Here is a 113,624-nt window from a genome sequence, read left to right as displayed (position 1 = left end):
GCATTTGTATCAATCAGTAATGATCGATTCAATGAACGAACTGGAATTTTTGGTTTTTCTCAAAGTATTAACTATTCGTCGAATCAAACAACTATTCAGCTGCATTCTTTCGAATCGGCACTACAGGTTTATAATAAAAATATGTTGCGTTGGGGTCAAAACTCATCGCGTCCCATGTATTTTGACCTGCCGAACACGAATCTAGAGTCAAAAGTAAGGGTCGACGAACTAATTTGACCGCTAGAGCTTAAAAACCATTTGAAAAATCATTTTTAAGAAAAAGAACAATTTTTTCTTGTAACAGCCATCTGATCTATATCTACACGTATATGTCATATCCAAGTGTCGCAATCGCCCAAAAGTCCAATACTCTAGTAAACTCGACAGCCCAATACCCCGATAATCCGAAAAGCTAGAAACCTTCATAATGTCAAGAGCCAAATGATAGCTGAGTGACTAACCCCAAAAGCCCAATACTCTCAATTTCCTACGGAGTTGAAACCACTATATCCTTGAGAGGCTAAAATCTTATCTGTCCAATGAGTCCAAAAGTCCTATATCCCAACATAGTTCGTCTTTCGTGCTTGTTCACTCGTGAGGTTTTCACGGGGCGAGGCATTCGGGGTTATTCTTACGGAGTTGGGCTTTTGAGGTGAAGTTTTCGGCTTTTGGAGTTCTTAGGTTGATCTTTTAGAGTGTTTTTTATATTGGGCTCTAGAATTATCGGATTTTGGGGTGATGAACTTTCAGAGTGATCTTGGTATTGGGCCTATCGGAGCATAGCTTGCCTTTTGAGGTTATGAAGGTTTTTAGTCGTTGGAATTATCAGGGTATTGGACTTTCGAGTTATTGGGGTGTTGGGCTTTGGAGTTAATTAGAGTGTTGGACTTTCGGATGATTGTGAAACTTCAATATGGTATATATGTGTAGAGATATGGATGGCTGTTCCATAAAAAAAAAAAATTCCCGACGTTCTTCTTTCTTAGTGACTTTTCAACTAATTTTTTGGCTTTAACGGCCAAGTTAATTCACCCATTCTTACTTTTGATTTCAAATTCTTGTTTAGCAGGTTGTAATACATATGAAATAATGGGTCTTGACACCAGCATAAAATATTTTTTTCCATTTTACGAGCTTGCGTAATTAATATTCTCAGGAAATTGATTATCGTTGTTTTCCAAATCAACTAATTTACACCTGAGACTCAACCACAAAAGTTTGATCGCTTTCCACTATTAGGCGTTTGAATAAACTACTATTTTCTAATTGTGAACTAATTGAAATCCTGTTCAATTATTAACTGTGTTCAACTATTCCGAAAATTTATTTCAAATAGAACGATAAATTTTCTATGTAACTATGTGTATTAGTGGTGCATAGGTATGTTCTATGTCGTATAACAAAAACGCTGCTTTGTTTGAATTCCAGTTACGAAAATAACTATAATCCCATGAGTTTACTAAAAACGGAATAATATTCTAACAAGACGACGAGCAAAAATTATGACAATACGTCGACATATAAGTTTCTTGAAATTATGTTCCTATGTACAAGAAAACGCACAAAATGAAGAGAAAGAGATTCTACTGTATAATTTTTAATCTATTACACAATAATGATAGAACTTTGATTGAAATATTTTGAACACATACACGCGTGTAGCAATAATGTATTATACTAATACTGTACGGTTGTGATAATGTACGATAGCATAATTTCGCTACATAAAAAATGAACGAAAACAAAGATACGAAATCATGAACAAATAATAATGACTCAAAATAATGACAAGAATCGATTAGAAAATTTAAAGAGAAACTTAAATAAAAAATATATAAGCCCATAGTAACAATATATATATATATATATATATATATACATATATATATATATATATATATATATATATATACATATATATATATATATATATATATACATATATATATATAGTAATATAAAAATAACATCCAGAATATATGATAACGTGTAAATTTAGCAACCATATACGTATCTGAACGGTATGTACAAGTACGTATATATATATATATATATATAGGTATATAGAAAAAGAAAGTATGAAATCGCGTAAAAGTGATTTATACCTATCATATTATGTGTAAATTTGTATGTCTCTCTCTCTTTTCACCTATTTTTTTACTACGATATATAGTGTATATATAATACTATATACCCTGCATATAAATGCATAAATATGAATAAATAATTAGTAGCATGAGCTGTGATTTAGATACATACTCAAAGAATAATAATTATACCTTTACACTATATTATATACGTATATTATATATAAATAATATACATGCGCGCGTGTATATTTATAGATATATATTATATATGTACCTACTTACTCATGCAAAAAATTGTTGACCGTCCCTCCCACTATACAATATTTATAGTGTTTATAATAACAATGAGAATGATGATAGCAACAATAATAACTCCAATAACAATGATAATAATATTACAAATAATAATGACTGTGTTATCCAGTTTAAACTTTGTTGAACGTTATATAAATATATAATATATATATATATATAGCAGAATTTTTTGGGTCGGGTCGGGTCAGGTGGGGAAAAAAATCTATTACTTCCGGGTGGGGTTCCCGAGAAATTAAAAAAAAATAGCATTTAATCCAATATTATAAACATTAGGTAAGTTAAGTCACCCACGTTTCGGGTTTCTAAAAAATTTCTGGTTTCTCAAAGCTTCAGGGATCGCCAAAAAACTCGATCCGACACAACGTTAATTCTTTTAATTCACCATTCAATATTATTAAATACTCCTAGGGTATCCGAATAACAATTTCTTTTTACCTTTGTTTTTACAACCCGATGATGATCGATTAGTTTAACTGGACGGAAATAGTTGGTTGTAGTAAGTACACAATTATGCTTTCAATATAACAACGTTAACACACCGATTGCGCCGAATCAGTTTTAGCATGAGCCTTCTTGCCAATATTCAGTAAATACGTCCAAATGTACATAATATTCATATGACATGTACTGTAATACATACTTACCGACATTAATTGTACTATTATTATTATTGTTGTTGTTGTTGTTATTGTTATTGTTATTACTACTAATACTATTACTATAAAGTGTTGGTAAGTAATATTTTCAGATTTTTCCTCTTCTCGCACAAATATCATACGTACTTGGATCCATCACGTAATAACGGATAGATGAATGTGTAAAACAAAACAAAAAATATAAATAAACAAAATAATAACTCAATTGCGAAACATAACTCGAATGAAAAAGCAAAAATTTTCGAGAAATTGGCAATAAGCTGTATAAGGAAAATTTCACAGCTGTAAAGAATATCGGAAAAAAATGGAAAAGGCAAATAAAATATCGAACCTCCTTTTCTTGGGTATTGAAAATATTGTTGAAAAATCGAGAAGAAATTGCAATATGATACTCGATTGATTTTGTAAGCCTCTGGTTTTTTTTTTTTTTTTTTTAAACACTTTTACAATATTTTGGTACGCGTTTTACTCGTCTTCTACTTTATAACAAATAAACAAACGAATAAACAAATAAATAAGCTATGGTCTGTGTACATATGCAATTGTAGATTATTTTATACTATAAATATCTTAAGTCTAATACATAATTATTATGTATTAATATAATGTAATATTTATAACAATAAAGAATATTCAGTGTATTGTTGAACGTAGTGCGAACATAGATTTCATACAACTAGTAGTTGGTAACTATTTACTTTTACCGTGTACACATCATAGGATAGCTATGATATTATAGTTATTTTATTAAGCAAACAAAAAAAAAAAAAACAACAACATATAAAACTGAAAAATCTAAAATATTTTTTGTCCAAGCCAATTGCGTTACGCACGTACCACAAAAATAACAACAACAACAACAACAAAAATAATAATAATAATAATAGTAATAGTAATAGTAATAGTAATAGTAATTGCATGACGTGTATATGTATGTAAGTAATATAAGATTTGAAGAAAAGTTTCCATCCCTTAAGTTACCATGGTAACTAGAGATTAATTGATTGATTAATAACTTTTGATATAATAGATATTTATATACATAGTGATAAATGATTGAATAAACAAATGTTTAAATATCTTGAACGATAATACTCAGTGGCCTGATGATATACGTTTAGTATATTCTAGCCGCACAGTTTGCAGCAGAGATTAATGATGATGAGATCAATAATTTTGTACAGTCGCATTGAAATTGGATGAGAAATTAAAGAAGTAAAAGAATAGAAAGCAAGAAAAAACGGAAAGAAAAAAAGAAAAAAAAAAAAACGAAGAAATGTGACAAAACGGTCTATAATTCCAATCTAAATCTGCACATGTATTATAAATACATATGGTATATACAAAGGCCTAACCAGTACAAAACAGATGATTGTTTTATATACATATAGTAATATATATGCTATATATAGCATAGAAAAATATAATATTTTACATATTTTATTATAAAATAATAAAATATGACGTGTTTTTTTTTTTTTTTTTTTATTATTATTATTATTATTATTTACTTTCATACGTTATTATGTTTGACACGAAGTCGTAAAATAATATATAATTATTATGCAATGTTATACAAAGATTGTGTGAGAAAGGAAAAAAGAAAAAAACAAAAACAAAACAAAAAAAACATTAATGGGTATATAAGATATGTATATATACATGTACGTAATTATACATCACACGTTATATATTTTCACACCGCTTCTTGTGATTATCATTACTATTAGTATTGTTATTATTATTATTATTTAATAAATTCCTCCTTTTACTTCGAAACCGTTTATAATAAAAACAATGAGCGATGGATTATTATCTGCCCCTTTTACCCCCTTTTTTATTGTCCCCATACTTAATGTTTCGAAAATATATGAAAAAAAAAATAAATAAATAAATAAAAATTTGCATCAACAGTTGAACGAGTAAATGGATCAACCGAAAAATATGAATAACTATAGCTAGCTGCATACTTTTCGTGATTATAATAACGATGATTGTAGAGAATTGAATAAAATATAAGAAAGAAATAGAAAATTATGATAAAATTAATTATTTTTTAAGCAAATCGCCGTTTCTAATATAAAATATAATAGATTATAGATTATAGATTAGACGCTTAGAGTTATTATTTTCTGACAATCTCCTACTAACATATACCTTGCATAATACATACATACATACATACATACACAATGTTTTTGTATCGATTCGTACTGATGATCAGATACTATAATGATAACTATGGTAATGATAGAAATAATAACCAATAAAAAGTTGGAGATCAGCATGAATTTGTACAACGAGTGTGAAGTTAAGAGAATATATAATAATAAATTATAAGCGTAAGCGATTTTTTTTTACATACAATTTGAAAAAATAAAGTAAGAATATTTGAAGAAATAAACAAATTCATTCGATTCAAGAATTTTTTTTCGTATCCCTATCCGTATATTTACAACTCCGTGCGGTTTGAAACAAATTTTTGTACCTCAAAATCGATTGGAATACGATTAAAAATGTATTTCTACATTTTCTAAAAGTGTATAAAAAATGTATCGATGGAATACGTAAATACATAATATATAAAAATTTATCTATAAATATTATATCAAACAGATTATAGTCTGTATTAACATAAACGTATAATATTTGCATAAATATTATACATATATATATATATATAGTGCGTTAAATAAATGTATGTAAAATTTTTGTAACTGGTATTTACTTCGGTTACAATTTTGAATGGTATAAATAATAATAGCGGTAATAGAAGTAGTAATAATGATGATGTTAAACAGATTTGTATGCTTTTTATAAAAAAAAAAAAAAAAAAAAAGGAAGAAAAAAAAACATTTATACATGTACAATATATTTATGTAATATATATATATATATACATATATATTATTATCGGAGCTGAAAAATAGTCTTTTTTGATCTTTTTATTATGAAAAAATAAAATGATCCTTCTCACCCTCCGCGATAAAAAATCCAATTCAACTTTACTTTTTTATCCATCTATTTGAATCATACAGTAACAGGTAGGTACTCGCCAATTTATTGCGACACTCGAATTACATAATGGTTTGATCCATGTATCGACGATCAGCTGTTAAAGATCCTTCAATTCTGACGTATGTATGTATGCAGTAAGTACAACGTACACACGTTATGCCAACTCAATTCTATACGAATTTTACGACAATGACTTCCATTCGGACTGGCGATGCAACCGACTTGAGAGATCGACAGTGATAAATAAGATAAATAATCGACGGTGTTTACTGTGAAAAATCTTACTAGTCGTCGTCATGGTGCTGAGCAGTCGTCAGAATCAGTATAAACAAAAGTGACATCAAGATGGCTGCCGACGATGACAAACGTTGACGGTTGACACAGGTCATGATAACCGTCGCCGTCGTGTCCGAGGATAATCGGAGAAATATTTTTTTTCCGTCACTCACTTCGTACTTTTTCTCACTTTGTAATATTTTAGTGAATTTCTATACGTATACGCGTGTGAAATATATTAATACGAAAGTGTGACAGTTCAAATGTAGCTTCAGTGTTTGGCGCACAGTTTATAAACAAACTTGGAATATCAGAATAAATATAAGAAAAATGTCGTACGCCGAACACGGACCGAGAATTTTTTTGGCTGGTAGCGGTAAACGGAAGGATTTTAGAGGCGATCAGACACTTACATACGGCGATTATGTCCTGCCGAGAAAGAGGTCTGAAGGACGTTTAAAGGCTTACGAATCGTGCACCGACATCAGGGCTTGGAGCCAAAATACACTCGACAATACACGATACATTCACGAGCTCGCCGAGCATGCAAAAACGGTGAGCAAAGGATTTCCGTGTCACGATTTCAACTGCAATTTATTTTTGTGTCTGACTTACCCTTTCACTTCTGACTCGATACAGCCGGGAAAAATCGTGCCGTTGAACGTTGTTATCGATAACGTTATCGGGCTTGGAGCACAGACCCAAAATGAACTGAGTGCCTGCAGAAGGGAATTGCAGAGGTATAAAAGCCTCACGTTGACGCCTGAACAGCAACACCAACTTCAATCAGCTGTAAGTAAATATCAACAATGATTTTCAACCGTAAGATTGTAGTGAAAAAATTTTATTCAACGATTTGAGGGTCTTGTTGGATGGATATTCCCAACCAAAAGTGAGTCTCGATGAGAATATTGAATACTTTGCGATGAGATAAGAATTTTTAAAAAGTCAACCATAACCGAGCCGCTGAGACAATTCGTTTTGAATAATAATAATAATGCTAGAAAGTTATCAGCAAATTGTTTAGATGAATGTTTGCTCAACAAATATCAGGTGAAATTTATCTCATTTCATGTGGAATGAATTCATTGATTTTTCTGAATACCTATGAATTTTTTTGGAATTATCCGCTATTTTAAATAATTCACTTTTCCAAAATTTTTTAACGATTTATGAAACTATTCGTTCCATGCCTCGAAAAATTTTTGAGTGTAATGTACAACCTTTTAAAAAAACCTATAAGTTCAGGACTTTAGATCCATTTTTCAAAGTTGAAAGAATTCTCGAAGCCGGCTTTTTTAAGAAGGCCCAAAATTTCAAAAAAATTCATAGGTTTTCAGAAAAATCAATGAATTAATTCAGTATAAAATTAAAAAAAATTTCGCTAAAGATTTATTAAACAAATTTTTGTTTAAGCAACTTATTAACAACGTTTTGGTATTATTATTATTAAATAGGAATCGTCTTAACAGCTCGGTTATGGTTGATTTTTTTTTAAATTTTATCTCATCGCGAAGTGTTCAATATTCGCACCGAGACTCACTTTTCGTTGGGAATATCCATCCAATAAGACCTTAAAGTGTCGTCGTCGAATGAATAGGTTAGGAAAAAGATTATCTCTTATCTACGATCTATATAAACGTTCAAAAATTCATCATGTTGACTTGTTTCGGTCGTGCACAAGTTTAAAAAGTTGAAAAAACTTCTTCTTTTGCGATGTCGACAACCAGTGCGCGGTACGAGACCTCCAAAGTCGTGAGTTTGAGAGGACCAAAGTATTGCCGCCATTATTTCCACGAGCCAATCCGATCACAAATGCTTTAAATCGTAACGTAGAATTTTTGAATACTGGTTTAGTTCCGGTTTGACAACTAAATAGAAAAAAAATCTACAAATCTAATGCCCAGTCCGTTTTCGACTTCGATAATTCCTTTTTGTTTTGAGATTAATTCAATTATCACCGTCAAGGTTCTCGCCTCCCCGAGATTAAGATCTCGGTCGAAACCGCCACAGGCTACGAATACGCAGAAGATTGAATTCGGCGGGACGACACGAGCCCATTCGGCTTCACCGATGAGGTCTTCGAAGCCGGACAGTGTCGATAAATCATTGCAGACGGGAACAGTGGCAAGCCCGGTTCTCCAGTCGAGGGCAGTCTCCGCCATCTGGTTGAGCACCGATGGAACTTCGGAAGAAACGCGGTCGGAACCAATCGACAATGCCGCTACAGCTGCGTCGGGCAAAGTACGACGATTTTTTGTCCCGAGATTTTTCATTTCTCATTTATTACCCGATTGATACATTTTTGCCATATGCAATCAGGATGAGCTCGCTTTTATTGGCTCAACTTCAGGAGATGAGTACACCGATGATTACGAAGAGGATGGAGAATCTACGGCTAGTCGGGCGAGGAATAGACCGGAAATAATTTCGAGTTTCGGAACTCCGGGCAGAAGCGATACGGAAACAGGATCTGGAACCGGTTCGGTTACCGATTACGAAACCGATGACGAAAACAACAAGTCTATAATCATCAAAAAGGACTCGGAGATCATCGCTTTGAAGAACGAAATCGGCGTATGTATTGGTGACATCCTTTGAAATGACTTTTTGACCTCAGAGGTTCACGATCTGTACAATTCTGATGCAATGAAAAAATACTCAGTCCCCATGGAAAAATGTGACACGTGAAAATATGATTTTACGGCATGGGCATTGAAAAGGCCACTTTTTGTGGCAGTTTTCGTTCCGTAAAGTGACGTTTTATACGGCAGCGAACAAAGTTGCGGAATAAAGTCTTTATTCCGCAGTTTTTATGCGCAGTTCGAAGTGCGCATCCCAAACTGCCGAATAAAGTAGCTTCGTCAAACAGATCGCGACATAACCTCACTCTTCGTTTTGCTTTTCAATGCCCATACCGTAAAAAATATTCTATGTGGCATGTCCGTAAACCGTTTTTTGGCTCGGATAATTTCAGTACTCGCTTCCGGCTCGCTTCCGGCTCGCCTCCAGCTCGTCCTGAAATCTTTATCCTTGCAAAAAAACAGGCGGTTTACGGGCATGCCACATAAATAGCTATTTCTGACGTTCAACGCCTAGGCTAAGGAAATGGAGATCGATGAACTTAGGGAAAGGAATAAGTTGCTTGAAGCTTCTTTGAAAGTGAAGGAAGATGGCATCCAGCTCCTGAAGGCAGACTTGAAGGTTGTTGTATATTGCACATGGATTTTACGGAATCTCAGTTTAATCAAACCCAGGAATCAGAATAATTAGTTGTAATTCTACTTTTGTCTTATCCTGCTATAGATGTCGGAACAGCAGTTTGCGGGAGTTGGAGACGACATAATGTACGAATCCGAGATGCTGAAGAAGAAGGTAAAAACCCTCTGCCTGTTTTTTTTTTCATGACACTGATCATGTTCCGCTGATTTTCGATAAAATTCAAACATCACACGTCACTTTATCGTCAACAAGATAGCTGTATGCGAGTGCGCAATATCGGAACTCAAAAGTGATTTGAAAGAAAAGGCATCGATGTGTCGGGCTCAGGCTCGCGAAATCGAAGAGCTGCGATTTCATCTGAAAGAAACTGAACTGTTGCGAGTGGAACGAAACTCGCTACTGGTAAGAACCGGGTTATCAAATTACCGGTGAATAAATACCATTTTTTATTCGGTGAAATTCGGTTTGCGATTTATAGTTTGAAAATCGTCAGATTTTGTCGTCGATCAAAAAAATCCCTTCCCTTAGCGATAGTTTAAGTGATCGATCTCGTGACGGATTTAAGAATATTTAAATTCGATCCTATTTTGAAGTAAAACATCGTGTTAAGTTGAACATTTTTGTCATATGATCATTAATATGTAAGTAAGTGCGTTCTGGTTAGCTAGGATCGACACATAAATTGAAACACATAACCTCAAATCTCGTCTCACAATGAAATAAATAGATTTAAAGTCTGTATGTACGATATTTATTTATTGAGCCCTATTATAGTTACCAAAGCACACTATCTGATAATAGGACAATCATTTTACAGTAAAGTTTCGAATCAAGCAAAAATTTAGAGAAAAAATAAGGCCAAATCTCGGGTATACTTTTACGACCCCTGCTCAAAACACGTTATTCCTTGATTTCATTAAATCGCAAGCTGAGTTAACAAATGCATGATTTAAATCTGACGACCTTTACCTCAGCGTAAAGTGAATGAAATGGGCGATCTGTTAACGGACGCAGAGAAATGCGGTCGAGCGTTGACGGAGATGAAATCGGCGCTGCGGGAGCGTGACGAACTGCGAAATCAAAACCGAGAGCAGAGCTGTTTGCTCGCGGACCAAGAGGAAGAGATTCAGCGATTGGTACTGCTGGTCAGGAGTCTGTCTGCGAAGCACGAGGGTCTGCAGGTAAGAAGGAGCAGAAGAGAAAAATCGTCTAAACACAATAACAGCCTCGAAATTTACGAGCAGGTAAAGATGAAGGGAACGATCGAGAACATGCGGCTAGAGATCGACGAGAAAAATTGCAAGATATGCGAATGCGAAGCGCAGCTTTCAGCCGTGGAGAAAGAGGTCGACTGTCTCAACGTCAAGCTGAAGAACAGTCTGAACAGCATGGACGAGTTCAAAGTCGCCTATCAGGATGCCTGCAACTGCGCAGACTTAGACCGAGACGTTTACTCGCAGGCTAAGAGTGCCCTTTGCAAACTAAACCAGACGATGACGGAACTCAAGGAGTATAAATTGGAGAGAGAGAACCTGCTGCGACAGATCGAGGAAATGAAGTACAACAAAAACCACACTAACAATAACCTCGCAAGATTCTGCTGTCAGAATTCTACCACAGCGGAAAGTGAGATGCGCAGAAAAGATGGCGTCGGCGATTTGGGGACCCTGGATTTGCGGAAACGGAAATGTGCGCTGCAGGAAGAGCTCGAGGAGGTAGAAGATGAGCTGCGAGATCGGCTGGGAAATCGCGGTCGGGAAGACGTTGGATTGGACGAGGACCTGGACGTCGTGGCGTCAGCGAAGCGGACGATAAATCGACTGAACAACGCGATGCTAGACCTCGACGCGTGGGAGTGCGAAAAGGCCAGTATGCAGGAGACGATAGAACGTTTGAAAATTCAGGTATCGACCTTGAGTGGAAAAGAGGAAAACGGAGACGGTGAGAACGTCGAGAGACGCATCGTCGACCAGGCCTCATACTCGCTGGCGAAGCTAAGCCAACTGTTCGCAGAGCTCAAGCAGTACCAAATCGAGCGTCAGATGATGCAGAAGAAAATCCGCAACCTCACCGAGGCTCTGAAGGACTCGCAATCGGCAGAGGGGTGCAAGGGTATAAAATGAGTAGCGTGATTTGTGAGAAATTTCTGTGATAAGAGTCGTTTTTATTGAAGTTTTTCGTTCATTTGCCGCAGGAATAAAGATGCTTAAAGAACGGCTGCGTGATCTGCGTATTGAAAACGAGAAGGAACGCTTGGCGCATGCTGAGAACATAAAAAGCTTGCAGGCGAGGCTGGAAGAGGCCGAAAACACGTCGAGCTGTTCGGGAGTTAAAGCTCTGAGACAAAAACTGCGAGAGTCACTGAAGGCTACTGGCACAGACGTAAAGGTGGATCAAGCACTAGCGATCCATGTGAAGAAGTCAATCGAGAGGCTCGAGAATTTATCGAAGGAGATCAAAGGTACCAAAAAACGAATCGAGAATCCTTATCGCAGAGTTTTATGAACTGTTTTTTCGGATATCTTTCTCAGAGGTCGACGAAGAGCGCGTCGAGATTGTTAAGGAGATTGCCAAGCAGCAGGAAGAGATTGAGGTCAGGAACGTGGAGATTGTAAGATTGAAGAAGCAGGTGGCCTGGGAGACTGCAAAGCGCCAAGGTGAAGGAGACCGAGCTGAAGAAGGCCTGCAGGAACTTGAGATGAAAATCAGAACCATACGGGAGCTCGAGGACCAGATTCAGTCCTACCAGTTTCAGTTACTTGGATCTAACAAGGAGCAAGCTTCACTGAAACAGCGAATAAAAGAAATGGAAAACGAGAAAATCGAACTCCTTACTCGTAACGATGAGATGGCGAAGAAAATCGAGTCAGCAAACACCGAAATGTCCTGTCTTATGAGTAAAGTCACTTCATCCGAAAGGATTCACGCAAATTTGAACGAACTTGAAGCTCAGTTCGAAGAAATGAAGCCGAGGTAGTGGAAAACGATTTTGTTCGTGATTACTATGATCTTCTGATCAGAAATATTGCTATTTTAAAAAAGGTGTCATATTTGGTGAGGATGTGATTTCTTTCTCTTCGAGGGCCATTTTTTAGAAAGAGTCACCATTATTGTAAACAATTACTATTTAAAATGGCAAAATAATCTTGTTATCCACGATCTATTTCACAGATTGGTGTCACTGCAAAACGAAAACGAGAAGCTGATTGGGGAAGTAGCGACATTGAATGGTATTTTATCTGAGAGGAATGACAAGATCATAGCATTGATTGACAAAAGCGCAAAGGACAGTGAGATGACAGCTTCGTGCGAGATGGAATTAACAACATGTCGGAAAGAGTTTGACCAAGTATTCCGAGCGAACAAAAGTTTAACCGCAAAGTTGGTCGAGGCGGAGAGCAAGATTAGCGATATGAGCAAACTGATCTCCGGATTCGAAGGAGATCGGGCAAAATTGGAGCAAGTGTCGAGCCTGCAACGTGAGATAACGAAGCTGACAAAGGATAAGCGCAAGCTCGAAGGTGAGCTGCGAGGCTCCAAAAATCAGCTCGGATCGCTGGAGGCCTCGAACAAGAAACTGGAGGAGGACCTGAACCGTGTCTTTGACGACAATGAGGGCCTCAAGCTCGAGATCGAGAAGCTCCACGACGAGAATGTCAGGCTGTCGTCTGAGCTCGTCGGCGAAGTTTCCGCCAGGGAAAAACTTGCCAGACTTCCCGATAAGCTCAACAACGACATCTCAGCCCTCAAACAGCGACTCCATTCCACCGAAGCTCGAGCCTCCAACATTCTTCAGGATCTTCATAACAGGATCGAACAACTTAAGATCAAACGCATCGAGGACGCTCTTCTCATTAAAGAACTTCAGCGGCAAAATAAATTCCAGAACGAAAAAGTGAGTGAATAAGTTTGTGGATTTGAAAGTCAAGGTGATATTACATTTCGAATTTTAGAGACTTGTTTGCACGATTTTTTTTAAAGTTGTAAAAAGCGTGATAGTACGTTGATTTTTGTATTCATAATTCCTAATCTAAATGATCCGTTCTAAAATTGAATGGTTACCAATGTCGATCTTCAGGCGTCAATCTGCGATGAGAAATTGGCGGTTTTGGAAAAGGCGAACAGTGAATTGAAGAACGAGTTGAATAAACGACTGGAAGAAATGAAGGAACTGAGTGTAAAGTTGAGGAGTATTGAAGCTTTGGAGAAGAACAGTCAGTTTATCGTGACCAAAAAGGATAACAAGGATGTCAACGACGAGTCGAATAACCAAACTGTTCCAGATAACGAGAAGACCGGTCACAAGCTCGATACAGTTGCGGAATTAACTTGCCGGCTTAATCACGCCGAGAATGAGAACAAACAAAGGCAAACTGAGATGCAGAAGCTTCAGTGCGACGTAAAGTCGAAAAACGCCGAGATCAATTCACTAAGAGAAAATATCAAGTCGCTTACCGAGGAAAGGGACGCTCTTAACGAAATTATCAAGGTAAGGATTGATCCTTCTTAAAGTGATTTGATGATGATCACATGACGTCAAAGACCATTTGAATCGTTCATTTATCTAGAACAAGGAGATCCAGAATGGCAAGACATTGCAGGCTGTGAAAATGACTTACGAGGGGACTCTGAAGGTGCTGTATGAAAACCACAACGAGAGTATCGCGAGGCTTCAATCACAGTACGAGGAGGCGATTAAGGACAGTGACTTCTTCGACCCCGAAAGCTGGTTGCGGGTGAGTAAAAGTGAAGGAACTATGAAGTGACTTGACAGCTTATTCTCTTCTGTGAACAGGAGAAGATACTCAAATCATTCTGAATAATTCCAATGTTAAAGTTTTCCTCATATTCATATTCCTCTTCTTCCATGGTACCCATAAGTCATTGAGTTTGAAAGAGATGACCGAGCTTCACGATCGAATCTGCATGACAATTTCTTGCTCGATGTCAAATGAGCAGTCTAAAACGGACAATTCAGGATCATCGGTAACCAGTTTGCAACGAAATCACCAACAAGATCTGAACGAGAAACATCAACTCAACAAGAGGATAGCTACTCTCGAGAATGAGATCGTTCAAATGGAGCAAGAGGCTCGTCAAAAAGGTGATAAATTTTTATGAAAATTGATTGATTGTTAGATTAAAGATACACTTATTGTCAATTAATGTTAGATTTGAGTATCCTTTGAATTCTTTTTGCTGTTTTCTTTTTCAACTTGTTTGAAGTGGCTAAAACCTGATCGACTATTTATCCCGAAGTTTACGAACTCGAGATAGTGATTGAACAGGAGAAGAAGAGGTCTGAAGAAATGTCGGAAATGGTGGCAAAAGAACAACTGAGAAATGCGGAATTGCAGAGACGGTTGACGTTGTCAGGGGGAATTTCTAGTAAGAATCAGTTATCGGATGGAAAGACTAGTAATATTAGTATTGAAAGAAGCAAATCGATGCAACTCGATGGAACTGTGGAGTCAGAAAAGGACATTTTGCGTCGTCAGTCCGCCTACAATCAGGATCGAGCTGATAATTACGGGTATGCGAGACACGGTTTATTTATACACCTTGCAAAACCCGAATAATCTTCTTTTTATTTTTTGTTTTTTTGTTTTTTGTTTTTTTGTTCCTCTTTTCCTGTTGCCAGAGTGTTATTGGAGCAGCAGAGGAAAATAGTAAAGAATCTCGAAATAGAACTGATGGACGGTTCGCCGAAGGAGAAAGTGGTACATTTTTTTCATTTTCGATTTCTATTTTTATCATCACTTCCTGGTTCAAAAATTTTCATATTTTAAAACGACGAAATATGTTGATGATAAGTTTAGAAGAACAGACTTGGATCTAATTTTAAAATGGCATTATTATAACTTTAATATTATGATTCTATTTCAGTTCGATTGGCGCAAAAAGAATTTCATTCATCAGTGCAGCACCTATAAAAAGTACGAAAATGAGTAATCGATATTTTTTTTGTCCGATCGAAGATAATACGAAAAACCAGCAAAAACAAAATAATAATGACGATAATAAATCTACAGAGCTAATAAAACTTGAAAGTCAAAATTTCTCATGATATTTTTTTGTTTCTTTCCTTTTTTTAATGCGAGTATTATACATAGAATATTGTTTATGTATGTACAGCATACGTGACGTGATTGTTTTGTATTACATTATACACGGAAAATCGTATTGAAACAGCGATCGTTTTTGATATTTTTGTCTCAGTGTCTAATCACTACTATGATATTCTGCTATTTTTTTTATTTATGTGTTTATTTATTTCTAATATGCATGTACACATTAATTAAATATAAAGACCGTTTATTTTGTAATTAAAGAGAAAATCATGAAATGAAAATAAAAACGAAAAAATTCAACAAAACTAACGAGAAGCAAAATTCTTTATCAAAATATCGATGAAACTGAGAAAAGAAAAGAAATTTTTTAAAGTGAGAAATTACTTTACATATTTCGATCTCTGTGCTTAGTACTACGAAATCATAAATATTTTTTGCCAAAGTTTAATTATATATTTTGACTTACCTTCCATGATTGAAACGTCACAGAGTATTGAATAACGTTCACGATTCACACGCTGCATAAAGACCGAGAATCGTACGTATAATATGAAAAAAAAAAAATTCAAAAAATCGACAGTTTCAGCAAATTTTAAACTTTGCCACATACGAATCTACATCTTATTTTTTTATTTCATTCCATTCAGCTGGACGCAATTTTATGTACTTCAAAGTATACACTGGTTTCGTCGAGATTTCAAGCTATCAATACACGCTGTATTAATTTTTAGAGCAAGTTTTCTAAATAATCAAACACGCAGTCGCGTTACGATTAAAATTTCGATTCACTGATCGTATATCAATTCAAAAATTTCCCTTATCCTTTTCTATCTCTTTCTCTCCGTTTGTTGAAAATGATTTATACATTAAAGCGGTAAATATTATACATCATAAGTTATAATAATAAAATAATAATAATAATAATAACAACAACAACAGCAACAACGATTCTTATTTGTTGACGTTCTTATTTTTTCTTGTATTCTCTCCCTCTCCCTCTCTCAGTGTTTATATCAGTGGTTTATTTATTTTTAATTGATCTAGTTACGCGCGACTCTGTTTTTGTTTTAATATACATGTGATACTTTTAATTAGCAGCCACGCACTTGAACTTCTGTATACGACTTTCGATTTCTGGTCTAAAGTGTCTGATCAGTCCTTGAACCGGCCACGCGGCACCGTCGCCAAGCGCGCAAATTGTATGAAGTTCAATTTGCTTGCTTATTTCCCACAGCATATCGATCTCGTGCTCCTCCGCGTTACCCTCGACAAATCTGTAAAATCAGAAGATCAACCCCTAAAATTATTATTCGGCTATGTGATAAAATCGAATGAAAGCAAAAGAGGAGAAAAAACGGGTTGCGATTCAAACGATCCTCTTATGACATCAAAGTTAAGAAACCAAAGACCCTGAAAGTGAACGAGGATGAAAACTTTCTAATCCGATCGTCTTGATCAACGTAAATAGAAACCAGCTCAAAATTAGAGGATAGCCGAAAAATGGAAGAAGGATCGAATGGCGATTTTTTTTTTTTTTGGAACGTTAACACGCACCTCCACATTATTTTGTACATCCAGTTGATACCCTCTCTGCAAGGAGTGCACTGTCCGCATGACTCGTGTTTGTAGAAGCTGATCAAACGTGCAATTGCCTTGATGACATCGGTCTGCTTATTCATGACGATGACGGCGGCGGTTCCGAAGGAGCTCTGGACGCGGACGAGGTCGTCGAAGTCCATCAGCACCTCGTCGCAGACTCTGAAAGGTCGAAGAGGATATCGAAGTAGCGACAAGGTCTCCGAAAGGACTTTAAAAAGGACGACAAAACTCGTTTGGTCTGAGTTTTCTTTACGTTTTTGGGATTATCGGTGTCGACGATCCACCAGGAATGACGCCCAGCAGATTGTCCCAGCCTCCGATCACGCCACCAGCGTGCTTCTCGATTAGCTCCTTCAACGGCACCGACATTTCCTCCTCAACTGTGCACGGATTGTTCACGTGACCGGATATGTTGTACAGCTTGGTACCGCTGTTACGAGGACGACCGAATGACGCGAACCAGGTGCCACCGCGTCTGCAGATTGTCTGAACGCGAGAAAGTTGAGGGTGAATGGGCCGGAAAAAAAGACAAAGCCATTTGAAAAAGTTTCCGCAGGGAATTTGTGCCGATGATGTTGGACACGGATGGAATAACATCTCTAAAATACAGATAGATGAACGGGTTTTTCTCTTTTCCCAACGTTTGATTCAAATCGGGTCGGTACAGCCTGTTCATTGTTAATTTGTCACTAAATTTTGTCAATTTTTTGTTTCAAGTCAAGTTTCACTGTTTTCATGAAAATCTTTTGGTAAATATTCTAAAACTTTCAACTATCAAGATTGTTCTACTGCATTCCAACCTTTTTGAATATTTCTTAAGTTTTTTGTCAAGTTTCTATTTTCACATATTGATAAAAGTACCAAATCCAAATAATGATCTGAAAAGCAAGTGAACCAATAGCAATACTTTTTGTTGAATAATAATTATATTGCTAATCCTTTACCATCAAAAGTGATCCAAATCACATCGAGTGATTTTATACTGAATAAAAATCAATTCACGAATTCCGTTTTGAAAAAAATTGGTTCTAAATTCAGCGAAAATAGTTGTTTCACCATATTTGTTTTACTTTGATCCAAAACATTCAAAAAATGAATCGCTCAGTCCTTTCAAATTTACCAGAAGTTCAATCAAAGACATGACACATATCATTCTCAAGATTTCTGATTACTGTACTTATCTGATATTCAGTAACAACTTTCTCTGTGTGTATTCAGAGTTCTAACTATCTTGTAGACTTTGAAAATTTTCAAAATGCTAATATTCCGTTTCATAGGTTCCTTGAAGTTAGGAAAACCTCAGAAAACACGCTAAAACAATCCTCCTCTCCTTTTCCACAATTTCCAAAATCCACCCGTATACTTACAGGTGAAACAGCGACAGTCTCGACGTTGGTGACTGTAGTAGGGCATCCGAAGAGTCCGACATCGGCAGGGAAAGGTGGTTTTAGCCTGGGCTTTCCTTGTTTTCCCTCGATGGACTCGATGAGAGCAGTTTCTTCGCCACAAATGTACGCTCCAGCTCCCCTCTGGACGAAAATATCGAAGTCGTACCCCGATCCACAAGAATTCTTGCCGATCAAGCCAGCTTGGTAGGCCTCAGCGATGGCGACCTGGAGGTTCGATGCTTCATTGTAGAATTCTCCACGAATATAAATGTAGGCAGCGCAGGCACCCATAGCTCTTCCTGCGATAAGACAACCCTCGACAAGCTTGTGAGGATCGTGCCTCAAGATTTCCCTGTCCTTGCAGGTCCCCGGCTCTCCCTCGTCGGCGTTGACAACCAAATATTTGGGCCTACCATCCGAAGGCTTGTTCATGAAGGACCATTTCATGCCGGACGGAAAACCTGCGCCGCCTCGACCACGAAGACCGGACACTTTGATTTCGTTTATTATCCAGTCTGCTCCCTTGTCCAGGATCTCTTTCGTCTTGTACCAGTCACCACGCTGCAGCGATCCCTTCAACCTCCAGTCGTGACGACCATAAAGATTGGTGAATATCCTGTCCTCGTCGGACAGATTTCCTCCGACTTTCTGCGTGCCGTTTAAAAATGTTCAATGTAGATGAGGTGAGATATGATTGGATGAGGATTTCAGGACCGCATTCAAATTTCTCAAAATGTTAATCTCAATGAAAAGTTAGCATCTATCGAGCTTTGAGTTTAATTGATATTCTCGAATTTTAGGGTATATTGAAATTCAATATTGTATTAGATGACCAAAAATTTGCCAATACATTTTGACTCGTCGATTCCAAAGTTTGAAATAAGATGGACCATCAAATGGAGTAAATGGTGGGGATTGAAATAGAGGATTAATGTCAGCAATCGAGAAGTCAAGACATTACCTTTCCCTCAGGTGGAGCATTGGAGTAAGTTTTGGGCTGCTGAGCGTTGAGGAATGTTCCAACGAGGCCTGATGTTTGATATAAAGTTGGATGACGCGACGCGTTGCGAGTGTGTATAAAAGCATTTGCATGAACACGAGTATACACACACGTTTGGTAGATGAAAAAGAGAAGGTAAAAATAAATGACGTAGAATCAATTAGGTACACAGAATTATATAACCTTGACCGAGGATAATCGATCCTACGTTGTTATGATTTTTCAACATAAGTTTTATTCCCGGTTTCGGAATTGCGAATATTCAACTTCTGGTCAATTCCGAAACACTATGGCGACGGTCTACCAATTTATTGCGACTGATATTTACTCCATGTTTCAATAATTACCTAACTGCCTCCTCGGTATTCGAGTACACCTAGCGAGCACACCCGCCATCTTTCCCTTTAAACCCAGCAGAGCACTCAAGTTCGGGTGCTTGTTAGTTTTTGGCACACGTTTCGACAGCAGCCAAGTTGGTACTGCGCAATGCGCGCGCACGATTTCATAATGTTGGTACATACAGCCCGTACAGCTAATCACGTTGCGACGATGCCGTTGCCAGAAATGAGCAGCACACCGACAAGTGGCGCTATCTAACGGCGATCGAGCTAAACGCGTCGACGCTTTCTTCCGACTTGAATTCTGACATCGAGATCCCAAGGGCGTCAACATCATTTAACGGCTGTCAACCGTCGCAGAGAGGAAAATAAAGATATTTACATCTCGCCGATCCATCGTCAAGATTAATGGATTACGTACACGGATTTGATTGTATTTTTGACGAGTAACTGCGCTGAAATAAGCTGTAGAATAAACCAAAGGAGTGAGAGTTTCGAGTATCGAACATGACGGTCCATAACCTATACATATTCTCGCGTAATTGCACCCTCTTGTATTACGCCGAATGGAATCGGCTGAATAAGTCCGGAATGACGAAGGAGGAGGAGGCTAAGCTGATGTACGGAATGCTGTTTTCGATAAAATCTTTCATAAACAAAATATCGCCGCTGGATCCTAAGGACGGTTTTCTCCACTACAAAACGAGCAAGTACACGCTGAACTATTTGGAAACACCGTCAGGGTTGAAATTCGTCTTGAATACAGACAACTCGGCGCAGAACGTTAGGGGTCTGCTTCAGCAGCTCTACAGCCAGATTTACGTCGAGTATGTGGTTAAGAATCCACTTTGTCAATTGAACGAACCGATACAAAGCGAACTCTTCAAGAACAAGCTTGACGAGTTGGTCAAGTCGTCGCCATACTTTTGAGGAATACCCTTTTCCGCATCCCGCTTCGTTTAACGGTCCAGCAATTCTTGCACTGGTGATACTTGTTTATACAAGTGTTTAACGTACGTTCGTCCAGTAGGTGGCGACGCCATTCGGATATTTTCGAAGCACTGCAGCGACGATGCATAGATTCCTGAAAAACTGATACCTTCCACTTTGTTTGAATCATCTACTTTTCTTTTTTAAATCGAGTTCTATATGTTCACTTACATTCGCTGGTATTATTGAATCACTATTATTAGTATTGATCTATTATTTTGAATTAGATCTCAATTTAATTTTGTTTCTTGTCTATAAACGTTGTAATTATAGTATAATATATACGGCGGTACAACTTTAGTATAATTATAATGTAAATACATTGTTATATATAATAATAAAACTATGTTATTCTAATTTTCCTTATTAGTATTGTTATTACTACATTTATTCGGAAAAATACTCGATCATTATCCATTATCATCTAGAATATATGAGATTATGATCAAACGAAATCATGCAATTGTAGACATTCCGAGGAAATTTAATAACAGACGTGAACACAAACGAGAATTGAATTCATGTTCATCTCAATGTTGGATTATGATTTCATGTAATCTACCATGATTGAGATGGTTCTACTTCTATCCTTCTATAGCGATTTTACAGTTCTCGTTAAATGAATCCTACTGTAATTTCGTAAAAATTATAAATGCAGACTGTAACAAAATGAATTTTTGCTCAACACGTGAAATCTTGATTTGTCAAAAAGAAAAAACTGCAGTTTTCGCGTTACCGACGGTTCGGATGTCTGAACGGTTGTGCAACGGCATCGCCTCAAGACCTGATTAGCATGTTTGATCGAATAACACGACCACGCATTCAAGTATGTATACGTCACGGATTTGTTTGGTTTGTGAGCTTCTTATATCGGCGTGGATCTATGAATAGGAATAGCCGGAGGAATAGTTAATATAGGAACAGGGGGCGGATGGACGTTTACCGGATAAAATTTGCGAAGAGAGTCCTGCAATAGTTTTTGGCCCATCGCCCAATATACACAATAATAACTGTTTTATCATTTACTCGCGTTACAAGTGCGAATCAGGACTGAATACACCATACGTATAAAACGTCAGAAGAAGAAGAAGAAGAAGAAGAATGAGAAGAAGAATTGGCAGATCCATGTGTTACATCATCTAGACCAGGATCGGGGCGCGTTTAATCCGTATAGTCTTTTGGGTAACTGTGTATTAAACATAGCTTTCCATACGTCGTTGCAAAAAACATTTGTTTATATTCCTTCCATTATACTCGCGCGTCACACTCGATTTACGTCACAACTTAGCCAGCTATATAGCTCGTTATACACCACCGATCGAATAAAAACGGAGTATTAGAGAAACTGAGGAAAACCTGAGTCTCGACAAATTTTGAGGATACTGGAGGAAGTAGAAGAACAAAATGTCGAATTCCAAACCAAGAAAATTCGAGTTTCACTTCATCTGGTCAAGTTGAAATTCAAATCAAGTGAAGTCGAAAATCAAATTAGGAACGGGATGAAAACGACGAGGGAGAAAAAATGAACAACAAAAATTGAAGATACAAATCATGAGATGGTTCTAAAACAAAATTAATAAGAATTTGTATTAAAAAAGTGAATTCTCTTTACTGACGCAAAAAAAGCAAAAGAAACAAACAATAATAGAAACGGAGACTGGATAAGAAATGGGTTCGACAATCGTTTGTGCGTGTTCAGCGTTGGAAGAGACGTTTAGAAAAAGTCGTGAATGTTGTACAAGCGGTTACAATGATCGTCGTTCCAATATAGTTGGTGAGTAGAAATTCGATTCGATTAGTTTTTTCGATGATATTAAACTTCAATTCATTACCATCCCGTTTGTAATTAACGCTTAATTATGCTCTCACTCATGGCCAGGTTTTTTGACACAGCTCAGCTAACTTTATGCATGCAGAGCGCGATTTTTGCAGAGACTATATGTATATTGAGGGTCTTATTAGAACGATCCCGCGAATTCCTCTCCCCTACAACCCTGATAGTTTAATTTCTTCTAGTCCTTGTCGCTGTTTCTAGTTTGTGAGGGTATTTTGTGCAAATTTTTTTTTTTCAAACGGATTGAAATAATACACCTTAATTTAGAAGGTCCTGAAAACTCGCATTTCGTCTTTCTTTTTTCTTGCTTTCTGCTTTCGCTCGTTGTAAAGCACAAGCGAATTACAATAGTAAAAATCACAGCTTAATCCACAGCACGAAGGCAGCTGGTTCTCATCTTCTTCACTAACCTACAACGTCTCGTCGGCAGTTTGTATCTCAGTGAGAACATCTGACCCACTCTTCGGAATTACCATCTCTCCGCTGTAGAGCAACAATCGCAGAGTCGTAAGATTTCCTTCTCTTGAGACTGTCTGCATCCAACGTCGCGAGGCAGAACAGAAATCTCTCGCGTCGAAATTAGTTGGACGGATTTTAAACGGATCTTTTTCTTTTTCATACTTTTTTCCCTGAATATTTAAATTTTGATCGATTTTTCGCGCATTTATGTTTTACGTTGTGTTTTATGAGTTTTTAATTTTTTAAATGTGTGATGATATTTTCATTTTCGGCTTTGGTGCTGCAACGAACATTGCGATGAATGTAAAAGTTTTGAAAAATCTATCTAATACAGAAAAATCAGTGCTGAATTGTAACAATAAGTGCAAATAATTATTATGCGAAATCTTGGAAAACCAAAGTAAAAAGAGCTCGATTTTAACGCGGAAGTTAATTATTATTATTATAACATATGAATAAAAACATCTAGATTTCTAGAGTATATATAACGTATTCAAAAACAAGTGCGCAATCAAGTTGCTTTGGCGTAAAAGATTAATATTGCAGTTGCGCAGCTGCTTGCAGATGAAAATTGATAGTGCTTATGTTTTCGTTGTTTTTCTTTCCTTTGGTAAGTTAAAATTCTTTTTGTTTCTTCAACTCCTTCTTCGCGGATGATTCGTTGAGCAATATTATGATTTCAGCACTCTGAGCTTAAGCTTAAAAAAAAATTCAGTGACGTAAAAGTTAACGTTGAAAGTAATCTTGGGTTGTTTAAAATTTCAATTCATGACTTGGCAAAAAAGTGAGAAAAGAGACGTAATTTTAGAGAAAGAAAGAAAAATGCCATTATTGAATACCATTGTTTCTGCTGATGGTCCTAAGCACATAATCCTAAACACACAATTGTGACATTATCCACGTAACAATGTTACACGTCCCAGGGGTATAACACCTTGCCTAGGAGTGTCCTATGATACCCACAGGCGTCGTAGCACCAGGTATAATAACACGAGAAGGCGAAGGCATTTTTACCTGCGACAACACCCGCGTGCATACCTGCACGAATCAACCGACCAACCGACCCACCGACCACGTGGCTTTTACTCTGTTACAAGGGAACAATAGGCGAACAGACATGCATGCGAAGCACAAATACGTATATGTGAAAACAGTTATATAGGGTGGCCACAAGTCGACAAATCTAAATCCTTATCAGATCCTTTAAGTTTAAAGTAAGCTAATTGCAAGATAGAATCTTTTGTATGGTCTGTATCTACTTCGAAAAAGAAACTCGTGGAAAAATTCTTTTTACGGTATGGGCATTGAAAAGTTCACTTTTTGTGGCAGTTTTCATTCCGTAAAGTGACGTTTTATACGGCAGCGAACAAAGTTGTGGAATAAAGTCTTTATTCCGCAGTTTTGATGCGCAGTTCGAAGTGCGCATCCTAAACTGCCGAATAAAGTAGCTTCGTCGAACAGATCGCGACATAACCTCACTCTTCGTTTTGCTTTTCAATGCCCATACCGTAAAAAATATTCTATGTGGCATGCCCGTAAACCGTTTTTTGCCTCGGATAATTTTAGTACTCGCTTCCGGCTCGCCTTCAGCTCGTCCTGAAAACTTTATCCTTGCCAAAAGAACAGTCGGTTTACGGGCATGTCACATAAATAGCTATTATCAATATTTTGTGAAGACGCGTATGGGAATCCGTCTTTTAAACGTCTGTTTCAAAAGTTTTGGAAGATACCCGGGTGTCGATAGATTTTAACGTTTCATTTCTTGAGCTTCCAAACAAACACAAGAAAAAATTTCGGATGTGTTTGACTGCATCTTTTTTCAGACTAGGAGAGAGAAACAAAAACAGATTGATTCAAGCTCTTATCAATTTCTTTCAAAGCTCGAAAACACCTTGAAGATGTATACATTTTTTTCTAAGACGTCTCTATCAAAATCTCTGATTTATTCGATGATAAATATCAGAGATTCAGGAAACCTTCGTAAGACGTATAATTGTAAGAACTATTGTTTCTCATTGCGTCTATCTAAAACAAAATGTCTATCAGTAAGAGATTTGTGTAGACATATCTCAAAGATATTAATATAGACAATACCGAAATATTTCAACTTCTATAAGTCTCTTAGGCGTCTTTCTTTCACTTCGTTCCTTAGAGCAAGACGAAGAGCCAGTAGAGTGTGCGTTTATACATCACACGTCTACGTCGTGTGTATCTAATGCAAGTGTGCGTCCTTAGAAAGTTATCTTCTTTTTCCCGCAAGAGAAAAGGAGAGGGAGAGAAGCCTCCGAGTAAGGGAAGCAAGTTGTATGTATGGGGCATTCCACGCCAACTCAACCGACGTCGGACCGTCACTGTTTTTTTTTTTTTTTTTTTTTTTTTTTTCAACAAATTTTATGCAATTGTCCAAACTCCAAAACAGTCCTCTGAATTTTTTTAGATTTTCTTGAGTAATTTTGTTTTGCTTATGATTTCGGAAAATTTAAAATTAATTTAGAAATATTAATAAATTCTCAAAAATAATGTGTCGGATATAAAACTTTTTAAGACTAGGTCCAGAGGGGGTCGGCATTCACTTCTAATGACCTTTAAGATTTCTGTATTTGCACTGTTAAACGTTTGGTCAGCGGTAACGTGCAAACCGTAACTCTCAGACTAAAATTTTCAAGGAGTTTTTGCCACATTATTGGATCATCGTGATGCGCATTAAGAAAAAAAAATAAAAAATATTGACATAATTTAAAGGGTTGTTATGCAATTTGAATACTTTGGATCGCAGTACACCTCAAACTATAACTCTAGGAGAAATGTTTCAATGAGCATTTTTGTTCCTCTTTCAATTCTCTAAATGCGCATTATTTTATTTATCAATCAATTTTTTTTTTTTTTTTTTCCGTTGCAAATTCTACGTCTAGAAACAATGATTTTCTTCATCATAAGAAAGTGGGATTGAGTCTGCAATAAATTTTTTTTCAATTCTTCTTTTTTCAAAAAATCCCAAATATCGAAAAATTTGAATTCGTTCGGAGTTGGCGCAATTGCATGATATTTTTTTGAACAAAATCAGAAATTGTCAGGATCCGACGTTGGTTGAGTTAGCGTGGAATGCCCTGTATATGTAAATGCATACACCCTAAATCATTATACCACAGCGCAAACCGAGAGTGAGTGTAAGTAGGTAGCGAGTTAGAACTGTACCTCACACACATACTACACACACACACACACACACATATATATATACTATATGTACACCTAGCATAGTTCTACGCGAAGACCGTTGCCTAGGCGTATACTATACGTACCTAACTCCGCTAGTCCCACAACTAGTATTCATGAATAGAGGAAAGCTTACGCCTCGTGTTGCAGTCAGCTGGCGGGCAGGCAGGCAGGCAGGCAGGCAGGCAGGCAATTCGAAACGTTTTTCCCTTGGTTTTTTCACTCTTCGGTGTGCAACGGCCAGTTACCTGTAATTTCGGTTACTATATACATAATCTGTTTGCAAAATTATTTATTTACAGTGTTGTCTTTTTCACTGGTACCGTTATGGGTGTGATGAACGCGAGGATAAACGTATTTTAGTGCGTAAATGTTACACGTGGGTAAAATACGTTTTTTCTTTTTTTTTCTTTCAATCTAACAAAGAAAGAATAAGAGAGAGACAAGAAGACGAAGAAAATAGGAAGAGGAAAAATGTCAAACCGATAAATATATATAATAAATTGCATCGTGTCATGACATATGAAATAATATTAATTAAAAATAGGCATAACTGCAAAAGCGTTCGATGTTGCAAAAATTTTCAAAAAACTAACGATCGGGTAGTCGACGTGTTTGCCAAAGAGCCCAGCGTTACCTATATTTGCAGGTGTGCCTATAATTATAGCAGCTTAGAAAGAAGTCTGTTCTCTTAACGACGCGAGAAAAAAAAACAACAAAAAAAAAAAAAAAAATTGGGAACCACGGAAAGTTAAGAAACAATTAAAAAAAAAAAACACCGCGATATTCTAATACAAACGTGCATGTACAATATACAAAAACACTATGGTACGTCTTTTTCGTCGCAAAGAACACCCAGACGACAGACACCTTCTGGCTAGTATGGATGGTGTCAATGGCGCCAAAACTCAACACCAAGTCGACAACGGTATGCTTTTTTGTGTATCAATTTTCAATCAGTCATCCTAGTTTTTTATTTATTTTTTTTTTTATTGAGATTCTAATTTTTTTTCTTTCTTTAAAAATAACACGCAATCTCAACTGAAATTTTCATTCACGATTTATTTATATATATATATATATATATATATATATATATATATATAAGCTGCAAAGGAAAAGAATAAAAATTAAAAAATGTCAGAACGTGGCAAAATATGTGAATAAAAATTAAAAGTAAACAATCTTTAAATTGCAACAGTGAAACCAAAAATAGGAAAGAAAAAAGCTTAAATTAAGGGATTGAAAAATATTATACCATAAATTTCGATTACTCCAAGTAAAAAAGTGTTAGTTAACGGGGTTAATCAAGAAAATTACTAGTGAAGTAAAAAATTTGTTAGAAAACTTTCTTATTTTCGATCGTCATACTGCTTTTTTGTTTCAAATATCAATTCGTTGCATTGACATGATGAGCCACGGTGGAGGGGGTTCGTTATTATGCTAAGCAAAAAAAATTTTGTTCTAATCAAAAAATTGCAGGTAATTTTGTAACAACTTCAGTAATTCATTAGAATTTGTCACAGGGAAGATGAATCGGATAGAATTAAGACTCGACAAAATGTGAAAGCTACCGGAAGAAGTCGCCACGAGTTTGAGGCGTCCATTCGACCACCTGTGGCTCACTGCTTGGAGGGTTGCTTATATTGATCCCTCGGTATACATATAGCGAAGGTTGTAGGGGCTAGAATACGCGTGCCACACCCGATGGGGTGTGCAGGGTTGGGTTTCGTTCATTCGCGTTCCTCAAAGCCTGAGTTCGCGCAGTTTTCGCGCAGTAGCGACACCGTGCAGGGGATCAGAGTAGCTCACACCCACCCTTCTAGACTAGGTACATTATACATACGTTAGTAGGTATAATGTAACACGTTTTAGTTAACGATAAGTTACGCTGCACGTTACTACGTAGCGTTACGCTTTACGCTTCCCGCGACCTCAAACCACCCTTAAAAAAAAAACAATCAAGACTCTGGCGTATTTTAGTACAATGGAGGGTTCTGTTCCAGCCGCTTTCAACCACGTTCGCGACAACATCGAGGAACTTGGAAAACTCCAGGTCGCAGCCGACGACACTGATCTACTTTTCCTGAAGGGTCTACTCGACAGTCCAGTTGTCAATTCGCTGATTAAGGTGGGTTGATTTTGATTTTTATTGTGCAAGAAGACGTGCAGTTTTCACATTCTGGGCTTTCGTTTGCCCAGAAATACACCAACTTTGTTAAAGTATTGTTTGGACTAATCACGTTCATAATAGTGAATTTCAAAACTTTTCAAAGGATTATATAGTTGTGTTATTTAGGATACAACAACCACATTGCGGTCTAATCAGAATTGAAATACTGGACTACAAACATTATTCAATCACAGCAGTCGTTGATCCACAAGATGAATCAAAACAGCTCGGTTGTTTTAAAAATTGTAAGAGATCATTTGATTCTACTTTTTTGAATGTCACAAGCATCTAACCAAGTCAATTAAAGGAAATATCGTAACATTCATTCAATTCAACTTTACTTTAATTGAATCATGATCATAACGACAGCATCGAGACTTGGAACACTTGCAAAATGATATAATCATAGAATCTATCCATAATCATTAACGATTAAAAATTTTCAATTGAAATTTTTACCTCCCAAGTTTGATTCTCTGTAAAGAGGCTACCGATTCTTTTAATTCACTTCTGTTTGAAAAAAAATTGTAATAATTGTAGGAAATTTATGACAGAATTTTTTACTTTGCGGACCTTCTTTAGTATTGATAAAATCCAGCATCGTTTCATCTTTTGATAGCTGCAAGCAAGAAAGTGTGTATAACTCGTAGTATGTAAATCCGCGTACAGCATGGCACCCACCACCATATCAGACACAGTAATATGTATAATGAAAAATTCCCCCTCTCCGTGATCTCCAGCTAAACCAAACCTAACATCATGTTTACCTTCTCGCCGAGCCCACATTCCGTCCAGGTAAGGCAGCGAGCCTCTTGGCCTGGCTTGACATGTGTGCGTGGGTAAAGGAGGAAAGAAATGACGAAAAGACGGGTTAACAGCCTCGGAGTTCCGCCGGTCTGCGCATTATGAAGTTTATAATCGACTCAAAATCTCGCGGGATTCAGAAATCGAACTTCAACTACTGTTGAAACATTTTTTATATGAAATCTCTTGTGAATTTCTCTCTTATTGAAAGTCTAAACTGTGACATTGAATACTCTCGGTCGAAAATTGAGAGATTCAGTAGAAATATGACTACTTGTGTGAATAAAGCTTATCAATAATCGTTTGATCATTGAATTCCACGTAAGTTTAATAACTTTCATGTGAAATTTGACTCCGATCATAATTATCATCTTAATATGACTGGAGTGATTTGCACTGAGCATATGACAGTAAAAAAAAAACTCAAGAGAATCCAGCTTCATAATTATCAGAAGTAAAATAAAAATTATATTTTATACACCGTTTTCAATCATAGCGGTAATTAAATTCAATTAATAATCAAATGTTCCCTTGCACACAAGTATTTACAGAAATTACTCTGCAGTTTCATTGTAAGCTGATAATTAAAGTTGACGGAATGTCGACCCTGAATCGTTTCCAAACGAAGTCGGTTTAAAAAGTTTTATAAGCAGAGATTGGGAAGTGTTGAGACATGATAAAGAGACAGAGAGTGGATTAGGAGGATCCTCCGAGGGGTCAAAGGTCTAGATCTTCGTTAGGTGGAATACAGGGTTAATTGGCAATTATGGTGTGAATCATAAGATTCTCCGCACTAACATGGCAATATCAACATAATTGGTCCATACCCCATGGTCAGTGGTGAATGGGCGTCGAGTCAATTGTCGCCGGGTCAGTAGGAGCAAGTAGTGCGCAAGCCTTCGGTCTTTTGTTTTTTGCCGAAGTGGTAGTGTAGCCACGACGTGCAATTCGACTCCTATCATGCACGAAACCCGATATGACATATAGGTACAGGGAAATAGATCACGATGATCGTTTTTTCCTAGAGTTCTGTGTGGTTGAATCAAATCTGTGCGAAAAGGGATGCTCGCAACTGTGTTCGTTCCTCGTACCGTGTGAAATTTATTAGGCTCGTAAACGAAGACAGTCAGGTGACAGTGAGTGTAATTAGTAGTACAGTAATATCACAAAAATTATTGCCTACAACATCGTGTATACATGCTGATCTACGCGGACTACGACGAGTTGAAAGTGAACAACGGTACAAGTGCCTCGTAATCGAGTTTCGCAATTATTCATTCTTCTTGCTTCAGTCTGTTCTCAAATGTGTTAGTCGGTCAGCCACTATGGGTAATATCTGCAATAAACATTGCAGTAAAACCGTTACACTTTAGACCCACAAGCCCTTTATTTTCTTCTATGTTGTACCGCTACTGGAACCGAGAAAGCTGTTCACGCGATATGCCATTCGCATTAGCTTATTCTCAGTGATTCCAATCGGCGTACAAAGTGTTTGAACAACTTTCATCACACAGTTGATTACACGGAGTGCCTTTTCACCAATCCGTAAGATGAAACGCAAATGGTAATTCTTTTTTCTATTCAAATTGTGTCTGTCTATAGTGTCGAAATTCATACCCACAAGATAATCGAGTGGTGTCGATTTCATTATTAGTCAATCGAAGCTAGTGGTTAAATAAATGGTTTGATTCTTCTCTACTCAACTTTGGACGAAATCAAGAAACATTCGTTCAGTTAGATCTAACGTCAACTTCAGTCACCACTCGAATGGCAGACTGTAGACGCGAAGTTTCGTGTATTTCACACGAAAGAGATGACGAAGATCATTGGAACCATTGAGCAGCTGCAAAGATGGTTCCTTCTCGTGATCCATGAATCCTTGACAATGGAGGATGGAATAAAAGTCTCGTCGATCAAATGAGAATCGCTGAAGTCGAGGTGAGTGTGTTGCACACAAATGTAACTCTGAGCGGGTTATCGGATCGCATACCTAGCCAGTAGCATGGCTGGTGGTTTCTGGTCTCCCCTCCACACCTGTTCGTACAGGAGTAGTGCAGAGGGGCCCGTTCCGTTCGGTTCCATTCCGTACCGTTCTCTGTCCTCTGCGGTAAGTTAGAAGGCGAGGAACTGCTGTGTTCGTTGCGTTGTGCCGTGTGTGCTGTGAACGGTCCCCAAGTGAAGTCAAGCCAAGCCAAGCCAAGCCAACAAAGTGATTCCAGAGGCGGGTAATAGCGGCACACCTCGGTCCTCCGAAGCACGTCAGTCCGCGACGAACTCATAAGCTTTAGTTTTTTCGTTATCTCCGTCGTTACGAATCTGGTACAAGTGATCTGCAGTTCCTTCATCTCCCGACTTCTGAGGTCGAGGGAGTTCAACTCCCGATCAAGGTATGTTACTCGTGTTCACCAAAGGACTACTACGTCAAGCCTCCTCATCTTCTGAGTAGACCTGTTGGAAGAACGGTTTGGATTTTGATCATCGGTGAGTCGCAGGCTAAACGGCGCCACAAACCATGCTCAAACATAAAGCGAGATGCCTTTCACTCGAGCCAAGTTAGTCAAAATAGGTGGAACTTTTTTCCTGAATAAGCATTAGGATGAGCCTATCACATTTTTTTTCTTGGCGAACGAATACACATTTTATTCTTCTTTTCGCTGTTTCAAAAATATGCGAAATGATTTTCGACCGGACTCTACGGCCACTACTTGACGTGTTTTTCCTCTTCGTCGGGACACAAATCATCGGCCTGGAAGTCTTGCGTTACCTCTTTCTGTTGACTGGGCGTTTCCCCCGTATGCTTATTTCCCATTGCGTCGAAAAGCGGTATGGTGAATATCGTACTTTTGGTACAGGCCATAACAGTGGCTTTTTTCCGTTCTGTTTTGTTGCTTTAATTCCGGGATCTTCAAAACCTAATCCTACGGAATTGGAATCCTTTTACTACCACACGCATACTAGTTTTACAATATTCACTGAAATTTTACGTACACTGAGGTTGAAAATTTAGTATCCATGGTTGACGATAGGCAGTGAGTGACACAGTGGCCTTCGCGTGGTTTCAAATGTCTTTTGGTATAAGCAATGCAGTCATCATTATACAACCGTGAGAGCATTTTTTTTTATTTTTGCTTCGGAGGCATTTCGTAATAAATAGTGTAGTAGCTTGTAAGCAGTTATTGTAGTATAGTAATACATATAGTAACTTGACTCGCGTCTATGCGTATGACTTATTGTTAGTAAACGTTGTGTCATCATTTGCATCGGTTACGCGAACTGCCGTTCATGCTGTCGAGCAATATAAAGTATAAAATGTTTTTTTCATGTAAAAGTAACGGTCAAACAACATGTTACTTGGTTTGTATAAACCAATGAGGTTTTTGATGGCGTCGTCAACAGTATGATTGAAGAACTGGTTAGAGTGTATTTCATCAGGCGTGGGCGAGGCAGTTGAATCGAATACTCTCTCGACGTGAACGAGTCAAATACTGAGTCGAGTCACGACTTGAATGTACACGGTGTTCCATTTTCAACTGGCACAATGAATCAGATGTATATCCGAATATTTGACTGGTTTTTGAAGAAATTGGTTCGAAAAGAGCTTCTGCGTGGTTCATCATTCCATTTTTGAGAGGTCTTTGTAGATGAATTTTTTCGAATATTCAAGTAGACGCTGCTTTAGATCCTACGTTCAGAATTTAGATCAAGACTGTTTGAGACATGAGGCTGTACGCATGTGTGTGTACGTGTAGAACATTTGATCGGTATTGTGTACATAATGGAGAATTATTCACGGCCCGTGATCAGCGCAACGTTTGAACGACTTCCTGCCGTTTTCCAGGCTATTAATGTTAAAATTTCAAAAGTTTCAAGTGTGCTGGATTTGATCGTTATCGAGATGGATCGGCTGCAGAAATAAAATCCAAGCGTTTCGGTGAAAACGGCAAGTTATATATATATATATCAAATAACTATTCTATTCAACGAATTCCACTATGCGTGGAAAATTAACTTGCGGTTTATTTGCACACAAATCGGTATATATGTATACATGCATCATATAAATACACATATATATATTTTCTATTTTTGGTACATTCAACGATTTTTTATCAACTTTATATATAATATGTATATATATTTGGAATTAAAAATACAGCTTATGAGATTTCAAAAAGAACCGTAAAAACTGTCCTTTTCAAAATCGAACAGTTGAATAAAAAAATCTGAAAAATTGAGGCTACTGTTTTAGAGATGTGACAATCGTAGAAACTTTTTTAAACAAAATCAGAAACGGTGAGGGTCAGACGTTGGTCGGGTTCGCATGGAATTCCCCATATGTACATGTACCAAGATAGATTCGCTTTACCGCAACAGGCTGCAGGCGGGATAGCTGTTCAATTTAATTATTGACACAACGTACAAGTTTGCAAAATCTCTACCGAGCCGTGTCTACGTAAATCATGAAAGTTTATATAAAAATCGACGCGAGTAGACAGAAAATACAAAGTAAGTACAGTTTCTGTCCGATGTATGTCGGTCACTTGTAAGAATTAATCACGGTGATCCCGTGGGCGAACTACTGTATATACACATACGTACCTATACACTAGCATCGACGTAAACCCTGGAACTTATCCATGTAAACATAAAATACGTTGCTCTGATTATCCGAAAACTATGAGATCGACGTTTCCTGTTTTTCATGTAGAAATACAGCCAATTATAGGGTTTAAAAAATATTTACAGGACAAAAAGTCACTATTTTTATACTGCCTTCTTCATTTATTAATTAACGAATTAACCATACTGATAGGTGTATTGAAACTCAAACAACAACAGGTATTGTCGGTATATTATCGCATTCATTATCATTATTATTATTATTAGTATTATTGTTATTATAGTCTGCAGTGCATCCTTCGCAAATTATACGCATAATAACGCGATTCAAGCATAACACGTACATACTTACATTGAACATTGTTATCATTGTGAAACAACAGTAGTATCCAAGTTTAAATAAGTTGCGGTATGATTTTATTATTATGCACTTTGGTTGAGAAATATGTGTATAAAGAATACAAATATCACCCTTTTTCATATAGTGAATCAATAACTCGAAGTTTTTAGAATCGCTGCTAAATCAAACGTAGCGAATCCGAAATTGGAAATAAAATTATTGTTTGTTTTGCAGTCTCTTTAATCTGAAATCATGTTGAATTAGAAAATTATTCAACTTTCCAAAAATGATGCCACATTCTACAGGTCGAATTCCTGCTCCACGAATGGTCCTAACCGAATTTGAAAATGACAAAAAAAAGATTCATAATAGATTCGTTGTAAGAATATATTATAATACAGCAAAAAACAAACGTCTAATATACTTTGAGAATTTATTTATCTTTGTAATCTGGTGCTCCAACAGGTCCAAGATCGTCTAGAAGACTCGCCGGCTGGTATTGCGAATCCAGTTTGCCAGGCGTGTGACATAGTTGACGATATTGTACACGGTTTCAAATCATCGAATGATCAAAACGCAAAGGAATTGACGAGGCTCTTGAAGAACCCACACCTCAAAGCACTGCTCGAAACCCACGACGCTGTCGCCGAACGTCGCGAAGCTACTTCGACGCCTGATCAATCATTTGTAACCAACAATATGCCAGCCGATGACAGAGCCGTTGCTGTTAGGGTTGTCGGGCTGCGAAGAAACCAGGACGAGCCATTGGTAAGTGTTGATAAGAAGTTGATGTATGAAAATCTAAGTTGTAAGCAATGGAAATCCACGAAATTACAATAAACTTTCATCAACTAGGCATTAGCGGAACTGTAGTGTGGATTTCTGTTTTCAAAGGTTTTGCAGTCTATCATTCTTCGATTTTCAATTTTAATTTTAGGGACTAACGGTGCAAGTCGACGACGTAGGAAACCTCGTGATAGCGAGAATCTTGGGTGGTGGTACAGCGGCGCGTCAGGGTCTCTTGAGGGTCGGTGAAATAGTTTTAGAGGTTAACGGTAAGGATGTTCACACACCGGACGAACTGCAACAAGCCATACACGAAGCCAAGGAGAACCTGACATTAAAATTGGGACCAGGACTCGCCAACGACGGTTCAAGGCCTCTAAAATCCACGGTATCTATTCCCTTTACACAAATGTTTCTAACAGTCAATTTAACCAGGTCGATAAATAGCTATTTATGTGGCATGCCCGTAAACCGCCTGTTTTTTTGGCAAGGATAAAGATTTCTGGACGAGCTGAAGCTAGCCGGAAGCGAGCCGGAAGCGATTACTGAAATTATCCGAGCCAAAAAACGGTTTACAGGCATGACACACACAATATTTTTTACGGTATGGGCATTGAAAAGCAAAACGAAGAGTGAGGTTTTGTCGCAATCTGTTCGACGAAGCTACTTTATTCGGCAGTTTGGGATGCGCACTTCGAACTGCGCATCAAAACTGCGGAATAAAGACTTTATTCCCCAACTTTGTTCGCTGCCGTATATAGCGTCACTTTACGGAACGAAAACTGCCACAAAAAGTGGACTTTTCAATGCCCATGCTGTAAAAACTAATTTTCGATAATATCGGTAAGTTATTTTTAACTATAATTGAATGTGACGATTTTTGAAACCATTTTTCAATCCGCAGTGTTACATGCGAGCTCTTTTCGACTACGATCCGTCCGAAGACACATTGCTCCCATGCCGAGAGATCGGTTTGCCGTTCCAGAAGGGAGACATCCTGCAGATAGTCGATCAAGCAGATCCAAACTGGTGGCAGGCTCGCCGAGTAGAGGGCGATGGTCTGGGTGCCCCTGGTCTGATTCCTTCACTGGAACTTGAGGAGCGTAGAAAGGCGTTCGTTCCACCAGAAGCGGACTTCGTGCACAAGATAAGCATCTGCGGCACGAGAATATCGAAGAAGAAGAAGCGCAAGATGTACCAATCGAAGTTAAATGGCCAGTTCGACAGCGCCGAACTTCTCCTTTACGAAGAAGTCGCCAGAATGCCCCCCTTCAGGCGCAAGACTCTAGCTCTCGTTGGGCCACGTGGCGTCGGACGGAGAACCCTCAAAAACAGGCTCATCAACAGCGACCCAGACAAGTTCGGCACAATTGTACCATGTGAGTCTACTACGTACTTTATTAATTCCCAAAATCGAGGTTTTGAACGGTATTGAGATGGTTTTCAAACAATGTAATGGCGATTCATTCTCTGGAGAAATTATACGACAACACAAAGGATGATACTGACGTTGTTTGATATCTTTTAAAGTTGAAAACCTTGGTGGAAAACTTCTTGTCGTTGCGACAAATTTATAAGAATTTCATTCGCATTACCAGAAAGAACATTCCTCTTGTCTTAACCTTTGGTTCGAAATAAACTTTGGAATCCTTCTTTTACGAACTTTGAAACTACGGGAAGCTTCGGTCAGCTGGAAAGGATTTAAAGTGTTCCAAAATGGTTTTCAGAACAAGTTGTAGTACAACATCAAAAATGAAACTGATCAAAGTTCAAATGGTTTGGCTAGATAAGTTTCCTTATAATTTTTCGACCCTGGGACTGTTTAAATGCAATATTCCTGCGTCGTTTACATGTTCACAAAGTAAAGAGTTTCGTCTAATCTTGGAATGACTTTTGCCAGATACATCTCGACCTCCGAGGGTGTTGGAGGAAGATGGAAGGAGCTACTGGTTCACGGACCGAGAATCAATGGAATCTGACATACTGGAGCACCGTTACTTGGAGCACGGTGAGCACGGTGGTCACTTGTACGGAACGAGGTTGGAATCGGTTCGTGAATTGATAAGGGCAGGGAAGATGTGCGTGCTCGACTGTAGTCCGGCAGCACTGAAGATACTTCACAACAGTACGGAGTTCATGCCATACGTTATATTCATCGCGGCACCTGGCATGGAGCAGCTAAAGTCGCTGTACGATCTCGGAAGGTCGACTGGCGCCAGTAGCAGAAATTTGACGGTAAAAATCAGTTCGTTGGCAATCGGTACACAAGCGATTGGGCCGATTTCTGAATTTTTTGACATTTCAGATAAAACCATATAGATTATGGCTGTTTTTGTATAAATATTAATTCCGCAATGAGCCTTTAGAGACGTGATTTTGAATGGAAGCAACTTGCAGGCATCCCTTTAGTTTATTTTTAGTTGTTTTGAATTATAGATTCTATCATTATCGAATGGGTTTTAGAAAACTTCGACAAATTACATCGTTCCTATGTGAAAGGAAACGAATTTGAAACATATGTCTTCAAGGCCTTTTCCGATACGTATTGAACGCTGATTATCAGTTTTTCCCTCGTACTTTTTAAGATCGTAAAACAGCATTTTGACGATTCGGCATGGTAGAATTTTGTAAATATATTTTATATCAAGTACCTATAGATGTCATTCTCGGAACAACTTTTTCTTTTCGTATAAACTTATTTTGAAGTTATGGTAAACTTTTCTGAGAAATATTCCCCCCAAAAAACTAACCCTCTAACGTAAAACCGAATATATTTGACTTGCATAACTATAAAAAAATTTAACTTATACCCTGTTAATCACCCTGCGCGTTGATATTTGATTTATATCAACTTTAGGGATCTCCAATAATGTCTTTTTATCTTTTCCTCAAATCTAACCACCGCAGATTTTCGATTAACGATGAAATATTTTTAGTAGACCGAATCCAGAGCAAAAATAATCTCCAGCTTATCTCTACAAAAATTTCTGCATATATTTATCTATTTCTATATACTTGAACTCATGTCCTCTACTTCCTATTCGTAGGTCTTGTGTCATACATGTATGTATTGGTCGTTGCCAAGCCCAGCGTATATTACTATTATAATTATTATTGTTAAAACTTTAATTTGAGAATGCCCGTAATGATTGACATCATTTTTTTTTTTTTTTTTTTTTTTGATTTTCATTTTTTTGGTACTTTCGTATGTCGATGTTGGCTTTGCTAGTTTGACCGACAAAGCTCCATCAGGTTTAGCTCAAGGCGAGCTCGCACCCTGGAATCACTCGCATCCCTATACGAGGTTTGTAAATACAATTAAAACATATTATCTTTGCTTTAATTTTTTATATATAGACCGTGTACATATAATATAAATACGCATGAAGTATTGTGTACTATTATTTGCATGAGAATAATTGTATCGTTAAAAAACAAACTCTGGGATGATGTAAAATAATTAATATTCACGGTTAATCTATTTACTTTTTTTTTTATTTATCTATTCACCCAGGAGGACGATCTGAGATCGACGCTCGAGGAATCGGCAGCTCTGCAGCGTGCGTACGAAAAGTACATAGACTTAGTAATAGTTAACGAAGATTTCGACCAGACGTTCAGACAAGTCGTTGCCGCGATGGAGGCGCTTGCAACTGAGCATCAGTGGGTACCGGTGAACTGGATTTACTAGTACATATGAGAAACATATATACAAACACCAGAAGAAGTATTGAGTATTACTATTACAACACGCATATACATACATATATATAATAGTAATATATCTATGTGTAAACTTAAAGCAAACAAGTTCAAAAATATAAGTGAATACAAAGTAAGAATAAACTTATTATAATTAGGTATATAGGTATAACTTTATAGGGATCTTTAGTTCACCATTCGTAACGTTACGTATATCGTATAAGTGTATGAGTTATAGATTATGCCGTCCAATATTTTTAAGACACCGTACTCAATTATTAGCTGTATTATATACCTACAATATTGATGTTAATTAATATGAAATATATGATTGTGTGCGGTACCCTTACCTATATAATGTCGTGTGAGAATACTTTTTCTGCATTACATACGTATGCATTATACGTATGTAATTCGATTTGATTTTTCTTTCCCTTAATTATATTTGCCATTGCTTTACGGCAACTATACAATACAATCATAATAATTGTTGATCGATTAATATATTATTTTCTGTACGTAATGTCTGATCTACACATACTTACTCTAATATATTTTTACGATATTTCCAAGTCACTGATTAGCTCCGAAAGTAATTGTATAAGATACATATATATATATACATAGACAATCAACGAATGTCATGAAAAATTTTCTTTCTCTTTTAATTTTCATTATAACCTGAATAAACCCGTAAATGTGCTTTTTGCAATGAAATCATACACTAGCGTGTGTATATAATATTTTTTCACAGACATTTTGTCATGTATATATACTAACATATATATATATATATATTATTGTTACAAAGGGTAAAATCACCCGCTTTACCCCCTTTTCTAATGATCTAGTAGTCGGCATGTGACGCAAGAAAACTAAGTCTTCTTATGTCATCAAATGAATAAGGTTGCTGCGTCAACCGCTATTATTGTAAAAACAGATCTGTTTCAGACTTTGAGCTGATAACACGTTCTTTACCCCAAATACATTTTACTCAAAGCATATTTCTCATTTAGCGCCTTTTAATTGCTCACCTAACTAAGCTTCTTACCCTCGTTTTATTCGTTACACCAAAAAGTGTAACACTGGTGTCAGAATCGGGATTTAAAGCTTTTCTTTCGTGAGTCAATTCAGTGCGCGAATTTGAAGATGAGTGTCAGTCGTTCGATCCGCTCACGCCGCCGGGAAAGTTGTGGAGATAGCCCCTCACTGAGAGGAGACCTACAAGTTCCCGAGCCAATTTTTGCGGCTCCAGAAGCTGCACCGACGGTGACCCCTGTTACAACACCTTCGACGCCCACCGTCACCGCTTTAGACCTTCTGAAGGTCCTTCAGGCTCAACAAGAAACAGCTGAACGTCATCAGCAGCATCTGATGGATCTTCTACAGGAACAACAAGAACAGCGTCGACTGGATCGCGAGGCCCAGACACGCTCAGAAACACAAATCATCGAGCTATTCCAGTCCACAGTGTCGGCTCTTCAAGCTAAAAATCAAGCTCAGGAGTCTGGAGAACCGGTCGCTACTCCCAGAGTTTCCCCGGTACCCACTCCCAGGATGGTTCCTATCCCGACACCCCGGACTTCTCCTCGCCAGATCTTTTCGGATCAGGCTCCCCAGGATTCAAGGTCTGTCCCTTTTATTAGAGAACTTGACTGTTCTCCGATTTCGAGACCTAGAATAATAACCGAGACCTACTTTCCCGAGCCACCATCAAATGCTCAACCTCATTTCCCACAATCAAATCAAATAGATAATCAGAGAGTATTCCGAGTCCCCTCTCAAACATGTGAAAAACCTATCTGTGCGTTAAAACCGCCTATTTTTGACGGAAAAATTCCGTGGGCAGAATATGAAAGACAATTTAATACAATTGCTAGACATAATCAATGGGACTCCGCCATGAAAGCTCATAGCCTTGCCTCTTGTCTTAGAACGCCAGCTTTGAACGTATTGACAGCTTTGTCAGAAGAAGAAATTTCTGACTTCGAAAAGCTCAGCTCCGCGTTGAAATTAAGATACGGTAATGATCATTTGACAAAATTATATACTGCTCAATTACAAACTAGGAGACAAGGACGAGACGAAGACCTTGCCTCTCTCGGACAAGACATAGAGCGACTGTCGCGAATAGCTTTGCCAGACCACGAACCGTCACGTAATATTTTAGCGACACAAGCTTTTTTAAACGCTATTAACGACCCGGAAGTTAAAATGGCCGTTGGAACGTCGGGTTTAACTTCCTTACGAGAGGCAATGGCCAAAGCTCTCGAGGTGGAGGCCATGCGAAAACAATATTTTGGAGCGAGCAAACTCCGCCAAGTACAGGTGGATAATAACACCTCTATAGAAAAGAGAGGTGGTCGTTCGGAAGAGACCGAGTCTCATAACCCGAAAAATAATAAAAATTACCATAATAATAGAAATTTTAAAGATAAGAATAGTCGCGGTTCTTCTCAGAACTACATTAGAAGACCTCAGTACGTCAATGACAGAGTAGACAATAGGTTTACTACCCTCACTTGCTTATTTTGCAACCAAAAAGGCCATGACGCCAATCACTGCTTCGCGTTAAAACGCAAAGCAGAGTCTCAGACGCAAAGCTCAGATTCAAACGCTTATAATTGGCGAAATAGAGAAGTGATCAGGGAAGATAATCCTCCACAGGCAGGTACCTCTTCCAACTTCTAACTCAGCAAAAAAACTCTCTAACAAATTAACCTCTTAGGATTAACCTCTTTACCTGACAAAATTATGGAAACATCGATTTTCCAGCGACGATTATTTTATTGAAGCTCGTCGCAGATTAGGAAATTTTCGAGACTTTGAGTCTCATCTACTCAGAAAAAAAATTCCGCTCTTCTCATTCAAGCGTTCAAACTCAGAGTAAATCTCGTTGTTTATTTGCGAGTTTCCCCAGAAACCTCTTTTGTTCGAATTAATTCTCGTGCACGCAAGGAAGAAACAGAGATTCCTCTGCAATTGCTTAGAACTATTCATGAAGTTCATGAAGATTGGTTGATTAGAGGCACATTTTCTTCTTCACCCGCCCCCGTTTTGGTTATTAATGCCGGAACTAAAGCTAACCGAATTTACTCAGATTTTTGCATAACTATCAAAACTCGAATTTAGCTATTACTTAGAAAAAAACTTAAAACTCAGAAGACAATTTTGTTTGTTTTTCTTGTCAGTTTTTGTTTCTTTCTAGAAGATTCTTCTTGAAATCGAGTTTTGTGTCGGACCAGCTCTGATTACTTTATAATCTGAATAGAGCCACGATTGTTATTTTTCATGGTCGATAAGCGATTATTTGATTTTCACATTTTTCTAACCCATGTGTCAGTTTTTGTCAGCACTTTTTCAGGTTGTTTTATGACGTAACCTGATTTTCCTTTACCTTCTCCTGGTATTTGAGGATGACTGAAGGCCCCGATTTTAAAGAAACACTCAACGATAATCCAGATAAGATCGTTTATTTTTTCTTTTAAAAATAATAAAATTTATACGATCCGTGCTTTTCTCAAATTCGCTTAGCGAATTCGGATTGGTCTGCCTTCACTCACGTTTGTCCTCCCAATCTAGGGTGTGCAGTTTCCGAAAGAATTCGGGACCGGCTCGCCTCCTTTTCCTCTCCTGTTCCCGTGGTCTTTCCCCGGATCATTTTGACCAAATTTGGATTTTCCTGATTTCCGGAATTTGGAAACTGGCCGCTCCTTCGGATTTTACACGAAGTTATACACTACACACTTTTTACACTGACCTTTGTGAAAACATGGCACATAAAATTTTGAAAATTAAGCTTAATGCTCGACTATCTGTTCAAGGCTTTCTGTGGTTTACCTTGAGACTGTGGGCAAATGCCAGATAGCAGAAAGGGAGTCTTTGAATTTTTAGAGCCACAGCTCCGACTCACCTTCGAGCGTCGTATACTAGATCAAGATCGTTATTGTTTTAATTTGTTCGAGTCGGGACGACTCTTTTCCTCAAGGGGGAGTAGTGTTACAAAGGGTAAAATCACCCGCTTTACCCCCTTTTCTAATGATCTAGTAGTCGGCATGTGACGCAAGAAAACTAAGTCTTCTTATGTCATCAAATGAATAAGGTTGCTGCGTCAACCGCTATTATTGTAAAAACAGATCTGTTTCAGACTTTGAGCTGATAACACGTTCTTTACCCCAAATACATTTTACTCAAAGCATATTTCTCATTTAGCGCCTTTTAATTGCTCACCTAACTAAGCTTCTTACCCTCGTTTTATTCGTTACACCAAAAAGTGTAACACTGGTGTCAGAATCGGGATTTAAAGCTTTTCTTTCGTGAGTCAATTCAGTGCGCGAATTTGAAGATGAGTGTCAGTCGTTCGATCCGCTCACGCCGCCGGGAAAGTTGTGGAGATAGCCCCTCACTGAGAGGAGACCTACAAGTTCCCGAGCCAATTTTTGCGGCTCCAGAAGCTGCACCGACGGTGACCCCTGTTACAACACCTTCGACGCCCACCGTCACCGCTTTAGACCTTCTGAAGGTCCTTCAGGCTCAACAAGAAACAGCTGAACGTCATCAGCAGCATCTGATGGATCTTCTACAGGAACAACAAGAACAGCGTCGACTGGATCGCGAGGCCCAGACACGCTCAGAAACACAAATCATCGAGCTATTCCAGTCCACAGTGTCGGCTCTTCAAGCTAAAAATCAAGCTCAGGAGTCTGGAGAACCGGTCGCTACTCCCAGAGTTTCCCCGGTACCCACTCCCAGGATGGTTCCTATCCCGACACCCCGGACTTCTCCTCGCCAGATCTTTTCGGATCAGGCTCCCCAGGATTCAAGGTCTGTCCCTTTTATTAGAGAACTTGACTGTTCTCCGATTTCGAGACCTAGAATAATAACCGAGACCTACTTTCCCGAGCCACCATCAAATGCTCAACCTCATTTCCCACAATCAAATCAAATAGATAATCAGAGAGTATTCCGAGTCCCCTCTCAAACATGTGAAAAACCTATCTGTGCGTTAAAACCGCCTATTTTTGACGGAAAAATTCCGTGGGCAGAATATGAAAGACAATTTAATACAATTGCTAGACATAATCAATGGGACTCCGCCATGAAAGCTCATAGCCTTGCCTCTTGTCTTAGAACGCCAGCTTTGAACGTATTGACAGCTTTGTCAGAAGAAGAAATTTCTGACTTCGAAAAGCTCAGCTCCGCGTTGAAATTAAGATACGGTAATGATCATTTGACAAAATTATATACTGCTCAATTACAAACTAGGAGACAAGGACGAGACGAAGACCTTGCCTCTCTCGGACAAGACATAGAGCGACTGTCGCGAATAGCTTTGCCAGACCACGAACCGTCACGTAATATTTTAGCGACACAAGCTTTTTTAAACGCTATTAACGACCCGGAAGTTAAAATGGCCGTTGGAACGTCGGGTTTAACTTCCTTACGAGAGGCAATGGCCAAAGCTCTCGAGGTGGAGGCCATGCGAAAACAATATTTTGGAGCGAGCAAACTCCGCCAAGTACAGGTGGATAATAACACCTCTATAGAAAAGAGAGGTGGTCGTTCGGAAGAGACCGAGTCTCATAACCCGAAAAATAATAAAAATTACCATAATAATAGAAATTTTAAAGATAAGAATAGTCGCGGTTCTTCTCAGAACTACATTAGAAGACCTCAGTACGTCAATGACAGAGTAGACAATAGGTTTACTACCCTCACTTGCTTATTTTGCAACCAAAAAGGCCATGACGCCAATCACTGCTTCGCGTTAAAACGCAAAGCAGAGTCTCAGACGCAAAGCTCAGATTCAAACGCTTATAATTGGCGAAATAGAGAAGTGATCAGGGAAGATAATCCTCCACAGGCAGGTACCTCTTCCAACTTCTAACTCAGCAAAAAAACTCTCTAACAAATTAACCTCTTAGGATTAACCTCTTTACCTGACAAAATTATGGAAACATCGATTTTCCAGCGACGATTATTTTATTGAAGCTCGTCGCAGATTAGGAAATTTTCGAGACTTTGAGTCTCATCTACTCAGAAAAAAAATTCCGCTCTTCTCATTCAAGCGTTCAAACTCAGAGTAAATCTCGTTGTTTATTTGCGAGTTTCCCCAGAAACCTCTTTTGTTCGAATTAATTCTCGTGCACGCAAGGAAGAAACAGAGATTCCTCTGCAATTGCTTAGAACTATTCATGAAGTTCATGAAGATTGGTTGATTAGAGGCACATTTTCTTCTTCACCCGCCCCCGTTTTGGTTATTAATGCCGGAACTAAAGCTAACCGAATTTACTCAGATTTTTGCATAACTATCAAAACTCGAATTTAGCTATTACTTAGAAAAAAACTTAAAACTCAGAAGACAATTTTGTTTGTTTTTCTTGTCAGTTTTTGTTTCTTTCTAGAAGATTCTTCTTGAAATCGAGTTTTGTGTCGGACCAGCTCTGATTACTTTATAATCTGAATAGAGCCACGATTGTTATTTTTCATGGTCGATAAGCGATTATTTGATTTTCACATTTTTCTAACCCATGTGTCAGTTTTTGTCAGCACTTTTTCAGGTTGTTTTATGACGTAACCTGATTTTCCTTTACCTTCTCCTGGTATTTGAGGATGACTGAAGGCCCCGATTTTAAAGAAACACTCAACGATAATCCAGATAAGATCGTTTATTTTTTCTTTTAAAAATAATAAAATTTATACGATCCGTGCTTTTCTCAAATTCGCTTAGCGAATTCGGATTGGTCTGCCTTCACTCACGTTTGTCCTCCCAATCTAGGGTGTGCAGTTTCCGAAAGAATTCGGGACCGGCTCGCCTCCTTTTCCTCTCCTGTTCCCGTGGTCTTTCCCCGGATCATTTTGACCAAATTTGGATTTTCCTGATTTCCGGAATTTGGAAACTGGCCGCTCCTTCGGATTTTACACGAAGTTATACACTACACACTTTTTACACTGACCTTTGTGAAAACATGGCACATAAAATTTTGAAAATTAAGCTTAATGCTCGACTATCTGTTCAAGGCTTTCTGTGGTTTACCTTGAGACTGTGGGCAAATGCCAGATAGCAGAAAGGGAGTCTTTGAATTTTTAGAGCCACAGCTCCGACTCACCTTCGAGCGTCGTATACTAGATCAAGATCGTTATTGTTTTAATTTGTTCGAGTCGGGACGACTCTTTTCCTCAAGGGGGAGTAGTGTTACAAAGGGTAAAATCACCCGCTTTACCCCCTTTTCTAATGATCTAGTAGTCGGCATGTGACGCAAGAAAACTAAGTCTTCTTATGTCATCAAATGAATAAGGTTGCTGCGTCAACCGCTATTATTGTAAAAACAGATCTGTTTCAGACTTTGAGCTGATAACACGTTCTTTACCCCAAATACATTTTACTCAAAGCATATTTCTCATTTAGCGCCTTTTAATTGCTCACCTAACTAAGCTTCTTACCCTCGTTTTATTCGTTACACCAAAAAGTGTAACATTATATTATATATATTATATATGTATATCGTCACCATTGCAAGTAATGATAATAGAGATTATACTGACTTCAAAAAAAATAATCATGAAAATAACAAATTTAATAAACATATGGTGTATTGATAATGGCAAATGTACACATCATATATCATCATTCGTTTTTCACCTGTGTAAATTAGCAACAGGAAAGAAAAAACACTTAAGAACTTAATAATAATAAAGATTTATTTGAAAATTTATCCGCGCTTTGTATTTTCATTTACAATCGTAGTATAAAACATGTCGATGGATTTTTTCAATTCGATCTTAGTCTCTGTATCTAATCACCAATCGTAAAATTATATACATCTCAAATAACAGTTTTATACACGGTATAACGTATGAATATTCACATATGCAAAATAACGATGCTTCACATTAATCAGTCCACCGACTATATAACAACTTTTCAGAAAAACATTTCTTTACCCAAAACAGAATTTTCGAAATTAGAGTTCAAAAAGGCCCGAACAAACTTCAAAATGCCGTACATACACTTTGAACACTTATGAACGGGAATGCCTAAATGAAGAACGATCCAGTGAAAATGTACGCGAGTTGTTGATTCACGTGGCAAACACGGCAATTATGTGAAATATACCGATAATATATCTATTATCGCACACCAGCTTCCGCGAAACCAACACACTCACTCACACACATTCATCGACGTCATAGCGCCACTGGCGAAACTTCGACGCATGCGTGCGCAATAGACGAACACAGATTCAAACACGGACCAATCGGAGAATGCCGTCTGCCAGTTGACGGCTGCGCGCGCAGCTGAGTCTCAGTATTTTCTAGCAGCACCGTCGCTCCTCGAATTCGAGACTCTATATTATTGTCCGCGCGAGGATTCGACTCTATGTATGCATGCGCTGTGTTGTGGATACAACTGAAAAGTGGGAAGGACCGCGGTCGTGGCACCGTAGTGCGTGTGGCGTGTGCTGGCCTATGCCGCAGACATCTGTAATATAACCTCACAAAATGAAGATATCCGAAAAGCTGCGTCAGTTTGACGCCTATCCAAAAACCATCGAGGATTTCAGCGTAAAAACATTCGGCGGAGCGATTGGTGTGTATTTTATTCGATTATAAAAACATTAACGAACCCTGTGATCGTTGATTCGACTCAACAAGTAAATAAATAAATACTTGTGTATAATATTTTTATGCACGCATGGTAGATTGAAAATTTATAGGAACACATGCTCTCGGTTTCTCACAATATTCTCTTCATTATCCTGCGTTTGGTATCGACAGTTTTCTTTCTCTTGACAAGACACAAGGTTACTGTCAAAATTTCTCTGTCGCGAGATAATCGTCTGCTAGATTAATGTTTCCTCTAATTTATCATAAACTTGATATTCTAGTTTATTTGTCTCTGCTACGTGACGATGACGGCGAATTTAATTTTTTTTTACTTTCAATGTGGTTCCAGTTACCATTATCAGCACAACGATAATTCTCGGCCTTTTTATGTCCGAATTGAGCGACTATTTCACGCCAAGTTTGAGCGAGGAACTGTTCGTCGATACTTCGAGGGGTTCGAGATTGAGGATAAATTTGGACTTAATAGTTCCCGCAATATCCTGCGACCGTAAGTAGAATAAAAGAAATTAGAAAGTAAAATAACAATAATCACCATTGGTTCTTGTTGAAAATGTTCAGGAAATCTCAGAGAATCTTTAAAAATCGTTTGAAATCACGCGAAATAATTCGCGATCGTTCGCACCATGTGATCAATTTTTTTTACATGGATTTTCCAATATTTCGCAGTACTTTCCCTGGACGCAATGGACACGACAGGAGAGCAACACCTCCAGATAGATCATAATGTATTCAAACGGCGGCTCGACCTTGACGGAAAACCCATTGAAGAGCCGCAAAAAACTGGTATGAAAAATTAGGAAATTAGTTGAAAAATACTTTCTCGAATATTGCTTGTTTCGCGAAATTCAGCGGAGAAACATCAATGATATTTAAATGATTGAGAATTTTGGCAACTTGAGCAAATTTCCTAATATACAACGTTCTGTTCAAAATAGACGTATACATAAATAATTTGAAAGGCTTTAAGCGAATTTTATTTCCCCTTGTTTCAGACATTGCAAACACGAAGTCGCCGGAAAAATCTACCGAAGCGGTCAGTATTCAGAATATCTCACCATTTTGGGTTTTCTTTTCAAAAATCATGGATCTTTTGAAAATTCTGATTTTCAAATAAATGGACAGTGAGCAGCAAAAATTAAAAAATCTATACTTCCTGATTCTAAAAGACCACCGATAATCAATTTAATTTTATACTCTTGACGATTTTATTTTTCAAATTTGAGACACGAAATTCAATATTCCTGACGAATTTTTTTTAATTTTCTATTCCACTCACTTTTCCTTTGGGACAGAATATATTTTTATTTCTATGTTCAGCCAGCGGAAAATAGCACCGTCGAGACTTGCGGAGATTGTTACGGAGCCGCAAGTGAAGCACTCGGAATAAAGTGAGTTTTAAAAATTGGATTGATTCGATTCCACCGTTTTGTGTATAACTCGGTATAACCAAGGTCATAATTTTGAACATCAGTTTTTTGCCCTTATATCCATATCTGTGTTGAATAATTCTTGAATCATGAATTTCAGGTGCTGTAACACTTGCGAAGAAGTGAGAGAAGCTTATAGAATGCGGAAATGGGCGTTTCCAGACCCATCGACAATAAGTCAATGCAAAAATGATAAATCCGTTGAGAAAATGAAGCACGCCTTTGTGGAAGGATGTCAAATATACGGATACATAGAGGTGAATCGCGTCGGCGGGAGTTTTCACATCGCACCAGGCGAAAGTTTTTCCGTCAATCATGTGCACGGTAAAAAAAAAATCGTTTACCTCCTTCGGGGTGTTCTTTTTCCCTTTTATTCACAAAACGCAGTATATAATCAGATATTTAACTCAATTTTTATGCGATTGATCGATTATTTCCGATACCTATAGGCAGAGATATTAAGAGAAGTAACGTGTTTTTTTTCTTCTCAGTAACATTGAAATTTTCAATGTGATTCAATTCATTACCGTTTTATTATTGTTGCCCAGTTCACGACGTTCAGCCTTACGCCTCAACGCAATTCAACATGACACACAAAATACGTCACCTAAGTTTCGGCCTCAACATACCAGGAAAAACGAATCCAATGGACGACACGACGATTGTGGCTACGGAAGGTACGTTGAATCGTTTTTACGTTGAAATTTTTTTTCGAGTATCTTAATACATAGATATTTTTTCTGTATGAAAAAAAAAAAAACGATCCATAATTTAACTATTCTCACAACTGGTAATATGTCACCGGAAATTTTCATATTCGTCATTCAGCTGCTGCTTTTTTTTCCATTCGCATTGCATTTGTTGATGCATTTATGACTCCATTGAGCAATAAAAATACGGGCAAAAAAACGCTCTACATAATGAAAACTTCTGGTAGTTTGGCGGTATAATTAGGTTTTTTTTATCCGTTCAAAAACAATTTCTCCCAGTCTACTTTCTGTTGTTTTCTTTTAATAAATTTACAAATCAGAGGAAAATTATATTATTAACTATACCTTTTTCTCTTTTCTAAATTAATTAAGTGATTAACAATTTTTTCAACATTCACTTTATGCTTGCCGTCATTGTTAGTCTTTTACTTTTGTTTTACTAGCATCTTATTCCAGTTCCAATAGCCATAAATGTACCAAACGTTCCACCACCTTGGATCATCACTTTACCAACGTTGTTAATCAGCTCTCTACCCCTCATTCCATACCTGTTCAAATCAAATTGAAATTATTTCATGGCAAATCATCAGCAATTCTGTTACTGTGTATCAACTTTCGGTTTCGTTGAATTTAAAATTAATTTTTTGTACATAACGATTTTTTTTAAACGTGTCATTAAACTTATTTGTAAGACAAACAAAACGCAAATTAGAAAACTAGCTTTCGTTTCAATACCTTCGGCAAATTAACGTTTTTATTTTTCTTATGGTACTCTATTTAATCAAAATTATGGCTCAAAGATTATGTAACAATTGATCGTTTATGTATAATATAGTACAAAAAATTAATTTCTTCTTTCACGGATACAAAAAGTGGAAGAAAAATACTTTGGACAATTAGTTCCTGACAAAGTTTTTCTCAATTTTTACGTATACCTAAGAGCTGAAAAACCACCGAAAAGTGCGCCAGATGCCATTCCAACGCAAAATCCAATCCCGAATCCCATTTTCATTCTATCCCAACACGAGGGACTCCCTTGTTGATACGCTCCTCCCGGTATGACAGGCATGTTGATTTATTTTATTTTTTCGTTTCGCTAAAACGATGGTGTAGAGAAAAAAAATGTAGTTAAATTAATCGACCGATTTCAGGATCTAAGAAGGCACATAAGAAAACTGCAGAAAAAAAAAACATTTCATCAAAATAAATTTACAGAAACGAGTAACTACGTTGATTTTTACGCAAGTATTTTTTAGGTTATATCTGCGGGTTGTAGGTTACGTTTTCCTACGCGAAATATATCCTCGTTTCTATCGCCACTTTTATTATTACGATCCGATACTTCAATGGCTATCGTACTGAATATCATCACGTTCATACTTACTATTATCAACTCTTGACTATTTTTCAACTCTTTCTTCGAGTATAACTCTTGATAATAATTTCTTTCTTGAGCCTCAACGTCCGTGTGTTACAAAATTCAGCACGCCGCCATTTTAATATATCCTGTCGACTGTATGTGGCCTTGATCTTTCTTGTGACGTCGCTTTGGCTGCGCGCGCATCAAGCGCATGCGCAATAGATGTTGAACGTCACTTGCCATGTGCAACGGAAAATTCAAACGCAAGGATACTGAAAGTGCACTCTGATCGCAATTTGCGGTTATACGAAACCTTATTTACCTCAACATGACTTATCATGGGATCGAAAAAGTATTCATACGTAAAAAAAATAAGAAATTATGAACTTTTGTTCTATGTTTTAGGTGCCATGATGTTCCAGCACTACATAAAGATTGTTCCAACGACGTACGTGAGATCGGATGGTTCGACGTTGTTGACAAATCAATTTTCGGTTACGCGACATTCGCGTCAAGTGTCCCTGTTCACGGGCGAATCCGGTATGCCGGGTATATTTTTTAGCTATGAATTGAGTCCGCTGATGGTTAAATACACCGAGAAGGAAAAATCCTTCGGACATTTTGCAACAAATTTATGCGCTATAGTTGGCGGTGTTTTTACTGTCGCTGGTTTGATAGACTCGATTCTTTATCATTCCGTTAGAGCGATACAGAAGAAAATTGAAATAGGAAAATTTAGCTAGAACTTTCTGCTATGTAATAATTATTGATGTAATGATAATGCAATTCATTGAGTAAGATACCGAGATGAAGACAAAAATACAGCTACAGCTCATGAGAAAAATTTATATGTATGTATGACAAGGAAAATGGTGTAGGAAAAAAATTGATTTTCTAAAAAAACTATTAAATTATCGCTGAGGCGTGGGAACTTCGCGTAAATTTATGTTTCTCTAAATTGTTCTATCTCACTTTAATGTTTTTCCTTTCGCTTCGTATTAATGCAGAATAATATACTATATTCTAAATGTACAGACGAAGAACGTGAAAACAATTATAAATATAAAAATAATAATTTCAAGAAACAGAACATCAAGTGATAAACGCATAATTATTTTATTTAAATCGTTACTTGTGAGTTTGAGAATAGGAGAAGAAAAAATGCCAATGAGTATTTCATAATAATAATAATGAGAGTATAAATGTACATTATTATTATCGATATTTATTGATAATTATTTAAAGAAATATTTCATTCACTGACGACCCTTAAAAAAGCAACGGTCAAAAATAAAAATAAAAATGTAAAAAAACTTGCACAGCAAGAAGCGAATCAAATTAGTATAAAAACAAACCGCGTGTCGCCAGGAATTCTTTGAAACGAGATTTATCATTATGTAACCTAAATTTTGATTTAATTGTCGGATAATACAGAAAAAAAGATGATAATAATAAATTTGTACAATTTCTTATTTATATATTACACCCGACGGTGAGAATAGAATAAGAAAACCCGCAGTTTATATAATGTAATGATTATGAGGGCATACTACATACCTGTAGTGCGATAAATATAAATGAATAAATATTTACGGTAAAAACGTTGTACTGACGTTGTTTTTCTTACTTATGCTATTAAAACTTTATTGATTTGTTATAAACATGTACAATCCATCAAACTTCAATGATACATTTGCATCATCATTCTCATTTACTATTTTTCATAATTACAAGGTTTTCAAAAACTTGTTGAAAGTTTCTACCGGCACCTTGGCAAACTCCATACTAAAGTCTGAATCCGATTTCAGTACTAGGCCTTGAAGAGGAACATACAACGGTTTTTCAGGATCATACTGAGCCCTGTTTAATTTTTCCAGAAACATATGCCTCTGTTTGATTCTGTGCAATCTACACGTCAATATTAGTGGCTGCTGTGTTATGGCATCGTGCGATAGTTTCATTGTGTTGTGCACATAGTCAAAAACCTGGACGACGAATGAACGGTCTGAAAATATCATTAATGTTGAGATTATTATTGATTTTGTTATCACTCAAAACTTCTGTGTTTGAGATTAAAATAAGCTGATACAATTCCGGTTGTATTGAGAAAAAATCTTCAATCGTACGAATAGAATATATTGTCATAATAACATCAATGTGAGACTTGCTTTTTGTCCAAATGCCTGGATAATTGCATATAAGAATCTTGGTCTGACGATTATCAAATCCCATTTCCTCCTTAACAGCAAAAGTATTGACATGAATGTGATTCATGTTGTAGGTAATGAGTTTGGGCAGTCTGGTGGCGAGGTTCCTGACTTCATTGCCACTGAGACCGAATGTTTCTTGGAAATATCCAAGCCTGGTGTCGATTCTCTTAGTGCTGAACATTACCCAATAGGGATTTTTCATAACAATTCGAGTGATCATATCTGGTTTGAAATTGTGAGCACTAAGGTATCGTATCCTGGTGTAAAGATCGTCCAACTGCTCTTTGAATATTAATGGATTCTTGGTGATAAATTCGCCGAGGTAATCGGTGGGGACTCCACAGTCGGTTAAAAATGTTATGTGGTATTTCATGTCCTTCTCAAAGTCCAAAGGCAGCAGAAACTTCATCAAACCCTTACGTTTCTCGATCTTGGCAAAGTTCACTCCGAGCTGCGCAAGCTTTTGTATCATTGGCGACTCGTTTGCGTATGCCGCAAAATTAAAAGACGCTGGGAAATCTGGAACGATGTGCGAAAGGTCAGAATCGCAGGGGTCAAGGGGACCTGGACGATCTTTTTTAAGCTTCTCCATCGCGAGATCGATGTCAATAATTTCCTGGTCGTACTCATCGTTTTCCACTATTCTTTGATCTGCTCTTGAATCAGATTCTGTGCTCTTTGTTTCAACGGCTTGTAATCGAACGCCCAAACTGTAATCAAATTCTTTTTTTTGGGCGACGATGTTGCTGGCGAATTTTGAGCATTGGCCTATTCTGGGAATGGTCAGAGATGCTTCCAGACTTTTAATAGTGACAGTAAGGTGTCGACTGCATTGACGTAACACAGCTATTGAGTAGCAAGATAACATTGCTTATTGTTTTTTGAGCCTGTTTACTTCCTGATTGAATTTGTTTTGAGGTTATGTTCTATGCCGGGTTGTTTCCGAGGTTGTTTCGCTAAAGAATTCACCACTTTTAGGGTGATATTAACCGTTTTTCATCATTCTTCTTAATTGCTGCAATAATTAACGAAGTGGAATATCGACAAAAAAAAAAAAAAAATTGAAATAAACCAATTAAGCGTGTAAAACACTCGCAAACGTGAGAACTTGATTACAATATCCAACTGCCAGTATCTTCTGCCAACTGTCGTCTGCTTGGGGTTAGGCAGATTCTATTTATGGTTCTATTTACGATTCTATTTACTCCATGAATTCATTGAAAGAGATCAGAACTTGTAGAAAAATTGTTCCGAGCGTTTCCGAGAAAATGGACGGATGGTATAATTTTTTTTTCTGTACACTTCACCAACTTTCAATCACAATTTAATTCGTGAAAATATGTAGATAAAATAGAGAGAACGAAGCTTTCTCGTGAAAGAATTGTTTTGTCGGAAAATTCTGTTTGGCAACATTAGGGAGTAATGTGACGTTGCGAATTAATTATAATTAAATATATATACTTTAGAAAATACGGTGCATCAAAGAAAATCCCTCATTGTCCGTAGGAATTTTTTTTCAACGTGCACTTCGCAGAAAAAACAAATCACTTCTGTATATTTACTGGTTATATTTATGATGGTTATTGTTTTGAGTTTTGTTTACATACCTTATATATGTATATATTGTAACCTATGTCATTGAAGAAAGGCACTTGCTGGATAAAATCTTGATCTCGTTTGCCGTATTTCCGAACGATGTTCGTCCTAACTCACTTTTCATTTGTTCGTTCTCGATTGATAAGACACCGCGTTCGTTTTAAAACGGTTATACGCAAAACCACAAAAGACGATCGCAATATTTAGACTAGATTTCAACTGTTTTTAACCGTTTTTCAACAGGTCGTTATTACACCAAAATGTCTGTCGGACATTCGACATGTATTAGAAATTAGCAAAAATGCCTGCACGGAATGCGTAAGTAAATGTTTCAAGTCGATTGACAGGCTGTTATACCTATAAACCAAAAGTATACGACGGACATAATAATGGCCATTCGCTGCCAGATTTATACTCCAAAATCAAGTGAAGGTCGAATATTCCTCAGCCAAAGATGATTATCTTCAAGCATGTGACACCGGCGTTTCTGTTCTCGTAATTTATTATTCAATAAAAAAAATTGTGGAAAAGTAGGAGAAAAACCGGCGTAAATACGATCAGTGTCTAAAATTTAGATACATCGATGATAAACAAACAAATCTAACGGCCCAATTGTTACGGGTTCGAAAATTCTACGAACCGCAGCCGCTTGAGCAAGGAGTGAGTAAAAAAAACTGATCTTTAAGAAAAAAAATTCGCAGCCTTTCGATGCTGATAATTTACTCACATGTCGATTTAACGGAAGCGTTGCCTGCGCTGATGTCACTTTGTAATTGATGAGGTGCGATTATGCCCCCGACTGAAGTCTCACGAATCGAAACTGCACTTGAAGTTATGCTTACATCGACGGAACTCGTTGAATTGCTGAAGATTCAGCCTACAAACGGTCATCCGCGCACCTTTCCCGCTTAAACTGAGTCCTGACACTCTTGACAGCTAACTTCAGGGCAGCTGCCGGCTCAATCCGCTCAATCAGCTTTCCCCGAGTCTGCCAACATTTCCCTCTGAATCCCCCTAAATTGGAAATAAAATCTCCCTAGATTTATCCCCAATAAAACGGCGGGTACGGATGGTCACTGCGAATGGCATTTGCAAATAATATCAGCGATCATAAAATCGACCAAAAGCTTATTTACGACTATTAACAATAACGATTTCAGTAAAGGCAATAAGAATTTGATGCCTTAATATTGTATGGATCTGGAAACAATTCTTGGCGCCACTAATGATCAAGGTTTTACCATACCGCATCATGCCGTCATGCAATTCATGAAAAATCTGTAAATATTGTGGAATTTTTACTCAAGTAAAGGGCTGATGTTACTAGAGAGTAATACAACTCTTCACATTACTGTTTTAAAAGGTTGTGTGAAAATTGTTGATCATTGTTTCTACCCTCATTAAGAATATACGGACATACCCTAGATTGATTCGGCAAACCATTACGGGCCGACAGATGGCGCTAGTGTTTGATGATAATAAATCCGAGCTGTTACCAGCCGAATAAATCAAAAGTGAGTCGGTCCGCGTACGGTACGCATCGGCTCCTGCGCCATCCAATTGTTGTGCGCTCTGAACTCAGGGCTGAATATACCCACGATGGATGCTAGTATCGCTACCACAGAGAGAAATACTCGTCTTACTATGTCTATTTTTTTCGCCGGCTCGGGGACACTTTTTCCGCCGCTATACTTCCTCCATGCCGTATATGCTGTAAGCCTAGACTTAGCCTGACCCTAGACTGAGTCACAAATTAAAAATATACTGAATTATTGAAAAAATTAAACATATGGTACACAAGAATCGTACATCTAACAACTATGATTTTGAGGTTTCATTCATTGTTTGAATTCTGTGTTGTCGTTGATTCATTTGAAAACGAATAATCGATAAGGGCTGTTACATCGGAAGTGAATGCCTGGACTTTTCAAAATCAAAATATCATTTATTGTATAGGGTTTATGTATATTCTACGTGAAGAATTTAGCAATTGTTTATCTTTTTAAATTAGCAGACTTTATTTTTATGTCTTCAAATCGAAATATATGTACGATGAGTTCTCTGAATTATTTTTTACAGTTCTAATGGCATAAATGGCATTATGCATGAGATTAATTTCTGATTTGTTACATTATTTTAGCTTAATGGATTTAATCACGTCCAGCTCCTTGTATTTTGGAGATTTATATAGTGATCTATTTTGAATCCTCCACCGTGACAAAACCATCTATTTCGCAATTAAAATGAATATCATCCACTTTCTGCATTCATAAAAATTATATTTTATTTCCGCTTTTTCGTGTTGTCGAGCAAATTTGAATTTATAAAAAAAAAATCGATGTACCGTGGTAAGAAACTCAATACTTGATCCGATATTTTATCGATGAATGAAATCGATTCTTCCAAAATGCGATACCCGCCTGTTTATTTTGCCGCGTTCAAAAGTGTGAACAACTTCGTGGTGGCTTCGTGGCTGCCACAAGCCAATGTCGACAATGATGTGAAGCTTGTCGATGGTCGAAGTCTGTCAGACGTTTGTAGGTTATGTTCGTGAAATTGATGCGGTTATTATGAAAAACGAAGTGTAAATTGGTCACAGATGAACTATGAATGACAACGATTCAATTTACGGGACAACCCTGTCCCAGGAGTCCATGAAAGTGATCGCAGAGAGCATTGGGGTTGGCAATCTTCCTGACGAGGCTGCCAAGGATCTCGCCGAGGATGTAAGCTATAGACTGAAGGAGATCATTCAGGCAAGTTACGACAGTATTCTCCGTTTTCCCCCCTCAATTTACTCATATTCGACCAATTTTCAACTCTCCGAAGTCACCACTGAGATAAAATTTGAAAATATTTTATCTGGTTTGTCTACTTTTCGCTTTTTATTTACCCCATTTTGCTACCTCTGGATATATTTAGTCTTTATTCAGCCATATCGATGTAAAATTTCAATCATACACTAGTCATATTTTGCTATTTTTCATCGTTTTCGCATTTTCGTGGGTATTGAAAAGGCATTCATAGTGTAAACATTGTGAATACACAAGCGCGGTTAGGTCGCCATCGTGGTGGAGGGATTCAAGAAGTGCGAATGTGTATGTAAACCACATTCGCATACAGCCTTTCTATCGTTCCGATTAATTTCCTCATTCCGTCTTTCAGACTACCATAGACGCTTCATGCTCTTCGTACTAATTACCTCATTTTTGGGCACATTTGGGCTTTTATTTTATCATTTATGACTGTTTATAATTCTTTTTGGTTCATATCCCTCTTTCTATTTAATTTATACAGCTGTTTCTGTCTATCAAAGGTCTTATTTAATTAGTTTCGACCATTTATTAATCTTAGATTAATTCGGCGATTTCCGAACTAATCGTGATTTTTTTATGGCAAATTAATGACAGATATTAGTTTTAACTGTTTTCGACTGTTCAAAATTCTCTCTCAGCCATGATTGGCCATTTGTTGATCCCCTTTATCCAATTTTTGCCTGTTGGTTACTCCTGAATGTATTTCATCCTTGATCAGTCATATTGTAATATTGTTTCATTATTATCCTTTTCCTCCTCATGTTTTGATACATTTTGACTGATTTTAGCATTGCTTTAGTCATATATGGTCGATTTTCACAATTTTTTACCATAATAAAAGAGATTTTTCTATTTCCAACAACAGATAATCGTAATCACCTTCATCTTCATTTTTTATACCCTCCTTAAATTAACTTCTCATACATCTATTCAGGATGCAGCGAAATTCATGCACCACAGTAAGCGTCAGAGAATGACTGCACACGACATTGACCACGCGTTAAAGATAAAGAACATCGAACCAACGTACGGCTTCTTTGCGCGAGAGAACGTTCCCTTCAGATTTGCATCGGGAGGAGGTAGAGAATTGCACTTTGTCGAGGACAAGGAGATAGACCTGAACGAAGCGGTGTCCAACAGCCAGACGTGGCCCAAGCTTCCACTCGAAGTAACGCTGCGGGCCCATTGGCTTTGCATTGATGGCGTCCAGCCGACGATCCCAGAAAATCCACCTCCTGTATCCAAGGGTGAATTGACGAGCCTTATCGGCCATTTACGAGTATTTGACTGCTTCATGATGCTGTTTATCTGACAAATAAATCCAAAAAATTTCCAGACGCGCAAAAAATTGAAAGCGTTGATCCGACAAGCAAGCTCACTGCCAAGGGTCAAAGTGTCGGCATTGGCAAGCCTGGAGGAGGAGGAAAGAGTCAAAAATTGCGAAACGTCGAGACGGTGCATGTCAAGCAGCTCGCCACTCACGAACTCAGCGTCGAGCAGCAACTCTACTACAAGGAGATAACCGAGGCTTGCGTTGGATCGGACGAGGCTCGCAGAGCTGAAGCACTGCAATCTTTGTCCGCGGATCCTGGTTTGCATGAAATGCTCGCCAGAATGTGCACCTTCATTGCCGAAGGCGTCAGGGTCAACGTGGTGCAAAACAATCTTGCGCTCCTCATTTACCTCATGAGAATGGTCAAAGCCCTTCTCGACAATCCCAGCCTTTATCTAGAGAAATACGTGAGTAATTCGTCGCAACAAATTTCACAATATAGCATTAGCGGCGGTCACGATAGTTGAGAATTCAAGGAGATCATGGAAGTCACAAAAATCTATAATGAACGAATCGTCGAAGAAATTACAGATATATCTGTAATTCCTTGTTTTTTGATTTGTTTCTTGAATTGTTTCGAACCTTACCGGTTTCTATTGTTCTATTTTAACCAGAATAGATCTGATTTCAGCTGCACGAGCTTATACCGTCTGTAGCGACTTGCATAGTCTCTCGGCAGCTGTGCATGAGACCCGAAATGGACAATCATTGGGCGCTGAGGGATTTCGCATCGCGCTTGATGGCCCAGATATGCAAGAACTTTAACACGTCGACGAACAATGTGCAAACCAGAGTTACTCGCATGTTTAGTCAGGCGCTGGCTAAGAATAGTCAGCTAAATCAATTCGGGGTAAGAAATTATCGACATCCTTATCTGCGATTAACAGCACACTAACACTTCTGTTGTTTGTAGACGCCCTTGGCCTCGCTCTACGGAGCGATCGAAGGGCTCTCCGAGCTCGGACCAGAGGTGGTCAAGGCGCTGATCATTCCAAAGATAAAATCCATATCGGAGAGGATCGAAAGCTGCATCGAGGGGCCAGTACTTTCCAGTATCGATAAAAACGGTGCCGGTCATATCAAGACGCTGTTAGTTGTGAGTGGACTTTTAAACTACTAGGAAGTCTCTTTGCCGTTGACTCAAGATTGCATTGGCTTTTTCAGAAAGTTGTCGCTCCTGTGTTGAAAGGCATGCGTCCTGCTCCGGATTACGTCGAAGAGTACAAACAAGACTTTGGGTACGTTGGACCAGTGCTTTGCGCCGCTGTTGCTAAGGCTCGAATCCAACCTGCGCCTCTTACCACCTCCGCGACTGCCGCCACCACTCTCACCACAAACCAGCAACAAGGGCCAACCACTGTGGCAACAAAACCGCTCGTTCAATCAGGTGAAATATCAGGTTTCACAAATGGAAAGCCAGGGAAATGACACAAGATTTTATTAATATTGTGGCAGTTTTGCTGAATTCCTCAGCGATGTTTAGAAATCCTATGACAATTGACAGACTCCCGGTAATTCTAGGAAATATTCGCAGATTAAGGATCTATAATTCAAAACAGAATAAATTATGTAAATAATTTTTTATTTGAAACCGTCCGAAGCTGTGTGTACTGTGAATACCCATTTGAAAATTGTTAGAATTTTTTTCGAACATCTCAGTAGACAGAAAATGATTGAAACCTATCGAATCCGATTTGTTTCGATGATTTGCCGGTCCAAGTTTCACAAGAAAACTGATGCATGATAAGAAAGTCAATATGACTTAATTGTTCAATTGTTTTGAATATGTGTCTAGGGATTTGATATCTTTTCACTTTGTTGCGTTTGAATTGCAACAAAATCACTTCGAATGTTCGAGGTGAATTTTTTTTTACCAAAGAATCGAACAGGAATACATAGAAACGGAATTGGGTATTGCAGGTTGATTCCAATTGGAATTGCGTTATAATTCGAACATAACAAAATGGCGGAAAACCAAATCCGTAGACACACATTGAAAAAGATAGAATGATTAATTCAGATTAATGTCGGCATAATGCAGTATGTTTAGTTGATAATTTAGAATTGGTTGAAAGATGTGAAGACAAACTTGTTCCAGTAGGTTTGAATCTTTTTTTTTGTTTACTGGGATCCGAATATCTTCAATCTTCCGAAATTCATTCACTTCACGTTTGAGACTGATCTCTGATTTCAGTTCCGGCGGGTAGTCCAGGCCAGCAGCCTCCCAGTAGAACGATGATACTGGGTTCCGGCAGGGGTGGAACAACGCCGACGGGTGGCTGTCAAAAGTTCGTCATACTTCAGTCGAGATCGCAGACACCGACGATGCCGAACGTAGTACAAACACCAGGCCAACAACAGCAACAGCAGCAGGTCAAGATAACGCAAAATAGTTCTAGTCATCAACAAAAGCAACATCTTCAGGGTAGCACCCCAAAACTGGTGGTGGTTTGCATGCCTAGTAGTAACCAGAACGTCACGACCACTGTGTCTCAGGTACATAGATCAAGTCTATACACCGAATCGCTACCTCATTCTTTCTTTTTCCTCTTTTCTCCACTTTTATGCTGTTTGCATAAAGTCGCGGTCTTTTTCTATACTTAGAAACACAATTGACATCGGGTAAGAGTAATATCCAGTCCGTTCAATCGGTGAAATTAAGATACATAGTAGAGTGGTTCATTTTTTAACTTTTTTTTTATTAAGCTGTTACTCGAAAAATTTATGACAAATCCGTAAGGCGTACACAAAAATAAATAAAAAATATTTTAGTAATTGTCAGCGACCTTTAAATATTTTCCTACTGCCTCCAGGTCTTAACGACAATTTTTTTTTTTTTTTTTTTCAATATATGTCATAAATTTTTCCAGTAGGACCTTAAAAAAAAAAATAAAAAGTTAAAAAATTAGCCGCCCTATTAGGCCAGACGGCAAGTAATGTAGACTGGAAAAAAATGTTGGCAAAGGTTTTACTGCTTTAAATGGTTCGTTAGCGTGCGATTAGCGAGAATCTAGGTTTTCCCTACACGCTTAAGATCTGCGTCGGTCTCCATGAGGCTGCAAAAGTGCAAATTTTGAATTTTAATTTCGCAGCAGTAGCCGCGCGAAGATATTCTTCCTTACCAAATTCCACTCTTCTCTCGTTCTGGTGACTGTTGACAATATGAATAAGCACGTATTGCATAAGTTTTCAGTAAAAAGGTGTAGAATTTTGGTTAAAATTATAAATGGTTTTATTTATTGTGGCTTTCATTTAAAACATTTCTGCAGCGGGTCAGTGATATCAATTTAATCGTCTTTTTTTTGACAAAGTACAACGTTCTTGGGTAAAAGGTTTGTCCTGAATTGGTATTTTACCAAAAGTTGATGTTTTAGCAGTGATTTCCTGTTCTTCAATCCTACCCTTGTTCTCAATCAAACGTGACTCGCTCTCAAAATCAATCATGTAAATGTCTTGTGCAGCTGACTGCTCGAACTCTGCATCTATCTCGTCATCAACGTTGATATTCTCTCCTTCAATATCGATATTTGTGCAGGACTGGCCCCGTCAGCTTTCGCAAATTATAGAGCGACGCAGCCCAGTCTTAGTGCAGCTAGAAGCTGCTCGACATCCTTGTTTGCACTTGCAGGATATCGTGCTGAGAAGTTCTTGCGGAGCAGCGTCTTTTAACGTAGGAATAAGGGTCAGTCCATTCCTCATACTTTTCCAGCCTCAATCTTGCGGACTCTTCTCGTTTCCGTACCACTCTTGAACCTGATGATAGGTTCTGAAAGAATTCCGACGCGTAAAATACCAATTCAGGACGAACCTTTTACCCGAGAACGTTGTACTTTGTCAAAAAGAAGACGATTAAATTGATATCACTGAAGCGCTGCATACATATGTTTAATGAAAGCCACAATAAATAAAACCATTTATAATTTTGACCGGAATTCTATCTTTTTTCTGAAAACTTATGCAATATGTAGCTTATTCATATTGTCAATCTAACGAACCATTTTAAACAACAAAATCTTTGCCCAAATTTTTTCACGGTACTGGATGATTTTTGTCGCTCCGCCGCCTGGCGTATAGTGCATAGAGCTTTAATCCGGGAGTACGTTGATTTTGTTATGTTCTTTGCTGTTGAACTCATTGTTGAAAAATTTACGACAAAAGTACAAAATCAGCAGGTCCATGTATATGCGTAGTTTATCGACCGAAGGCACAGTGTAGTGAGTATTTGTAAAATTTCAGCGGTCTATTCTTATCTGCTTACTTTTTTTTCCTTCGCTTTCTCGTACGTTCAGATGCTTTCTTTGAACAATTAAGTTCCCGTCCCGTCGGACACGGAAAGATGAAAACGGAATGAAGTCAAACCGTTCTATAAGAATTTTTTCACATTTACTTCACGTAACTAAATTAGAAAATGTATTCACCATAATTTTTTATTCTTACTCTTTACAGGCCAGTCTTACTTCTAAACCACAGACAGTCTTTGTTACTCAACAAAGCATCGAAAGATCTCTGAGCCCCACCGACGAGCACGCTTTTCAATAGATTGAAAAATATATTTATTAATAAGATTTCTACTTATATGATAATATTTTTTCTAATACTTAATTGTAACGAACAAAGCACAATGTTTTGTCTAGTTATAACTCAAGTTAGTTAAAAAAAAAAAAAGAAAGGAAAACAACAGAAAGAATACAATACCAACATCTGTTTTCCTACTTTTCGTTCGTTTGTGGTTTTCCAACCGGTAACTAATTAACATTGGTCATTTCATTGCTAACGTCGGTTAAAAATGACGTTTTAATTTCATTGCGATTGAAAATTTCTGCAACTCACCTTGCGGGTTAAAATTTTTTTCGTTGAATCAGCTGACCGATTCACCGAAAAAAAAGTAAAAATTCAGCTAATACTTCATGGTTACAGTTTAACACCGAATTCCATAAGACACATGAAACCCCGTGAGGGTGACTGTGCTTACCGATCTTTACAATCTTCCGTCAATGATAATGACTGGAGGGGAGTTTCATCTTCGTTAACGGTATCGTTCGGAGTAGTTGATGCCTGTTTGTGAATTTCCGAACTCCGTAGATACGATGATTCAGCAATTTCGGAAAGTTTTTCTGCCATTGTCTTACCAGTTTGTTGAAGCATTTGAAAAAAGTGACCGTTTCGATTTTTCAACAGCAAATGAGGGTGATTAAACTCCTATATGTCAGATGAAGAAAAAAGAAGAAAACAAGGTTATTAGTCATATAACACTTTGCTTAACATCATTATTGTTCAGATTTGGTTGGACCGTGAAATAGCTGACGTACCACAATACGGCCTTCTGCCATGACCAAGACACGATCACTATCCATTATTGTGTTTAATCGGTGAGCTATCGTCAAGACCGTACAATCAGCAAATCTCCGTCTGATGGTGTCTTGGATAAGGGCGTCGGTCCTGGAAGCCAGAAAACATAATCCAAATTGAAATAAACAAGACAACTAATTAAAACGATGACAAATTCGATCTCGTTTACACTGACCTACGATCAATATTGGCGGTAGCCTCATCAAGAACGAGCAGTCTGTTGTTCCTGAGAATTGCTCTAGCCAAACAGATTAACTGGCGCTGTCCAACGCTGAAATTGGCCCCACCACCGGCGACTTGGAATCCAAGGGATTGTACCGCATTGCCGAGTTCAACCTCCCTTAGACTGTCCCATAGAACGGCGTCCGAGTACTGTTCAAAGGGGTCCAAATTGTAGCGGAGACTCGCTGAGAACAAAATCGGCTCCTGAGGAATGATCGAGATTCGCGGACGCAGCTCGTGCAGTCCGACTGACTTCGTGTCGATCCCATCTAATCCTATTTCACCTTCAAGACCCTCCCCAGTCAGTCGAAATAGTGCCGAAATGAGCGAAGATTTACCAGCACCAGTTCTTCCAACTATTCCAACCTTCCAGCCAGGGTTTATCTTCACGTTGAGATTCTGTGAGGAAGAATGGATTTCATCATGTACTGACACGGTGCGGATATTTCCGGAATGGGCACATACAAATTTGTGTTGATGGAGAAAACGAGAATGATAAATTCTTTAAATGTCGTAGCTACATGGCGTGTCAGAATAAAACCATACCTTCAAGACTGGTGGTTTATTATCGGCATATTTCATGAATACGTTTTTGAAAGTTAAGCCGCCATTGGAAGGCCAAGTTACAGGAGGCGGCTTTTCGGTAGTAAACGGTCCTTCCTTGGGTAAGTTCGTATACTGTAAGACTCTTTCTACCGAGGTCATCTGTGAGACCACCTCAGCAGCCTGTCTCACTCCGTATTGAAACCATCCAGTCATAGCCAGGGATTGAGAAATGGCAAGACCGACAGATCCTCCGAGAAAGTTTCCTGGAAATCGTAATTTCCCTAGACCGGATATTACGATATATGCAGCACGAAATCTAGAGAACACAAACCATCGTCCATAAGGATGAACGAAAAGCAAACACAAGCGACCAAAGCTCCCGAGAAAAGATCGAGGACGAGTCCTAAGACGGATGTTCCCGCAATCGCGAGGTACCAAGCACTGGTATGCACGTCTTGAAGACGGTCGAATTCCTTTTTCAACATCAATTCCGCTGGTGCCCCTCTACTTCGTATCGTTGTTAACCCATCCAGGGTAGAACTTACGTGTGAAAACATGGGACTTTTTGCTAAAAAATTTCGAAAAATACCGTTTGATGTATGGTATCTTAAAAGTATCACGTGATTATCCTTGACCCTTAGAAATGGTAAACATTCTAAACTAGTAAATCGTACTTTGAATTAATGAAGATATATGTATAGCGCTGAGCTTTACCAATGCCTTCGAGCCGTTTGATGTCTTGGGCCGTTTTGAGGTAGTAGAATCGAACTGTGTAGAAGACTCCACCTATGATAATTATGGGGATAATCATCCATGGGTTCACCACTGCCACCATGACCAACATTCCTACCATCATAGCCAAGATTTGAATTGCTTCTAGCATCGTTTTCGGTAGCAGCTCATCCATTGTTCCGATGTCCTTCGAGAATCTGTTGAGAATTCTTCCTAGGGGAAGATTTTGATAGACAGAGAAACCGACGAGAAGGATCAGAAGAGTTATTAAGCGAATCATTCAGAAAACTTCTCGGTGAGTGAATTTTTTATATCGGAAGATTCATCCTTGCAACATTAACGATATTTTTTACATCTTGTTATCATATGTAACGTACCGGAAGGATTATTGTTGAAGAATCTCATGGTGGCTAGTAAAAGATTGGAGAACATAGAATTGTGTATATTGTGACTGGCACTAACACACATCTTGACGAAGAGCATGCTGCGCAGTGTAACGAGAATTATGCATCCGATTACACATCCAGCATAAACGTAAATTGTCACGTCTTGTTTAAGTAGACCAAACTCATCAAACCAATCCGATTGGTATGAAGAATCTCGCTGAGTGTTGCCAGTGTCATTACCATGGCTCGTATCGTTGGTATCGTAGTTTGCTGATTTCAATTTGATTCTGCGGGCCTCTTGATTGGTCCAGTAAGTTACCCAATAATCTGTCCCGCTCGCCGCTACTTGCGCTATTACAAACCCTAGCGCAATGAGAATCAACGAGCAAATATTACCGCCTGCCAAAAAGTAGCTCCAGTATACTTGGTTTGACAATTGCCCAGTCTCCACCTCTTCGTCTGTCACATCTTTGGGGTCTTCGATGCTTTTTGCAGATTCCTTCAGCTCACCATCGCCATTTACAATTGTCACTGGCATTATCTGGTAATATAATTTCAATCATTCATGGGATTTAAATGCAGAATCATTGATTCGTATCGATTCACAATTATTGACGTAGCCAGTTGGTGTCTCAGATACACATTCTATACCCGCATTTGAACACGGCCTTGATTTCATGAATTTACAGACTACATTTCTGAGATTACCTCCTTGCTTTCTGCATATTCCTCGCAATTGTTTTCGAGTGATGTGTCATCGTTGGATTCCTCTGACTTTTCGAAAGTTAATACGTGGGGATTAGACTGAACCAGCTCTTCATACGTCCCGTGACACTTGATAGAACCCTGGAACCAAACAGTTATCAAAGAATGTAGATAACGGTAACGATTAGCTTCTGGATGAAAACAGGTTAGAACTTACGTTATTGAGAACTATGATAGTTTCGGCTTGCCGAAGATATTGTAGTTGATGAGTAACGAGTATTCGAGTTTTTCCTTTTAGGAAGCCGTTTATGCATTCTTCGAATAATTGACGACCTACTCGAGCATCCACAGCACTTAGAGGATCATCAAGCAAGTAGATGTCAGCGTCTCTGTAAACGGCCCTGGCCAGATTGATTCGAGCTCTTTGGCCCCCGGATAAGGAAGCTCCTCTCTCACCAACAAAGCTCATGTCACCCTGGGGCAGTAGTTCGAAGTCTTTGACCAGTGCACAGACTTGTGTCACCTGGGAACATTGTTCAAGGTTCATGAAATTTTGTGAATACTTGACCAGTGACATGCGACATACGTACTTCTTCGTATCGAGTTTTGTCATATGATTGTCCAAATAGAATATTCTCGCGAATGGAGGCGGAGAAAAGCCAAGGCTCCTGACTTGCATATGAAATATGAATATCGCGAATATTTTTACTGGTCTTGATACCGTTTTCACTAGTGTAAAACGATAAATTTCCAGCTCCAACTTTTAACTCCCCTAATATCAGGTGAAGCAGGGATGATTTACCAGAGCCGACAGACCCTACGAGAACAGAGAGTGATTGATTTTTTAAATCCATCGATATTTGGCACAAGGTCGGTGGCAGCTGGCCATGAACCCAGTTAGCTGCAACGTTCGCTATTTCAATTCCGATTCCATTTTTTGCCCGATGGTTTGGGGTCATCTTTTCGACAGACTGTATTCCGTTGTTTATCGGTGAGTCAAAATTTTCCGGATATTTTACCTCTTCCAAAAGCAAAAAGTCCTGCAAAAATGATTCGGCGTTACAGTGAAAAATAATGACAACAATTCGCCAGTCGCAAATCAGTTCTAAAGGGAAATGAAACGTGCAGTGTAAAACCAACCGTTAGCCTTTCCAAAGACACAGCAGTCTCGCCAGCCAAGACAACCGCTTGTGGAAAGCAAACAGCGCATGTTACTTGTAGTACGCTAAATAGCGTAGCCAATGAGAATGTGATATCTGCAGTAAGAGAGTTTCCGGGAAGTACAAACGCAATCAGTGTTAAGAAAAGAGTAATTCTTTCCGAGAATAACATAATACTCAAATATATTCCTCTCAGGTACGACGTATAACCGATTAATTTCATCTCCGCCGCTCGAACTTTTGACACTATCAAATCGAACGGTTTTTCCCACGAATACATCTTGATTACCTGTTAATGGAAAATATTGTTTCGTAACACGTGTCTCTAAGGACTGTCAATAATGAATGTTTTGCAATTCTAGACCGAATCTTGAATGCTTGAGGTAATCGTTACGGAAGTATGAACAAATACACACAGCACCTGTATTCCGGAAATCAGCTCACTCATCAGTTGGACTCGTTCATCCGTCTTTTCCGCAATTTTAGATCTCAATTTCGCGCTGATATTGCTTAAAGAACCTTGAATAGGTATAGCTTGTATTATCATGGTGACGACACCTGCCAACGCAGCAACACCAACCGATTGCCACATGACGTACCCAATCAAAACCACCTGTAACCAAGTGAAAAGTCTGCATAAGACTGCCAAAGAGACTTCGTTCGACCAGCCGCTACCTGAAATGGCATAATCCAAACGAAGTGAGAGAAGATCGGAAGTAAATCGAATCGGGCAACGTCGTTGCTGATCAAATTAGCCACTTGTCCCGCAGCTGCGTTATTCATCGCCGCCTGATCCAGACGTAAAACCTGAACAAAAATTTACCAGTAAATCCGGCGTTCTAAATTCATCAGTGGTCCGATGTAACGGCATGACCTTTCTGTATATTAACGAGCAGCATGCGACCCTTGCGCACATTCCGGTCTGCTGAGTGCGGAGATTTGTATGATGGATGATGAAGATGATCCCCAAAGTTACAATAACAAGGTACAAAGCGTAGAGGAGAACTTCGTTTCGCGTCGTTTCACGTTCGACCTGATTGAAGTAGTTGATTATCCACCCCTGGAGTATTGGTTGTAGAATACGCAGTATCATCAACTCCCCAAAGAGGAGCAGCCCTTGCATCAGGTATGGTACCCAGAGAATTCGAATCAACGCCCACATCAAACTTGGCCTTGGCCTTGGTTGCTTTACCCCATCTTTCCTCAGAAGTAACTCTCGGTCCGCTTTCGTCAGCTCCTTTTTCCATTCTCTGGTATAAGGAATCATACTCATGCAGTATCACGCACGATAGATTGATGTTCTTGTTTAATTATATCAGAAAATATTTACTCCTATCTTGCACTATTTCGAAATCTGTGTCAGTTCTCATGAAAATAAGCTTATTTTCTGATATGATATCATTCAAGTGCTTTTCTGGCATTTTTACCGTTTTTACGAAGGAAAAATCATGCACATAACTCGATTTCGAAGTAGGAATACATGGTCCCCGGAAACGACTTTTTAGGTTTCCATTTGAGATAACGCATAAGGCAGAAACTGACGTTATGGCAGTGGATTGATACAAAAATCTATGAACCAACACAGTTATCTTTACAAGTTTAAATATGAATCATGGGACATTTCAAACAAAATTTTACAATCATGCAAATTTTGTTTACTTTTATTTCGTCATCCGCCAATGATTGCCCTGTGCAATACTCTAGTCATAGTAGTACAAACATGAATCTCGATACATGATCAGAATTGCGTGAAAATCAACGTCTACCTCTCGCGCGTTATCAGTTCATGCTTTTGCAGTTGTTTCTTATCTCCTTCATGACTATCATGTTTTTGTTTTAATTGCTCACACTGATTTAAGAAATCACTTTATTCGTACCATTAATTTGATATCATTAAAAGTTTAATATTCTCGCGAGATCGACACACGTATTTTTTTTATAGAAAATTCAGATGCAATTTAGATGATTTCTCTAAGTCAGATTTAGACGAATTTTGAAATTTAGAAACGACCTAATTTTCTACTTTAAAGTAAAATTAATAATATTCTTGTCCCACCAAGTCAAAATTGATGTACTTGGTAAAATTTTTATTTCTGTATTTCGATTAGAAAGAAAAATTTCGGTAACGCACGGCAACATGAGTAAAAAAATTGAAAAGCTTTGTGTGAAAAAATTCTTTCATCGCTTACCTTTCAAGACGATCTCCGAGGTATTCGGATTCATCAGATTTCAATGGATCATACAGATCTTGTAATTGCAAATTGTGCCTCGATCCCTTCCAAAAAATCGGAAATGTCCACCTGCAATTATTTGTTGTATTATTTTTATTCGGCACAATTGATCAATTAATGTATTTATATCTTTGTTTTACGATCAATAACGGCTTGGGTCGAATTCGCCAATGCACATTGCCCACCCGAAAAACAACAGGCTGAGGAAATTCGAATTCTCCTCGAGATTTTTCCGGTCTCGTCTCTTTTTGCTCGGTTCCATGTTTGAATGTGTTCACTTGACGCCCTTCACTTGGTCGCACAAAAGATTCTCGCTTGTCTCTTCAAATCTAATATCCCTACTGGAGAATCATTCTTACTTCTGTTCCTACCACGATTCTGATAACGAAACTGCCGACATAAATTACCCTTCTCTTGCGTTCAGCTTAATTGATCAGCGTATCACCATCACGGAATACAGGCAATTATAGTCTTATATACATATATATATATATTACAGATGTTTAAATGCCCACTTACGATTCGCGAAATAGAACCATGTATAAGCATAACGCATATTATATTGGTCCCTCACAGATATCTATTGTATCTTCTTCTTATATCAGATATGTATTAGTTTATTTGACGTATACACCACGCTGCATGTAAGCCGATAATGTCGCATATCTGTTATCAAATACAGATATACAGCTTCTCAGATGTTCTTCTTCATTTTTCACGATAAGAAGAATTACCGTACGTCAAGTTAAGTCGTTAAGGAACATTAGAAGGGATAATAGTAACACAGAGACCACAGAATTAAAATACTATGTAAATAAAAGTTTAATTGAACTGATATGTTTACGGAAGAACCCGAAAAGGTAATCAACAACCGTTAATAAAGTACTAAGTCATTTTATTCATATGCATACAAAGATTCTTAATTGTGAAACAAAGGCTATCATCCTTAATCACAGCCACGGGTTTGGAGTGTGATACTTTGCAAAGTGGCAATCGTTGAACACAGCTTGTTACAGATGAGAAGGTCGCACATGCACAGTCCTCAATGCTTTTCTGTTTCCCGGACTGGGAGGCGGGGACCAATATTGACGTTACGTAACACTCCATTGAAGACGGGGAATTGACCTACAGTCATGGGTTAATTTGTACAACACGCTTTGGTGGCATTGGGAATAGTTGTAAGTTCTTGAATTATCGGGCAATGCTATCCAGTTTGTATGGCGGAAACTAAGAAGCCGGTGACCATTAGAATAGGCAACTAACTTTTTAGGTTCACGTCTAATTCTCGTCTTTCAGGGTCACTTCAATGGGACGTCGTAGCATTGCTCTTGAACCTTTCAGGGATCAGCAGTCATAATCGAATGTAGTGTTGATCACATAAGGAGTGGCGAGGACTGTAAAAATTGGGTGACGCAATATGTGGACAACTTTTGAACTTGATAAGGAATGTGAGTGCACGTAACGATTTTTATTTTTTTATGCTGTGACTAAAGAGAGATATACGATTTATTCGCTGGCAGTAGTGATGCTATCGTGTGACGTCTCTCGGTATTTAATATTCAGTGACGTTTGTAGTTACGTTCGGCAATTGCAGCAAGTTCATGTGCCACTGTTGTTCCAGTTTGTTGAAGCATTTGTGAAAGGTAACCATTCGGATCTCTCAGCAGCAAATGCGGATGACCGTACTCCTGAGTGACAAATTGAAAGCATCAAGTGGTTTGTCCTTCACTTATTTAGTGGTTTGCGAAGCTGTCTTGAAAATTTACGTACCAGGATTCGGCCTTCTCCCATAACCAAAACTCGGTCATTGTCCATTACCGTGTTCAATCGATGAGCTATCGTTAGAACTGTGCATTCTGCGAATCTTCGGCGTATGGTGTTTTGAATCAATTTGTCGGTGCTAGAACATGATGAAATCATCTGTGAGCTTACTGGAATTCGCTGAAATTAATTACCAATAGCGCAGAAGAATTAGCAACGGATTTTATCATTGAAGGAACAATAAGGACTTTGAAGCGATCGACACTTACTTACGATCAATGTTGGCGGTAGCTTCGTCAAGCACGAGGAGCTTATTTTTCTTGAGGATGGCTCTGGCCAGGCAGATTAACTGGCGTTGTCCAACACTGAAGTTGGCTCCACCTCCGGCAACTGGAACGTCCAGGGATGAAACCACATTTCCAAGTTCCACTTCACGAAGGCTGTGCCAAAGCTCGGTGTCTGAGTATTTTCCAAAAGGGTCCAAGTTGTAGCGGAGAGTTGCCGAGAACAAAATAGGCTCTTGAGGGATTATCGAGATGCAGGGACGTAACTCGTGCAGCCCGACTGATTTCGTGTCAATCCCATCTAATTCTATCGCACCATCCAGCCCCTCTCCAGTTAAACGAAAGAGGGCCGAGACCAAGGAAGATTTACCAGCACCTGTTCTTCCCACTATGCCAACCTTCCAACCAGGGTTTATATCCACGTTCAGATCCTACGATTGTATAACCATGAAACGGGGATTTAGAAGGTGATCATGACACTGGCACTTCGATGATATTGCAAGCAAAAAATAGTTTTGAAATAATGAATTCTATAGATAACATAATTACAGGTTTGAACCAAGTGATTATATTCAGTGTACCTTTAAGACAGGCGGTTTATTGTCAGCATATCTCATGGTGACGTTCTTAAAGATCAAACCACCATCAGAAGGCCAAGTGGGTGCAGGAGGCTTCTCAGTGGTGAACGGTCCCTCCTTAGGCAAGTTTGTATATTGTAGAATTCTTTCGACCGAGGTCATCTGCGAGATTACTTCAGCTGTCTGCCACATACCATATTGAGCTACTCCAGACATGGCCAGTGATTGAGAAATAGCAAGTCCCACAGATCCTCCGAGAAAATTTCCTAAAAGCTACAGTCGTCGAGCTCTCTCTGTTGGACTAAGTTTTCCTCGAATGAACGTCGAGTGTGAATAAAATCTAAACAATACCAACCATCGTCCATGAGGATGAATGAAAAGCAAACGCAAGCTACCAAAATCCCTGAACAAATATCAAGGGTCAGTCCAAAGACGGAGGCCCCTGCAATGGTAAGGTACCAGGCCCTGGTGTGTTCGTCTTGAAGATGATCAAATTCTTTCCGCAACAGTGATTCTACTAGGGCGCCTCTGCTTCGTATTGTCATCAGCCCATCCAAAGTAGAACTGACGTGTGAAAACATGGGACTCTTAGCTAAAAATTTTGGAATTTTCTTCAGTAATGCTGCACTGACGTCTTGCCGGTACATATTTCGTTATTAAGTTTTGGAAAGTTCACGGATATGACTATAACTTATTTTCATTAACAACCTTTATTTGAATCAAACCCATGAAGTCCTCAAAACTTATAATGTAGTCATGGTTGAGAAGAAATCACTGGAAACGCATTTCAGATACACAACATGATTTGTTGGCATGACGGCTACTCAAAATTGGTCAATCTACCCTAGAAGGTGGTATTACTTTTAATTATTAAAAAAAATACAACATCAAGAGCTTACCGATTCCCTCGAGTCGTTTAATGTTCTGCGCCGTTTTAAGGTAGTAGAGCCGAATCACGTAGTAGATTCCATTGATGATAACTATGGGGATGGTCATCCACGGGTTAGCCACAACCACTATCGTAAACATTCCTATCATCAAAGTCGAAATTTGAAGTGCTTCTAGCATGGTGTTGGGCAGCAGTTCATCCATCGCACCCATGTCCTTGGAGAATCTGTTGAGTATCCTTCCTAGAGGAAAATTTTCAATCATGGAAACTTTTACAAGGGTGAGTACTTCAGTGAAAAGCGGCTACAAAATTATTAACAATAAGTGAATCAAATATTGATATCAAAGGATGATGGATTTCTGTTCAGAAATCCTTGTATTGTCAGCGAATTCTGAATGACATGATATACCACCACCTGAATTTAGTACTAACACGGTTGACATACCAGATGGATTAGAATTGAAGAACCGCATAGTAGTTACGAGAATATTGGCGAACATAGAATTGTGTAGATTACGGCTGGCATTGACGCACATGTTCACAAAGAGCAAGTGCCGCAATGTAACGAGGATAATGCAGCTGATTATACATCCGGCGTAGATATAAATTGTCACGTCTTGTTGCAGCAGTCCGAATTCATCAAACCACTGCGAATGGGGTGTCGGGTACAGCTGTGGCTGATCACCGTCAGTATCCATATGACTGCTTATATTGAGAGTATTGAATTTTTTAGATTCTAACACAATTCTGACAGCCTCTTGGTTACACCAGTACGATACCCAGTAATCGATCCCGCTTGTCGCCACTTGCCCGATCATAAAAATTGTTGCGATAAAAATCAACCACCAGATATTACCACCAGCCAGGAAATAGCTCCGGTATACTTCACTCGACATTTTTCCCGTCTTCACCTCTTCTTCTGGGGTATCTCTGGAAATTTCAACGATTTCGAATTGTTCTGCCAGTCGATTATCGCTATACGTAGGTGAAGGAGTCACCTGAAAAGACCCAGCGCATACTTCTTATTTATCCACATATTTCAGGTAAAAGATGATTTATACTACTCTACAATTACTTAAACGGCTATGAAGGTTAAATACTATGGCATCAGATTGATGACTACACTTAAGGTGCTTATGAAGAGCCGTTGTACACCTCGAAAACGCGGGGATGCAAAACTCCTATACCGCTCAAGCGATCAGAGTGACACTTGGGCAGTTAATGCCTTATTTTGGCAGAAAGTGGAGCGTCTTTTTAGTTTTTCAAAATTTTGAAAGAAATTCTACAGATTGGTTACCACCCACAGAAATTGGCCAAATACTCGCAGTTGCATTGAATGGATCGAACTATCCGGTATGACAACACTCGGCGGTGATGAAATACACATTTTGAGTCCAGTCCCATGAGATTTGATGGTGAAATGACGAAATGGCAGCTGATCTGGTTTTCGCTTACGAAGTACACCGAAATCTCATTTTGGCGACATTTGTTACCGACATTACGCGCATGCCGGTAATGTATGCGTGTAATGTCGGTAAGAAATTACCGACAAATGTCACCAAACCGAGATTTCGGTGTTCTTCGTAATCGAAAACTAGATCAGCTGCCATTTCATCATTTCACCGTCAAATCTCATGAGACTGAGCTCAAAATGTGTGTTTCATCACCACCGAGTGGCATCATACCGGATAGGTCGATCCATTCAGTACAACTGTGAAAATTTGGACAATTTCTGTGAGTGGTAATCAATCTGCAAAATTTTTTTCAAAATTTTGAAAAAGTAAAAAGACGCTCCCCTTTTTTCCAAAATAAGGCATTAACTGCCCAAGGTTCACTCTGGTCGCTTGAGCGGTATAGGAGCTTTGCATCCCCGCGTTTTCGAGGTGTACAACGGGTCTTTATAAGCACCTTAAAGGACATAACTTGATATAGACAACTTTATGCATTCCGTGCCCACCTGGAGATTTTGTTCTACTCTTTCCAATTCGTCTGATTCTTCGGACTTCTCAGAAGTTAAAAAGTGAGGATTCGATTGGACCACTTGTTCGTATGTCCCCTGGCACTTCACCATGCCCTGGATTGAAGAATTGCGTCAGAAATGATATTACCACAACTGGAGTGTCTGGAGTCCAGCATGCCATGAACATCAGTTTCTTGATAAGGACATGGAGTAGCTTACCTGATCGAGAACTATAACAGTGTCAGCTTCCTGAAGATATTGCATTTGATGAGTAACGAGTATTCGAGTTTTTTGATTCAGAAAGCCCTTAATGCATTCTTCGAACAAGTGACGACCCACGCGAGGGTCTACAGCACTGAGAGGCTCATCTAGGAAGTAGACATCGGCGTCTTTGTAAATAGCTCTGGCCAAATTGATGCGAGCTCTCTGACCCCCGGACAAAGACGCTCCTCTTTCTACGACAAAAGTCAAGTCACCTTGGGGAAGCTGTTCGAAGTCTTCGACCAGAGCGCAAACTCGTGTCACCTAGGCACATGGTACGGAGTGTATATACAATTTGCCAGGAACAATTTTTAAGAGATATGCTTCAAGTACCTCTCGGTATCGACTTTCGTCATACAACTGGCCGAATAGAATGTTCTCGCGTATGGAGGCATGGAAAAGCCAAGGATCCTGACTGGCATATGAAATACGAATATCACGACTATTTTTATTAGTTCTGATACCGTTTTCAACAGCGTAGAAAGACAAGCTTCCAGCTCTCACTGGTAATTCGCCCAATATTAATTGAAGCAGAGATGATTTTCCCGAACCAATCGAACCCACGAGAGCAGAGAGTGACTGATTTTTGAAATCCAGCGATATGTGACACAAGGTCGGTGGTATCTGACCATGAACCCAATTTGCCCCAACGTTGATCATTTGGACTCCAATTCCGTTGTCGGTCCGTTGGCCCGCTATCGTGCGTGCTTCCACACTCTTCCCCCCGACATCAACTTTTTCTGATGATTCGCATTCGTCCAAAAGTAGAAAGTTCTGTCAAAATGAACTTACGAGTTACTGAAGAATCGTTAAGACGAATTTTACAGCTGAAGAACACACACAGTGTGGAACTGACCGTCAGTCTTTCCAAAGACACAGCAGTTTCACCAGCCATGAGTACTGCTTTGGGTAAGCATATAGCATACGTGAATTGTAGCACATTGTATAGCGTTGCTAATACGAATGTAATATTTGCAGTGAGGGAGTTCCCGGTGAGAACGAACACAATCAATGTCAAGAAAAGAGTGGTTCTTTCCGTGATCACCACAATACTCAGATATATTGCCTTGAGGTACGACGTATATCCGACCAGTTTCATCTCCGCCGCTCGAACTTTCGATACTATTAACTCGAATGGTTTTTCCCACGCGTACATTTTGACGACCTACCCATTGAAAATATTGTATTACAGCTAGTTACAAATTCCAATCGGCGAGGTTCCTGTTGGGCAAAGGAGAAGTAATTAACGTCGTACCTGTATTCCAGAAATAAGTTCACTCATCAATTGCACCCGCTGATCAGTCTTCGTCGCAATCTTCGACCGCAGCTTTGTGCTGACGGTGCTCAAGTACCCTTGAAGAGGAACGGTCTGCAACACAATGCCGGCAATTCCTACCAACGAAGTTGCACCGACGATCTGCCACATCACATATCCGATCAATGCCATCTGCAATTGTGTGAAAGCTGTAGACATAGTCTGAACGAAGCTGCATTTTGATTAGTTGATACCTGGAATGGCGATATCCAAACATAGTGAAAATATGCCGGTAGTGCGTCGAAACGTGCGACATCATTGCTCATCAAATTAGCTACTAAGCCTGCCGTGTTGTTTATTGCAGTCTGATCTAGCCGTAGAACCTAGAAGAAATTAAACCATAAAAAGAGATGATATTACAGTACATTCGATAGTTCCCCGTTTGAGCGCACTACCTTTCTGTATATTAACGAACAGCACGCAACTCTCGCGCGCATTCCGATCTGCCGATTCCGGAGATCGGCGTGATGAGTTATGAAGATAGTAGTGAGAGTGACAATAACCAGGAAACCGGAATTGAGGAGAGCATCATTTTGTGTTATCTGCTCTTCTGTCTGATTGAAGTAGTTTATTATCCATCCCTGGAGTATCGGTTGTAGAACACGCAGTATCATCAGTTGTGTGAAGAGAAGCAGTCCTTGCACGAAGTATGGTCTCCAGAGAACCCGAATCAACGCCCACATCAAGCTTGGCTTTGGCCTAGGATGCTTCATCTTATTTCTCACCAGCCGCCATTTTCGCTCTGCATTTTTCAACTCCTTTTTCCACTCTCTGGATGAAACAAACACACGCGCCATATTAAGAAGGGTTCATCATACTTTGTCTTAAATTTTGTTCATTCTTGTACCGTGTCTTCAGGAAATTTCGATTGGGGACATACATCGATATAATGCTGTAAAAATTTCATCATTGGCTGTTCTTTTTGTATGTGTTCTCGATCTGTTTGCAATTGATGAAAATATCACCTCTCGACTTACAATTAGTTTTCTATCAAGAGCCAACTGCAGACACAGATTCAGGTGAATTCACAAACTGATATCACCTATCTTTACAAGCGAAGTTGTATGTGTTACAAGGACATACTTCTAATGATAATAACCGCACAGCCTGCGTTGAGTCCAATTTGAGTTCACGATACTTGATCATTTATACACCTCCATTCAACCAGCAGTCTTATTATTTCGCTGTGCTTATTGCCATCGTGTTAATGAAATTCCCGTTCATTTTCTCCGCGGTATCATGGTGTATAAAGCTGTATTTGTTTACGTAAGGACAAGGGTATGTTGTTTCGCTTCCAGTTTATCTGTTTCCTCCTATTCGTCTACAAATTTTATCGCTAATGGCTTGAAAACAATCGGTCTTTAATCTATTTAACTCGGACTAAGTACACAATAATTCATAATACTTTCTAAATAGGTACGTTTAGTGAATTTTTCTAACGTGAATTTGGAATATGTACTTGGAATCTTATTAGTTACATAAAATGGAATAATTACAGTTTTGCGTCGAATTTACGAAAAGAGAGATTTACTCATTGAATTACTCGGATTTATGCACAGCTTACTTTTCAAGTCGATCGCCGAGGCTCTTGGATTCGTCAGATTTCAAGGGGTCGTACAAATCATCTAACTTCAAATCACGCCTCGCTCCTTCCCGAAAAATTGGAAATGTCCACCTGTGATTGTTGTTGGCGTTATTTCTTTCCATACAATATAATAATTTTTCCTGCGTTTCAGAGACGGCTCGAATTGATTACGTACTTGTATAATTATTGTGCAGCTTACCCGAAAAACAGCAAGCTGAGTAAATTTGATTTTTCTTCAAGATTCTTCCGGTCACTTGTCTCTTTATTTATGTGCATTTTTCTAGTTTATCCTCTTGTCGTAATAAATTGTTTGAAACTGTATTGTTTGTAATCGTGAGCAATTGGTCGACTAGTCAAAAGTAGGGAGAATGCTAAGTTGAGGGAAAAAATGAAGTACAGTATTTGGAAGACATTGATCATAGGTGGACGATAAAGGGAGGTCTGTAGGGAAAGGTGGCAGATGTTTTGGAAATGTATGAATCAGAGAAGATCGTATCCCAACGTCAGCTACACGACTAACCTCAGAATTACTCTCACTGTTTCTCCAGTCGCGAGACTGATAACGGAACTACAAAGATAAACATCCCTTCCCTGAACTCAGAGTGTTAATGCACAGCTTTGTACTGATGGCCTTATGTACTTCCAGCTATTTCGTTGCAAGCAAAACTGCGCAGCCTACTTACACCAGTCACCACTGGTTGTTGTGCCTGATGTGAGTAATATATAGTTTGATCTTATTCCTGCAGTATCGGTGGTGGTTTCAAGTTATATATACGAATAGCTAAATATACGCGTAGACTGCCAGCTGCAGATTGAGACAGCGTAGCCGGTTATAAACATGGACAGGCTTGAAGGAACCCAGGCGTACACGAGGATGCTTGAGTGAGGTTTAAATTTTAAGTGTGGGATGGATAAGGAATTGGACGATTGAAAATACAAAATGACCAACGTTTAATTGGAAAGACGGTGTTGTTCAAACTTGTACAAATAGTTTACAATTCTGAAACAGACACTTTATGAAACCCAATTATTATCGCGCATCCAGTGGTTGACGAACTTCGTGAATGAAATCCGATTCCTTCCGGCAGTCGCAGCTCAGTTGATAACTATCCTCAGAAATTTTGGCAAGCTTCTCTGCCATTGCTTTCCCAGTTTTTTGGAGCATGTGCGAAAAGTGACCATTCGGATCTTTCAACAGCAGATGTGGATGATCGAACTCCTGCATAGAAAATTAAGAAAAACCAGGTGTTTGATACTTTACATATTTTTTAGGATCAAGAAACTGATTTGGAAATCAACACACCAGGATTCGGCCTTCTTCCATCACCAACACTCGGTCACTGTCCATTATCGTGTTCAATCGATGTGCAATCGTCAAAACCGTACAAGCTGCAAATCTTTGTCTTATGGTGTTTTGAATCAAATTGTCTGTGCTGGAAGATAATAAATCATATATTGAGCTTGTTTAAATTGGTGAAGGGTAGCGAACGAGTCATGGTCATTAATTTCGAATTTCACAATCAGAGGAACAATAAAGATTGATTAAGAGGTGTGTCCGAATTGAAAAAAAAAATTTCTTCCATTCTCTGAGGTGCCAAGAACACGCCTACCAAATTTCCACCAGAAATTCGCAAAATTTACTTTGTTTGGCAAATGAACACTGCAAGTACTTCATAACCCTGTGAACTTTATTCAAAAGTCTTGACGTGTTTTGCTCGAAACAGCTCGTTTGCAACTGGTGTGCACAATATTTAAAATCCAGAGAGCCGATCGACTTCAGATTTTAACAGCATGCAGAGTATATCGTTCATCCTCTTATCGTTTGATGTAGGAAAGAAGCCGCAAGTCATATGGTTTTCTGTATAAGGAAATATTCAATCAATTTTTTTTATAAAATCGATCATTTGAACTTGACAAGTGATCATTTCGTCAAAGATAAAAGAAATTCTTGTTCTTCGAACGATATTTATATGTGTACCAATCGCTACCAAAAGTAGAGAAGCCTCGCACACAAGCTGCAGCAGAACTTTGCACGGCGTCACGGACGAAGAGGGTCGGCAGACGGAATCTTCATCGAATTAATTGATAATTTCTCTTTTACACCTTGAATATCAATAACTTTATGCTGAAAATTTGAAGATAAGTGATTGCACATATTCATTTTCTTGAACCTCTAAAAAACTTTCATTTGAACGAAAAGTAATGGCACACCCCCTTCAATTCTTACTGCACCGAGTTTACGAGGATCTACACTAACCTACGATCAATGTTGGCGGTAGCTTCGTCAAGCACGAGGAGCTTATTTTTCTTGAGGATGGCTCTGGCCAGGCAGATTAACTGGCGTTGACCAATACTGAAGTTGGCTCCACCTCCGGCAACTGGAACGTCCAGGGATGAAACCACATTTCCAAGTTCCAATTCACGAAGGCTGTGCCAAAGCTCGGTGTCCGAGTATTTTTCAAAAGGGTCCAAGTTGTAGCGGAGAGTTGCCGAGAACAAAATGGGCTCCTGAGGGATTATCGAGATGCGGGGACGTAACTCGTGCAGCCCCACTGATTTCGTGTCAATCCCATCTAATTCTATCGCACCATCCAGCCCCTCTCCAGTTAAACGAAAGAGGGCCGAGACCAAGGAAGATTTACCAGCTCCAGTTCTCCCCACAATCCCAACTTTCCACCCCGGATTTATTTTGATGCTGACGTCCTATGATTGTGGTAGAAGTGCTTTTGACCGTTGTTGAGTACAGGTAGGTAGAATTATTGGGTGTGACGGTCATTCCGAATTAGTAACCTTATATTTCAAGACGTTTCGGTTGTGACATGGCCAGCCATCCTCAGTTTTACAAAAATGCATATACTTATTACTAATAAATCTTTGAACATTTAACAATACTAATATTCAAAGCTCTACACGTTACCAGCTTATTTTAGCCACGTGTTTTCCAAAAATTGGTGGTTAGGAAACCCACCTTTTAAGTTTAACTCAATTATTATTACTGACTCTAAATTTATATAAAATTATTTTTTGAAAAATAAGGTTTAAACAGTTCAAAGACCTAATCCATAGTTCAATAAGATATTGATCAATTGAAACTGACGAATTATCTACTTCTAACGCGCATCAAGATGTTGGTTGAAGGCGCTCCAGTGTAGAAGTAAACGATCATGACGTGTACAGCTTTGGATATTAGTATTGTCAAATGTTCAAAGATTCATTAGTAATAAGCATATGCATTTTTGTAGAACTGAGGATGGCTGGCCATGTCCCAACCGAAACGTCTTGAAATATAAAGTTACTAATTCGGAATGACCAGCACACCCAATAATTCTTCCTACCTGTCCTATAATTGTATAACATAGGATGAAAATCTGGGGGATGAGCGAAAATTCTAACTTTGTAGATATTGTAGATTCGGACGTTTTGAAATATTCATTCAGTCCACAAAATATACCAAATCAGAGAAGTTGATTAGATTGTACATTCAACCAAATCATATGTACATTAAGTGTACGTGTTTGGTGTCTGAAAACTCGGGGTAAGTATATTGTATCAATCCATAGCTATAAAAATCAGATCGCCAGATCGACAGATCCTCTGAAAATGAGTAACAGAGTGACAGTGTGCACAAGTCTGAACCGCACAAAACCTTCAAAGCTGGTGGTTTATTGTCGGCATATTTCATGGTGACGTTGTTGAAGTTCAATCGACCCTGGGAAGGCCAATCGATCGAAAGAGGTTTTTTAGTGGTGAAAGGCCCCTCCTTGGGTAAGTTGGTGTACTGTAAGACTCTTTCGACCGAAGTCATCAGCAAGATCGCTTCGGTAGTCTGCCGTATTCCATATTGAACCAACCCGGTCATGGCTAGACATTGAGAAATAGCAAGTCCCACAGATCCTCCGAGGAAGGTTCCTAGAACAAGAGTCGTTAGGTTCTGTGTGCGCCTGTACAGAACCTAAAAAAAACTAACCATCGTCCATAAAGATGAGCGAAAAGCATACGCAAGCAGTAAAAATGTTCAAGCAAGTATCAAGCATCAGTCCCAATACGGTGGTTCCCGCAACAGTAAGATACCAGGCCCCGGTGTGTTTGTCTTGCAGGCGATCGAACTTTTTCCGCAGTAGTAATTGCTCCGAGGGGCCTCTGCTTCGTATTGTCGTCAGCCCGTCCAGAGTTAAACTGACGTGTGAAAACACAGGGCTTTTCGCTAGAATTTCAAATGAGCAGCTCTGTAAGAAATGCACGTAGAATGCTTCGGTAGGTATCCTAAATATCTACCATATGATTTGTTCGTATTACAAGCTGCACGAATTGTCGATTCCACCCTTGCAGCCTTTACTTCGCATTACTGATCGTACACAGTACCAAGTCTTACCGATTCCTTCGAAGCGTTTGATGTCTTGCGCCGTTTTAATATAGAATAACGCGATCATGTAAATCGTTCCACAAATTATAATTATGGGAATGGTCATCCACGGATTGACCACGGCCACCATCGTGAAGGATCCGACCATCTTAAGCAAAATTTGAAGTGATTCTAGCATGGTCGTGGGCAGCAGTTCATCCATGGTGCCAACGTCCTTTGAGAACCTATTAAGTATCCTTCCTGAATAAGAGTTTTGGAGAAAGGGACGATCCATCAGAATAGCCACTTAGCAGACTGTAGTGTCGACAAAATTTCCGAGTGAGCCACATTCTAATGTTTGACGTACCAGATGGATTGGTATTGAAGAATCTCATGGTGGCCTGCAAGAGGTTGGCGAACATTTCATTGTGTATATTGTGACTGGCATTGATGCACATTCTCAGAAAAAGCATATTGCGCAGCGAGACGAAAAACATGCAGCCGATGACACATGCTGCGTAAATATATATTATCGGAATGACGTTTAGTAGTCCGAATTCGTCAAACCACTGCGATTGGGATGAAGAGCGAATCTCTTGTTGACGTCCTATGGTATCATTACGATACCGCGTATCGTTTGCACTGGATTTGTGGGATTGTAACTTAGTTCTGAGGGCCTCTTGGTTGGTCCAGTGTGATACCCAGTAATTGGTCCCGTTCATTGCTACTTGCCCGATTACAAAAACTGTCGCTATGAAAATCACCGAGAACAGATTACTGCCCGCCAAAAAATAGCCCCGGAGTAATTGGCACGACAAAACACCCTTCTCCACCTTTTCCTCGGTGACATCTCTTGGGTCTCGAATACTTTCCGAATTTGTCGTCACCCTGTCATCGGCATTTATACCTGCAGGTATTGCCTGAGAACACATTCGATACTCTTTATTAATCACGGTGAAAAGAAAGGTGAATCCTGTAAGTCTGCAATCAGTGAAATAATCACGCAAGTCTTTTGGATATTCCTTGTGCGTACCTATTTGAATATGGTCACAACCTAATTACGCCGCACTAATATCAATTGTATGTGATTACCTTTTTGGACTCTGTGTCAACATCGTCACATTCTTTGACTTTCTTGTCTTCGTCGGATTTGTCTGACTTTTCGCAAGCAAACAAGTGGGTACTAGTATGGTCCAGCTCTTCGTATGATCCCCGGTACTTTATATTCCCCTGAAGTGAGGAGTTGCTTGAGGAACTAAATTACCTTAACGGATGTCTGGCATGGTATGAACCTAAGTCTCTAGGTGAAGAAACGAAATAGCTTACGTGGTCGAGAACTACAACAGTGTCGGCCTGCCGAAGATATTGCAGCTGGTGAGTAACCAGAATTCGAGTTTTTCCTTTCAGGAAGCCGATGATGCATTCTTCGAACAATTGACGACCTACGCGAGTATCAACAGCACTGAGTGGGTCATCAAGTAAGTAGACATCGGCGTCTCTGTAAATAGCTCTGGCCAAATTGATGCGGGCTCTCTGGCCTCCGGACAGGGACGCGCCTCTTTCTCCGCCAAAGCTCGAGTCGCCATTAGGCAACTGTTCAAAGTCTTTGAACAAAGCACAAACTCGTGTCACCTGGCGGCATATTGTCCACAATGTATGAAAGTGTGAAAATGTTGGGAGATGTTATTAAGTTGTAGTACCTCATGGTATCGAGTTTTGTCGTACGGCTGGCCGAAAAGAATATTCTCACGTATGGAAGCCGAGAAAAGCCAAGGATCTTGGCTAGCGTAAGAAATACGAACATCACCACTGTCTTTGCTGGTCTTGATACCGTTTTTACTGGTGTAAAATGACAAACTTCCAGCTCCCACTTTCAACTCTCCCAACATGAGGTGAAGCAGAGATGACTTTCCGGAGCCCACAGACCCCACGAGAACAGAGAGCGACTGACTCCTCACATCAATCGACACGTTACACAATGTAGGAGGCAGTCGGCCGTGAACCCAGTTGGTAGCGACGTTAACCAACTCGATTCCAATCCCGTTTTCAAGTGACTCATCTCTCATCCCTTCCACATACTTCGTACCATATTTTGATTTCAATTCCACTTTTCGAGGGATTTTGATTTCATCCAAGAGTAAAAAATCCTGCAAAACGAATTAGCATGCTCATGATAAGTTATAAGCATGAATTACTGCAAGTTGTCACAAATGAAGACCGGGTATTTCTGAACGGACCGTTATTCTCTCTAGGGATACAGCAGTTTCGCCAGCCAGGACTATTCCTTGAGGTGAAAAATTTGCACTCGTTAGTTGAAGCGCGTTAAAAAGTGCAGAAATCACGAAAGTGGCATTTGCAGTAAGGGTGTTCCCAGCCAGAACAAACGTGATCAACGTTGAGAAAAGAGTGATTTCCTCCAACAATATCATAAAACTCAGACGTATTCCTGTAAGGTACGTGGTATTACCAATCAGTTTCATCTCTAGAGTCCGAGCTTGCGATACCATGAACTCAAATGGTTTTTCCCAAGCATACATTTTGACCACCTGTGAATACAAAATCATGAAACATACATACACCCAGCAATAGGAAAAAACTATTCTAGAACAATAAATTTTCTGAGCGTCACTGTATGAATTGTATCACCAGACGAGTTATTTTTAATAGAAATAATTTATACAGAAATTGCTTTTTGAAAATGACCTTGATTACAAAGTGCAAAATTGAATTGCGAAAATACCGAATAGTCGACAAGTTGCCTTTTCAAATGTCACACTTGTACCTTTGTCAAAAATTTACAGATCCGAATTTATCAATAAAGATTCAGAAGCTCCAAAGCCCGAAACCCATTGTGACAGAATGAACGAAATACTGAAAGGCTACAAGATGTCAGAAACACATTTATTCACTCCAACGTTATCAGTTACAGTAAATAGATGGCATTACGCTTGTAAAGTGATATGAGGACGCGTACGTGAATGTGGAACACGGTTCAATGTAATACTGCCGTGAATAAGAGTACGTACGAACAAAAAAGATCCACTGTTCAGATGGCATGTTATTAAAAATCTGTTGCCTACTCTTTTGCGTTCTTTTTTTCTCTGACGACACAGACGATTGTCTAATACAATAAGATAATTTTAATAAAACTAGCATCTGATGGACTTTCATACATTCCAAATTATCACATCTTTCAGGTAACTCTGGTCTTTCTGCATTTTGCATAACAAGATCTTGCTCATTCTGAACTTTGAGTATCGACAAATGATTTTTTTTGTTTTTTGGCTGCTCGAAATCGTAGCCGTTCTCAATTCTTACTATTTCATTTTCTTCCATTTTTGTACATCTACCAATTCGGTGCTTTGTTCGTTCAGAACACAGACTATTCTGAAAATACTTTTTTGGATGAACAAGGGTTCGGTCAAATGAACTTCCGGGAAAACGGTTATTCTTTTGGATGATTTGTGGTAAATCTCAATTCCGGTAAACTGTACATTCGTGATTTCAAAATTCGTATCTCGAAAATTTCGGGTTTTTAACCAGCCCATTTTTTGCTCTTTCGGGATTTTGACTTTTAGCGCCCGATGGCTTCTATTGTCATGCAGTAGTCACAATCTTTGACGTACCTATCATCAATACAAGTTTGTTGCATGCAACTATTCTCCAAAATCACAAGTACGGAAGTGCTTTAATTTCAGATCTGAACGGATTCACACAGTACCTGTATTCCGGAAATGAGTTCGCTCATGAATTGCACTCGCTTATCAGTCCGCACCGCAATTGCTGATCTCAATTTCGCGCTGATGTTGCTAACGTACCCTTGAAAGGGTATCGCATAGATTATCAGGATGAGGATGCCTGCCAACGAAGCCACACCAACTGACTGCCACATCACGTATCCGATCAATATCACCTGTAATATAAACGAAAGCCGTACAGATGCAGTCTAAAAATGTTGTGATTCACGAGTTACTACCTGGAACGGCATGAGCCAAACGTATTGAAAATAAAACGGAAAGAAATCGAGCCGGGCGACGTCGTTGCTCATCAAATTGGTGACTCGTCCTGCAATCGCGTTGTTCATCGCACTCTGATCCAGCCGTAGAACCTGAGACAAATGACTTCAGTCGAATCGGCTATAGCTATATTAATCCGTCAATCTATACAATGTTAAGACCTTTCTGTATAACAACGAGCAGCACGCAACCCTTGCACACATCCCAATCTGTCTACAACGTAGGTTGTTATGACGACTGATGAAGATAATGCCAAAAGTTACAAGGACGAGGTAACCAGCGTAGAGAAGAGCCTCATCTCGTGCCATCTGTTCCTCCTCGTGATTGAAGCACTTTATTATCCATCCCTGGAGTATTGGTTGTAGGATACGCAGCACCATTACATTGATAAAAACGAGCACTCCTTGCATCGCGTATGGCGCCCAAAGAACCCGAATCAACGCCCACGTCAGACTCGGTCTCGGCTTCGGCTGCTTTTGCCCATTTTTGATCAGAAGAAATTTTCTTTCTGCTTTTATTAACTCCTTTTTCCACTCCCTGAGCGAAATAAGTACTTTTCATATTAGAAACAGTTGTTTATCGTATCCTGGTATACTTTACCCAAAATATGATATAACATTTTTTTCCTTAAATTTGCATCGATCGATTGACTAAGATGGTAATAGAGATATCTTGTCAATAATTTATGTGTAGTCTATTTTGTTCTTTGGTCTTATTTCGAACGATCACACACTTTACAATTGTTTGCTTTGGACGGTGGATAATAAGTTCAAACGTCTACCATTTGTTAGATACGGATGAATCATACGAAATAACCTGGTATAATTGCCATGGAAGTATCACGTGATTGTGCCAAGTTAAGCATCAGATGGAAAAGAATTTTGAAGCGTAAATTTTGTCGAAAGAAACACTCGCTTATTTAACTGCTTAGAAATTTTGGACGGCATACTTTTCCAGACGATCTCCGAGGCTCTCGGATTCATCGGACTTCAAAGGGTCCCATAGATCTTCTGTTGTCAAATTATGCCCCGCTCCTTTCAAAAATATCGGCAACATCCACCTGTTAATTATTAGCGGCATGATGATTTTTAGTACAATCAATTTGATTCCATTCGTTCTGAAGACCTTTTTGAACCAAGTTAATCAACAGATGAAGCGACTTACCCTAGAATCAACCGGCTGAATATGTTCGATCTTTCCTCAAGATTTTTTCGACCACGTCGTTCGTCGCTACTTTCCATGTTTGTATATACTTATTCGATATCCTTTTGTGTATCCAAAAACGAAATTCAAGAAGTCGATATTCTTAATGGTCTCTATCCTCACTGACGAATCGTTTCCATTTAAGCTTCAGGGAGTGGACGCTCACGTAGAGAATCATAAACCTAATACTATAACCTGGGTCTGACAGTCGTTGGCTCTCCGTCTACGTCATACTGCCGGATCGTTCTTATACTGTATTCAACTGTATTCACATTGTGATTACACAGCTGCTGGCTTATTGTATCTGTAAGTCATACATCGAAAGGAACTGTGCGGAAAATTCGATCGTTAAGAATAAATTACCAATTGTAAATAAATAGATAAGAAACATCAAATATTATTACGATATTCGACTGTACTCAAATTGTGACTACACAGCTGCTGGCTTATTGTATGCATTGACATTGTAAGTCATACATCAGAAGGAACTGTGCGAAAAATTCGATTGTTAAGAATGAATTACCAATTGTGATAAAATGGATAAGAAACACTGTACTATAAATTTTACTTTTCCTTACACGTTAGAGAAATTATTATTAACTTCGGCTAATGACTAGGATGAACTAATTGTTGCTAGCCATATTACAAAATATTCTTCACGATTGAAAAGCTGCTTTTAAATATAGTCATATTGCGGGCGACTAGTCGAATGTTCTCTATTATTTGCACCAAACTCTTTGAACGTAAGTCTACTACTGAAAACTGAGAAGTTTGTTGTGAGATTGCTGTAAATGGTAAATATTGAATAAATGCGAAGAACCAGTAAAGAATCAAATGCTTCTTTCAATATCCTGGCGATCCGATTATTCTACGAATGGTTTTTACTTAAGAGTAATAGAAAGTGAGGCTGACCCCTATGGATTTTTAGTGAGGATGCCGAAGACTCTGGATGAAGCTGCAAAATATTCTATCATGCACTATTCCGAAGTGATTTAGCTTAAGAAATCGAGCGAACGCAGTACGAATACGAAACGAGCGAACAATTGAGAGTGACGGCCGACAGCAGAAACATCCTTTTTGCTGTGTCTGCTGGGGGTCTTTCTTGAGTCATTTCTGTGCTGTTGTTCCAACGCTCTTTTTGCTGCGTTTTGTAAATTCCTGGGGGTCGATTTAGTTAGGGAAAAGTCCAACTAATCGATTCGAGGACAACAAATTTTCGGCTCAAAAAACGAAGTAAGGCTTTGGATTTTTAGCGAAAATTTCGATGATTTTGTGAACTGCTAAAATCAATACCTTGAGGCACTATTCCGACGTAATTTTGCAAAAGAAATCAATTTAGTGCAGTCCCAATATGCTGCGAAAAACGCATCGAAAGTGACAGCCGAAAAACTGGAGATTTTCATCGCCATTTCTCTGCTGTTGGTCCGACGCTTTTTTTTATGTGTTTTTTGAGTTCCTGGGGGTCCAATTACTCTAAGGATGGTCATCAAAATCAATTCTGAGACGAGAATTTTCGTCGTTATTTCTCCGCTGTTGATCCGACGCTCTTTTTCATGTGTTTTTTGAGTTCCTAGAGGTCTAATTGATCTATAGATGGTCATACAAATCGATTCCAAGACGAAAACTTTTCGGGTCCGGAAATGGGCAAAAAAGTAAGGCTAACCCCTTTGGATTTTTGGCGAAAATTTCGACGATTCCGAAAATGTCTCAAATGAATTTCTCTAGGCACTTTTCCGACGTAATTTCGCGAGAGGAATCGATTAAGCGCAGTCCCAATACGCTACGAGTAACGCTTTAAAAGTTACAGCCAAAAAACTGGAAATTTTTATCGTTATTTCTCTGCTGTTGATCCGACGCTCTTTTTCATGTGTTTTTTGAGTTCCAAGGAGTCCAATTAATCTAAAGATGGTCATACAAATCGATCCCACGACCAAAAAATTTCGGCTCCGAAAATGAGCAAAAAAGTAAGGCTAACCCCTTTGGATTTTTGGCGAAAATTTCGACGATTCGGAAAATGTCTCGAATGAATTTTTCTACGCACTATTCCGACGTAATTTTGCGAGAGGAATCGATTAAGCGCAGTCCCAATACGCTACGAGCAACGCATCAAAAGTTACAGCCGAAAAACTGAGAATTTTTATCGTTATTTCTCTGCTGTTGATCCGACGCTCTTTTTCATGTGTTTTTTGAGTTCCTAGGGGTCCAATTAATCTAAAGATGGTCATACAAATCGATCGCACGACCAAAAAATTTCGGCTCCGAAAATGAGCAAAAAAGTAAGGCCTTTGGACTTTTGGCGAAAATTTCGACGATTCGGAAAATGTCTCGAATGAATTTTTCTAGGCACGATTCCGACGTAATTTTGCGAGAGAAATCGATTAAGCGCAGTCCCAATACGCTACGAGCAACGCATCAAAAGTTACAGCCGAAAAACTGAAAATTTTCATCGTTATTTCTCTGCTGTTGATCCGACGCTCTTTTTCATGTGTTTTTTGAGTTCCTAGGGGTCCAATTAATCTAAAGATGGTCATACAAATCGATTCCAAGACGAAAACTTTTCGGGTCCGGAAATGGGCAAAAAAGTAAGGCTAACCCCTTTGGATTTTTGGCGAAAATTTCGACGATTCCGAAAATGTCTCAAATGAATTTCTCTAGGCACTTTTCCGACGTAATTTCGCGAGAGGAATCGATTAAGCGCAGTCCCAATACGCTACGAGTAACGCTTTAAAAGTTACAGCCAAAAAACTGGAAATTTTTATCGTTATTTCTCTGCTGTTGATCCGACGCTCTTTTTCATGTGTTTTTTGAGTTCCAAGGAGTCCAATTAATCTAAAGATGGTCATACAAATCGATCCCACGACCAAAAAATTTCGGCTCCGAAAATGAGCAGAAAAGTAAGGCTAACCCCTTTGGATTTTTGGCGAAAATTTCGACGATTCGGAAAATGTCTCGGATGAATTTTTCTAGGCACTATTCCGACGTAATTTTGCGAGAGGAATCGATTAAGCGCAGTCCCAATACGCTACGAGCAACGCATCAAAAGTTACAGCCGAAAAACTGAGAATTTTCATCGTCATTTTTCTGCTGTTGATTCGACGCTTTTTTTCATGTGTTTTCTGAGTTCCTAAGGGTCCAATTAATCTAAAGATGGTCATACAAATCGATCCCACGACCAAAAAATTTCGGCTCCGAAAATGAGCAAAAAAGTAAGGCTAACCCCTTTGGATTTTTGGCGAAAATTTCGACGATTCGGAAAATGTCTCGAATAAATTTTTCTAATAACTATTCCGACGTAATTTTGCGAGAGGAATCGATTAGGCGCAGTCCCAATACGCTACGAGCAACGCTTCAAAAGTTACAGCCGAAAAACTGAAAATTTTCATCGTTATTTCTCTGCTGTTGATCCGACGCTCTTTTTCATGTGTTTTTTGAGTTCCTAGGGGTCCAATTAATCTAAAGATGGTCATACAAATCGATCCCACGACCAAAAAATTTCGGCTCCGAAAATGAGCAAAAAAGTAAGGCTAACCCCTTTGGATTTTTCGCGAAAATTTCGACTATTCGGAAAATGTCTCGAATGAATTTTTCTAGGCACTATTCCGACGTAAGTTTGCGAGAGAAATCGATTAAGCGCAGTCCCAATACGCTACGAGCAACGCATCAAAAGTTACAGCCGAAAAACTGAAAATTTTCATCGTTATTTCTCTGCTGTTGATCCGACGCTCTTTTTCATGTGTTTTTTGAGTTCCTAGGGGTCTGATTAATCTAAAGATGGTCATACAAATCGATCGCACGACCAAAAAATTTCGGCTCCGAAAATGAGCAAAAAAGTAAGGCTAACCCCTTTGGATTTTTCGCGAAAATTTCGACGATTCGGAAAATGTCTCGAATGAATTTTTCTAGGCACTATTCCGACGTAATTTTGCGAGAGGAATCGATTAAGCGCAGTCCCAATACGCTACGAGCAACGCTTCAAAAGTTACAGCCGAAAAACTGAAAATTTTCATCGTTATTTCTCTGCTGTTGATCCGACGCTCTTTTTCATGTGTTTTTTGAGTTCCTAGGGGTCCAATTAATCTAAAGATGGTCATACAAATCGATCCCACGACCAAAAAATTTCGGCTCCGAAAATGAGCAAAAAAGTAAGGCTAACCCCTTTGGATTTTTCGCGAAAATTTCGACTATTCGGAAAATGTCTCGAATGAATTTTTCTAGGCACTATTCCGACGTAAGTTTGCGAGAGAAATCGATTAAGCGCAGTCCCAATACGCTACGAGCAACGCATCAAAAGTTACAGCCGAAAAACTGAAAATTTTCATCGTTATTTCTCTGCTGTTGATCCGACGCTCTTTTTCATGTGTTTTTTGAGTTCCTAGGGGTCCAATTTATCTAAAGATGGTCATACAAATCGATTCCAAGACGAAAACTTTTCGGGTCCGAAAATGAGCAAAAAAGTAAGGCTAACCCCTTTGGATTTTTGGCGAAAATTTCGACCATTCGGAAAATGTCTCGAATGAATTTTTCTAGGCACTATTCCGACGTAATTTTGCGAGAGGAATCGATTGAGCGCAGTCCCAATACGCTACGAGCAACGCTTTAAAAGTTACAGCGAAAAAACTGGAAATTTTCATCGTTATTTCTCTGCTGTTGATTCGACGCTTTTTTTCATGTGTTTTCTGAGTTCCTAAGGGTCCAATTAATCTCAAGATGGTCATACAAATCGATCCCACGACCAAAAAATTTCGGCTCCGAAAATGAGCAAAAAAGTAAGGCTAACCCCTTTGGATTTTTGGCGAAAATTTCGACGATTCGGAAAATGTCTCGAATGAATTTTTCTAGGCACTATTCCGACGTAATTTTGCGAGAGGAATCGATTAAGCGCAGTCCCAATACGCTACGAGCAACGCTTCAAAAGTTACAGCCGAAAAACTGAAAATTTTCATCGTTATTTCTCTGCTGTTGATCCGACGCTATTTTTCATGTGTTTTTTGAGTTCCTAGGGGTCTGATTAATCTAAAGATGGTCATACAAATCGATCGCACGACCAAAAAATTTCGGCTCCGAAAATGAGCAAAAAAGTAAGGCTAACCCCTTTGGATTTTTCGCGAGAATTTCGACGATTCGGAAAATGTCTCGAATGAATTTTTCTAGGCACTATTCCGACGTAATTTTGCGAGAGGAATCGATTAAGCGCAGTCCCAATACGCTACGAGCAACGCTTCAAAAGTTACAGCCGAAAAACTGAAAATTTTCATCGTTATTTCTCTGCTGTTGATCCGACGCTCTTTTTCATGTGTTTTTTGAGTTCCTAGGGGTCCAATTAATCTAAAGATGGTCATACAAATCGATCCCACGACCAAAAAATTTCGGCTCCGAAAATGAGCAAAAAAGTAAGGCTAACCCCTTTGGATTTTTCGCGAAAATTTCGACTATTCGGAAAATGTCTCGAATGAATTTTTCTAGGCACTATTCCGACGTAAGTTTGCGAGAGAAATCGATTAAGCGCAGTCCCAATACGCTACGAGCAACGCATCAAAAGTTACAGCCGAAAAACTGAAAATTTTCATCGTTATTTCTCTGCTGTTGATCCGACGCTCTTTTTCATGTGTTTTTTGAGTTCCTAGGGGTCCAATTAATCTAAAGATGGTCATACAAATCGATTCCAAGACGAAAACTTTTCGGGTCCGAAAATGAGCAAAAAAGTAAGGCTAACCCCTTTGGATTTTTGGCGAAAATTTCGACCATTCGGAAAATGTCTCGAATGAATTTTTCTAGGCACTATTCCGACGTAATTTTGCGAGAGGAATCGATTGAGCTCAGTCCCAATACGCTACGAGCAACGCTTTAAAAGTTACAGCGAAAAAACTGGAAATTTTCATCGTTATTTCTCTGCTGTTGATTCGACGCTTTTTTTCATGTGTTTTCTGAGTTCCTAAGGGTCCAATTAATCTCAAGATGGTCATACAAATCGATCCCACGACCAAAAAATTTCGGCTCCGAAAATGAGCAAAAAAGTAAGGCTAACCCCTTTGGATTTTTGGCGAAAATTTCGACGATTCGGAAAATGTCTCGAATGAATTTTTCTAGGCACTATTCCGACGTAATTTTGCGAGAGGAATCGATTAAGCGCAGTCCCAATACGCTACGAGCAACGCTTCAAAAGTTACAGCCGAAAAACTGAAAATTTTCATCGTTATTTCTCTGCTGTTGATCCGACGCTATTTTTCATGTGTTTTTTGAGTTCCTAGGGGTCTAATTAATCTAAAGATGGTCATACAAATCGATCGCACGACCAAAAAATTTCGGCTCCGAAAATGAGCAAAAAAGTAAGGCTAACCCCTTTGGATTTTTCGCGAAAATTTCGACGATTCGGAAAATGTCTCGAATGGATTTTTCTAGGCACTATTCCGACGTAATTTTGCGAGAGAAATCGATTAAGCGCAGTCCCAATACGCTACGAGCAACGCTTCAAAAGTTACAGCCGAAAAACTGAAAATTTTCATCGTTATTTCTCTGCTGTTGATCCGACGCTCTTTTTCATGTGTTTTTTGAGTTCCTAGGGGTCCAATTATTCTACAGATGGTCATACAAATCGATCCCACGACCAAAAAATTTCGGCTCTGAAAATGAGCAAAAAAGTAAGGCTAACCCCTTTGGATTTTTCGCGAAAATTTCAACGATTCGGAAGATGTCTCGAATGAATTTTTCTAGGCACTATTCCGACGTAATTTTGCGAGAGGAATCGATTAAGCGCAGTCCCAATACGCTACGAGCAACGCTTCAAAAGTTACAGCCGAAAAACTGAAAATTTTCATCGTTATTTCTCTGCTGTTGATCCGACGCTCTTTTTCATGTGTTTCTTGAGTTCCTAGGGGTCCAATTAATCTAAAGATGGTCATACAAATCGATCGCACGACCAAAAAATTTCGGCTCCGAAAATGAGCAAAAAAGTAAGGCTAACCCCTTTGGATTTTTGGCGAAAATTTCGACGATTCGGAAAATGTCTCGAATGAATTTTTCTATGCACTATTCCGACGTAATTTTGCGAGAGGAATCGATTAAGCGCAGTCCCAATACGCTACGAGCAACGCTTCAAAAGTTACAGCCGAAAAACTGAAAATTTTCATCGTTATTTCTCTGCTGTTGATCCGACGCTCTTTTTCATGTGTTTTTTGAGTTCCTAGGGGTTCAATTAATCTAAAGATGGTCATACAAATCGATCGCGCGACCAAAAAATTTCGGCTCCGAAAATGAGCAAGAAAGTAAGGCTAACCCCTTTGGATTTTTGGCGAAAATTTCGACGATTCGGAAAATGTCTCGAATTAATTTTTCTAAGCACTATTCCGACGTAATTTCGCGAGAGGAATCGATTAAGCGCAGTCCCAATACGCTACGAGCAACGCTTCAAAAGTTACAGCCGAAAAACTGAAAATTTTCATCGTTATTTCTCTGCTGTTGATGCGACGCTCTTTTTCATGTGTTTTTTGAGTTCCTAGAGGTCCAATTAATCTAAAGATGGTCATACAAATCGATCGCACGACCAAAAAATTTCGGGTCCGAAAATGAGCAAAAAAGTAAGGCTAACCCCTTTGGATTTTTGGCGAAAATTTCGACGATTCGGAAAATGTCTCGAATGAATTTTTCTAGGCACTATTCCGACGTAATTTTGCGAGGGGAATCGATTAAGCGCAGTCCCAATACGCTACGAGCAACGCATCAAAAGTTACAGCCGGAAAACTGAGAATTTTCATCGTCATTTTTCTGCTGTTGATTCGACGCTTTTTTTCATGTGTTTTCTGAGTTCCTAAGGGTCCAATTAATCTGAAGATAGTCATACAAATCGATCCCACGACCAGAAAATTTCGGCTCCGAAAATGAGCAAAAAAGTAAGGCTAACCCCTCCGGATTTTTCGCGAAAATTTCGACGATTCGGAAAATGTCTCGAATGGATTTTTCTGGGCACTATTCCGACGTAATTTTGCGAGAGGAATCGATTAAGCGCAGTCCCAATACGCTACGAGCAACGCTTCAAAAGATACAGCCGAAAAACTGAAAATTTTCATCGTTATTTCTCTGCTGTTGATCCGACGCTCTTTTTCATGTGTTTTTTGAGTTCCCAGGGGTCCAATTAATCTAAAGATGGTCATACAAATCGATCGCACGACCAAAAAATTTCGGCTCCGAAAATGAGCAAAAAAGTAAGGCTAACCCCTTTGGATTTTTGGCGAAAATTTCGACGATTCGGAAAATGTCTCGAATGAATTTTTCTAGGCACTATTCCGACGTAATTTTGCGAGAGGAATCGATTAAGCGCAGTCCCAATACGCTACGAGCAACGCTTCAAAAGTTACAGCCGAAAAACTGAAAATTTTCATCGTTATTTCTCTGCTGTTGATCCGACGCTCTTTTTCATGTGTTTTTTGAGTTCCTAGGGGTCCAATTAATCTAAAGATGGTCATACAAATCGATTCCACGACCAAAAAATTTCGGCTCCGAAAATGAGCAAAAAAGTAAGGCTAACCCCTTTGGTTTTTTCGCGAAAATTTCGACGATTCGGAAAATGTCTCGAATGAATTTTTCTAGGCACTATTCCGACGTAATTTTGCGAGAGGAATCGATTAAGCGCAGTCCCAATACGCTACGAGCAACGCTTCAAAAGTTACAGCCGAAAAACTGAAAATTTTCATCGTTATTTCTCTGCTGTTGATCCGACGCTCATATTCATGTGTTTTTTGAGTTCCTAGGGGTCCAATTAATCTAAAGATGGTCATACAAATCGATCGCGCGACCAAAAAATTTCGGCTCCGAAAATGAGCAAAAAAGTAAGGCTAACCCCTTTGGATTTTTGGCGAAAATTTCGACGATTCGGAAAATGTCTCGAATGAATTTTTCTAGGCACTATTCCGACGTAATTTTGCGAGAGGAATCGATTAAGCGCAGTCCCAATACGCTACGAGCAACGCATCAAAAGTTACAGCCGAAAAACTGAGAATTTTCATCGTCATTTTTCTGCTGTTGATTCGACGCTTTTTTTCATGTGTTTTCTGAGTTCCTAAGGGTCCAATTAATCTGAAGATGGTTATACAAATCGATCCCACGACCAAAAAATTTCGGCTCCGAAAATGAGCAAAAAAGTAAGGCTAACCCCTTCGGATTTTTCGCGAAAATTTCGACGATTCGGAAAATGTCTCGAATGGATTTTTCTAGGCACTATTCCGACGTAATTTTGCGAGAGGAATCGATTAAGCGCAGTCCCAATACGCTACGAGCAACGCTTCAAAAGTTACAGCCGAAAAACTGAAAATTTTCATCGTTATTTCTCTGCTGTTGATACGACGCTCTTTTTCATGTGTTTTTTGAGTTCCTAAAGGTCCAATTAATCTAAAGATGGTCATACAAATCGATCCCACGACCAAAAAATTTTGGCTCCGAAAATGAGCAAAAAAGTAAGGCTAACCCCTTTGGATTTTTCGCAAAAATTTCGACGATTCGGAAAATGTCTCGAATGAATTTTTCTAGGCACTATTCCGACGTAATTTTGCGAGAGGAATCGATTAGGCGCAGTCCCAATACGCTACGAGCAACGCTTCAAAAGTTACAGCCGAAAAACTGAAAATTTTCATCGTTATTTCTCTGCTGTTGATCCGACGCTCTTTTTCATGTGTTTCTTGAGTTCCTAGGGGTCCAATTAATCTAAAGATGGTCATACAAATCGATCGCACGACCAAAAAATTTCGGCTCCGAAAATGAGCAAAAAAGTAAGGCTAGCCCCTTTGGATTTTTGGCGAAAATTTCGACGATTCGGAAAATGTCTCGAATGAATTTTTCTAGGCACTATTCCGACGTAATTTTGCGAGAGGAATCGATTAAGCGCAGTCCCAATACGCTACGAGCAACGCTTCAAAAGTTACAGCCGAAAAACTGAAAATTTTCATCGTTATTTCTCTGCTGTTGATCCGACGCTCTTTTTCATGTGTTTTTTGAGTTCCTAGGGGTCAAATTAATCTAAAGATGGTCATACAAATCGATCGCACGACCAAAAAATTTCGGCTCCGAAAATGAGCAAAAAAGTAAGGCTAACCCCTTTGGATTTTTGGCGAAAATTTCGACCATTCGGAAAATGTCTCGAATGAATTTTTCTAGGCACTATTCCGACGTAATTTTGCGAGAGGAATCGATTAAGCGCAGTCCCAATACGCTACGAGCAACGCTTTAAAAGTTACAGCCGAAAAACTGAAAATTTTCATCGTTATTTCTCTGCTGTTGATCCGACGCTCTTTTTCATGTGTTTTTTGAGTTCCTAGGGGTCCAATTAATCTAAAGATGGTCATACAAATCGATCGCACGACCAAAAAATTTCGGCTCCGAAAATGAGCAAAAAAGTAAGGCTAACCCCTTTGGATTTTTGGCGAAAATTTCGACGATTCGGAAAATGTCTCGAATGAATTTTTCTGGGCACTATTCCGACGTAATTTTGCGAGAGGAATCGATTAAGCGCAGTCCCAATACGCTACGAGCAACGCTTCAAAAGTTACAGCCGAAAAACTGAAAATTTTCATCGTTATTTCTCTGCTGTTGATCCGACGCTCTTTTTCATGTGTTTTTTGAGTTCCTAGGGGTCCAATTAATCGAAAGATGGTCATACAAATCGATTCCACGACCAAAAAATTTCGGCTCCGAAAATGAGCAAAAAAGTAAGGCTAACCCCTTTGGTTTTTTCGCGAAAATTTCGACGATTCGGAAAATGTCTCGAATGAATTTTTCTAAGCACTATTCCGACGTAATTTTGCGAGAGGAATCGATTAAGCGCAGTCCCAATACGCTACGAGCAACGCTTCAAAAGTTACAGCCGAAAAACTGAAAATTTTCATCGTTATTTCTCTGCTGTTGATCCGACGCTCTTTTTCATGTGTTTTTTGAGTTCCTAGGGGTTCAATTAATCTAGAGATGGTCATACAAATCGATCGCGCGACCAAAAAATTTCGGCTCCGAAAATGAGCAAAAAAGTAAGGCTAACCCCTTTGGATTTTTGGCGAAAATTTCGACGATTCGGAAAATGTCTCGAATGAATTTTTCTAGGCACTATTTCGACGTAATTTTGCGAGAGGAATCGATTTAGCGCAGTCCCAATACGCTACGAGCAACGCATCAAAAGTTACAGCCGGAAAACTGAGAATTTTCATCGTCATTTTTCTGCTGTTGATTCGACGCTTTTTTTCATGTGTTTTCTGAGTTCCTAAGGGTCCAAATAATCTGAAGATGGTCATACAAATCGATCCCACGACCAGAAAATTTCGGCTCCGAAAATGAGCTAAAAAGTAAGGCTAACCCCTTCGGATTTTTCGCGAAAATTTCGACGATTCGGAAAATGTCTCGAATGGATTTTTCTAGGCACTATTCCGACGTAATTTTGCGAGAGGAATCGATTAAGCGCAGTCCCAATACGCTACGAGCAACGCTTCAAAAGATACAGCCGAAAAACTGAAAATTTTCATCGTTATTTCTCTGCTGTTGATCCGACGCTCTTTTTCATGTGTTTTTTGAGTTCCTAGGGGTCCAATTAATCTAAAGATGGTCACACAAATCGATCGCACGACCAAAAAATTTCGGCTCCGAAAATGAGCAAAAAATGAAGGCTAACCCCTTTGGATTTTTAGCGAAAATTTCGACGATTCGGAATATGTCTCGAATGAATTTTTCTAGGCACTATTCCGACGTAATTTTGCGAGAGGAATCGATTAAGCGCAGTCCCAATACGCTACGAGCAACGCTTCAAAAGTTACAGCCGAAAAACTGAAAATTTTCATCGTTATTTCTCTGCTGTTGATCCGACGCTCTTTTTCATGTGTTTTTTGAGTTCCTAGGGGTCCAATTAATCAAAAGATGGTCATACAAATCGATTCCACGACCAAAAAATTTCGGCTCCGAAAATGAGCAAAAAAGTAAGGCTAACCCCTTTGGTTTTTTCGCGAAAATTTCGACGATTCGGAAAATGTCTCGAATGAATTTTTCTAAGCACTATTCCGACGTAATTTTGCGAGAGGAATCGATTAAGCGCAGTCCCAATACGCTACGAGCAACGCTTCAAAAGTTACAGCCGAAAAACTGAAAATTTTCATCGTTATTTCTCTGCTGTTGATCCGACGCTCTTTTTCATGTGTTTTTTGAGTTCCTAGGGGTCCAATTAATCTAAAGATGGTCATACAAATCGATCGCACGACCAAAAAATTTCGGCTCCGAAAATGAGCAAAAAAGTAAGGCTAACCCCTTTGGATTTTTGGCGAAAATTTCGACGATTCGGAAAATGTCTCGAATGAATTTTTCTAGGCACTATTCCGACGTAATTTTGCGAGAGGAATCGATTAAGCGCAGTCCCAATACGCTACGAGCAACGCTTCAAAAGTTACAGCCGAAAAACTGAAAATTTTCATCGTTATTTCTCTGCTGTTGATCCGACGCTCTTTTTCATGTGTTTTTTGAGTTCCTAGGGGTCCAATTAATCTAAAGATGGTCATACAAATCGATTCCACGACCAAAAAATTTCGGCTCCGAAAATGAGCAAAAAAGTAAGGCTAACCCCTTTGGTTTTTTCGCGAAAATTTCGACGATTCGGAAAATGTCTCGAATGAATTTTTCTAGGCACTATTCCGACGTAATTTTGCGAGAGGAATCGATTAAGCGCAGTCCCAATACGCTACGAGCAACGCTTCAAAAGTTACAGCCGAAAAACTGAAAATTTTCATCGTTATTTCTCTGCTGTTGATCCGACGCTCATTTTCATGTGTTTTTTGAGTTCCTAGGGGTCCAATTAATCTAAAGATGGTCATACAAATCGATCGCGCGACCAAAAAATTTCGGCTCCGAAAATGAGCAAAAAAGTAAGGCTAACCCCTTTGGATTTTTGGCGAAAATTTCGACGATTCGGAAAATGTCTCGAATGAATTTTTCTAGGCACTATTCCGACGTAATTTTGCGAGAGGAATCGATTAAGCGCAGTCCCAATACGCTACGAGCAACGCATCAAAAGTTACAGCCGAAAAACTGAGAATTTTCATCGTCATTTTTCTGCTGTTGATTCGACGCTTTTTTTCATGTGTTTTCTGAGTTCCTAAGGGTCCAATTAATCTGAAGATGGTTATACAAATCGATCCCACGACCAAAAAATTTCGGCTCCGAAAATGAGCAAAAAAGTAAGGCTAACCCCTTCGGATTTTTCGCGAAAATTTCGACGATTCGGAAAATGTCTCGAATGGATTTTTCTAGGCACTATTCCGACGTAATTTTGCGAGAGGAATCGATTAAGCGCAGTCCCAATACGCTACGAGCAACGCTTCAAAAGTTACAGCCGAAAAACTGAAAATTTTCATCGTTATTTCTCTGCTGTTGATACGACGCTCTTTTTCATGTGTTTTTTGAGTTCCTAAAGGTCCAATTAATCTAAAGATGGTCATACAAATCGATCCCACGACCAAAAAATTTTGGCTCCGAAAATGAGCAAAAAAGTAAGGCTAACCCCTTTGGATTTTTCGCAAAAATTTCGACGATTCGGAAAATGTCTCGAATGAATTTTTCTAGGCACTATTCCGACGTAATTTTGCGAGAGGAATCGATTAGGCGCAGTCCCAATACGCTACGAGCAACGCTTCAAAAGTTACAGCCGAAAAACTGAAAATTTTCATCGTTATTTCTCTGCTGTTGATCCGACGCTCTTTTTCATGTGTTTCTTGAGTTCCTAGGGGTCCAATTAATCTAAAGATGGTCATACAAATCGATCGCACGACCAAAAAATTTCGGCTCCGAAAATGAGCAAAAAAGTAAGGCTAACCCCTTTGGATTTTTGGCGAAAATTTCGACGATTCGGAAAATGTCTCGAATGAATTTTTCTAGGCACTATTCCGACGTAATTTTGCGAGAGGAATCGATTAAGCGCAGTCCCAATACGCTACGAGCAACGCTTCGAAAGTTACAGCCGAAAAACTGAAAATTTTCATCGTTATTTCTCTGCTGTTGATCCGACGCTCTTTTTCATGTGTTTTTTGAGTTCCTAGGGGTCAAATTAATCTAAAGATGGTCATACAAATCGATCGCACGACCAAAAAATTTCGGCTCCGAAAATGAGCAAAAAAGTAAGGCTAACCCCTTTGGATTTTTGGTGAAAATTTCGACCATTCGGAAAATGTCTCGAATGAATTTTTCTAGGCACTATTCCGACGTAATTTTGCGAGAGGAATCGATTAAGCGCAGTCCCAATACGCTACGAGCAACGCTTCAAAAGTTACAGCCGAAAAACTGAAAATTTTCATCGTTATTTCTCTGCTGTTGATCCGACGCTCTTTTTCATGTGTTTTTTGAGTTCCTAGGGGTCCAATTAATCTAAAGATGGTCATACAAATCGATCGCACGACCAAAAAATTTCGGCTCCGAAAATGAGCAAAAAAGTAAGGCTAACCCCTTTGGATTTTTGGCGAAAATTTCGACGATTCGGAAAATGTCTCGAATGAATTTTTCTGGGCACTATTCCGACGTAATTTTGCGAGAGGAATCGATTAAGCGCAGTCCCAATACGCTACGAGCAACGCTTCAAAAGTTACAGCCGAAAAACTGAAAATTTTCATCGTTATTTCTCTGCTGTTGATCCGACGCTCTTTTTCATGTGTTTTTTGAGTTCCTAGGGGTCCAATTAATCGAAAGATGGTCATACAAATCGATTCCACGACCAAAAAATTTCGGCTCCGAAAATGAGCAAAAAAGTAAGGCTAACCCCTTTGGATTTTTGGCGAAAATTTCGACGATTCGGAAAATGTCTCGAATGAATTTTTCTAGGCACTATTCCGACGTAATTTTGCGAGAGGAATCGATTAAGCGCAGTCCCAATACGCTACGAGCAACGCTTCAAAAGTTACAGCCGAAAAACTGAAAATTTTCATCGTTATTTCTCTGCTGTTGATCCGACGCTCTTTTTCATGTGTTTTTTGAGTTCCTAGGGGTCCAATTAATCTAAAGATGGTCATACAAATCGATTCGACGACCAAAAAATTTCGGCTCCGAAAATGAGCAAAAAAGTAAGGCTAACCCCTTTGGTTTTTTCGCGAAAATTTCGACGATTCGGAAAATGTCTCGAATGAATTTTTCTAGGCACTATTCCGAAGTAATTTTGCGAGAGGAATCGATTAAGCGCAGTCCCAATACGCTACGAGCAACGCTTCAAAAGTTACAGCCGAAAAACTGAAAATTTTCATCGTTATTTCTCTGCTGTTGATCCGACGCTCATTTTCATGTGTTTTTTGAGTTCCTAGGGGTCCAATTAATCTAAAGATGGTCATACAAATCGATCGCGCGACCAAAAAATTTCGGCTCCGAAAATGAGCAAAAAAGTAAGGCTAACCCCTTTGGATTTTTGGCGAAAATTTCGACGATTCGGAAAATGTCTCGAATGAATTTTTCTAGGCACTATTCCGACGTAATTTTGCGAGAGGAATCGATTAAGCGCAGTCCCAATACGCTACGAGCAACGCATCAAAAGTTACAGCCGAAAAACTGAGAATTTTCATCGTCATTTTTCTGCTGTTGATTCGACGCTTTTTTTCATGTGTTTTCTGAGTTCCTAAGGGTCCAATTAATCTGAAGATGGTTATACAAATCGATCCCACGACCAAAAAATTTCGGCTCCGAAAATGAGCAAAAAAGTAAGGCTAACCCCTTCGGATTTTTCGCGAAAATTTCGACGATTCGGAAAATGTCTCGAATGGATTTTTCTAGGCACTATTCCGACGTAATTTTGCGAGAGGAATCGATTAAGCGCAGTCCCAATACGCTACGAGCAACGCTTCAAAAGTTACAGCCGAAAAACTGAAAATTTTCATCGTTATTTCTCTGCTGTTGATACGACGCTCTTTTTCATGTGTTTTTTGAGTTCCTAAAGGTCCAATTAATCTAAAGATGGTCATACAAATCGATCCCACGACCAAAAAATTTTGGCTCCGAAAATGAGCAAAAAAGTAAGGCTAACCCCTTTGGATTTTTCGCAAAAATTTCGACGATTCGGAAAATGTCTCGAATGAATTTTTCTAGGCACTATTCCGACGTAATTTTGCGAGAGGAATCGATTAGGCGCAGTCCCAATACGCTACGAGCAACGCTTCAAAAGTTACAGCCGAAAAACTGAAAATTTTCATCGTTATTTCTCTGCTGTTGATCCGACGCTCTTTTTCATGTGTTTCTTGAGTTCCTAGGGGTCCAATTAATCTAAAGATGGTCATACAAATCGATCGCACGACCAAAAAATTTCGGCTCCGAAAATGAGCAAAAAAGTAAGGCTAACCCCTTTGGATTTTTGGCGAAAATTTCGACGATTCGGAAAATGTCTCGAATGAATTTTTCTAGGCACTATTCCGACGTAATTTTGCGAGAGGAATCGATTAAGCGCAGTCCCAATACGCTACGAGCAACGCTTCAAAAGTTACAGCCGAAAAACTGAAAATTTTCATCGTTATTTCTCTGCTGTTGATCCGACGCTCTTTTTCATGTGTTTTTTGAGTTCCTAGGGGTCAAATTAATCTAAAGATGGTCATACAAATCGATCGCACGACCAAAAAATTTCGGCTCCGAAAATGAGCAAAAAAGTAAGGCTAACCCCTTTGGATTTTTGGTGAAAATTTCGACCATTTGGAAAATGTCTCGAATGAATTTTTCTAGGCACTATTCCGACGTAATTTTGCGAGAGGAATCGATTAAGCGCGGTCCCAATACGCTACGAGCAACGCTTCAAAAGTTACAGCCGAAAAACTGAAAATTTTCATCGTTATTTCTCTGCTGTTGATCCGACGCTCTTTTTCATGTGTTTTTTGAGTTCCTAGGGGTCCAATTAATCTAAAGATGGTCATACAAATCGATCGCACGACCAAAAAATTTCGGCTCCGAAAATGAGCAAAAAAGTAAGGCTAACCCCTTTGGATTTTTGGCGAAAATTTCGACGATTCGGAAAATGTCTCGAATGAATTTTTCTGGGCACTATTCCGACGTAATTTTGCGAGAGGAATCGATTAAGCGCAGTCCCAATACGCTACGAGCAACGCTTCAAAAGTTACAGCCGAAAAACTGAAAATTTTCATCGTTATTTCTCTGCTGTTGATCCGACGCTCTTTTTCATGTGTTTTTTGAGTTCCTAGGGGTCCAATTAATCGAAAGATGGTCATACAAATCGATTCCACGACCAAAAAATTTCGGCTCCGAAAATGAGCAAAAAAGTAAGGCTAACCCCTTTGGTTTTTTCGCGAAAATTTCGACGATTCGGAAAATGTCTCGAATGAATTTTTCTAAGCACTATTCCGACGTAATTTTGCGAGAGGAATCGATTAAGCGCAGTCCCAATACGCTACGAGCAACGCTTCAAAAGTTACAGCCGAAAAACTGAAAATTTTCATCGTTATTTCTCTGCTGTTGATCCGACGCTCTTTTTCATGTGTTTTTTGAGTTCCTAGGGGTTCAATTAATCTAGAGATGGTCATACAAATCGATCGCGCGACCAAAAAATTTCGGCTCCGAAAATGAGCAAAAAAGTAAGGCTAACCCCTTTGGATTTTTGGCGAAAATTTCGACGATTCGGAAAATGTCTCGAATGAATTTTTCTAGGCACTATTTCGACGTAATTTTGCGAGAGGAATCGATTTAGCGCAGTCCCAATACGCTACGAGCAACGCATCAAAAGTTACAGCCGGAAAACTGAGAATTTTCATCGTCATTTTTCTGCTGTTGATTCGACGCTTTTTTTCATGTGTTTTCTGAGTTCCTAAGGGTCCAATTAATCTGAAGATGGTCATACAAATCGATCCCACGACCAGAAAATTTCGGCTCCGAAAATGAGCTAAAAAGTAAGGCTAACCCCTTCGGATTTTTCGCGAAAATTTCAACGATTCGGAAAATGTCTCGAATGGATTTTTCTAGGCACTATTCCGACGTAATTTTGCGAGAGGAATCGATTAAGCGCAGTCCCAATACGCTACGAGCAACGCTTCAAAAGATACAGCCGAAAAACTGAAAATTTTCATCGTTATTTCTCTGCTGTTGATCCGACGCTCTTTTTCATGTGTTTTTTGAGTTCCTAGGGGTCCAATTAATCTAAAGATGGTCATACAAATCGATCGCACGACCAAAAAATTTCGGCTCCGAAAATGAGCAAAAAATGAAGGCTAACCCCTTTGGATTTTTGGCGAAAATTTCGACGATTCGGAATATGTCTCGAATGAATTTTTCTAGGCACTATTCCGACGTAATTTTGCGAGAGGAATCGATTAAGCGCAGTCCCAATACGCTACGAGCAACGCTTCAAAAGTTACAGCCGAAAAACTGAAAATTTTCATCGTTATTTCTCTGCTGTTGATCCGACGCTCTTTTTCATGTGTTTTTTGAGTTTCTAGGGGTCCAATTAATCGAAAGATGGTCATACAAATCGATTCCACGACCAAAAAATTTCGGCTCCGAAAATGAGCAAAAAAGTAAGGCTAACCCCTTTGGTTTTTTCGCGAAAATTTCGACGATTCGGAAAATGTCTCGAATGAATTTTTCTAAGCACTATTCCGACGTAATTTTGCGAGAGGAATCGATTAAGCGCAGTCCCAATACGCTACGAGCAACGCTTCAAAAGTTACAGCCGAAAAACTGAAAATTTTCATCGTTATTTCTCTGCTGTTGATACGACGCTCTTTTTCATGTGTTTTTTGAGTTCCTAAAGGTCCAATTAATCTAAAGATGGTCATACAAATCGATCCCACGACCAAAAAATTTTGGCTCCGAAAATGAGCAAAAAAGTAAGGCTAACCCCTTTGGATTTTTCGCAAAAATTTCGACGATTCGGAAAATGTCTCGAATGAATTTTTCTAGGCACTATTCCGACGTAATTTTGCGAGAGGAATCGATTAGGCGCAGTCCCAATACGCTACGAGCAACGCTTCAAAAGTTACAGCCGAAAAACTGAAAATTTTCATCGTTATTTCTCTGCTGTTGATCCGACGCTCTTTTTCATGTGTTTCTTGAGTTCCTAGGGGTCCAATTAATCTAAAGATGGTCATACAAATCGATCGCACGACCAAAAAATTTCGGCTCCGAAAATGAGCAAAAAAGTAAGGCTAACCCCTTTGGATTTTTGGCGAAAATTTCGACGATTCGGAAAATGTCTCGAATGAATTTTTCTAGGCACTATTCCGACGTAATTTTGCGAGAGGAATCGATTAAGCGCAGTCCCAATACGCTACGAGCAACGCTTCAAAAGTTACAGCCGAAAAACTGAAAATTTTCATCGTTATTTCTCTGCTGTTGATCCGACGCTCTTTTTCATGTGTTTTTTGAGTTCCTAGGGGTCAAATTAATCTAAAGATGGTCATACAAATCGATCGCACGACCAAAAAATTTCGGCTCCGAAAATGAGCAAAAAAGTAAGGCTAACCCCTTTGGATTTTTGGCGAAAATTTCGACCATTCGGAAAATGTCTCGAATGAATTTTTCTAGGCACTATTCCGACGTAATTTTGCGAGAGGAATCGATTAAGCGCAGTCCCAATACGCTACGAGCAACGCTTCAAAAGTTACAGCCGAAAAACTGAAAATTTTCATCGTTATTTCTCTGCTGTTGATCCGACGCTCTTTTTCATGTGTTTTTTGAGTTCCTAGGGGTCCAATTAATCTAAAGATGGTCATACAAATCGATCGCACGACCAAAAAATTTCGGCTCCGAAAATGAGCAAAAAAGTAAGGCTAACCCCTTTGGATTTTTGGCGAAAATTTCGACGATTCGGAAAATGTCTCGAATGAATTTTTCTGGGCACTATTCCGACGTAATTTTGCGAGAGGAATCGATTAAGCGCAGTCCCAATACGCTACGAGCAACGCTTCAAAAGTTACAGCCGAAAAACTGAAAATTTTCATCGTTATTTCTCTGCTGTTGATCCGACGCTCTTTTTCATGTGTTTTTTGAGTTCCTAGGGGTCCAATTAATCGAAAGATGGTCATACAAATCGATTCCACGACCAAAAAATTTCGGCTCCGAAAATGAGCAAAAAAGTAAGGCTAACCCCTTTGGTTTTTTCGCGAAAATTTCGACGATTCGGAAAATGTCTCGAATGAATTTTTCTAAGCACTATTCCGACGTAATTTTGCGAGAGGAATCGATTAAGCGCAGTCCCAATACGCTACGAGCAACGCTTCAAAAGTTACAGCCGAAAAACTGAAAATTTTCATCGTTATTTCTCTGCTGTTGATCCGACGCTCTTTTTCATGTGTTTTTTGAGTTCCTAGGGGTTCAATTAATCTAGAGATGGTCATACAAATCGATCGCGCGACCAAAAAATTTCGGCTCCGAAAATGAGCAAAAAAGTAAGGCTAACCCCTTTGGATTTTTGGCGAAAATTTCGACGATTCGGAAAATGTCTCGAATGAATTTTTCTAGGCACTATTTCGACGTAATTTTGCGAGAGGAATCGATTTAGCGCAGTCCCAATACGCTACGAGCAACGCATCAAAAGTTACAGCCGGAAAACTGAGAATTTTCATCGTCATTTTTCTGCTGTTGATTCGACGCTTTTTTTCATGTGTTTTCTGAGTTCCTAAGGGTCCAATTAATCTGAAGATGGTCATACAAATCGATCCCACGACCAGAAAATTTCGGCTCCGAAAATGAGCTAAAAAGTAAGGCTAACCCCTTCGGATTTTTCGCGAAAATTTCGACGATTCGGAAAATGTCTCGAATGGATTTTTCTAGGCACTATTCCGACGTAATTTTGCGAGAGGAATCGATTAAGCGCAGTCCCAATACGCTACGAGCAACGCTTCAAAAGATACAGCCGAAAAACTGAAAATTTTCATCGTTATTTCTCTGCTGTTGATCCGACGCTCTTTTTCATGTGTTTTTTGAGTTCCTAGGGGTCCAATTAATCTAAAGATGGTCATACAAATCGATCGCACGACCAAAAAATTTCGGCTCCGAAAATGAGCAAAAAATGAAGGCTAACCCCTTTGGATTTTTGGCGAAAATTTCGACGATTCGGAATATGTCTCGAATGAATTTTTCTAGGCACTATTCCGACGTAATTTTGCGAGAGGAATCGATTAAGCGCAGTCCCAATACGCTACGAGCAACGCTTCAAAAGTTACAGCCGAAAAACTGAAAATTTTCATCGTTATTTCTCTGCTGTTGATCCGACGCTCTTTTTCATGTGTTTTTTGAGTTCCTAGGGGTCCAATGAATCGAAAGATGGTCATACAAATCGATTCCACGACCAAAAAATTTCGGCTCCGAAAATGAGCAAAAAAGTAAGGCTAACCCCTTTGGTTTTTTCGCGAAAATTTCGACGATTCGGAAAATGTCTCGAATGAATTTTTCTACGCACTATTCCGACGTAATTTTGCGAGAGGAATCGATTAAGCGCAGTCCCAATACGCTACGAGCAACGCTTCAAAAGTTACAGCCGAAAAACTGAAAATTTTCATCGTTATTTCTCTGCTGTTGATCCGACGCTCTTTTTCATGTGTTTTTTGAGTTCCTAGGGGTCCAATTAATCTAAAGATGGTCATACAAATCGATCGCACGACCAAAAAATTTCGGCTCCGAAAATGAGCAAAAAAGTAAGGCTAACCCCTTTGGATTTTTGGCGAAAATTTCGACGATTCGGAAAATGTCTCGAATGAATTTTTCTAGGCACTATTCCGACGTAATTTTGCGAGAGGAATCGATTAAGCGCAGTCCCAATACGCTACGAGCAACGCTTCAAAAGTTACAGCCGAAAAACTGAAAATTTTCATCGTTATTTCTCTGCTGTTGATCCGACGCTCTTTTTCATGTGTTTTTTGAGTTCCTAGGGGTCCAATTAATCTAAAGATGGTCATACAAATCGATTCCACGACCAAAAAATTTCGGCTCCGAAAATGAGCAAAAAAGTAAGGCTAACCCCTTTGGTTTTTTCGCGAAAATTTCGACGATTCGGAAAATGTCTCGAATGAATTTTTCTAGGCACTATTCCGACGTAATTTTGCGAGAGGAATCGATTAAGCGCAGTCCCAATACGCTACGAGCAACGCTTCAAAAGTTACAGCCGAAAAACTGAAAATTTTCATCGTTATTTCTCTGCTGTTGATCCGACGCTCATTTTCATGTGTTTTTTGAGTTCCTAGGGGTCCAATTAATCTAAAGATGGTCATACAAATCGATCGCGCGACCAAAAAATTTCGGCTCCGAAAATGAGCAAAAAAGTAAGGCTAACCCCTTTGGATTTTTGGCGAAAATTTCGACGATTCGGAAAATGTCTCGAATGAATTTTTCTAGGCACTATTCCGACGTAATTTTGCGAGAGGAATCGATTAAGCGCAGTCCCAATACGCTACGAGCAACGCATCAAAAGTTACAGCCGAAAAACTGAGAATTTTCATCGTCATTTTTCTGCTGTTGATTCGACGCTTTTTTTCATGTGTTTTCTGAGTTCCTAAGGGTCCAATTAATCTGAAGATGGTTATACAAATCGATCCCACGACCAAAAAATTTCGGCTCCGAAAATGAGCAAAAAAGTAAGGCTAACCCCTTCGGATTTTTCGCGAAAATTTCGACGATTCGGAAAATGTCTCGAATGGATTTTTCTAGGCACTATTCCGACGTAATTTTGCGAGAGGAATCGATTAAGCGCAGTCCCAATACGCTACGAGCAACGCTTCAAAAGTTACAGCCGAAAAACTGAAAATTTTCATCGTTATTTCTCTGCTGTTGATACGACGCTCTTTTTCATGTGTTTTTTGAGTTCCTAAAGGTCCAATTAATCTAAAGATGGTCATACAAATCGATCCCACGACCAAAAAATTTTGGCTCCGAAAATGAGCAAAAAAGTAAGGCTAACCCCTTTGGATTTTTCGCAAAAATTTCGACGATTCGGAAAATGTCTCGAATGAATTTTTCTAGGCACTATTCCGACGTAATTTTGCGAGAGGAATCGATTAGGCGCAGTCCCAATACGCTACGAGCAACGCTTCAAAAGTTACAGCCGAAAAACTGAAAATTTTCATCGTTATTTCTCTGCTGTTGATCCGACGCTCTTTTTCATGTGTTTCTTGAGTTCCTAGGGGTCCAATTAATCTAAAGATGGTCATACAAATCGATCGCACGACCAAAAAATTTCGGCTCCGAAAATGAGCAAAAAAGTAAGGCTAACCCCTTTGGATTTTTGGCGAAAATTTCGACGATTCGGAAAATGTCTCGAATGAATTTTTCTAGGCACTATTCCGACGTAATTTTGCGAGAGGAATCGATTAAGCGCAGTCCCAATACGCTACGAGCAACGCTTCAAAAGTTACAGCCGAAAAACTGAAAATTTTCATCGTTATTTCTCTGCTGTTGATCCGACGCTCTTTTTCATGTGTTTTTTGAGTTCCTAGGGGTCAAATTAATCTAAAGATGGTCATACAAATCGATCGCACGACCAAAAAATTTCGGCTCCGAAAATGAGCAAAAAAGTAAGGCTAACCCCTTTGGATTTTTGGTGAAAATTTCGACCATTCGGAAAATGTCTCGAATGAATTTTTCTAGGCACTATTCCGACGTAATTTTGCGAGAGGAATCGATTAAGCGCAGTCCCAATACGCTACGAGCAACGCTTCAAAAGTTACAGCCGAAAAACTGAAAATTTTCATCGTTATTTCTCTGCTGTTGATCCGACGCTCTTTTTCATGTGTTTTTTGAGTTCCTAGGGGTCCAATTAATCTAAAGATGGTCATACAAATCGATCGCACGACCAAAAAATTTCGGCTCCGAAAATGAGCAAAAAAGTAAGGCTAACCCCTTTGGATTTTTGGCGAAAATTTCGACGATTCGGAAAATGTCTCGAATGAATTTTTCTGGGCACTATTCCGACGTAATTTTGCGAGAGGAATCGATTAAGCGCAGTCCCAATACGCTACGAGCAACGCTTCAAAAGTTACAGCCGAAAAACTGAAAATTTTCATCGTTATTTCTCTGCTGTTGATCCGACGCTCTTTTTCATGTGTTTTTTGAGTTCCTAGGGGTCCAATTAATCGAAAGATGGTCATACAAATCGATTCCACGACCAAAAAATTTCGGCTCCGAAAATGAGCAAAAAAGTAAGGCTAACCCCTTTGGATTTTTGGCGAAAATTTCGACGATTCGGAAAATGTCTCGAATGAATTTTTCTAGGCACTATTCCGACGTAATTTTGCGAGAGGAATCGATTAAGCGCAGTCCCAATACGCTACGAGCAACGCTTCAAAAGTTACAGCCGAAAAACTGAAAATTTTCATCGTTATTTCTCTGCTGTTGATCCGACGCTCTTTTTCATGTGTTTTTTGAGTTCCTAGGGGTCCAATTAATCTAAAGATGGTCATACAAATCGATTCCACGACCAAAAAATTTCGGCTCCGAAAATGAGCAAAAAAGTAAGGCTAACCCCTTTGGTTTATTCGCGAAAATTTCGACGATTCGGAAAATGTCTCGAATGAATTTTTCTAGGCACTATTCCGACGTAATTTTGCGAGAGGAATCGATTAAGCGCAGTCCCAATACGCTACGAGCAACGCTTCAAAAGTTACAGCCGAAAAACTGAAAATTTTCATCGTTATTTCTCTGCTGTTGATCCGACGCTCATTTTCATGTGTTTTTTGAGTTCCTAGGGGTCCAATTATTCTAAAGATGGTCATACAAATCGATCGCGCGACCAAAAAATTTCGGCTCCGAAAATGAGCAAAAAAGTAAGGCTAACCCCTTTGGATTTTTGGCGAAAATTTCGACGATTCGGAAAATGTCTCGAATGAATTTTTCTAGGCACTATTCCGACGTAATTTTGCGAGAGGAATCGATTAAGCGCAGTCCCAATACGCTACGAGCAACGCATCAAAAGTTACAGCCGAAAAACTGAGAATTTTCATCGTCATTTTTCTGCTGTTGATTCGACGCTTTTTTTCATGTGTTTTCTGAGTTCCTAAGGGTCCAATTAATCTGAAGATGGTTATACAAATCGATCCCACGACCAAAAAATTTCGGCTCCGAAAATGAGCAAAAAAGTAAGGCTAACCCCTTCGGATTTTTCGCGAAAATTTCGACGATTCGGAAAATGTCTCGAATGGATTTTTCTAGGCA

General features: G+C 38.9%; 10 protein-coding genes across 21 annotated transcripts; 6 read left to right on the top strand and 4 right to left on the bottom strand.

The window, feature by feature from the left end:
* Nucleotides 1-6,685: 6,685 nt before the first annotated feature.
* Nucleotides 6,686-12,820, top strand: LOC124411410 (myosin-11-like). Its single transcript, XM_046890503.1, has 14 exons — nt 6,686-6,900; nt 6,979-7,147; nt 8,086-8,217; nt 8,324-8,599; nt 8,678-8,932; nt 9,455-9,559; nt 9,662-9,730; nt 9,830-9,979; nt 10,552-10,758; nt 10,822-11,689; nt 11,772-12,038; nt 12,109-12,550; nt 12,598-12,631; nt 12,749-12,820. The coding sequence occupies exons 1-14, from the start codon at nt 6,686-6,688 to the stop codon at nt 12,818-12,820; spliced, it is 3,261 nt and encodes a 1,086-aa protein (XP_046746459.1).
* Nucleotides 12,743-15,529, top strand: LOC124411671 (filamin A-interacting protein 1-like). Its single transcript, XM_046890942.1, has 7 exons — nt 12,743-13,472; nt 13,656-14,066; nt 14,146-14,313; nt 14,459-14,681; nt 14,837-15,110; nt 15,219-15,297; nt 15,464-15,529. The coding sequence occupies exons 1-7, from the start codon at nt 12,873-12,875 to the stop codon at nt 15,527-15,529; spliced, it is 1,821 nt and encodes a 606-aa protein (XP_046746898.1). The 5' UTR covers nt 12,743-12,872.
* Nucleotides 15,530-16,635: 1,106 nt separating this feature from the next.
* Nucleotides 16,636-20,169, bottom strand: LOC124411672 (NADH dehydrogenase [ubiquinone] flavoprotein 1, mitochondrial). The gene is made up of 6 exons (XM_046890943.1): nt 19,983-20,169; nt 19,597-19,664; nt 18,615-19,283; nt 17,501-17,733; nt 17,203-17,406; nt 16,636-16,922 (listed from the first exon to the last, which is right to left on the bottom strand). The coding sequence occupies exons 1-6, from the start codon at nt 20,152-20,154 to the stop codon at nt 16,736-16,738; spliced, it is 1,533 nt and encodes a 510-aa protein (XP_046746899.1). The 5' UTR covers nt 20,155-20,169; the 3' UTR covers nt 16,636-16,735.
* A 164-nt stretch (nt 20,170-20,333) lies between these two features.
* LOC124411675 (trafficking protein particle complex subunit 1) lies at nt 20,334-21,034 on the top strand. Its single transcript, XM_046890946.1, has one exon. The coding sequence runs from the start codon at nt 20,481-20,483 to the stop codon at nt 20,901-20,903; it is 423 nt and encodes a 140-aa protein (XP_046746902.1). The 5' UTR covers nt 20,334-20,480; the 3' UTR covers nt 20,904-21,034.
* Nucleotides 21,035-22,601: 1,567 nt separating this feature from the next.
* On the top strand, nt 22,602-38,919 carry LOC124411669 (MAGUK p55 subfamily member 2). Of its 6 annotated transcripts, none has more exons than XM_046890936.1 (8): nt 22,602-22,737; nt 28,479-28,603; nt 34,875-35,177; nt 35,347-35,583; nt 36,100-36,574; nt 37,096-37,430; nt 38,425-38,499; nt 38,710-38,919. In XM_046890936.1, exons 1-8 carry the CDS (start codon nt 22,632-22,634, stop codon nt 38,884-38,886), a joined length of 1,833 nt encoding a protein of 610 aa, XP_046746892.1. In that variant the 5' UTR covers nt 22,602-22,631; the 3' UTR covers nt 38,887-38,919. The 6 variants fall into 6 exon arrangements, with proteins under 6 accessions (XP_046746892.1, XP_046746895.1, XP_046746893.1 ...); XM_046890939.1 differs by lacking the exon at nt 22,602-22,737 and adding an exon at nt 23,806-23,866; XM_046890937.1 differs by lacking the exon at nt 22,602-22,737 and adding an exon at nt 27,265-27,400.
* An 8,351-nt stretch (nt 38,920-47,270) lies between these two features.
* On the top strand, nt 47,271-51,846 carry LOC124411674 (endoplasmic reticulum-Golgi intermediate compartment protein 3). The gene is made up of 8 exons (XM_046890945.1): nt 47,271-47,487; nt 47,854-48,012; nt 48,192-48,308; nt 48,518-48,558; nt 48,843-48,913; nt 49,053-49,276; nt 49,501-49,629; nt 51,428-51,846. Exons 1-8 carry the CDS (start codon nt 47,400-47,402, stop codon nt 51,763-51,765), a joined length of 1,167 nt encoding a protein of 388 aa, XP_046746901.1. The 5' UTR covers nt 47,271-47,399; the 3' UTR covers nt 51,766-51,846.
* On the bottom strand, nt 50,052-51,177 carry LOC124411676 (reactive oxygen species modulator 1). Of its 2 annotated transcripts, none has more exons than XM_046890947.1 (3): nt 51,047-51,177; nt 50,598-50,758; nt 50,052-50,210 (listed from the first exon to the last, which is right to left on the bottom strand). In XM_046890947.1, exons 2-3 carry the CDS (start codon nt 50,729-50,731, stop codon nt 50,102-50,104), a joined length of 243 nt encoding a protein of 80 aa, XP_046746903.1. In that variant the 5' UTR covers nt 50,732-50,758; nt 51,047-51,177; the 3' UTR covers nt 50,052-50,101. The 2 variants fall into 2 exon arrangements, with proteins under 2 accessions (XP_046746903.1, XP_046746904.1); XM_046890948.1 differs by having other exon boundaries at nt 50,598-50,837; nt 51,047-51,059.
* A 171-nt stretch (nt 51,847-52,017) lies between the features above and the next one.
* Nucleotides 52,018-54,223, bottom strand: LOC124411673 (transcription termination factor 3, mitochondrial). Its single transcript, XM_046890944.1, has 2 exons — nt 53,191-54,223; nt 52,018-53,027 (listed from the first exon to the last, which is right to left on the bottom strand). Exons 1-2 carry the CDS (start codon nt 54,098-54,100, stop codon nt 52,750-52,752), a joined length of 1,188 nt encoding a protein of 395 aa, XP_046746900.1. The 5' UTR covers nt 54,101-54,223; the 3' UTR covers nt 52,018-52,749.
* Nucleotides 54,224-57,206: 2,983 nt separating this feature from the next.
* Nucleotides 57,207-63,644, top strand: LOC124411668 (transcription initiation factor TFIID subunit 6-like). Of its 2 annotated transcripts, none has more exons than XM_046890933.1 (8): nt 57,207-57,584; nt 58,579-58,891; nt 58,981-59,384; nt 59,609-59,827; nt 59,891-60,073; nt 60,142-60,364; nt 61,172-61,473; nt 63,424-63,644. In XM_046890933.1, the coding sequence occupies exons 1-8, from the start codon at nt 57,435-57,437 to the stop codon at nt 63,514-63,516; spliced, it is 1,887 nt and encodes a 628-aa protein (XP_046746889.1). In that variant the 5' UTR covers nt 57,207-57,434; the 3' UTR covers nt 63,517-63,644. The 2 variants fall into 2 exon arrangements, with proteins under 2 accessions (XP_046746889.1, XP_046746890.1); XM_046890934.1 differs by having other exon boundaries at nt 57,208-57,584; nt 59,609-59,810; nt 59,889-60,073.
* Nucleotides 63,645-63,808: 164 nt separating this feature from the next.
* On the bottom strand, nt 63,809-88,663 carry LOC124411662 (ATP-binding cassette sub-family C member 4-like). 5 transcript variants are annotated; one of them, XM_046890923.1, is made up of 16 exons: nt 88,464-88,654; nt 70,267-70,377; nt 68,952-69,327; nt 68,753-68,884; nt 68,499-68,690; nt 68,058-68,366; nt 67,508-67,957; nt 67,135-67,440; nt 66,921-67,058; nt 66,204-66,753; nt 65,809-66,039; nt 65,426-65,662; nt 65,095-65,357; nt 64,502-64,947; nt 64,287-64,416; nt 63,809-64,176 (listed from the first exon to the last, which is right to left on the bottom strand). In XM_046890923.1, exons 1-16 carry the CDS (start codon nt 88,538-88,540, stop codon nt 63,946-63,948), a joined length of 4,179 nt encoding a protein of 1,392 aa, XP_046746879.1. In that variant the 5' UTR covers nt 88,541-88,654; the 3' UTR covers nt 63,809-63,945. The 5 variants fall into 5 exon arrangements, with proteins under 5 accessions (XP_046746879.1, XP_046746878.1, XP_046746882.1 ...); XM_046890922.1 differs by lacking the exon at nt 88,464-88,654 and adding an exon at nt 70,494-70,681; XM_046890926.1 differs by lacking the exon at nt 88,464-88,654 and adding an exon at nt 70,449-70,467.
* Nucleotides 88,664-113,624: the final 24,961 nt, after the last annotated feature.

The sequence above is a fragment of the Diprion similis genome, chromosome 10 (genome assembly GCF_021155765.1).
Source record: "Diprion similis isolate iyDipSimi1 chromosome 10, iyDipSimi1.1, whole genome shotgun sequence".
Taxonomy (NCBI): domain Eukaryota; kingdom Metazoa; phylum Arthropoda; class Insecta; order Hymenoptera; family Diprionidae; genus Diprion; species Diprion similis.
The sequence above is the reverse complement of the archived record's forward strand: the minus strand, read 5'-3'. Positions and strand labels throughout refer to the sequence as shown.

Bases quoted from the DNA above. Each gene is read 5' to 3' on its own strand.
- LOC124411410 (XM_046890503.1), top strand. From the start codon at position 6,686: ATGTCGTACGCCGAACACGGACCGAGAATTTTTTTGGCTGGTAGCGGT. The intron at 7,148-8,085 runs GTAAGTAAATAT...GTCGACAACCAG, and splicing joins AACACCAACTTCAATCAGCT to TGCGCGGTACGAGACCTCCA. The intron at 10,759-10,821 runs GTAAGAAGGAGC...ATTTACGAGCAG, and splicing joins CGAAGCACGAGGGTCTGCAG to GTAAAGATGAAGGGAACGAT.
- LOC124411671 (XM_046890942.1), top strand. From the start codon at position 12,873: ATGACAGCTTCGTGCGAGATGGAATTAACAACATGTCGGAAAGAGTTT. The intron at 13,473-13,655 runs GTGAGTGAATAA...GTCGATCTTCAG, and splicing joins ATAAATTCCAGAACGAAAAA to GCGTCAATCTGCGATGAGAA. The intron at 15,298-15,463 runs GTACATTTTTTT...ATTCTATTTCAG, and splicing joins GTTCGCCGAAGGAGAAAGTG to TTCGATTGGCGCAAAAAGAA.
- LOC124411672 (XM_046890943.1), bottom strand. From the start codon at position 20,154: ATGTACCAACATTATGAAATCGTGCGCGCGCATTGCGCAGTACCAACT. The intron at 19,665-19,982 runs GTAATTATTGAA...ATCAAACATCAG, and splicing joins AATACCGAGGAGGCAGTTAG to GCCTCGTTGGAACATTCCTC. The intron at 19,284-19,596 runs GTAATGTCTTGA...AACGGCACGCAG, and splicing joins ATGCTCCACCTGAGGGAAAG to AAAGTCGGAGGAAATCTGTC.
- LOC124411675 (XM_046890946.1), top strand. From the start codon at position 20,481: ATGACGGTCCATAACCTATACATATTCTCGCGTAATTGCACCCTCTTG.
- LOC124411669 (XM_046890935.1), top strand. From the start codon at position 28,180: ATGGGGTGTGCAGGGTTGGGTTTCGTTCATTCGCGTTCCTCAAAGCCT. The intron at 28,304-28,478 runs GTACATTATACA...GTTCTGTTCCAG, and splicing joins CACCCACCCTTCTAGACTAG to CCGCTTTCAACCACGTTCGC. The intron at 37,431-38,424 runs GTAAAAATCAGT...TGGCTTTGCTAG, and splicing joins CCAGTAGCAGAAATTTGACG to TTTGACCGACAAAGCTCCAT.
- LOC124411674 (XM_046890945.1), top strand. From the start codon at position 47,400: ATGAAGATATCCGAAAAGCTGCGTCAGTTTGACGCCTATCCAAAAACC. The intron at 48,309-48,517 runs GTATGAAAAATT...CCCTTGTTTCAG, and splicing joins TGAAGAGCCGCAAAAAACTG to ACATTGCAAACACGAAGTCG. The intron at 48,914-49,052 runs GTGAGTTTTAAA...CATGAATTTCAG, and splicing joins AGTGAAGCACTCGGAATAAA to GTGCTGTAACACTTGCGAAG.
- LOC124411676 (XM_046890947.1), bottom strand. From the start codon at position 50,731: ATGCCTGTCATACCGGGAGGAGCGTATCAACAAGGGAGTCCCTCGTGT. The intron at 50,211-50,597 runs GTATACGTAAAA...TGATTTGAACAG, and splicing joins GGTGGTTTTTCAGCTCTTAG to GTATGGAATGAGGGGTAGAG.
- LOC124411673 (XM_046890944.1), bottom strand. From the start codon at position 54,100: ATGTTATCTTGCTACTCAATAGCTGTGTTACGTCAATGCAGTCGACAC. The intron at 53,028-53,190 runs GCAAGTCTCACA...TGATATTTTCAG, and splicing joins TCCAGGCATTTGGACAAAAA to ACCGTTCATTCGTCGTCCAG.
- LOC124411668 (XM_046890933.1), top strand. From the start codon at position 57,435: ATGAATGACAACGATTCAATTTACGGGACAACCCTGTCCCAGGAGTCC. The intron at 60,074-60,141 runs GTGAGTGGACTT...TGGCTTTTTCAG, and splicing joins ATATCAAGACGCTGTTAGTT to AAAGTTGTCGCTCCTGTGTT. The intron at 60,365-61,171 runs GTGAAATATCAG...CTCTGATTTCAG, and splicing joins AAAACCGCTCGTTCAATCAG to TTCCGGCGGGTAGTCCAGGC.
- LOC124411662 (XM_046890923.1), bottom strand. From the start codon at position 88,540: ATGGAAAGTAGCGACGAACGACGTGGTCGAAAAAATCTTGAGGAAAGA. The intron at 67,441-67,507 runs GTACGTATGTCG...CAATGTTCCCAG, and splicing joins ACAAAACTCGATACGAAGAA to GTGACACAAGTCTGTGCACT. The intron at 66,754-66,920 runs GTAATCTCAGAA...TTATATTACCAG, and splicing joins AATATGCAGAAAGCAAGGAG to ATAATGCCAGTGACAATTGT.